We start from the raw sequence: 119,838 nt of genomic DNA on the forward strand, positions 1-119,838 counted from the left end.
TGAAAAACACATGAAAGTGATTCTGCAGCTGTTACGAATTGATGGTCACACACGAATAAGATGGAAAACTATAAATCGATACAAGTGATTTTCAAACATCATTGAGAGTGACCTGAAATATAGCCATACAAGAGTTGACTGTGTGGAAGTCAAAACTAGCTATTACTGTTTGGAACACTTAATAGTCAATAAAGGTTCCATATTAAAGTTATTTTCACTTTTATTGAAATAATTAAACCATATAATTAAAGAAAGAGATGAATAAATTAATGTAATCTAATTCTACTCTAATAAATGTAATCTCACCTTAAAGCTGAATATACATATAAATATATATATATATATATAATTGATTAGAAATTGATGATTGCAATGTTTCTTTATGAAGTCATTAAATGTTTAATAAAGACTCTGCTGTATTAGTTTCCTGTAATCTTTAGTTTCCACCAGAAGGCCTGAAAATTTATTTTTTTTCTAACTTATTGGCTAATAAAAATAAAAATGTTGCGATATGATTAACTAGACAAATGAATGTCCACCTCATTGTTTTCAACTTTAACACATGAACACCAACATGGGCAAATTTTAATATAGACAAAGTAAAGTTAGAGATTTAAAAATGTCATTAACATCAATAAAAATGTAGTTTTTATTCCGACTGATGTTGATGAATCACAAAGTATAAAAGCCATATTTAAGATGAACAAAAAACAAATTAACAGTTTTATAACAAAATAAACCATGTAAAATCTTCAAAATGATCAATGAAGAAATAGTTGAACTAATGAATAGCTATTTAATTTCCATTTTTATATAAAATAAGATACAATAAAAACCCTTTTGAGATTATTTATAATTAAAATACAGTCGCACAAATAAAAATCACAAAAGCTGAAATAGCTTTTATATAAAACAATCTTCATATATACTGTATTTGTGGAAGAAAAAAAGGCTTAGCAAACATTAACTATTTAGATTTCTGGTACCCCTTAATTCTAGTGGTCCAGTATTAAATACACAGTAATTCATCTAAACGCTTGTAAATCTTAAATCCTGAGTCCTGTGACAAAACACAAAGTATAAATCTTCTATTCAATTCTACAATATTGTAAAAAGTAACTCGTAAGTGTCTGTATTGAAAAAAACCTTTTGAAGTTTTTTAAATCGCTTTGGTTTTTGTAAAACAGAACACATGCTGCAACACAAAAAAAACATCATGTGACTACAAACGCGTGACTGAAATTCCACCCCTCATTATTGCTCTAGAGTAAAACAAGTTTTAACATAACAAACAAACGGCGGGTCACAGACAAAGTCAACTGATTATTCGTTGTCATAGACATCCGTCAAGAAGGTACCAAAGGAACACCATCGGACAAAAATGTCACGTTGATGAGTCGTACCATGGTGGACTTCCGTTTGTGTCTCACGTTGATATTATTATCGCGACCACACGAACGGACGTCCTTATCTCAAATGTTACTATATTTCCTCGTCTGACTGACAACTGGAGCTATCAATACACCAACACTGTCTTATCAATACAGCCAATGAAGCGTCGCCCGAAATACAACAACGTTTCAGGAAGTTATACAACTGGCAGATTTTTTTTATTTTTAAGACAAAGGATAAAGTTTTGTCCCATAATATTCTGCTTAAAAAAGGTTTCAATGTTGTTATTTTTTATTGTTTAATGCCTGATGTTCTTTTCATGTCGTTGGACAAATCTCATTTTATATTTAATTCGTTTTTTTCTTTGTCATGATATATGGTGTCAGGTTACTCTAATACATCACTTTAATTTTACTTCTTACATTGAATTTTTTTTCCATTTCTACTTTCCTCAAAAAATGGTACCTGTTTGTTAACATTTCAAGACACACTGTTTGTGATGGTGCTGCTCAATAATACCCATGTTTGAACGTACTTAGGATTGTTTAACTTTGAATTAAAATGTTGAGAATTGCTGACTCACCATCAAGAGTCCGAGGTTCTCATGTGACCTTGTTACACTGTAATTACCTACCTATGGTTTAGATTGGCATGCCCAAAGTCTGGCCTGGGGGGGGGGCATTTACGGCTCTAGATCAAATGGCCCTTTGTGGTGGAAATTCTCGCTTTAAACAGAAATTATTTGTTCTATTTTAATGTTTAAACATCATTGTACGTTTTTTAAACAAGATCTACATTTCTGATGCTACATTGCCGCCATTGCTACCATTGTTGGGCACGCGGTGGCCTCTTATTCTGACCAGAACTGACACCAAGTGGACGTTGGACCCGAAACAACTTCATCAATAGATTCTGATTTCCCCACAGTCAGCATCAGAAGTTTACAGCAGAAGCTACAACAGCAGTGATCTCAGTCAGAACTTCTTTAACATTTGTAAAATTAAAAAAATAATAATCTGATTTCGAATCCTCCTGTTTCTGTGGTGGAGAAATCAAGCTCCTCAAGACGGCGCAAAAGTAATTATTCATTTTTAAACTAAATTAAATTAAAGGTGTGCTTCCTTCTATTAAAGATCCAATAGAAATGATGGATGGAAAATGACTCAAATGTAAAAGATTTTGAATACTGGTTATAAAAACTTGTGTCCGTGGAGTTTAGCGACGGTGCCTGAATTGTTTTTATTGTCTAAAAATGAGTTTCCTTGTTGACCTGGTTTTATTTATACAGCTAAAAGACAGAAACTTTTGAACCGATCAAATCTGCCTGGACAAACCTTGTTATTAGGTTAGGTCTTTTACTGTTGCTGATTTTAAAAAATATTTGCAAATCCTTTTGTTATTAAGTTATTACTTAAAGTGTGAACTAAGTCAGAGACCCTCTGAAACGCATAATTAAATCAAGCTTTTAGTGAGGATGTGGATGATGGTTTTAAAAAAGGTAAAATCCCATCGAGTGTAAGATAATGTCTTTGTTTCACACTGACAGGTGTGTTTCAGGTCCAGCGGTGCTAATGGAAAGTCAGTGTCAGCCTTGAATACAACGTGATCCCCACTTTGCTGCAGAGTTACAAATGGAAATACCGAAATAAGAACAGAGGGTTTTCAAATGCAAAGAGGTGGGTAGAATAATGACTTTCCTCTTTTCTTGTCCTGCCATTCACAGCGAGGCTTTTCTTCCCCCTTTGTCACCCAGGTTGGCATATAATTAACTCCTGCTTAATATGCTGTTTAAGGGCTCTCCTCCCCGTGGTAGCAGCTTTGAACCTATAGACCACAGACAAGGACAAAACCCCAGTGGGACCGCTTCCTCTGTATGTGTGTGTGAATGAGTGAATGTGAGAGAGATACAAGTATTCATAATTGTATATATATATATGTGAGCTAAACAAATATCAACCGTAGTCTTGGACTGCAGAAGAACAAAAATCGATCAATCGGAATTTCTCTAGACTCAAGCTATACTCTAAGAATTGCAAATAGACTGTAAAGTATATATTCAGATTGTAAAACCATGACAAGGGGAAACTCCTGTAAAAAAGTTGAACGAAGAAAGTTTTACAAAACAAAGAAAACTTTTTGAAAAAACCCTGTGCTGCCATATATGAATGTGCCCCCCGAAAAGAAGCTCCCAGGACCTCTGAAGCACCTCTGCACCTTTGTGACCCTCATCTGTAAGTTTATTGCCCCCACCTCTCCTCCCTCTTTCTTTCCTCCATCCATCCCAGCACAAAAGGCCATGATGACCCTGCTGTCCCTCTTTCTATATCCCCTCACTCCCTCCCAAACCTTCAGGATGCTTTCTCTTCCACACTCTAGCAAGGGAACTTCTGGGTGTTTTTGCTTAAGAGCAAACTTTTTCAACTATAACATGATGTGGTTTAAAACTTTTTCTTTGGCATAGTTGCGGTCAAATATCTCCACGCAATCCGCTCATCACTGTCCAGTCAACATCTGGAGCTACAACAATCCTTGTTAAACACTAAATTTCACAGCGGAATTTCCCTTCTTACACCTCCAACTACACCTAACTAGAGTCATAAGTCGTGGGTGAAACACACTTCCCAGCATCCTACGCTGGCTCTGCTCTATTAGAGGGAAATAACAATAGTTAACAAAAGTTGTTGTGCATCAATGGAAACATAACGACTGTTTTTCCAACACAATACTAACAAATGCTGTTACCAGAAACTACACATATGGTTTTTATATTATAGCAAGTTTGCATTTAAAAAAAACGATTTAAAAGATGAACCAATAAACGAATAAGCAGAAACTTTTTTTATTTTGTTCACAAGACATCTCCTACAATGTAACAGGAGAATAAAATGCATATTAAAAGTATCAACAACTCACAGCCCAGACGCTTTAAAAGCATCGGACACCCTGGAAAGGTCCACAGTCCTTTGCCGATAAAGACAACCACAAACGCATCACAAAATCCCAATTTGTTGGTTTGTGAATTGGATTTAATTCTATTAAAAAAGGGCCGTTGTGTTCTTAGATAAAGAAATATTGTGTTATGCTAATGGAGTTTAATAGACACCATACAGCTTTTAGTTTTCTTTAACACATTGAATGAATTACTTGAAATATAATAGGTCAAAGTCCAGAGCTCTGGCTTTTCTTTAACGCGAACAAACGTAACATTAAATGTCAGCTGACTTTCACACGTGCTAATTTGAAACCATCTTGAATCACAATGTTAACTCTTAACGCCGTGAACAAGAATCAGCTAATAATAGAAGTGTGAGATCATCATGTCTAACTAGTTTTACTGCTTTAAAAAGTTGTCCTTTTTTTAAATTATACATATTTACATTTGTACTAAATACATTACGAAGGGATTAACACAACAACAACAAAAAAACTTTTAAATACTTGTTTTCTTTTCCAATTATCTTGAACTAAAATGTTTTCATATTTTATATTAATAGTTTTAATATTATCATTGTGTACTAAATTTCTCTTTTTGGTAAAATAAAAAATGATAGAAATACAATTTGATGACGTCACGTGTAGTTTCATCTACAGGTAAGTTAATTATTATTATTTAATTATCAGTAAAAGAAAATGAGGTCAAAGCAGATGCACGCATAAAAAAAAACAGTGAAGAGAGAGAGTTTGTAAGAAACATCATCTCACTTAATCTGGCTTTTGCTTCTCTAATCTGTCTCACGTCCTGGTTTGTTTGCTGACTGCAGGACACATTATGCGCCGTCTTTGTCCAGAGAGGTTACAGAGAGGCAGGGGGTTCCAGAAAAAGCCAAGGTGGGGGTCCTGAACAGCACCGTTAGACTTTTATTTCGGATGTTTTTTTCAGTTGCAAAATAGATTACCGTGCAGGTTGCAAACAAAGGGCAACCAATGCACCACTTCCTACAGCCATCCAGGAGTGAATGGGGGGCGCAGGACGGGGTCCACTCCGGGGTCCCCGACCGCAGGTGCGACCTGTAAAGGAGTTATAAAACATGTAAGGGGAGGCGGTGTAAAGGGGGGAGGGGTGAGACGACACGTGAATATTAAACATACCTGGTGACGTTAGAGGTCAAAAGAGTGGTCATGGTTTGCGCCTTTTTTTTTTTTAAGTTTAGACGCACAAAACTAATATTTACGCACGGTTTAAAGAAAAACAGAGAAACATCTTGTGAGGCTTAAAACGGTTTCACACTTAATCTGCCGGGTATTAGAGATTATTAATGTTTTACTGGGTACAGATTGTAAATTTGATGGAATGAATCAGGGAATTTCCACACGCGCTCCCGGGATTCCCTTTTTGGAAAAGGGAGGCGCAGAAACTTTATCCAAAATAACGCTCCGATCTGAAGCGCTTGGTTTAAAAAAAAAAGAAAAAAAAGTGAGGTGTGTGTGTGAGGGAGAGATACATGTGTGTGTGTGTGAGGGAGAGTGATGCCAAGGCTGACCTCAGGGCCAGCCTCTGTCGCTGACATCACTCCTCCCCACAGCTCCCAGTCCCATCTGAGTGTCCCACTGTGACCGGAGCCCATGAGCAACACCATCATTCATTCTTACACATAGACGCTCCGGACAAACACACGCACACACACACGCACACGTACGACCACCGAACCGGGACAACTTTAAATCAGCACGATGGCAGAGGAAAGTCGGGGGAAACGGAGGAAACAAGCGAACCCGAGGAGAAACCGAGGTAAGCGCGTGGAAAGTTTTTTTTTGTTAGGGGGGATAACTTTGTGGATAAATTGTTTGCGATTACAAGAGTCTCCTGGAGGATTGAGTCACTTTTTAAAAAAATGTTGAATAGCATATTTCTACATGGACCAATCGGAACTCGACCGGAGTACCAAAGATGCTAGAAAGTTTAAGCGCGAGCTGTATCCTAAACTGACTTGAAGTTGTTTTTTTTAAACTTCAAGTATATTAAAAAAAAAAAGTTCGTAACTTTTGATATCAGTGTCACATAAAATGTACAAAAGTTTCTTAATCACTTTCTGATGATATGACCCACCTTGACACAACTTGTTCTTCTCCTTTAGTTCATGAGAAAATATTATGAAATATCTGTATATTCTATATGTATGATATTCAGCCATTGTTTATCTTTTGTAACTGTGACAGATTTTTTTAAAAATTCTAGAGCATTAAGTTTCTTAGTTTTGACATGTCATTAATGTTTTAACGTATATAAGCAAAAGTAGTTTCCTGGCTATGATGCTTAAAAACATTGATTTAGGAAAATATATATTTTTTGTTTTTAATATAGCAAAAATTGTGAATAAAGATTTATTATTAGAAATATTTAACCTAACTGGAAAAACAATCACTAAAATATCTTGATATAGTAAAGTTGATTTACAACTTCAGTATTTCATAACAAGTTTGAATAATTTCTTAAAGAAAAATCATTCAAAAAATTTAAACAGACAATCCTATGAAATACTTGGAAAATACATTTTATCTTGGGGACAGGAAATCGCTCCATTAAATACATAAAAGTCACATTTTTATCTCGGTGGCACTGTTAATTCCGTCTCTAATTAATCAAATCTTCGACAGGGGACGAAGGAAAAGTCATGGGATGAGCATATCAAACTAGCTATGGTCATATAACACCGAGATCCAAGAGAGGAATTAGAATTAGGGGAACGTTTTGTCCTCAAAGCCAGACAGACATTTCTCATTTAAGGGTCCATGAAAGCAATTAGAAACCACACAGTGGTCTTGTTTGTCTCTGATCTGACGTCTAACTGCCACAAAGTGATTCGCTGTGAGGAGCCTGTTTACTTATATGGTTTATTAGTTTGCTGTAAATGTTTCCTCATTTTATTTAGGGAGGTGTGAAGATCAGTCGAGGTTGAGATCCTCTCTGGCTGCTGAGCGTTAACGGTAGACCAAGTGTGTGTGTGTGTGTGTGTGTGTGTGTGTGACACACACACGCACACCACCTCTCACCTCTGAATGTCAAGTAGCAGTTTGTCGACTCACTGGACTCTATTTCACAAATCAACAACATCACACTGGTGTGAAAGTCGCTGGGGCAGAGGCACGCTTACCAACAAGTGCCTGTCGCCCGTCAGGTGGTTCCTTTAAATCCAGGGGTATTAGCCGCCCAACTTTCAGAGATCATACACAACCAAAAATACAACTCATGAAAGTCAACAAAAAGTTGTTTAAAATAATTGTACTGAAAAAAAGGAAATACACAGGATGATGCTTAAAATAGTTAGAATGTAGTTTTGTTGTTTACTTAATTTCTGTTAATATAATAATAATATTTTTTGTTTAAAGTTATTAAATATTTGCAAATTATTCTATAATTCTTTAATTTATTAATGTTATATATACTATATTTCTCTGTGATCTGATGTCTATGAAGTGACGAAAATATCTTATCTATTTAATTTTCAATGACTGTTCTTGATATAAAATCCACATTTATTAGTCACTCCAGCTTGGTTTAATATCAAGCATTCTGACAACTAAATAAATAACCAGGAAGTTATGATCATCCACAGTCAGCCATACAGGCCTGATCAGCCTTATTTAGCTCACATTTCCCAGATCTGTACTTATAGTTTTAATTTGGACTTTAGATAAAAAAATAAAATTAACTTTTCACAAAATGAACATGGCATTATATGAAAAAAATATAAAAAATAAAAATATTTCGATTTTTAAAGTGAATTGATTCTGTAGACCGTCAACGATTCAGGCAATATAGAATATCTATTTTTAAAACTTAACTAGTCCCATAATGTAGTGCAACAGCCTCAAAGTTTATTCCATATATTTCTAGCATGCCCAATTGCCATTTAATTATCGACCAAAATATCACACAAATGGCAGAAATGATTGTTTATTCATTATATTCTATATGTGACATTTAAGGTTATGGTAAATTCAGGCATCAAAGGGTAAAATCCAACTATAAATTCTGTTCAAGCACGGCCTGTTTAGCAGATTTCATGCATGTTAACTCTGATTAGATAATGAGTAAGAATACATTTCTTGTTTGAATGCCCTCTAGGATCTGTTATTGAGATGAATGGTCAGTTCATTTATGCCATCACTTATTCTAGATGTACTTTACAACCGTTAGCTACTCTCAATAGTTTCTCATCTGACTGTAATAACCAACAATACTTGCAGCTCATCATGATAATATCTTTAAATCTACTTGAATAACTTGTATTTGCATTGAAGTGTCTCATAAATCATATTGATTGATGAATTATCAATGTGATTTTACGCACATCCATGCAGTTATATATCCACAGTTTTGATTTGTTTTATGACAGATCCGTGTGCACTGCAGCAGATAAATCAATGCCCGAAAAGCCAGCGTGTTGCATGTGTGCGAGTAACGTAACACGCCCGTGTGCGAAACTTTTTGTGTAGAATCTGGACGATGCTGTGTTGGAGCTAAAGGTCCTTGATAAAAACCAAATTAAATTGGCAGGGACGACTCATAAGACAGCAATTTGGGGATCCCGTCCAAAACCAGAAGAAAGAAGGGAAAAGAAAAACATGGACTTTTCTTTTCAATCCAAGGCGCCTATTGATTATGTCTCCGTCTCCTGCTATAAAACTGTCAATGGTTCTCCAATAGCGCACCAAGTGAGGAAATAACCTCTCCTCATTCCTGGGAGATTGAAAGCAGTCGTGCGAACATGATTGAAGAGGGGGATGTTTGAAACAAGAGAGGGGATATTGCAGTGTGAATCCACCAGCACGTATAGTAACACATGATTGTCGTTGAAAAATTCTTACATTCATACACAGAAAAAAAAAGGCATTGGCGACGTACCTTTAAAGTTCTCGATACAAATGGTCAAATTTTCTTTAGGCATTCCCTCCCTAGAGTGGGCTCAACATATCTTTCAGAAAAAAAATGCATTTTTTTAGGTAACAGATAAAGATTCAAAGAGAAAATATTTTGCCTATATCAGATGCATTATTGCCTTTGACAAACATTTTATGTAATATTCATATTTTGAGGGATTATTTGGGGACCTCAGATTTAGTATGTGTCTTGTCTTGGACACATGTGAACCTGAAACATCAGGAAATATGAATGAAGAATTAAATTTGAGCATTTGGCCTTGGATAGACTTTCTAGATAGCGTTGCTACCAGTATAACATTGCTCATGGGCAACCAAAACATCCACGATCCTGGACATCATTGGCAGGTGTATCATTCCGACTGTAGACCAGACAAATTGCCTTCATAGTTTTCCTGATCAAAGAGTTGTTGAGACAAAGCATGCATCCGCCAAAAGGTTAACTCCACAAGACTCAATAAAACCATAACCCATGATAAAATATATAAAATAACTTTAATGACAGGTTAATAGATTTCTTCAACCAGACTTGAATTCAAACATTTACAGTTTTGCAGTTTCCTTAACCACTTTACCACTCAAAGAACTTTAGCATTAAGGACTAAATACACGTATTGCGTTGAGGCCATACAAGTGAAAGATGGCACCTTCGAAACCTTCCTAAATCCAGATGCAACTCCATATCCAAGTGAGACTATTTCAAAGAAATTTATTAAAAATCCATCTTGTTATATGACTGTATGTTTTAACCTTTAAGTACTAAATCACTACATATAGATTTAATGTCCTGTCTTCTTTAAGGTTCTTATTATAATCAGCCAGTCAGAAACCGATAGCGAATAACCCCCCAAATACAATCAAATTTAAATTTATGGGAGATTTAATACAATTTCCAGCGTTAATTAAAGGCAACATGCCTTCAAGCTTCAGGCTTCATATTTCCAATATTAAATCTGCTCGCTGGTATGTTTGGGTTTTTCCCTGTCAAAGTCAGCGGACATATTTTCCAGAGCGACACAACTGATCACTTAAACCTTCCTCTGAAATCAGATTTTCATGAACATAGTTGAGCTCTTTCCGCTTTATGTTTGAGTTGATTTCGTTTTTTTTTAATGTTGTGCTTTTTGAAGAGCACTTTTTTCTCTCCTTCACTCGCTCATGTTATTTCTTTTTTCAAGTGCCAATTTATTTAAACTCCTTTCCCCCCTTTTCTACTTTCTCCTTCATTGATTTCCAAACCCTAGTCTTTGTATGCAGCTGGGCCCCAGCTGTGTGTCTGTGGCTGTGCATGTGTGAGCATACATGTGTGGGTTTTTTCTGGCACTGAGCTGCCACAGCAAACATATCACACTGTACACAAAAAAGGCAGCAAAGACAGAATAGGGAGGAAAAGTTTGGAACAAGAAAGATGCTTGTACTGTAAAGAGCGAATGGGTTGGGCCTTTTTTTTTTTTTTTTTTTTTTTTTGGACTAGTTGAGCAGCAGATCTATCGACGGTCTGGGGTGAGGGTGTGGAGAGCGAGACTTGACGAGGCCAGGCACCATAGTTTATTACCAGGACTTGTCAAGGGGCTCAGCGAAGGCGTCAGAGGTGGATGACAGAGGTGGAGCGCTGACAGGGATCGGGATGGAAGAAAACCGTTGGCTCGCTCGACCCGACAAGAGATGGCGGGTGTATGATGAGGAACTTAAGGCTCTTATTGTTGTATAATCTGGTTTAAAACTTGGAGAAAGGAATGGATAAATGAGTCGTCTGATCTTCAAAACAATATTGGGGAATCCCTACTTTCAATCCTCTGAATTTTTTTCACATGCTTATTCAATTACTAGATGATCAGGCCCATGTCGCGCAGAAATGTCTCCAGACTCACAGACTCATTTGACCATTGACCTTTGACATCAATGCCAAAGCAGAAATGGACAATGCTGAGATGGCTCTAACAAAAATTACTATTTCAAGTTTAATATTAAAAGCAAAATAAGTGATTATTATTATTTAGAGAGAAGAGTGAACTTGATGATTATACGTTTAACAAAGAGATTACAAAAAAACAAAGCAAGAATGAGATGCAAATATTACAAGTTTATTTGATTAAAAGTTTGTTTAAACGAAATAAACCTAATTTTATAGGAACATAAAGAAACATTTTACAGGAGTATTCCCTTAAAGGAAGATTGAGTCCAGGTAAAAATAGAATATGTAAATAGTAAGCAAGATTTATTTGTATGAATATAAATAACATAAAACTTGAAAAAAAATATATATACAGTATATTTATCTAAATATATATGTTTCCAAGGCACAATAATGCTTAATATTTCCTAATCTTTTGACTTGGTAAAAAAAATAAGAATCTAAATTTACATATTATTCGGTTTATTTTGAAGGGCATTTCCGGTTAGCATAAACACGCAATCGATAAAGTCAGAGCTGCTAGTTGGTCAGTTTTTTTTTCATCTCTGTTGGTGAAAACAGAGTAAAAAAAATATAACTTGTAAGTTCGCAGCGCCGTCTACAAATGTACAAGGTTAGTACATCACTGGAAATATTTTTTAAGGCAACATTCATGCGACCATTTTAGTTTTTTTAAGCTAACTACGACGAACATTAGTAAATTCTCTTTTAGCTACTTGCTAACGCTCCTCTTATTTCATGTAATTTTAGAAATAAAAACATTAACATTGAAACATGGAGCCTTTAAATAAAAGCCAATACCTGTAGTTTAAAGATGTTTTTATATAGCAACGAAACTCAATTTTCTTTTTATTTAATTACAATCTCAAACGTGCTAATACAATATACATATTCCTTCCTTCACATTCAGGAAATCTCACCCACTGCTGTTATACTGGAGGTGAGTTTACATAACTGTAATTTTAAACAAACAAAAGTTGTATAAGTGCTGTTGTTGACAACATGATGCGATTATACCGTTGCCATGACGACGTACATTGAGCAAGTGGGCCATGAAAATGATTTAAAGGGTCAATCTTTATGCTTTAACAAGTATATCTCTTGTTTGTGGCTGTCGTAAATCCATGCAGGAGAAATAAAGTGCTGACATGAGTCAATTAAGCGGAAATCGGATGAGATCCTGAACACTCACAGGACGTCTTGTGTCTTTCCTTGTGTAAATTGTGGAAATGGGCAAAGAAATCACAATCTTGGACTGATTAGACACTTGAGAAGATCACTTTCTTTTTAATGTGATATGCTTAAAAAGTGTGGCGTGACTTTTTAAGATATTTACCAACAACTACTGTGTCTTGTGACTTCTATCTCCCCTTCAGGCAACTTCCTGCCCGTCTATTTAAAAACAGCAAATACTGTATATCCTCTGACTTTTACAAATTAATCAATTTTGCCCTATGACATATGGTATTTCCTGTGTTATTAATAACTCTCTCTTAGTCTCTTTTTGGAACTTCATCTTATCCCGTTAAGTCTATTTCTAGATCTGATCTTCCTTTTGTATCGTGTGTCTGATGCGTCGCACATGTTGGAGAGAAGAAAGAGGGTTGGACTTTGCTAACTCTGCTCTCGATTCATAGATACGTGCTGCTTAACACACCTCAAATTAAATTTGGAAACGAAGCTTCAGCTGTCATGTATTACAAGGCCCATCTGGGTGGCAGAGCCGAACGAGATATTGGACAGAAATGAGATGAAACAGAGAAAAAAGGGAGGATAGGGGGGGGTAGACAAGAAAGACAATATGCTAGATTGTAATGTTTAAGCTGTTGCCAGCAATGACGCCTTGATACGTCGTTGTAAAAATGACAAGCCGTTTGTAGCCTCAAAAAGAGCAGGATCATTGTAAACCATATGAATCACAGTTTATAATAAAATGTTTGGGCTCTGTCATTTATGAATCTGAATAAAAAGCTTGAGCTATAACAGGCTGTGATCATATGAGAATTGATAGATTCATAATTTATTGAGTTTTAAATTTCTATCTTGCTGATGCGTCATCGGTGATAGCAAGTTTAGAAGTAGGTCCAGCTTGAAATATTCCTTATTTATTTACTATTTTCAGAGTTGAACGCTATCTTTAGTTGCCTTGTGTTTGACAGAACGTTGCTGTTTTGAGCTCGACGATAGAGAAGAACTGGAACACAGCAAACAGGAAACTGCTCATTGTGATAAAAGACTAGCTAAAAGTTGACAAGATAGTTCATGTTTTTGAGTACAATCTTCAGTCGCCATTACTGGAAAAACAGTTGGAAACCATTTCATTGTTGTAATGAGAACTGGTACCAATTTTTATTCTTAACACATCTTGAACTAATATTTAACTTTATCTTGTTTGTATACACATAGATTTGTCCAACCCAGATGAATTACCATTTTAATATTGGCTGATGTCTGTCATTCATCCAGTAAGATAGTAAAACCTTATGACCACTGAAAAACAGCTGTATATTTATAGACAAGGAAACAAGTTTAAGCTTTTGTGGTTTTAATTTTGCTTCCAAACTAGTTTCGATCCTAGGGAAAGTAACCCTGTGAATGTTTCTTAAATGTTGAGTAAACTTCAGCCTGACTATTTCAAAATTCAGATAAACCCATTTTAGTCCGTTGAATGTTTTTGCCAGAGTGCTTTATTTTGCTTGAAATGGTAACCATGTGGAAGCAGCTTCACATTTAATCAACACGATTCCTGCTATTATCGCGTTCATCCTTAAACAACTTTTTAATAGGGTTGTAAGAAAATATTGTTACATTTAAATATTGCAATTTTTTGCCCCATGTTACCGTATCAACTTTCGACAGCGCTGTGCCGATATATTCAAATATTGGCTTTTGTTTCTATTTCTTCTCTTGTAAAATAAAATTGCTATCCCTTTGTCGGAAAGATGAAAGATGATGTTCAGCATGTAGCAACATTGTTTATGATACTATGACAGTTTTCCTACAATCACATTCTCTAAATGAAACCCATTTGATTGTTGTTCCTAACGTATCGCAATACATCTTCCTCTCTCTCTGTGTTTGATGGATCTACTGACTCCTTCAAAAACATGTTTATTCGTGCAGGCTTTTCCTTGGTTTTCTGAGACTCCTTTTGTTGTTCTCAGTGTCATCTTGATCTTTTAAGTATATATTTTATTGAGTATTGTTTTGATTGTTTAAGCGCTTAGTGACCCTGGTGAGGAAAAGCTTTCTACAAATGTAAATTACTTACTTACATCGTATCGTTGCATGTTATCGTGATACGTATCGCCAAATTCCTGCCAATACGTAACCCTAGTTTTAAGTAAATTAAATGTATTGTTAACTTTAATACCACCTTATATGTTCCCTTCCATCCAGCTGTGTGGCCGAGCGTTGGTCCCCTGAAGCGCCTTTATAGTTATGATTATCACACACTTAAGTTCTGCGTGAGGAATCCAAGCAGAAGGAAGTCAGGCGACTGGGCAGCATATCACAGGGAAGGCAACGTCATCTCTAAACGATACAAGCAATAGGAAGGTGTGATTGTGTCCAGGCCTTCGTGCTGGGACGACCTCTGAGTCGCAGATCTGAATCGATTTGACTCAGTCCTTTTATGCATCTTGAGATTCGCATCATTGCTTTTATTTGCACGTTAGAACTCCTTGTTGTTTGATTCCATCATCCCTTGTTTCCATTTGGATCCTCGTCTCTCTCCTGCCACCCGTCCATCTTTCGCTCCACCCACCTCCCCTTCCATCCATGTACGTTTGCAATCATACCCCCTCCTTCTCCTCCTCCTCCTTCTCCTCCTCCTCCTCCTCCTCCTCTCCTCCTTTCCAGCCCCTCCTCTGTCCCACTGACACCACACACTGCTCTCATCCCCCGAAAAACCACTTCAAACAGGCAGCGCCATCAAAGCTCCGTCAGTCAGTCAGGCAGTCGGCCAGCCAGCCAGCGAGGCAGCCAGTCCGCCAGCCTTCTGCTTCGACTTAAAATTACTGTCGTCCCAGTCGCATGGCTGCTTTCCTCCTCTGATACACATCAAAGATACTCTTAAACTGCCCGAGTTTGCTTTTCAAACCTTTCTTCTTGTTGAGGCTTTTTTTTATATATATACATTATTTCGCTGGGTGAGGTTTCTCCCCACTTTTCTCTCCCTCCATCATTTTTTTTTCCTCTCTCGGGCAGGTCAGTAATGACATGCACACACTCTCCGTTTTGCTGCCTCTGCCTTTTTTTTTTTCTTCTACGACTTTAATTAGTTTCTTTTTCTGTCGAGGCAATTGTTCCTGCTTTACGTGCACCACAACACACACACGGAGCTGTAACTAATTATCCTGTGACTATAGGTTTCGAATTAATATGCACCATGACTCATGGGTCGCTCAGAAAACTACAAGTGTGTTCCTCCTTTTACAAGTCTCTTTATCATGTGAGCCTTGATGAAAGGAAGAAGAAGCCACAGAGAGAAAGAAAGGGGATTGGTATGTGGAGGATGACAATAAAATAATTTAAGTGAGAAAAGAAACCGTAAAAAAAAAAGGCTGTAAGGCTTTTAGGGTTTACAGTGCAACTCCGGCCTTAAACAAGAGGGTGTAGTTTGTGATGATGCCAGAGGATGGCGCCCCTTTCTGTTTGTTAACCATCCCGGCAGGTACCAGAGATACATCCATGGTCGAACATGAGTCTTATAAAAGACAGGAAATGAAATCAATCAACTGAAACAATTCCATCCATTAACTTTGTCAATATAATTAAAATGGTAAATAAGGGTTATTTCAAACTCATTTATTTGTATATTTAGTTTGCGTTTAATTTAATTTTGGCCTATACTGGCAATGTCACGCTGGGCCATATATAATAAGAAATAATACACAGTAATGTTTTCTGAGTACTTTCAGAGAATTGATTGTTCTTATTTAATAATGATAAATGATACAAATAAGTTATTGGTTTAAAAAAAAAAATAGATGCAGTAAATTTAATGTCGACATAAATCAACCAAAGGAGGGAAAATTTAATTAAGTGAGAAGAAATGATACTCTTTAGGAGAGAGAGAGAGATCATGGTTATCTTGAATAACAATATTAACTCGGTGTAGGCTAAGAGCTTTTGTATCAACTACAAACGCATAAGCTAGTCTGATCTCATCTGAATACATTATTAAAAATAATACATATATATTTTCTTGTACAATGTTAAAATCTTTTTTTTTTAATAATATGCAAAAATTTGTAATGTGCATTTTCCTCCCCTTTCTCTTATATGCTTGTGTCTTGGTATGTAAAAGTTGTACTGTCCCCCTCTGGGCACATGAGACCGTCTTGTTGGTCCAGACTATTAAACACAGAAAGATGTATATCATCAGCAAACAAGCGGTGAAAACATGATGCTATGGACTATAAAGTCTGTTTTTTCCTTTAGTAGACAAAATAGGTTTAATACTTTAGAAACACTGTTTTTCTTCTTAGGGGTGCATTCAAGTTTTGGTGGCCCATTGTTTGGTTTCCATGCCATCCTGTGTTGAGGTTCTGTTCAGATGGTGTCGTGCCGTATTGTTTCAAACCTTTAACCGTAGAAACTCTTGGACTTCTAAATCACATGATGAAGGCCTTCGGTGATGTCCAATTAAACCATGTCTTAAAACGTTTGGTAAACCCCCGTAAACTGTTAATTCAGAAGCAACAAGGCCGACACAGCTCAAGAATTAATCAAAAGTGCCGGTTCAGAAGGATCTTAAATTGTATTGTGTGTCCCGCTTCACGGCCCATGGAGCTCATAAAAAGGCCTTCAAAGAATTACATCACTTCAAGTCTTTATCCTTGCATGCCCCCTTATTTTAACGTCTTCAATGCCTCGATGTCACGTCTACAACAGAGGAGTTGTGAAATCATGCATTTTATTGCTGTTCTGAGTCGTTCGATCGGTGTTTTATTCAGCAAATACACACCACATCCTGCAGAACACCTCACAGATCTCATTCACAGATGCTTGAAGTGACACAGAGATAAGACGCATATTTCTATTTGGGCTTTTTTATTTCTTCGCCCGGAGACACTGTAGTCCCCGCGAGTCGCAGCTTGAGTCAAACAAACCAAAATCCCACAGTGTGTAGCTGCTAAGCTCAAAGAGAAGTTTTATTTAGCGTGCAGCCCCATTAAAAAACTTCAGAACCTTTGTGCTCGTCAGAGAATGTTTTAATATTCAAAAGGAGCCACTATTGTGTGGTTTCTTGTGCCAACGAACCAAATAAAAAGCCACATCACAAAGCTGGAACGGTCCCTGAGCATTTTCATGTCTCAAGAAAAAAAAAAAGAGGGAAAACAAATTTGGAAGAGGGGAGACAGGGGTATTTATAGAGTGGTGTGAGAGACTCTACAATGACAGGAGTCTAATGAAGTAGAGTTTGGGTTTTGATTCACAGTGTGGTGAGCGCGTGGGTCCCTCAGTGACCGTTACTGCATTCCTGCAACAATCCTTCGCTACACGGAAACCAGCCGAGGCCACATGGGAGGGCGGAGGGCCAACTCCAGCGAACGTGTGTCTCTCCTCGCCTCCTCTGCCAACATCAGCACTGAGATCAGCGCCGCAGATGTGATCGGGACATGGTGGCGCTGGCGACTCGAACATGGTGGCGAGGACACACCCTGAATCAAGTGACAGGGTTTTCATCTTTACATCGTTCGGAAAACCCTGTTTTTAAGTGAACAGACTGATATTCATTTAGTTCTGGTCGCATTTTTTTTTTGTCTTCACTAATTGGGCACAGAAAGTGAGACGCCTATTCTTCTTGGGAAAGCTCAAATGGTATTTCAACCACATTTCTTTCTGAAATTCCATTAGAATGAAAATCTGTTGTCTTCCCTCTACAACAACAACTTTTCTTACCACCTATCTCCAATCTTAATAAATGAAATCAATGTTAAAGTTGCGGCAAGAATGTTCTAAATCGAATCCGTCTTTAAAGTGAAGCTAGCGTGTTGAAACTAGGGGGCGTGTGTTGGCAAGAATGTGGCGATTTGATACCTATTATTATACGGTAACAAAGAGTTCTTGACTCTGGTGTTGCAGAATTTACAGACCGCATGACTTTTTTTTGAAGAAGTCACGACGGCTTTTAAATTGTTTTGAAACAAACATATGACCAGACAGCTTGAAAAGCATCTGCTGGAGTTTTCTGTATCCTCTCGTCCTCAGTCCACGTTGGGATCCGGAGTGTCCTTGTTCCTTTAGCTGCCACCTAGCAGCCAGAAGTTTAATTGCAACACAAAAAGGGACACACTTTATTGAGATAAAACCAAAAAACATGTTAATGTTTTAATTTTTACTTTTAATATCGATACAGTGCCAATGGTGGAAAAAATATCACGATATTTAGGGGTGTTTTTTACCGTCCCTAGTTGGGACCGAAGGGCGACGAAGTTCATCTAGTGTCCACTTACTGCTGGCTGCAGAAAGATCGGAAGTCCAAAACACAACGAAAACAAACAAAAAAAATACTATAGTATGGTTCATAACACTCAAAAAATCCATTACCCGGCCGTGATGGTGTGTTGTAACAGATCTCTTTAAAGCCGACTGCTCGACCTTTGCATGTCAACCCCTATAATGAACTGCCGTCGGCTAAATGACTCAGCGAAAGCGAGCATGACACAGGGAATTCTGATTCTACAGAAAATGAAAGCCCCCTCTCAGCTACAATAACACTTGTGCAACGACGGCTGATGACTAAACTCGAGCTCTCGCAGCCTTTTTGATCTAGACCGTCAGTATTTACCAGGTAACTCACGGTACCTTCAATACGATGTGAAACTATTTGGTGTTTTCCCACGTGGGCTGATGCTGCAACTCTTTAATACCGAATGTGGCAGAAAAAGCATAGGTCAACCGTGAAGACGGTGGAAGTAAATGTCAGCGCTGAGTTGGGCTGCAGGTCAGATGAGACACGATGGAGCGCATGAAGGTAACAGGAAAACCTCAAAAGGAAGAGAAACGATAACCACAATGTTCTTTGTTCACCTTTTGCTTCACACCTGGTTCTCGCTTGTTTATTTCTCAGCAAGTTAAAGAAGAGGAAATGGAAAAGGTTGAGAGGTAAAATGCAGAAATATTTGTTTTCTTTGTCACAGCTTGATTATTAGCTTGAAGCTAATTCATACAAGATGATTGAATGTTGTTTCTCTAAACAATGGCTGCAATGAGCGGAACTTGAGTGACATCTTGTGGTGCAGTAGAAAGTTAAAAAAATAATAATGGACAAGTGAATTCGTGACGGAGTCATGCTGGTTGTGACCGTCGAGATAATCGAAAAAGAATGATCAACGCAACCATGATAATCTGTTCGCTGTTATTACTTATCCGGCACTAATCTAAACGTAATGGTCTCGCGTGGAACACAACAAAAAAGGTCAGAAAATCATATCAAGAGTGTTGACTCACTAACACGCGCGCAGGGTGGGATTGTGCGAGAACACACTCTCCTTGTTCTGTCGCTCCACATCTTCATCAACAAGTAAATCTCTCGGATGACATTCATTCCGATTGTTCATCTTCACCTGATCTCACATGGGTGTGTATCCGTCTTTTTTCTTTGTTAAACATCTCTTATGTTTAAATGTTATCTTGGTTTCACATTTACTAACTTAAAAAGTAACTATTTTGTATATAAATTAAAATATTCCACTCGCTCGCTCCTGCTTTAAATAAATTAAGTTATTATATTTAGTTAAATGTATTCAAACTTCAATTTAAGTGTACATTTTTGGTTGAATGATAGTCATAAAAGGGTTTTAATAAAATAATAATTATAAATAATAATACACAGAGGAATTTAATAGAAGAAAATCACAGTTTTTAATTAATAACATTGCGTTTTATTCAGTTATTATAATGTGTATTTATTTAAAATGAATGTTTGAAAATGCAATTTATTATACAAACATTTCTTTATTCTCAGAAAAGTACATTTTTATTTTAGTCTCAGCTTAAAAAGCGTGTGTCCATCAGGACTTTTTTCTCCGTTCAGCGATAACGCATCCTGCGTGATTCCACTTCAAGACAAATGTCATGTGAAATCACAGTTAGTGTTTCGGGTTTACGTGCGTTGATTTGTGGCAGCTCTTATTACATTTTATTGCACGCACAGATGTGAAGTCTGACATTATCACAGTCACAGTTTAAAGGGCAACTTGTTGACAAATTGCGAATCAGTGGCTTTGAAGTTGTTGTTTATTTTTTTCGGTTCCATCACATGGTGTTTAATTGAGTTTAAATCATTTATCGCTGCAGAACAATCTTTTCTCTCTCTGTCTCGAGCTGTGTATTGTTTTTCAATTTTAGGTCACATTGCAGAGGACGGCCCAGGGCAGCGTACGCGCCTGAGATGTGGCTGTAAATGGGTGGACGGGGTGGTTTTCTGCTAACAAGGGGGGGCTTCTGAAGGCACCAGGCCGTGACTTTGTTGCTGTGGCTGCTGCTCAGATCTGATCCGAGTGTCACATAAACACAATATTCTTGTCAAATATGCCTTTGATCATGCTCTTGGCTTCTGCGGCGCTCGGCCAGTGCCGCTCGGCGAGATCAGTGTACACAATTGTTTTCTAGCAGTTTGTGTGGACCACGCTTGAGAATTGTGTTATGTCTGAAGACGAGGAAAATATACGACAATTTGTGTGTTTGCGTCTTTGCCGGGATGTTCCATCACAATGAAGGGAGAAGAAAAGTTTTTTCTGTATCAAAAAAAAAAGAGAATTCAACGTAATTAAGATAAGAGTGAAGACGCTTCCTCTTATCTACCACAGAATTGCTATGATTACGCAACATTACATCCTATGTTCTTAACAACTCAGTAAATTAATATTTGAAATGGATACAATTGGATATTTAAGCTAAACGGCCTTCATCCTATCATAAGTGTTATATTGCATTTAAAATGTTACTCTTGAGGCTTTCTTGTGAGATATTTATCACCTCTTTCGGTAATGTTTTTCATTTTTTTAAATTACTAAAAATAATTATTCATCTGGCCTTTATCTCTTCCTGTATTTTTATCTTTGATACATCTCTGCCAACCTTCACTCGTGCTTGTTACATATCTTACATTTTATGCCTTTAAAATGTATTTATTTATAAAAAACAACAACTTTTAACCTGTTTAAATAATAAATAAATAATAAATGTATTTTAATATTAATTAATGCCAAATCACAATTAAATCAAATCATTCATAAATATAAAAAATGGTTTCATTTAAGTTGTTTTAAGAAACCGTAGATACGCTTAGTTTCTTCTCTTCGCTGCATTGTCACTTTCAACAGGTTAAAAAAAAAGGTGTTTCAATCAAAAGGTCTTATGTGACCAGAAAGTGTCTCTTGCACAGATGCAGGAGATCAGGTGGGAGGTGTTGGCTTGTGGTAAGGCCTCATCTCTGACTTTGTGCTAATGTCGCTCCATCGAGCAGAGAGAAGCCTCGGCCTCATGGACATTATTCGGAGGCGGCTTTGTCAGCCTCGTGCACCTCAGACCATCACTGGACTGTCGTGTCCCTCAGCTGCTGCACTAGGTACTGTAACTGTACAATAGATGTCTCTCAGGCCAGCAATGGAACATTTTTAAGATTCTTTAAACACAAATTATAACCAGAAAAATTAGTTGATTATCAAAGTAATGGTTAGTGTTAACTTTTTGCATTGATCTTTTAAGTTGTAAAAAATAAAAGTTTCATAATTTCACTCAATGCCCATACTTTTTTGTGTTTTAAATATACTTTATAAATAGTTTCCTGTCTTTATTTCTTTCTCTTTTTTTGGAGGGGGTGGTCTGGTTGAGTTGTGAATGTGGTTAATTTTTTGCCAGGTGTCACTAAAAAAAACAACTTTCTCCCTCGTACCAGTTCAATAGAGCAAGATGTGAGTTTATGCATTTCATAGTATTTAATTAGTTAACAGTAGTAATATAATTTTATTTCCATCAATAAATATTCTTAAGACACTAAAAGACCCAAAATTGTGAATTATATTTCAGTAAACTACAATTAATGTGAAATACACTGTAAAGTACATTAAGGGTTAGAGACAACACCAGTTAAATCCCAATGATATCGTGTTTATTCCAGAGTCATCTCTGTTGTGTTGCTTCTGCCTTTTAATGAGTCGTTTTCCATAGATTTAAAGAATGCGTCTATTTGTTTGTCGTAGGATTGAAAGCAACAAACAAGGTAAATACTGAGTAATTATTGTGTTCCAACAACTTTCCCACATAATGACTGAGTGAAGACCAGGAGTGTGAGTAGTAACCTCAATCGCGTTTGTCTCTGCACAGCGATGCTCTCGGAGATGAAACTTTTCTTTTTAGAACTCCTTTTTTAGGTGTTTTAAAAAGTATTGGAATCTATTTCACTGATCTAAAAGTTTAGTGAACAAACATTCAGTAAACTTTTGCCCAGCACTTTTTTGTTACGTTTATAATATTATTATTATTACTTTGCTTTAAAAATACATAAAATGAAATGGGTAATGATTATTCCTTAGGGTTCACATTATATACAGCAACTGTTGTATGGGGCCGTCAAGCAATATAAAGAAGCAATAACTTACTGTTTATAAAAAAATAAAAAATATGTGCTGACTTTTTAAAACAAAGCGTAAAGCTAAATAAACTACTTCTGAGAAAATATTTAAAATTGAATATGATAAAAGGGCATTCATTTAGTATTAGAAAAATAAGTACTTGCAAAAAGCACAAATATAAAAGAAGGAAAAAACTTTTTGTCACACGTTAAAATGATGAATACAAATGAATACAAAACAACAATGTAAGTTAGATATCAGTTGCTTGTCTAGTTGGACTATTTCACTTTGAAGGGCCGCATAAACGCAGTCAAAGGGCCGCATGTGGCCCCTCGGCCACACTTTGCCCAGGTCTGCTACATACAGTAATAGCTTAGCTTTCTTTGATTCAGTACTTTTTTCTTGTGTTTATGTAAAAAACACAAACATGAAGATATAGGCTTACATGCTAACTCATTTCATGTTTTCCAGTTGTTTCTTATCTTATTTGAATATGAAAATGGAAGTTTAGTTATCTTTCTCTGTTAACGATGAACATTTTTTCCAGTTAGCTCAAATGCTAAGAATCCAACTATTGCTTCTTTTGCTGGCAGTTGCTTTATTTCTGTGTGTTCCCTCTGTCTGTAAGCTGTAATTCACTTGTGGCATGTTGAAGTCGCTCAAACGATGTTGGTTTGTTGGGCAAAAGTTCAGAAAACATTTTATACATTTTCTGTCTTGATCCGCAGACGACATTAAAGCGGCTCTGAAACGCACATGTGCGCCTGAGATTTCTTTACGTTACTGTGCAAAGGTCAATACTTTTGAACTAGCTGAAGGATTAGGTGTGTTCAGATGCCTTCTTTTAAACAACCCTGGACCACTTTTCGTGGACTATGACTCAACATTGGCATCGGCCGCTGTAGTGTTTGATTTGGAAACTGTGTTGTCAAACCATCGACAACAGCCGGCGGCGAGCGAAGATCGCGATGCGGCAACGCTTCCTTTTGAGTCACCGCCTTCCCACGCGAGATAGTGGGGCCTGAGAGACAACGTTCCTGCTGCCTCGCTCTGGTGGATTTCTGTTGAGTTGCTGCCTTTCAAAGAGTCGGAGCAAAGGACTTTCTTGAAGGATGCGTTCCAAATAAATAAATCAAGCAGACAGCTAATGAAAGCCATCCCACGTTTAATAGCATCATATACAGGCGCTCTGTCACTCACTTTCATTGGAGGGGAAATTAGAGCCAATTTGATGCTAATCTGGACCAGATTTTTCCTTCTTTCGGGCCCAGTGTGGTGTGTCCGAGCCGACCAGGAAACCCCTGCAATGCTGACGGTTCAACCGCTGATGCATCTTTTATCTTCCAAGTACAGGAAAGTGTTTCTCAAGGCAGATGCTTGTGATTGAACTAAACGCTGCATTTATATTTTTTATAGATTATTAGCGTTTTAACAATTGTATTTCAGGCTCAATTGAAAATTGTTAGCAAATAAACCACATATTATATTTAAAATAAATTAACCTTGTTTTCCTTTTTTTTTAACTCTTGTTTAGTGAAGTATTTTTGATGATTACGTTTTTTTACCTAATATTGTGTACCCATATATTTTATTAACAACAGATATATTTATTAATTGTTGGTTATGCTGGGAAATGTGATTTAAAGGCTCAAAAAGGACTTTGCACAGTTTTTTTTTTACAATTATGATTAGTTTTCTAATGCTGTACATCCTTTAAAATTGCAGATTCCTGTTAGATTTTTTACAATACAAGATTATTAATATGATTTAAACAAAGGCCTTTCAATTGTTATAAAAAATATAAAATATAAAAGCTAGATTTTTTTACATTTTCAACCATTTTTGTGTCCTTACTAACTTTATAATATTATATAATATTAGTATTTGATCATAAAAATAAGAATGTTTATTATTTTCCTAAATTAAATATACAAATATATAATTTAATTATTCAAACAGGAAGTGATAATTCGGATCATCACATGTTTTTGAAGCCTGTAAACTGTGTTCAACTGCTTAACTATTAATTGCACCATAAAAGCAGCATGAAGTTAATGATCTGTGAGGATTTATACTGAAGTCTGAGGTGGTGCAAAGAAAAAAAAAGAAAAAGGGAACATACATGTATGGTGGAAAATGTCGATGTCATGTTGTAACTTCAATCAGATAAGAAACCCATCATTTCCTGTTAAAAAAAAAGAGAAGGTTTTGCTAAATCCTCTGTCATCTGTGTTCTCTTGTGATGTTACTTTCAAAGATCTTCTTGGCAGGGACGCTCTTGTTGTGATCTTAAATGGCCATTACTTGGTTGGGATTAGATATTGCCAATCAGCGAGAAGAAAACAGAGACCCTTAAATAAAAAAAAGGCTTTTTTTGAAATAAGAGCCTCGAGCCCAGATCCCCAGCATGTGTTAGTGATTGTCATTTATTGTCTTTGCCATGGGAAAGAGTCCTGCTCTCTTTTATTTCAGCTGCAGAGGGCACCACGCGAGATCTCAATATGTTATTTATTTTTTTCCTATTAAAGCGGCTTCGAGTTGCATCGTCGTAAATCAGTAGCATACGGATCGTTTAAAAAAAAACAACCCTAATTTGAATCAAATTTATTTCTGTGCTCCACAGTGGATGCTGAGCAGGGCGGCTCGCTGGGCTCCGAGGGCGAGGATGAGGTGGGGCTCTGGAACCTGGAGCACCCCGACTGCCAGGAGAGTCCGGACAAGACCAGTCTGACGCCCAGCGAGGGCACAGAGGAGCCGGGCAGCCCGGCTCTGTCCACTCAGCCGCACAGTCTGAGCCCGAGCAGCAGGAACTGTTGGTCTCAGGGGGATCCAGAGGTCGGGGTCCCGGAAGAAGATGGGTCCGTCTCCACCGCCGACAGAGAGCAGTATCAGGAATCACTAAGGATGTTCTGTAAGTCGATGAAAAACTCAAAATGTAGCAAATATCATCATTAGGGGTCTTAATCGGAAAGAAACTGGTGATACCACATGTATCGCGATACAAGGGAAACAACACGATATATTGCGATACTGTAGGATCTGTAGTATTGTCAGAGTAATTGACTTTACAGACCACAGGACTCTTGACAACGTCGTAACTTCTTACTTTTCATTTGAAATACGTCCAACCATTGTCAGCTTTAAAAGCTGCTGGCATCGACTGTATCCTCTCGTCCTCAGTCATCGCCGGGACCTCGTGGGTTTTTGTGGCCAGAGGTTTAATTGCAACACAAAAATAAACGAATAATAGTAGATTAAAAAAAATGTTTTTAAATGTAATTTACAAAAACCTAATTTAACATAAACCATAAAAACATACGATTTGAAAACCCCAAAAATCTATTCAGTGCTGTTGAATTTCAATATGGTATCGTGAAACAAAAATATTGCAATATATCGATATATACAAATTTCAAGTTAAATAGACAACAGTTTTTGGTATTTATTACGCACAGACATACTATTGTGTGTGGAAACATGTTTACGCTGATGCAACAACCGCCGCACTCCACGACGCCTTCAAAGCCTTCCACCACCTCCTTCATATCAGCTCCTTGTGATTCCACATCTCCCATACAAGTCGTCCGTCTCCTTTGAAAAGGCAGCCTTCTGAAAGCATGACAAAAGAACTCATCCCACACAATGTCACAACATTTCCCCGCATCAAAGAGGTGACGTTACGGCAGTGAAATCGGCGCAGCACGACGCAAGGCTTTGCCGTTTTTTTTTTCTTTCTTTTTTTTTTTCTTTAGGCCAGATCAAAGGCTCACGCGGCTCGCCGACTTAACAATCACTTAGCCGCCTCGCCTGGTACCACTGGGCCTCGCCTTGACGAGGGTTCCTTACAGTTACCCCGGCTTGTCGCTCTGCCACATGAGAAGCTTGAGACATCTGCAAACATTCTGAAAATCTTCCCCGCTGTCGTCCAAAGTGAACCTGACTGCTGTAAGCCGAGGTAGGAGGCATCCACTCGCGCCTGGGAACATCTGAGGGTTCCGCTCGCTCCGCTCGGCCGGCATCGAAGCAACTCCTAATATATTCGGGGCGACTCATTTTTCTGAGTTATTGTTATTTATTCGAGTTGCACTGCACAGCTGCAGGAGGCAGTCCGAGGGAAGGAGCGCAGGACCTCGGCCGCCGGCGTCAGGATCATTCATTTGTGACAAAACAAAGAACCAAACAAGCTGATTTTAAACTCCTGAAGATTTGTGTCTCCATGGCAACATTGTTAGTTCCCTCGAAAATCATATTTGTCACAAAGCTCTTGATCCTCACGCAAACTATATTATATTGACGTCAATGATAGAGGAGGGAATTCTACAAATTCCAGAGGAGAATCAATTTAAAATAGTCAATTCTCCAGTAGCAACGGCTTTTTAAAAACAAATCTACTGCTCAAGACATCAATGACCCTTTTTTTTCCATGAAGCTGAGAATTATATATTTTTTTGCTATGTTTTGTGTTGTAAAAGTTGATAAACTAAAGTAATATACCGAAATGGAACTGATTGGTTGCTAAAGTACTGTATTTAAATTATACGTTTATGTCGAAATATAGGTGATATGCTGGGCGGCAAAGCATTATTTGAGTTGTTTAGGATGGTCACCGTTACTGAGAGTGTTGTTGAGAAGAAGTGAATTCTCGTTTTGATCTTAAGCTAGGCCACCTTTGATGTATGTTCAGGCAAAGAACTGAAAGCTTAAGTTAACCATCGATACTTTAAATAGAGACTAACAATTGGCTCCTTTTGAAATTCCTGTTGCCTTGTTTTGAGTCAAACATTTTGGCTTCTCACTTGATGGAGTTTTACACCCTGATCTATGTGGTTATTGTCAAAATACATCCACTGGCCAATGACTCACCGCTGACTCCGCCTTTGGAACACAATAGAAACTTTTTCCTTAAAGCACAAACATGGGTCTTATTCATCTCAGTCCAACAAATTGTCAACAGAAAATATTTATGTTGAATATCTTGATTTAGAAATTATATTATTTCGCAAAAACATCATGTATTCTTGAAGAAAATTCTTGTCCCAGATATTTAGTAACAAGACCATGACCATGAGTCTTTAAGATATTGGTATCATACCTTTAAATAATAGGGATTTCACTTTTTTCATTTTATATTCAAACTGTTAATGGAACATTGAATTAATAATAAAATATTAAAAGATAGATTGACAATGGTCATTTTCATTTGCATAAATAAAATGGACAAGTCCTGTGGACAATTATGGCAGAAGGCGGCAGGTGTTCTTTTCTACTTTTTTATTCAAATTTCATTTATTCCAACAAAAAAAGACCTTTTTAAACTTTGACATCATCTTTACCACCATCTTACTGACAAAACGTACTCATTTTTATACGTAAAGTCAGCTTTTATTTCGAAACATTGAATGTTTTTACTGCTTAACAAATCCTGGTTGGATATTGGAACGAAAGTAAACTTCGATTGTAGATACAAAATTTAGATTCAAAGAGAAAAATAATGGTAAATTCTACCGCTTGCATTGTTATAAACTTACTAAGCTTATTATTATAAGTTTATAACTCAGTTTAAAATCTCTTGATTCAACAGTTGAAGAAAACAACAACATTTTGTTTAAGTGCTGATAAAGATAAAGTGAATATTCTGTAAACAATAAAAGAGAGGGAATATTAAATCTGGATTTTAGGTGTTTTATGTTCAAACACAGATACATTTTTATTTATTCTCTGTAAATATGACCCTAAAAAAAAACAGCAATGACATTAAATTGTGATCATGTCATCTTCTTAACATTCTGATATTCCTAGCATGGGTGTTTAGAGCATGTTTTGCATCAATAACAGATATTGATTCATTGTCTTATGGGCCGTTTACGATCATATCACTGCCAGGACTTTTGTCGTACTAAACCATAAGACAGAGGTCGGGAATGCTTGATACTGTTCTGCCCATTTAACCGCTGACTCAGACCGTCAGTGGCCTCATTCCTCTAAAAACATATTAACATGGCCGCACGATATTTGGAAAATATGCTCAGTACTAAAAGTGCTGTTTTGATATCCAGATGATTACAACGTTGTCTTGCATGTAAAAGTACAGTTTATATTTATTCTGCGTTCGTTTCCAGGGTTTACGTGTGTGTGAAGCTAAAAAAAAATTGTGTTACCTGTGTCAACGAAGACACAATAGTGTATTTAAAAATGAATAAATGTGTTTTCTTATGTTTGAATAACACATGAAAACATTTGAATAAGATTATCATGTCTATATAATCCACAGGGATTTGTGGATTTGTGTCTGTGTGGAAGAAGTGCATATAAATTATTCTCTTTCCATATAAAAAAAGTTCTTTAAAAAGCAAACGAGTGAACCAGAGACTTATAATGTCAAACACGTTCATCCAAACACATAAAACCACACATTATTTATTTTAATCCCAAAACTCTGACCTTGTGACAGAACGAATGAAAACTCTTGCCAGAACATTTTAAAAACGTTCAATTATGTCAACATTAATCAGATTTCTATTGGACCGGCTTGGCTTTAAAGTGCACTGTTTGTTACTTTTGTCTGCAGCGAGTTAATGCGTAAGAAGACGAGTGGAAATGAGGTGAAGCGTGTCATTGGTAATCACTTCCACAGCTCATGTGTATAGAGTATATAGTGCAGACATAAACAGACGCTCAATGAGTCAGGCTTTTTTTTTCTTTTACCAAGGACCTGCTAAATATCAACGTGGAATATATCGATGCCTTCTGAAAGTAGTTTTCTTTTTTTTAATTCCTGAGAAATAGGTTTTGGGTTAAAAACAACAACAACACATTGAAGCAGTTATCAAGGAAATGAATTAAACAATACCAGTGATGAAAAATATAATTTCTGCGTTAAGGAGGATTAAAGGAAACTGTGTGTGAGTCCAGTATATTCGACTCATCCGAATATAAAAATCGTTACATTTAGAATCTTGATTTCATTTGAATTATTATTATTATTGAAATGTTTTTTTGTTTTTTTGAAACATTTCATCTTTTTTTTAAATAGTTGAATTCAATCATTTGTTAATTACAATAATTATAATTGTCACACGTACCATTTTGATTCAAAAAATTCGAAATACATATTATAAATTCAGTATTTCTTAAATTTAATATAAAAAGGTTGCTATATTAGTAACACTACACAATACCAAAAGAGTTCATAGCTACTTGATCAAACTATCAGCCTATCATGGTGGCCCTGTAGTGTATTCTGTATATACTATTATTCAAAAGCATAATAATAAGGCTGAAATATCAGGCAATACATGACATTTTAGATACATTTATTATTTATTCTGTCATAATAAAAAGATATTAGTTTTGAAAAATAATAATTACATTTAAAGATATGGGTATTTTTAAGAAATAAATGATCCAACATTAAGAGAAAAAAAAGCGTGAATGGGAAATTTAAAAAAAAAATATGATGCAAATACAGGGATTGATAATCAAATATCAGATAAATAAAATAGTTAAAAAGGTCATTAAAAATGTATAAAGTTAAAAAATGTCTTCTAAGTGAGAGATGAACTGCTTCAGCTTCCATCCATGATGCACATATGAATATGATGAATATATTTTCTAGTCTAATTTCTGAAAGAAGGTTTTCTAAACAAGTCTATATTAATCCTGCAGGTAAGAACTCCCACAACGAGCTAGAAGACCTGGCACACTATGAGCTGTTAGCCCGTCTGAGGAAGACCTCATCTTCCTCTGGGTCGCTGGACCACCGGATACAAAACGGCTCCCCAGCCGGGAACCAGGCGGGAAGCAGACATGAAGATCTTCCACCTGCCATCTGGTCTCCAGGTGCTCAGCACTGCTCACCTGAGGTGACAGGTGAGTCACGAACACACAAAAACAAGTTCTCTGAGGAACAGTTTTCTAACTTGTCTTCTTCTCACCAGAAGCAGGGATGAACCCACAGGCGTGTCCCTTCTGCCACAAATCCTTCCAGCGAGGCGTCCTCTTGAGGGACCACATCAAATACTGCCAGGAGAGAGAGAGCGGTCACATGGTGTGTCCTCTGTGCGGCTACACCGTCACACACCGGGCACAGATGGAGCGCCACCTCGCGCTTCACAACCAGGTGCAGGACAAGGTGAGTCCAGCACGAAAATAAACTTCCTTGATGCTGTTCCTTGATGAACGTATTTTTATTTTAAATAGTGTTTAGTTCATACTCAAGACAAGTCATGTGATTCTAGAGCACCATCGGCCTGGACCAAGGCATGGAGAGCAGGAAGTTCAAATGTCTGCAGTGTGGGAAGGCGTTCAAGTACAAGCATCACCTCAAAGAACATCTTCGCATCCACAGCGGTGAGAAAACCCTCGTCTTTATTGAAGATTTTCTTCATCTAAATTTAATAAATAAACAATAATCAAGGCATGTGTAGCTCTTTGTGAGCCTGGGCAGAGAAAAGCGCTTTACAAATAATATTTACTTTCGTACCTAATATATGTTCTCTTTATATTTGAACCCCCTTCAAGCAGTTTGATCCTTTAATTATTTTCGATGATGTCAGTCCAGTGTCTTATGGAATAAATGGTCTGTTTAAACGTTCACACAATATGCAACACAATTTCAAATTCATGACTTAAGAATCAGTTCGAGGTACTTTTGTGAAGCTGGAAATATTCATGTGTCTCACATCTGTCTGGTTATTTGTTTTGAATAAAGCATTATTTTGAAAATACAACAATCTGTAAGACCCACTACACAGATTGTTGAATTTATATTGCTCCGTAACCCTTTTATCTAGTTTTTAAATTTGACTTTTAGAATAATAGTTTAGAATAATTTTCAGCTATTTCCATTTCAGCCATTTGTACAGTAGGTGCGTCTCCAAGCTGCCACCACGTACTTAAGATTTTTACACAAAATTATGAATGCTTTTAATATTTTTTTAAATTCATGGCTGTGTTTCTATTTAACATGCCACGCGGCAAAGATCACATGTTCTTGATAATACAAAAAAACTGCTTCCTTAAGTTTTTAATGAAGAAATACACCCGTACAGGAGCCAAGGCCACAAACAGCTATAAAAACATTGTTTCAGAAAACTTTAAATAAATACATAAATGAAGGCACTATAAAGTGTAGCTCATTTTTAAACAGAAACGCATAAGAGAAGTAAAAATGCAAGCAAAAATGGCTTTAAATTGTTTTTGGATGTGAATAAATATGTGAAACATAATTAAAATGGAGGTGGTTCCAGAATCAGTAGTTGTTTCTTCCTCACTTAAATATGGCGTCTGAAATCTCTTCTTTCTCTGGTGAACAGGAGAGAAACCCTACGAGTGCTCCAACTGCAAGAAGCGCTTCTCTCACTCCGGCTCGTACAGCTCTCACCTCAGCAGCAAGAAGTGCCTCAGCAGTGGAGGAACCTTCAACGGCCAGGGCTCGTACCAGCACAGCTTCTTCCCGACGTCTCCCCCTGCTGGCCCGGGGAGGAACGGCAACGACAAGACCTCACCCGTGGCGTCGCAATCTCAGAAGAACCCCAAACTCCCCGGGAGAGCTCTGGACGAGGAGCAGAGCTCCCCGAGTGGTTACCCGTCGGAGCTGGCGCAGCTGTGGGACCCGTCGGCCGAGCTGTCGCTGAGGGCGAGCGTGTTCAAGGGCACCACGCTGCTGCCCTACCTTCACTCCGGCACCAAGTTCGAGCAGATGCTGCAGGAGATGCTGCACCGGGAGATGAAGACGGAGACCGGGGAGGGCGTGGAGGAGAGGAAGGGGGCGCCAGAGTGGAAGTTCTCGCCGGGGAGGTCGGGCGACGGGGAGCGGGGCGTGCTGGGCGTGAGCTGCCGCTGGTGCTCGCAGCTGTTCCCCAACGTGGCCGTCCTCCTGCAGCACGAGCGCTACCTGTGCAAGGTGACCCGCGACCCGCCGGACAGCAAGGACCTCGCCCACTCGCCCCCTTTCTTCAGGTCCGACAACGGCTTCCTAGGGAGTCGCTCGCCGTTGGAGAGGCCGGCCTGGAGCTCGGTGCCGCAGCAGCTGCTGGTGGCCATGCACTCGCCTCGCTCCTCCTCCTCCCCCAACCACTCCTCGCCTCAGGCCAGGAGGAGGAGGGTCTCGTCCTCCGGTCTGGGTTCTCCCGAACTCGCCTCGCCGCAGGAGGCCTGGTCGGCTCAGAACGAACCTCTGGACCTGTCGCTCCGGAAGCATCTGGGCGAGACCAAACCCAAGAGCGTCAACGGGAGCTCGAGCCGGCAGGACGTGAGGGACTTCGGGAACTCTCAGCTGAAACACCTCAGTCCGACCTCGGCCCTTCACCCGCTCTACAGCGGCTCACCGGTCTTCCCGGCCTCCTTCTACAACGGGTTCAACATGGCCGGTCTCGGGTTGCCGGGGTCCCACCCGACCATTCCCTTCAGCCCGCCGGGCGGGACCCCGGGGTTCCTCTCGTCCTACATGATGGAGACGGAGGCCGAAGCCGCCCTGCAGAAGATCCACCAGGAGAGACGAGCGCTGATGGTGAGTTCTTCTTCTCCCGCTGCTCTCAAGGTCACGATGGACTGACCTGTGAGCGTTGTACCTGCAGGGGGAGGTGTTGAGCAGAGGAGCCCTGGACTACCTGGCGCTGATGGACGAGGGGTTGGACGGGGACGGAGGGCCCGGGAGGAAGAGACTGAGGAAGACGGACGAGGGACTCTACGCCTGTGACATCTGTGAGAAGACCTTCCAGAAGAGCAGCTCTCTGCTGAGGCACAAATATGAACACACAGGTGAGCAGCTTTAGAGTCCAGAAGGTACCAGAACTTCTGCAGCTGGACCTCCCAAACATAGACCGGATTCACCTGCATATGAGTCAAGAGCTGCAGGTTTCTCTGATTCTTGAAGTATTTATTTTATTCTATCTTTAAAATCAGTATATTAATCTATTTAAATGTGGTTTTATATTAAGTTTTTATTCAGTTGTAACCTTCCATTATAACATACAGTATAATATCATTATTTACTACATAAATGCACATTGATTTATTGTTGATTGTATGATAATCCTACAGCTGCCGTATGAGTTCACTGAGAGGGAATAAGACAAAGTTCACGAAAGAAAATGACTCTTAAATTGACTTAATTATTGTTAGAAGATACTTTAAGAGTGAGTATTACTCAAAACCTCTGGTTTTCTTCAAGTGATACTATTACACAGTCAAAAACCCACAGTAAAAGTTGAACAAGATTAAAAAATATATATTTCATCTGGGAAAATTAGAAGAATGAAATCACTCATTTTATAAATACACAGATCATTAAATATAAATAAAAAGTCAGTATTGTACAACGTTCTTATATTTAATTTAAAGGGTCAAAATTGAATTAATTTGAATTTAAAAAAAATACTTTTGAAGTATTGGAATAATAATACCATACTATTATGTGTTAAAAGAAAGCATTCATTTTGAAAATATTGGTGTTTTTTTTAAATTAAATTATTTAAAAAGAACAAATTCTTACAAAATAGAAATTATTGAATTAAATGATTGGAAAATAAAAGTTAAATGCTTAAAACAGCAACACAATCAAGGAATCAAGGTTTCTATTCAAACTTAAATTCAACTCAGTGATGGTTTGTTATCCTTTTTTAGGTCAGGGTTGTGAGAGAATGTGTTTGTGTCTTAAGTTCAGCTGCGTCACACTAATTAAGCGGTCGAGAGTCCATCTGATCAAATATAATCAGGCTAACAACGACATTTAAAAGCTAGTTAAGTCCCATAATGCACTGCAACAGTCGAAGCTCTTCTAACAGTTTCAAGTGTTTGCTGCACCGTGACTAAAGTGCGACGTCTCTGCTCCGCAGGCAAGCGTCCACACGAGTGCAAGATCTGCAAGAAGGCCTTCAAGCACAAGCATCACCTGATCGAACACAGCCGCCTGCACTCGGGAGAGAAGCCCTACCAATGTGACAAGTGCGGCAAACGCTTCTCCCACTCGGGCTCGTACTCGCAGCACATGAACCACCGCTACGCCTACTGCAGCAAAGACCAGGACCCGGACCAGTACGGCGAGGACGTCCCCCTCACGCCCGGGGGCGGGGTCGGCATGGGGGGCCACATGTCCCTGGAGACCCCTCTGTCTCTGGAGGACACGCAGACTCCCCAGTCCTTCCTCAGCGACTCCAGTCTGGACGGGGCTCCGGAGACCCTGAAGGAGGAGGAAGGGGGCGACGAGGCGGACGAGAGCCCCTCGGAGTCGCACGTGGACAGGAAGTCTCCCGGGTCCTGCTCCGACAGGAAGCACATGGAGCGGATCTGGGACGACGACTTGAACAAATGTGAACTGAGCCTGGACAGAACTGAATTGCCCAGAATCAAGACTTGAGTTTGAAGCAGGTTATGTTGTAAATAAGTCATAGTTATGTTAACAAATTTACTCATTTTTATACGTATATTCACACCAAACGGCCTTAAATGGAACAAAAGCCTTAAAAACTGAAACAAAGATTGTACTCTTGACAGCAATATCACAAATAAAACTTTATTTGTCAGTTCAAAGAAACATTTTTTTAAATACATGGTTTTATAAATTCTATAAAAATAAATATTTGTTAAAAGCCAAAGCTCAGATAAGTCATATTTAAACTAGCTGAAGTAGCTAAACGCTCAGGTTTCCTCCCTCTGTTGTGTCTCCAAATTCTTCCTATTTTGTATTGGCATAAACTTCAAAATGTTTTTTATTGTCAGTGTCAGATATATTTTCACTATTTAAAAAAAACACAATAAACAGAACTTAAACACAAGAACACAATTTGTGGTACATTATTAGCTAAACTTAGTTTCATTTTCTTTTAAATTCTGGCTAAACTAACTGAATTTCACGCACGCTAATTAGCAATAGCTCAAATGATAACACGAGCAAACCTACAAAAGCATTTTTTAGCTTTATTAAAGCTATAATTTAAACCTGGCTCAGTTAACTTAACTTAACCACATGTGTTTAACAAGCTACTCTTGGTTTCCTCCTTCTAAATCGTCCTTATTTTCGCAAGTGTTAGCATAAACTAAACTAGCTTTAATGTCATTGTCGGATCAACTTTCACTATTGAACATTTTACAATAAGCACACAATTTATTTTGTCGCTTTTAATACAAAAGCCACACATTTTTTGCTCAATTGTAAGGTAAAGCTCCAAAGTTAATTTTAAACTTAAGTAACTTATATCAAGCTACTTAGCAATAGCTAGCTAGTTTGAAACGAGAGCTATATGTGTTTTACAAGCCTCCTTGCAAATTGACCATTAGGATAAACTAACAAAGCTTTTTTATCAGATCAATTTTCACTCCAAAATTTCACATTTAACCCTTATTTTAAGAAAAGCTACACAACAAAACACACCTTTGGTCCATTATGAGCTAAAGGTCAAATTCTTTACTTTCAAAATTACTTTTGAACTTTCGTTTAAAGTAACTTAACTCAGGCCAGTTAGCAATAGCTAGCTAATCCCAAACGAGAGCTACAACAAGCTACTCTTGGAGCTCTGGTTTCCTCCCTTTGTTGTGACTCCAAATTGTTCTTTTTTATGCTGATTTTAGCTTAAAAATAGCTTTATTTGTCAATACAAAGATCAAGTGCCATGTTTGAAATAAACAAGAATGTATTTGATGCTAACACGAACAACAGTAAAGAATGAGGCGCTAAAATCCTCTCAAGCTAACCTGCAGTAATAAGAAGGTTTTTCTGTTTCTGTTGCTTGAAATCGACTCCAAATCGTCCTTTGTTTCTGGTTAATACTTTAACGTAAAAGTCGGTCCAAAGCTGAAAGTCATTTGGACTCTGAATTTGCCAAGTTGTCGTTTTTTGTTTTGGTTGAAGAGTCTCCGAGCATTAATGCGATCGAAAAGAAGAAAAAAAAAAAGGCCTTTGTGTTTGTGATGAGAAGCATGTGGAGCATTTTTTATTCATTTTGCAAACATAACGCAGAAGAGTGCACTTTTAAAAAACGGCTCTCATGCGGAGAAGTGGTTGGTCTGGAGGTTCTGCTCTTCAGGAGAATAAAAGAGTTTGAACATCTGCATGATAACTGACCTGAACGTGTCTCGAGTCACGCGGTCGCTCTTCACACGATGACTCTGCTGAGGTGTGGGGGACGCGGGTCCAGACTCAGGACTTTAACTTCCGCTTTCACGTCGGTGTGGCTGGAGGTGAAGAAGAAGAAGAAGAAGAAGAAGAAGAAGGTGTGAAAGAAGCTCTCACAGATGGTGTCTGCAGAAAGAAGTGCAGCCTCATCCTGCACTTCCTCACCTTGTTTGTCAGCGTTTCATCAGAAGTTATGACACTTTCAATGTTATATATTTTTTGCATGTTTGTGCAGATTTGTAATAAATTGTACAGAATTATGACCCGTGTGAGGACGAGTGGAAATGTTTGTATGAAAGCCAACATTTTTCAATGTTCAAAAATATATTTTTTAAACTCTACATTTAAAGAAAATTGTAATATGGTATAAATATAAAAATGTTAGTATGATAGTGAAACAATTTTCATATTTAATTTAAAGGGCTATGAATAAAAGAATATTGCATTTAGAGAATGTATTTTTTAATTTCTGAAATAACAATATTCAAGGTCAAGGTTGAAAATTAAAATTTTAACGCTTTTGTTGTCTCTGGGTCGTATGCAGTGGTGGAGGTCGTTCGCCTTGACCCAGAGACGACACAAGGGATACCTCAAACACGTTCATGTAACTGTGACCCTGAGAAAACACAAGGGTTAAAAACAAAATCAACCTTTAAATGTAAAAATTATTGAATTGTATTTTTCAATAAAAAAAAAAACAAGTTCAAATGTTACAAAAATAAAAATTATATTAAAAAAATACATTTTAATAAAAATAAATTCAACATTTCAACATTTCTCAAATTCAATCTTATACAAAGAAAGGTAATATAGGTTATATATGTAATGTTAAATTAGAATATTTAATATTCTGATGGGACTGATATACTTCCATCCTTTTTTATAATTTTTAAATTTGTGCCCGTTTAAATTGAATATAATATTCATATATAATATTTATGTTGTATAATAGTTCAAACGTTTTTTAATTGATTTAAAAAGCTACGAATGAAACAATATTAATGCTATAAATAAATATATAAAAGTTTGAAAATATTCCAATTAAAAAATTCAATTATTAAAAAAACAAAAACAAGTGCACTATTATACAAATTATTGAATTAAAAATATGTGGTAAATATTTGAAAACAAATCCAATTGTTTATTATGGGAGTTATTTCATTCAAATAAAAAGAAAAAAATATTTAAAAAATGACAACTTTTCAACGAAAGAAATTCAAAGTTCTAACGTTTGAAAAGTTTAATTCAACCATTCTATTTTCTGATGACACTGATATACTTCCATACTTGATGCATCTTTGAGGAGTTAAAGCCAACACATTTCAAAGTGGGACGTCCCCGGTGTTACTCTCTGCTTTTTAATCTACTTATTCTATAAAAACTGGCATCATTTTCAAACTAAGAGTGACACCTAGTGGCCTTTCAATCTGTATCTCGATGAAAGATTGTTGGCCCCTTGTATGATTTACTGATCTACAACAATACAACTACCTCCCTGAGGAATCCACTTTAAACATGTTGCTTTGAGCCTTCACTTCCTGTTCACATATTTAAAGCCCGGCTAGAGGGCCATATGTGGCCTTTGTTTTTTTTATAGTGGCCGCGGCCTCTGTCATTGTTGAAATTAGAGTTGGATGATTTTGGATTAATTTAAAACTAGGGGTGTTTATTGTCGAGAATTTGGCGATAGGATACGTACCCAATACAGTGGTAAGAATGCGATATATCTTGATACTGTAGTAACAAGGATATATTTGTAGTATCGTCCGAGTACTTGACTCTGGTGCTGCAGAATTTACAGACCGCATTACTCTTGACGAAATCGTTACTGCTTTAAATTCTACTCTAGTCTACTGTATCCTCTTGTCCTCAGTGGGATCTTAGCCGCTTTAGCTTTAGCCGCGGCACAAGCGATGACCGCTGCCATCTAGTGGCTGGGAATTTAATCACAACACAAAAATGGAAAAATGCCGCAAATGTTTTACGTTTAAAAAAAAATTACATTATATTATTTTATACACAATTAAATAAAATATAAACATAAAATGTGATGCATATGTCCTTGAAACCAGCTCAAGATGAGTTTGAAGTTAGTTACATATGTTCGGCCTCCAGACTTAAACCTCGTCCGTCTTCTCTGCTCTTTTGTCGTCTGCAGCCAAAGCCACAGTCAATATGAAATTACCAAAAGCCACAGAGATTTGTGGAGAAGCCACTTTTGTTCCCTGATAAAAACATATGCATTTCCTCTTATTAAAAGCAGCGTCCAGACTAATCACCGGGGACGCCATCGCCGCCTATCGAGCCGCCGCCGCCGCCGCCTCTCACGCAAAGTCCTCGCCCGACACAGACGTCACAACGGATCACATGATCTCTGTCTTTTTATTAGAGGGCAGTCAAAGCAGGTCCATGAGGGGGCGCCGACATCACTGGAACGAGGGTTGACATCAAAGACAGTCGACGCTATTGATTTTCTTTTTTAAGGAATAATCAAAATAAAGAAGGTTTGAAGGTTCATGTACAGGTTTCACAGTTCAAGGAATAAAGTCTTATCATCCGTTCAAGAGGAAGCACTTGTCATACATTTCAAACATAACGTAATGCGTACGATTTCCATCATTTAAAATTCAGTTGCTAATCGATTAACAGTTTCACAATTTAAACCTTTACTTGTTTTTCTAAATCATTTCATTTTAGTCATCTCTCTGTACAATTTCTGTAGTTTATATATATCATTTTAAAATAGTTTCATATTTATCAAGATCATTAGATTAAACCTAGTATATATTGTTTCTTTATTGTATCATTAAAAAAGGTAAGAGCAAATTTTACACTTCAAATGTTTCTCTTTATTTTGAGCTCATTTATATATCACTTTATATATTTGAAATTCAGTTTGAAAACTGTATGTACTAATATATAAAATACAAAGAGGACATTTTGTTTTTTAAAATTTGACTTTGTGAAAAATAGCCTTTACATTTTTCCATTTCATTTATTTTCTTTTATACTTTTTCTTAAATTTTTATTTTTATTTAAACTATTTTTCGATGTTCATCATTATTGTCGTCAAACATATATTTATATTTGCCTTGTTTACTTGGTATTTTGCAAATCAACATTTTTTTAATTTTTATTTTACCATTTTGCAATCAAACGAAAAACTTTTTATCAGCAGCAGCTTTTTCTTCACTTTTCATTCTGTTTTTTTGCAACTTCTCCTTTTAAAAACAAAAAAATATCACATTTAATTGTTTATATTTAAGAAAAAAAAAATTATACATATTTTTGTCATTTTTAAATAAGCAGTAGATTTAAATATGATTTAATTATTTCCTCAACATGTCTTCACTCTGATGATAAAAACATGAACGTTGCTTCCTTCATGAAGTCGTCACATTAACAGCAGTTGTAACATCTTCACTCCGGGGTCAGGAGGTCACGAGGATGTGAGCAGCCGTCGGGTCTCTCTCCCTGGAGCTTCACAGTGAGACAATGACATGATGGACAGGAATAGTAAACGAAAACGTGACGTGCAGGATGAAGAGTCTTGACTTTTATGGCTTCTGTCCGTCCCACAGCTGATAAGGAGTGAAGCCGCACGTCTGCAGCGACATGTCTCCGGCGTGGAGTCCAGATGTCACCATTAGCAGTTTCATGTCCTTCTTCTTTGTTTTTTTTCAGCCAGTAATTATCGTTTTTTAAATCCATTTTTACACCACATGAGTCAACGGGGCGATGGCTGTTTTGGTCTGATCCGCAGGAGCGCTGGAACCCCTTCCTCCTCTCTCCCCCCCACGTGACATCAGGACGGGCCTCTGGTCCCGAAGATGTGGTCGAACTCGCTGAGGATGAGCTCCACTGCCTGATTCTGGTAAACCATGTTCACCGCCATGTTGCCATTGTCACGCTCGGGGCGCATCAGGGTCGGGCCGAACACGATGCCGATGTTCTGTGTGGTCATGCGGTTGACGTCTGAATGTTCTAAGACTCTACGGAGAGAGAGAGAGGGAGGGAGGGAAAACAGATGGAGGTTTTAGTGTCGCCACACTAAACATTTGAGAAACGGAAAAACATTTTCTTCTGGGGGAGAAAGTGGCGTTCGCCTCTCGCCGAGGACGACCCGGAGACGCTTTAACGACTTTCGCTAATTAACCCGAGTGTTTCGTGTTCGGTCGACGGAACCAGCGAGCGACACATGTCCACGAGGGAAAGATAAACTGCCGTGTCAAACTGGCCGGTCCAGTTATGTTGCCCTTAGATGTTGGTCTGATGAAGCTTCATGAAGAAGTGTCATTATTGTCAGAGTCCACTAGATGGCGGTCTCTGCACTATCATCCTATGTTTTGAACAACTGTTCACATCATTTTTAAACTGATGGCGCCACCTACAGACATCTAAACAACAACAACACTGTTTCATGAAGCTTCATCAACACACTACTACCTTAAATTATATATACGTTTACCTTAAAATACCTGCAAAACTTGATCGTCTCGAAGATGACAAAAATGTATCGTTTTGTCTTCACTCGTGAGTCACAAAGCTCAAGTCAACAACCCTTCCATGACCAACTTCATTAAATCATTACAGAAAATTTGATTCAAATGCTTCTAAGAAGAGCGAGAGGCTTTGGAGGAGCTGGAGACACTTCAGTTGTCACGAAAAAAAAGCAATGTCACTGTTCTAACACTGGAGGGAGTCAAATATGTTCAAACTTCTCCCACTTTAACTACACAAAAGTCACACGGTCAATGTGAGTGTCTTTCAGGATGTACCTGTTTTTTCTCCTGCACATTTACTTCTACATGTCCATCAAAAAATCGGTATCATATATTTAATATGCAAATTAGTACTGATTGTCTGATGAAACTTCATGAAGCAGTATCATTATTTTCGGAGTCCACTAGATGGCGGTCTTCTTTGTTTTGAACAACTGTTCTAATGAAACATCACATAATTTTTAAACTGATGGCGCCACCTACTGACCTCTAAACAACATTACACTGCTTCATGAAGCTTCATCAGACCATCACTAGATAACAGCTTAGCTATCTCGGCTGATCGAGGAAACAATTTGGTATTAATACGTTTGTTGAAGTTTCTGAAAAGTTTGACATAAGCTTTTAAACAAATCTCATCTTTTGCAGTGCATTATGGAAGTTAAGAGTGAGTGGAGTGGATTCTATTTGTCAGTGGGTTACTGATAATGACAATATTACGACTGTATAGACTTTAAGATTTATTTTAAGTTTTTTCTCCTTTGATCTATGCTATTTATATTTGCACTTTGTTATCTCTTTGCACTTTTTATTTGCACTTTTTGTTCTTGCTCTTATGAATCTATTTTTATCTGCTGTGAACTGGAAAAATAACTTCCCGAAGGAGATCTCCAGAGGGATTAATAAAGTCTATCTAATCTAATCTAATTTAAACAAACATATTTTTGACGTGAAAAGGAGTGGTCGTTGTATGTAATTGTAATCGTGTGTTAAACTTCTAAAGGCAACTTTTCGACACAAATGTTTTGAAACATGTTTAGATTTTCAAGGATTCTAACTCTCTACATGGATGTTCAAAACAACAACACTGGTTTCATTGCTTCGTGTCGCAGCCCCGCTAACAACGTAGCATTAGCAAGCGCAGCAGTTAGCAAGCAAATCTAAAAGGGACCCATTTTCACGAGTGATCGTAAACATACCAGGATTGGCCTACAACCACAACAAGGCCATGTTTACCAGAAAACCGTTTAATCCTTGTGGGATATTTTCATGCAACAGAAAGTTGAAAGAGAAAGTTTTACGACACCTAAAAAACTGCTAAGCTAACATATCTGCTAAAGAAGGAAATGCGAACACCCATTTTTTTTTTTCAGATCCTCTCAATTTATCCTTAGTTTAGTGTGTATACCATGTGAAGATAACAAACTGAATAGTTTTTTTTTTTTACCATATTTATTTTAATTTGTATTAATATTGTGATGAAGTGGATTTCCAGGTACACCGTGCGCCCCCCAGAGGGTGCGGAGCGCAATGACAAGAATAGCCAGATCAAAGAAGGTGAAAACTTTTCTCTTGAACTACGGAATCGTTACTTTTTTAAAAGTCATCTTATTCTTTGACATATCATTTACTTTTAAAACATTACCGTGTATAATATGTAGATTAAAATAGTGCGAAGAATATTCATAATTTTCCTTTTTTTCTTAACTGTCCAGTTAATGTATTTGTTTGATTATTGATCTGGTTAATGCCTTCGTAACATCACAACGTGTCCAACAAAAAGTTCATATTTTATTCTAAAACTTGAAAGTCTGATGAATATATTTCAACAATACAAAAGTCTGCCAATCATTTTTTTTTTCCTCACGATGACCTCTTCAACGGAAAACATGGCGTCGCTTCATTATGAAGCTCGACGTTGCTGACAAACGAGAAGACGTTCTGAAGATCTGCTGCTGGATCTCGGCCACCCCGCTGATGTGTGGCAGTGTTTTCGTACGAATGTTACCATGCTGTCACTGGCGATCACCACCAAATCTTCCTGCGACGCTGACGTCCCGCCACAGAGTTCAATGATGCGCGTCTGTGGACTGTCATCTTCTTTCTCCAGAACCTCCCTCTCCAGACTCTTGTTTTTCGGGACATGTTCATGTGCGGATGTGTCCACCTACCAAGTGTGTGTCGTGGAGGCCGCACTCAGGAATGGGTTAAAAGCCGCAGCATGAGGCATTCTTCTAAAAATGCCATTCCCACCAAGCCACAGGAGCAGCCAGCAATTGCTCAAAACTTCCACATTAAAAGGCGAGGAGGAAAATAGAGAGAGAGGGAACGAGCAAACAGAGAGAAGGAGCGAGGTTCCAGTGGTGGCGGCGGTGGTGTCGGTATGCCTTCCAGCAGACGAACCACAAGGCTCCCATGGGACCTTCCTCCCAAGAAGGAAAGTGAGGGATGGAGAGCGAGGGAAGGGCGGACGATGAAAAGGAGGGATGGAGGAAGGAAAACGACTGGTAGCGGGCCAGCGCGAGAAGAGGCGACAAGAGAGATTGAGCTGCGAGATACCAAATGAGAAACAGAAGAAAGGGCAGGAGAGAAGGACGGAGTTGACAAACCCACCACACCCTGGCACCGACATCAGCCCCAGAACACGAACGCTCAGTGGAAGGAAAAACCATAGGCGGTAAAAAACACACTTTTTATGTACTGTAGAAGGACCTGGCTCGCACACACTGCTACGCCATTCATCTTCCTCCAGCCTTTTCATCTTCACAAGGACTCAAACTTAACAACAGCGTGGTCCCGATACAGGCCTGGCAAGAGCAAAACGAATTCCAGACTGTTCAGAGCGAGGGAACGACCCCCTCTTGTGGTCGACGGTGATTACAGAAGTATTTGATTTCCCTGCAGCAGCATCTGGTTCATGTTTGACATCAAGACACGAAGCTGTTTGTCTTCTGGACAAACCAAAACAACGCAAAACCAACATGCACTTTTTAAATTCCCCTGATTCCTCTCTTTATTTGCGCGTCCCTATTTGGACATTTGATCTCAAAGCTTGTGTTGATATCTTTGATATTTAATGGCATATCTTTGACCAACATGTTTGTAAGCATCTATTTTTCATTTTTTACAATAAAATCTGATCAAGCTATTTAATCTAACTTATGAAATATCTATTTATCATCGCACTATATAGGATTTTTATTAACATCTTAAACAACATACGAGTATGATTCATGTTCGCTAAGAACAATAAGAACAAGCAAATTTAGGTTTAGCTTTAATCCAAATCATTTACAAGTGTTCATTCTTTTGTTAATTAAACTGTGATTTTAATTTGTTGTTGTTTACAACAGTCAGAATAATAAACTCTTAATGTACATTTTTAAATAAGGTGAAATAAACTTTTTTGGTAAATAACAAGAAATATTTATCCCAACAATTATGACTTTTCTCTTTGGAATTTCATGTTTTTCCCCTTATATGAGATCATTTTAAAATGTACAACATGATATTTGCATAATATACTCCCTCTTTTTAATTTAATGTATTCTGCCGGGTTTTTTTTACCATATAAAAAAATTAAACCAACTTTAATATAATTAAAATTATCCACATTTCCATTTTTCCCCACAAAAGTATATTATTTATTTTGTTGGTCAGTCAACATCGACATACAGTAGAACTTTAAATATCTTAATTACAACACATCGTCTAGGTTCTCCCCTGCCTCTCTCCCCAGGTAGCTTGGATAATCTCCAGCCCAATATGAGCTAGTTAAAGAAAATAATAAAGAAGATGGCTGATATCGAACATCGTTGAAGTTGTGACTTCAAACCTTCATCTCACACCAGTAAGTGATGGTAACAATTAACTAAGAAGGGAAGAGATTCTGACAAAGTCATTTGTTTTTCTCTCACCGTCTGAGGTGGCGGCACATGAACTTCAGCGTGTCGTGGTTTGGAGGCGGCATGTTGAGGATGAGACACTTCAGACGGTCCACTTTATCCATGTAGTCCCTCATCTCTGCAACAGCCGGCGGAGAACGCTTATTATTTTTGCATCAAGACCAGCGGCTTCACAAACACCAAGGGCTTACGAAGAAGAATTGTTATTGTAAAAATAGACAGATGACCCAATAGAGAGTACGCTTCTTTTTAATATTCAAAACTCTTTGACATAAAACCCTTTCCATAAACCTGACAAACTAAGTTAACTTCATCATCCTAGAAAGAATAGAAAAGCACAAAAGAGCGAAGACCTCTGCCAAGCAGATCTTTTACATCCAATTTTTTTGGTTGTTTTGTTTAATCCTACTACCCTACATTAATTAAATCTACATAAATAGATACCTTTCTAGGCATTACAAATATTCTCACAGCAGGTTCCAGTAATGTCTGGTTCTACTCGAGGTTTCTGCCTGTTAAGAGGACAGTTTTTCCCTCACCACTGTCGCTCATTCTGATTTGCTGTGACTACATTTTTTCTGCTCTTATAGTGTTATTTAAACTGTAAAGTGTCTTGAGGCAAACTGTTGATTTGACACTTTAAATAAAACTGAATTCAAAAGTTGCACAGCACTACCGAGAGCCACAATTTTCCAATCGATTTGTGGATCTAAATGGTAATTTATTACTACAAAAAACATCTGCTTTTATGATAAAAAAAACTGTTTTAAAGTAGATAAGAAAGTTAAACACAGATGATAAAAAACAGAGTGACTCACTGATGGTCTCCACGATGTCAGTGAAGAACCCGTATGGTATCAACGGTTCTGGAAGCTCGCGGAAGAAAAGTTTTAAAGCTCCCGTGATGACATGGATGTCCTCCCACTCGCTCTGGTCCAAGTTTAGCTTTTCCTCTGAGAAAGGAAAAAAAGGAGGTGAACTAAAACCTTGTTTTCAAAACGAATACACTTTATCAAAGTCATTCGTGAAAGCAGAATAACGTTGCAGAAGGAAGACAAACCCGACACAGAACAAAACAATTCAAAAAAGGGACACTTTAAAGAAAAGTTTAGGTGCAGCTCTCTCTGTCTTCCGCTTGGTGGCAGCAGCGCATTTTCATCGCGTGCTGAACAACCTGCTGTGCTGCGTTACATCAGAAAAGTGAAGCAGAGAAGCCTCGGGGGTCACACGCACGCATGCTCTCGTGCACGCACGCAGACACAAACTTCCCCTCGCACTCAGTTAATGGCAGCCAAAAAAACCACCAACAGTTCATCTGTGCTGCAGCTGAAGAGGTTCTGACGGACGCCCCAGCGACATAGATGCACATGAAAAGCAGGCAGAGACGCAGGCAGACGTTCGAGGTCGTTGGGTCTAAATCTACCTTGAACCAACTCTGCTGGGAACATGTAACGGCCATCAGTGGTCACTGCTCGCTCTGGAAAAATGAAGTTATAAACACCTTGTTTGACCAAAGAAAACAAAAAGGAACCGCAAACAGAAATCCAACTTGACAGGCCGAATTATTTTTGAATTTTTGAAATTGAATTATTGATGAACAATGCAAGAATATTTGCACCACAGCTCTCCGGTCTAGTGAGGATCAGAATTCTAAAACACTGCATCGTCAAAAAAAACTGACCATGGTTCACCAAGAAGCGAAGTTTCTGAATCACTGCCAGGTTTCCAGAAACTCTGTAGATGCCGTCAGTGTCCAGACCTGCGAACAAAAAGCAGAAGATCAATCGAAAGATAATTGATTTGAGGCAATTACAAACGTTAATACTGACATGGTTGATAAAGAACCTGGTACTTAACACAAGACATTTAGCCCAAAAATAATACTGACAGAAAAGCGGAACCATATTCAAAGTAAAATGTTTGATAAGGATATTTCTCTGTGTTTTCTTTTATTTTCTAAAACAACATTTGTTGAAAAATAGACATAGCTTCTACTAGAAATCGATAACCATCCTTTTGTTGTGTTCTATGAAGGTTTCTGCCTCAATAATCATTTTTCCCCATTGAGATTTAAAACCCAGCTACAACCTAACAACTAAAACAAATCAATGTTAATTATTGTTGTTCATTCAAGGTTATTTTAAGGTTACTAGGTATGACTTTATTTTTATTATATTGGTTTTTGAATAAAGCAAGTTGTTTTGTTCATTCATTTGATTTTCATGAAGTCATACAAATTTAGATTCTTTGCAGAGGTACCTGTTGTCTCTGGCTTTTTCTGGTTATATTTAAACTTAGTTGTGCATTTAAAAATGAAGTGCAAGTTATTTTCATGCAAGTGAAGTGTGTGTAAATCTTGGTGTATACACTGTGAATGCATAAGAAGCTCCCATTTAGAGATGAAAAAAATCACAAGAGTCCGATTCCAGTCAAAAGATTGATTTCTCGCTCTATGAAATATTTATCCGTTGCTCTGAATAAACAAGTCCATTTTCTCCCATTTAGATCTGCGTCAGCTGCCAGCTTCCTCATTCTGTTTGTCTGAGTTCACAAACATCCCCCTCGCTCCCCTCGTACCTCTCCTCTCCACGGTCTCGCTGCAGATCCTGACGAAGCGAGGGACGGTGCACTTCTCGCGCTCGCACAGCATCTCCAGACGACAGCCGAACACCTGATCTGAGGCGGGAGAATGGCTTTTAAGGAGGATTCTGCATCAAATACCTGCGCTTGTAGCAGGACATGATGTAAGAGCCTTTTATTTGTGTCAATAAAGCAGATGGGTTTACTTCTCACTGCAGGAGGAAACTCAGTTTGAACAGAGGTGGTGATGCAACTCAACATCCCTCCCTCATCACCCACTGTACATGCTATAGAAGTACTTTGAACTTTAACAAACTCCAGCGGACTTGGTTTTATTCTCTCGTCTTGTTTCAGAGACGCGGGAGTCTGTGTTCTTAGGCTTTCTCCACCCAAACAATAAAAACAACCTTTTTTTTTCCCCCTCGCTGCTTTTAAGAAGACAATCCTGAACAATAAAACGATGCAGTTTACATGCCATGTCTGTAAGTGGCACTGATAGACACAAAGTCGTGGGAAAGATAGGTGCTGTAAACAACCCAGAGAAATTAACGTGATCAAAAGAAAAAAGGAGAGGAAAAAATGTGACTGGAAAACTTGAATAAACTTGCTTTTTTCTAATGCAAGTAAAACATTACATTGCAATTATTCTACAACATTGAAGATAAAGGATACAAGTTATTTCATGAAGATCTTTTTAATTTTAATTTATTCAAATATTCCATATTTTATTTGATCTCTTAAATAGATCTTGGACTTCTATTGTATCATCAGTATGTGTCTGTTTGTACAAAACTCTCTATTCATTGCAATATTTACATTAGAAAATTAGCTTAAGCCCCGCCTACTGGAGATTAAATCTTGTCTACTATAACCACACCCACTCTGCTGTGATTGGTCAAGCATCCAGGTTTGTTACCGCATGTCATCAATCCCTAAAGTCTCCACCTCCAAGGTACTCGTTGTATAAACAAAGCGTGGCGTGATTACAACTGGCTGGAGGAGTGAAGCCTTTATTACATCATAATAAGCGTCTCTGCTCTCATAACCTCTTATTCGCTGAGATTTCAGACGGGTGAGAACTTTATAAAATGATTACTTTACAAACAAAAACGTGGTCATGATGAGGAACTTATTGCATTTTGAGAGTTGATAAATAGTTGCACTTTAATAAATAACTTTTACTAATTTTACTATTTAAAATGGAACTAGTAATATTTAATAAAATGTATTTTTCTTTATGTTGGTTTTACTGACCTCAGAGGGGGCATATACAGACAGTCAAAGGGCCAGACAATTTGCAAAGTACTTTAGATTTAAAAAAAAAAAACGCCCCCTAGTGCCTGAATATTTAGAGAGTTTGTTCAGTGGGTAGAATGGACATGTTTTAATCAGCAGTCAGGGGAGCCCCTCTTTTCTTCCGTCTGTCCATTATTCCCAACGTTTTAATCTTCCTCCAGATAGAAAATGTAAAATTCAAACGTGGACGAAAAGAGAAAAGGCTCAATCCTGCAGCTGAATGAAGGATAGAAGCATTAGAGGAGCGGCAACATCAAACGGAATGGTACCTTTAATGAGGCCCTTCTCCTGCAGGGCCTGCAGAGGAGGCCGCTTCAGAATCAATTTCTTCAGACGCGTCTTCACTCGCTTCTTCTCTGTGTTCTCCAGGTTGGACGACGAGCGGGGGACTGTGGAGGGAGCAGAAGAGGAGAGGGGGGAATGGGAGGAGCAGGTGAGTGCGGGGCGACCGCGAGCTGGGTTGGAGAGCAGATGAGAGGGGATGGTGGTGAGGATGAAGAGCGGGAGCGCCGGTCTACGGCGGAGGTGCGACAGAACGGAGGGAGGGATGATTTGCCACGGTGGCCATGTGAAGATATAAGTGGGCTGCAGGGAGGACAGGATGGAAGAGAGAATGGAGGGGTGAAGGAAGCCTGGAAGTCGAAAGAAAATAGTGATGATGACGATGGAGACGGACCGGCGTGGAGGGGGGAGAGGCGGCTGATTGAGAGGACGAACGAAGGAACTTACGCGTCGTCCTCTTGTCGTCCTCGTCCCCGCTTTGGTCCAGCATCTCCACGCTGCCCGCTCTCCTCAGAGAGTAGAGGAGGACGTTGTCCAGAGGGTTCTCTCTGTCCTGCGGGACACAAACATTTGGATTCAAATCGGTTTATTTATGAGTTCTATGAAACCCTAGTCCAGTTTTACATTCGGAACTCGAGTCTCACCAGTCGGTCGATGACGCTGTGGATGGTCCTGTACCATTCGTTGATCAGGGAGTCCGTCTCCGACTGCAGCAGGAACTCGTTTCCGGTTACTGTCCGCAACTGAAACACATTTGACATGAATCCATGGGAAGAAACAAATAACCGAGCATTGATTGTTTGTTTGATTCTTCTTTCATTCAAGTTATATTATTTTTATAGGATATTCATTTAATTAAAAAAAAAAATCCTGTATTTGGGCAATAAAACATGTTCTCACGCTGTGATTCTTTTCTCCAATATAGTTTAATTGCTTAAACTGTAAAGTGTCTTGAGATAACTTTGTTATGATAAGACCCTTTAAATAAAACTTAACTGAATTCTAGTACACACAGACAAACACATTTTATTGTTTGTAGATTTCATTTGTTTTTATTTTGATTGTATTTTTTAATGGAGCCTGAAAAAGCTTCCATCTTGCCTTTAAGATAACAACGTTCAATGAATATACCAACAATGCTGGACTAAAAGGGAAGCACCTCCTGGTTACCTTAAAGACGTTCTTCTTGCTGGAAAGCTCGTTGGCCCACTGAAGCTGAGCCCCTCTTAAATCCACGCTGCTCTCCGGTCGACTGTTTCCAGGTTTCTATTTTCAAACGGAGATCTTTAATAATTTAATAATGTTTTTCTTTAACAGCATTAGCTTAAATCGCATGGACTCACCCAGCTGGCAGGAGTCTGAGACTTTGGGTCTTTGAAGAAAACTAGACTGTTTCCGACCAACACCACCCAAGATGGACTCCAGTTTTTCCTGCAGTTTTCAGAGAATGTTGCTCTTATTGAGAAGTACTGATACATTCACCAGCAAATGTTCCTTGTTGCAGTGTATTTAGGGTTTATGAGTGTCATGACCTTTTTTACCAGCGTGGACATTATGATATTATTGAGCAAGTCAGGAGTTATTTCCTTCAAAATAAAATAACTTCCTCTAATCTAACCTGAGTTTGCGTCCTCCTTCAGCGATTTTGGTTTTGTTTAGCAGTCCAGCTTTCTCCAACTCCTGTGGAACAATGAAAACCTCTCAAATTAGCTAATGCAAAGAACTTTAATAAACATACATTTCATTACGAAACGACAAATTATTTTCCCTGTTCTAGGAACACATTCATTCATTCCATTTCTTCTTCTACTGACCGGTCTTCTGCCGTCGCCGTCCGGCGAGCTGTCCGGTGAAGGAGGCTCCACGACGATGTTGGTGATGTTGCAGGAGTAATCTCTGCACTGCTGGACGAGCTGAGAGACGAGAGCGAGACTACAAGGTCAGGTGATGTTCGCCACCTTGAGCGGTGGCTCCACATGAAGAGTAATACCTTGCCGTTGTCAGGCAGGATCATAGACTGAGAGTGGCTGAGCTGCTGCTTGATGTCATGCAGGAGTTCGGATTTGTGAGACTGCGGGTCGACATGGTTGAACGTGCACAAGGTGTCGGAGGAGACGGCGCGCTGCATGCTCTTTGTTGTGTGGGAAAGAGGAAGGGTGAAAGTTCAGATAACGCATACACCCTTCTCTCACATGTCAACTTTTGGTGAGTACACTTGATGATACAAACATTTTAGTATCATGAAGGAAGTGACCGACCGTTTCCTCTAGTTCTGTTTATACAGTTACTGTTGTCAGGGGCCATAACGAAAAAAAGTAAAGTAAGGTAAATCTAATTAAATCAACTTAAACAGGCTTAAATTATAATGTATTGTATTGTATACAAGTTGTTTATTTTTTTTAATCTGAAGTAAAAGCATGTTTAAAATCTTTTTTTTTAATCGATGGGCGACAAATCCTCGTAAAAATTGCGGACAAAAGTCCTAAAACAAAAGTCCGTCGGTCATAGTTAGAGTTGAACAAGTAATGAATAAAAAAAAAATAATGTGTTGAATCTACATTATCTTTATGATGAGTTCTCTTCTCTACAGTCAAAGGGCTGCATATGACCCCTGGAACGCATTCGGCTCTAGGAGTTTCTTTGGAGACTATTTACACCAGGACTATCAAACTCAATCAAACAAGGACCAAAATAATATCAACGTCTAAGTTTCGGGCTAGAAAAAACATTTGTTTGCGAACAGTTTTTCCCATGTTCTCCAAATATTCACCTACCAAAGTAATCTTCCTTCTGCATTAGTTGAATCCTCTAAAGAGTCACAATGTCACCATGAAGTTCCCAATTTCAATCTAATCCGTCCCACCTATGTTTTATGAGCCTCACTGGACTGTTCAACTTAAAAAGGAAAATAATGTTCATCTGTTGGCGACTTATAAAGATGCCTTGTTTGAGATGAGGAACAGACATTATGGATGTCAAATATTAGCCAGAGCGTAATAATATTAAAACTAAAGTAAATTAATGTGTTTGATGAAGGAGAACAAACTTAGATAATTAGGATGAATTAAATAAATGATATCTTTCCCACAAAAGGAAAAGTATCAACAGTATCATAATTATTATTAATTATTAAAACTGAAACTTTGGTTATTGCTACTGATGATAAGGTTCCAGGGTTGAGTCAGTACTTGGGTGACTTAGGTCAGTCTGTCAAACTGAGCCTGAGAAACCTGGGTGTTTTATTTGATAAAGACATGTCAGTTCAAAACTGCAGAAAACGGACTAGAAACCGTTTCCTTCAATTGAGAAAAATCTCTAGGAAAATGTTATATACAACATAATCTGGACCTTATAACCCATGTGTTTCTGTCTTCTCATTTAGACTATTGTAATAGTTTATTTTGGTATCTAACCAAGAAGGAGCTGTCTCGCCTACAGTTCATACAGAACTCTGCAGCGAGAATTCTGACCTGCTCTAGTAGAAGAACTCACATTTCTTCGATCCTTAAATCTCTTCACTGGCTGACAGCTTCTTTCAGGATCAACTTCAAAATTCAAGTTCTTACTTTCAGATTTATTCATGGTCAGACCTTAAATGAGTGATCTTATCCAGCCTTACACCCCAGCTCGGGCTCTGAGGTCTGTGGATCAGAATCTACTGATGGTTCCTCGCACACGGTTCAGGACCAGAGGAGAGAAATCCTTCCAGGCTGTTGCTCCTAAGCTTTGGAACAACTTCCCTATCCCTCTGCGCTTGATGGATCTACTGACTCCTTCAAAAAAACATCTTAAGACACTTTTATTCGTGCAGGCTTTTCCTTGATTCTCCGAGACTCCTGTGTTTGTCACGGTGTTATCTTGACCTTTTAAGTATATATTTTATTGAGTATTGTTATTATTGTTTAAGCGCTTTGTGTCCCTGGTCTGGAAAAGCACTCTATAAATATAAATGACTTACTAACTTACTTACAATTCCCCCTATATCATACAGTACAATACAGTCTTTGTTACACATTTAAACCCGGAGTTGACATAGAGATAAAAAAGTAGAGTCAACAGCTTTATCCTTTTTACTGTCGCGTTGATCACAAGACGTTTCTGAGGAGCAGATGGAAACAAATCGCAGAAATCAATAGTTTCTGCTCGACTTTCTTAGAAGTGCAGGATGACGCAAATGTCGCGGCGGCACTAATGCATGCGCGCATCTTAAACTGCGGAACGTGGAGGGTGACACTTCATGCAACATACAAATGTGCGCGGTCACATGAAAACATGCAGATCTGGCAGGAGTGCAGATGCAGCCTTAATGAACTTTTCTTTTTTTTTTATAGCATATCTGGAGAATTAATCAGCCCGAACATCCCTGCTAATGTTTGCCATCTCGTCATCCATGGGGGATAAACATTACGAGCAAATCTGCTCCCTTGCAAAGAGGAGGCCTTTAAAAAGAGCTTATAAGCACCAGCGCCCACGCCCCGCTGTGATGCAACATGTTGCAGTGTGAAGAGCTTGGGTAACAACCTTTTTTAACACCATGAGTTGCGATTTCACCACCTTGATAAGCATAAACGCTGATCTCAGAGAATGGAAATACTATAGCGGCGTTCAATTAATTCCGCAGCTTTACAGTGGAAGTGCCGTTTTGCAAATTTTCCATCCATTGATTTTCATGAGGAAGCAGCGTTTATGCTGATGAAACGCTTTTGATTTATGTGTGGGGAAACTTGAGGCAGGAATTCATTCATTTATCTCCAGATAGGATGAATAACGGGCTACTAAGTTTTTACTGAAGGCTCCCAAAATTGTTTATTTTTAGTATGTATTTATTCATTTATTTGATTGATTTTACGTGTATTTATTAATGGATGTTTGTGTGGATGGATGTGTTAAAGCTGCTGGACAAAATATTTTCTCATCCAGGGGATCAATAAAGTGATAAAGTCTGTCTGTCTGTCTGTCTGTCTGTCTGTCATTCTGACGACATGGGTTCAAATGCTAAGCTAACATACATGCTAAAGTAAAGTTAAAGATATATTTAATACATATAGTTGCCATTTAATAATTTTTATTAATGGTCGACTAATGTGGATTTAAGCGTGTCTTGAATTGATCTTTGACCTCTATTGTTCTAATCAGTATGTGTATGTTCGTACAAAACTGGAAATTAGAAAAGTACTTAACTGAAAACATTTTTTATTTCTGGAGATGAAATCTTGTTTACCATAACCGCACCCACTCTGCTATGATTGGTTAAGTATCGGGGTTTGTCGCCTCGTGTCATCAATCCTGAAAGTTTCCAGTGGTTACAGCTGGCTGAAGGAGGAGTGAAGTCATTATTACGTCATTATGGACTTGTAACATCTCTTTCGCCGAGATTTCAGACGGGGGAGAACTTTATGAAGTAATGAGTTCAAAACATCATCCTCATGAGGGACTTACCGCATCTCAGAGAGGAAGACTTCAACATTTGAAACATGTGAGTGAGTCAGGAGAGTTGGAGTTCAGATTAGTTGACCTTTAAATGTTTGGCCCATGATAATTGTAAAGAATTTTCTCTGCTCATGCCCTTTTTTCAATTTAATCCGACAGAGATCAGCCCATCACCAGTGAGGGGGCGAATAAGCCAATCATGGGGCATACAATGAAGAAAAACAAACAAGAGGAAAGGTATTTCTGTTAAATCATGTGTTCTGCACCTCTTCTTAACACCTGTAAAATATCTTTCATTGCTTCCTCTTTTCCTAGGTTAATCCAACCACCATTACCATGGCGACCACAGAAACTACAAAAGCAGAAAGCAGGGCACCATAGTCTAGTTATTATTAGAAGAATAAAGACCATAAAACAGATTTCAGTTCTTCAATGTATCCAGACATGTTCCCTGTAGAATGTAACACATTTTGTATTCCAATTTAGGATGATTTAAGTCCATTGCAAAGATAGGCATCTGGTGGACAGTACATCTCTGTCTTAGCTAACAAAGCTAATTCTTTACAACCCTAGCTTCTACACTGACCCACCCTCTGTAAACGTGTGAAAAGTTACTCCCCAAAGAAGAGGAACGCTGACTGCAGTCACACTTTCTCAAGAGATAAACAACTCCCTTCTCATTTTCTTCTCTTTTGCCATCAATCACTAGAACTACTTTCCACCGCCAACAGACCCCTGTTTTATCGTTTTCATTTTTCAATCACTTTACTTGTCATATTAGCCAGAGGTAAACTATTTGAAATTTAAATCAGGAACATTTCGAGTCAAGTTCACCTGTTGCATGTTCCAGTCACCATCCGTGCTCCTTGGATGACTACCAAACAGGAAATCTGGTGACAGCTACGTGAAGAAGAGGAGGAGGATTTAACATGAGGAAAGAGAGAGAGAGAGGTCACCTATGCCACGATAAAGTTATTCAATTTCTGGCTTTAATAGTTTTTTGAACATGATTTTATTTTTCTAAATCAGCCGACAAATGAAAGCAGGAAGTCGTTTAGCCACTAAGACAACACGTGTATCAAAACCACATCCTCTCCCCCCTTGAGACCCTTAAATGTTTTGGTTTTCAAGCAAAACTACACACAGCAGCACAAAACAATGAACCAAAACTTGAGCTCTGTATCAACACCATTGTAAACGGCTAAAAAAAAAGCAGAAGCAACTCAACGTGCCAGAACATGCCGACAACACAAACCAAAACTTACAGCTCTTGTGTTCATCGTCCCTGAATCCCAGTCAAACAGTTCAGGAGGATATTCAGAAGAGGAATCCATGGAGTCCACACTCGTGTGTTTCATGACACTACTCGTCAGAATTAAACCTAAACGTCCGCCTTATCGGAGTACGCTTGTACTTCCCTTTTCTGAGAGGGAAGCAGCCTCGCCAGCAAGGTCTTCTCTTCATTATGTTGCTCAACCAGGAAGGTGCAAATCGTACAAGATAAACTCAAATATTTAACAATGTTGCAATGATAACCACAACCAACCTGACAACATTTCTCCCATTCGCTCAGATGGACAGTGGAGATTATTTTTCACATATTTTCCTATATTTCAGAATAAGATTAAGGTTTAATATTCCACAAAGTAAAAAAAAAAGTTTAGTTTATCATTGAATCACTTTTTTCTTTTTTCAAACACACTATAACACAGTTTTTTTTTTTTATCGGTTTCTTTTTTTTAGTATAGCTAGTGCTAATTAAAAATGTTATGATTGACATCCATACACTGTGTTTAAAGCATTCCATGAACCTTACAACATTTTCTCATATTTCTTTTTAATTTGACTTTCACAATTTTTGCATGGATAAAAAAAAAGAAGAGTACTAAATGAAAAAAAGTTAAATATATATAGAATGTTGATGAATTCAAGTAAATAGTCAAAACATTATTTAATTGGCTTGAAAAATTAAAATCGTAGTTAATGGAATTTATCAAATTCACAAAACTTTTGTATATATTTGTTTTATTGTTAAATTACTTAATTTTGCTTCGTAAAAATAAAAGATGATAAAGCTTTTCTCTTTTAATTAAATAGTTTAATTATTCTCATACAATGTTGTATCGATTTTCACATTATAAATATTATGTGACCCAAAATATCATTATTTATTTGTTTATCTCACCTTTTAAATAATTTAAATATCACATCAATTAAATATTGAGATGACATCAATTTTTAACGGTATCACATTACCTATCCAGAGTAGCTAAAGGGCTTTTAAAAAATCCAACAGTTATCCTTCAACAGCTGGTGGCGTCAACTGTTGAAAACGAAGTTAGTAAAACAAAGTGTTTCATAAAATCATGATGGTTCATCTGAATTAATGTAAAACAGACAATTACATCAGGAGTATTTGGGCATATGCTCACGTTGAGTCTGGTGAAATCAACACGTCGCGACTTCAAACGACATCCCTGACAGTTTGCTGTCGCGTGTGATCGAGCGTCACTTGGGTTCCATCACCTGCTTCTTCGCCAAATGTCACGCGGCACATATACGTGCATTATATATCATCAGCTGAGCAGCTCTTTGATAAAACATGTACCTGAGAATATCGAGTGACATAAATAGGTCGCAGGGCAGCGTCTCACACTCACTTGATGGGAGAATCCAGCCTTTGATCATGTGGACTTTTTTTTTTTTTTTTTCCTTTTTGATGAGCAACATTACATTTGAAATACTGACGCAACGACGGGATAACGCAACCTCTAGATGCAAAATGCTAATCTCTAACAATCTGAATCAGGCAGCCTCTGATGCTTCGCCACAGCGACGTCATCGATGATTTGGACGACGGGTCAATCTGACAGCTGCCCCGAGGAGCTCTCCGAAATCTTCACATCTGCAGCAACAGCTGCACTTCCGCTTTAGTAAATAAATGAATGACGAGGAGGAGTGTGACGACACCCGCGGGGTCATGACCGGCATTAGGGCTGATACCAAGTTTCTGTGAGTGGTTTACATTTGGTGATATTTAGTCTGGGATTATTTAAAGCCTCCTCAGCACCCCCTGTGTTACTCTAATGGCCCGTGTTCATCCACTACACGCATTACCTTTTTTATTCTGCTCGTGGATTAAGTCGAGATATAAAATATAGTCGTGATTTTGGCCAGTAAATGATAGAGTGAATTCTTAAAATGTAATCCCACGTTTAATTTGGCTTTACTAGGCTCAAATCTGGTGCAAAGTCTGGACACACTGCCTGAACTTTGGGTGACAAATTGTGGCTGGCACGGATTTTATAAATAGAGGCTGAGTTAAGACGTGTTTGGACTTCAAATCCATTTTCTCTGATTAGACGGCCGGTGTGTGAAAGCCTGGATGCTGTTTAACCTATAATACCACTAAAAAAAAATGTTTTGTTAGTGCATTGAATTTTTATGTCTAACAGCTGAATCTTGAATGTTTTATTTGTCCAACTTTCTGCGTATGCATCTGTATCCCAGATAAAACACCTGGAAGACATAGCTTCTCCACTTTATTCAATTTGAAAATCAATTATTAATATACTTTTTTCCATACCATTCTTTTAAAAATTCACTGCTAGAATAATTAGGAGCAAATTTAGATTTCAGGTTGTGAAATAAAATACAGTACACATGTTGCATTAATATTAATATCATTTGGATTTTATTTCTAAATTATGCATAAAATGTCATAGATTCTTTGATATTAATTTAATGTAGTGTACATTTTCCCCTAATTTGTCCTTATAAATGTTGTCAGTGTATAAAGATAACAACAAATCCTTTGTTCAAAACATCCCAAGACAATGTTTAAAAAGCCTTCTTCTACTCTACAGAAGCGCATTTTAGCAACTCTTTTGCTGAGCTGCCATCATTCAAGTGAAGGTTGTCTGAGGACAAGCATCTTAGATGAAAAACAACAGCTTTGAGTTCATATCTGGGCCGAGCTAAATGTGCATTGTTGACCAGCAGAACTCTCGAAAACATCAGTGGTCTTGAATTAATAAGGCCTTGTGACAAAGCTTTGACTTCCAATATAGACCTGGAATAGAAGTCTATGCAGCAACAGGAGACAAATAAAAACATTTTCAAGAAGGAAAGCACCTTTTCTGGTCTGGCAAACCAACAAAAACAGAAATCAGAGAAAACATTTTTTCCCCCATATCATCATTGTCTTTTTGGTCTTTTTTATAGAACCTCCATCCAAAGGTGGTGGCAAGATCTTTGTTAGACACAGCAAAATTATTCCAAAAGTTTAAAACTGCAACTGATGGGAACACTTTGGTGGTTTTGAAAATGAAAATCTGGATCCTTTAGAGCAGGGGTCTCCAAACCGGTCCTCCACGGGCCAGGGTGGTGCAGGTTTTTGTTCCAACCGATCAAACTTGTACGGTTTAACCAATGAGGTTTCATCTTAAACAATCCGCTGATTACACTCGGGTTAAAAAAGTTCCTCTTGATTGGTTGGAACAAAAACCGGCACCACCTTCGAGGACGGTTGGAGACCCATGTTTTATACTCATAGATAGTTTAGACACATTGAGTTCATGTTACTAGAAATTATGATTTTAAATTTTCAAAACAAATGTGTCTGCATGGAGGAGATCTGAGCTCTCTCTTTTTTAGTTATTTTTACTGCTTATTCCCTTACAGGGGTCGCAGAGGAGTGAGCCCATTCCAGCTTGACACCTTGAACAGGACGCCATTCATTCATTCATACCTATGGCCATTTTCCCAAAGTTCCCAATCAACTTGAGACTATGTTTTTGGAGTGTGTACATGATGATTTTTTCTTTGTGACCTTGAATTAAGACAAGACCTGTTTAATTTAACTAGAATTTCCTAAGGTTCTGCACTTCATCATGCTGTATTTACATGATTCACCAAGAACCAATGTTGAAAATCATAAACGTTTGTCATGATCATTAAAAGAGTTGCCATTGGTTCAGCACTGTAATGAAACTGGATTAAATGGAACCAAGCATAGGGTAAGACTTCCCTCAAAAGTGCTCCAGGAGTTTATAACTCCAAGATCCCAGCCGGAAATAATGAAAGTTATAAAAATAACTGACATAAACTATAAATATCAGTAGACTGTTCGTGGACCTTACCCTGCGCATGGTTCCATTGCTTGCAGCAGCAAGAGGAAGTGAAAGGTGATTTGCTTCTCTGGGCAGTGTTTGCATCATGCCGACCTCCTGAAACACAATGACAAAAATATGAGATCATTTAATAAAAAAATAAAATCTTATACGTCTTACTCTATTGGTGACGCCTCCGCGGGCTCGTCGGGGGGGTTTCCACGACCTTTCCTTGGTGACGCTATTGACGTAGAAGCATCTCAGCGACGAGGAGTCCAAGTACTGTTCCCAAAGATCCATGACCTGAATGGGTCTCTGACCGGGACAGGGAATCGGAGGCTCCTGCGAGGAACGTTTTTCTTCTTGGATTTGATTGTAAAGGGGGGATTCCTGCCAGGACAGCTGCGACAGATAAGACTCTGTCGGGACCTGAAGGAGGGCAAATGTGTAGAATAGTAAAACCATCTTAACAGAATAACCCAAACATAAGACTCTAAACCAAACTTCAAACTCAAGGCCCCACGAAGGAATTGTACTGTATGACGCTCGCAGGCGTTTGTCTCAATATCAAAGTGAATTTTTTTACATGATGTAGAAGGCAAAAGATTTAATGGGTGTTTGGTGAAGGAGGATGAACTAAGCAAAGATTATTTCTACAAAAGTAAAATAAAATATCGCAGAGTACTTTAATGGTTTGAACTCTTTGTGTGATTGAGTTTAATACCTTTGCTCTAAACTATCGTTCGTTCATCCGTCTTTATATTTTAAATGACTGGATGATGCGAAGAATGGACTTTGATAACATTTTAGGAAATGTGCCCATAATGTGCATATTAATTATTATGATTATTATATAAAGTGTTTTCCATCATCAAGTCAGATTTCCATGAATTGCAGTAACTATAGAGGAATAAAGTTGATGAGCCATACAATGTTTTTGGGAAAGAGTAGTGGAAAATGGACTGAGAGCAGAAGTCAGCATCTGTGAGCAACAATATGATGCAGAGAACTACAGATGCAGTATTTGCTTTAAGAACGTTGGTAGAGAAATACAGAGAAGGTCAGAGGGAGCTGCATTGTGTCTTTGTAGATTTGGAAAAAGCCTATGACAGGTATGCAGAGAGTGGAACTATGTTACTGTATAAGGAAGTCTGGAGTGGCAGAGAAGTATGTTGGACTGGTGCAGGACATGTATGTTGGACTGGTGCAGGACATGTATGTTGGACTGGTGCAGGACATGTATGTTGGACTGGTGCAGGACATGTATGTTGGACTGGTGCAAGCTGCGCTGTAGGTGTGACAGAGAAGTTCAAGGTGGAGATGGGACTACATGAGGGTCCCTGAGTCCCATATTGTTTGCGGTGGTGATGGACAGAGTGATAGACGAGGTTAGACAGGAATCTCTATGGACGATGATGTTTTCAGATGACATTGTGATCTGTGGTGAGAGCTGAGAGCAGGTGGAGGAAAATCAGGATAGGAGATATGCTCTAAGGAGAGGAATGAAGGTTAGTTGCAGCAAGACAGAATATATGTGTGTGAATGAGAGGAACCGAAGTGGAAACATGAGGCTACAGGGAGTGAAGATGAAGAAGGTGGAGGATTTTAAGTATTTAGGGTCAACAGTCCAAGACAAGGGAGATTGAGGAAAAGAGGTGAAGAAACGGCTTCAAGCTGGGTGGAATGGGTGGAGAAAAGTGTCATGTATAATGTGTGATAAAAGAGTATCAGCCAGAATTAAAATAAAGATATACAAGACAGTGGAGAGAGCAGTGATACTGTATGGTCTACAGACACTGAGGAAAAGGCAGGAAGCAGAGCTGGAGGTAGCAGAGATGAAGATGTTGAGCTTCTCTTTGAAAGTGACGAAGATAGATCAGGAATGAGTCAATGAAAGGAACATGTTACATGTTTTGGAGATAAGGTCAGAGAGAATGAGATGGTCATGTACAGAGAACAGATAGTGAGTATATTGGTAGAAGAATGCTGGGGTTCAAAGGTCTAGAGGAAGACCAAAGAGAAGGTTTATGGATGGAGTGAAAGAGGACATGAAGTTGGTTGGTGTGAGAGAGAACAGTGTTAGATGGAGGAGGTTGATTCGCTGTGGCGACCCTTGAAGAGAGCAGCCCAAAGGAAAAAAAAGAAGAATAATGTAGTGAAAGAAATGCAACTATGGTTTGTCGCTCTAATAGGAGATTAATTTGGAAAAAAACTGTCATGAAAAGAGACTCACTTATATGCTCCTGTGGGATCCAAAGTCTAATGGAATTTTTGAATTCCTGTGTAAAACTAGAATTTGTTATGTAGATTTTTAAAATTATTTTATTTTTATTACTTATTACGCACATTTATATTATGATAACATGTTTTGAACATAATTATTTTAAGACTTAAAATGTTTCTTTGTGCTATCTTTTGTTTACTTGTTGCACGCCACAGAACAAGAGTACAAGGTGGTTAAATTAAAAATTCAATGGGCCACCCCTGCCCTAAAGGGCCATTTACGATGAGTGGTGGCCCCAAGCCTGCCTATTTAATTCTAAACTTATGAGGACTGTAATCTGGGGAACAATATTATGTGATAGATATGTCATATACTTTATCATAATGTCCTTTAGTTAGCCTTATATTTTAAAGGTCTTTTCATTTTATGCCCTCGTTCATCAATGTACTTTTTAATAAGATGCTGCTGCCTCACAACCCAATAAAGGATGAAAAACGACAGCACCTTCAAGAGAACCATTTGGATACTAGAATAAGCAACATCTTCAAGTCCAACTCAAGGATGTCGTTGATTTCAAAATAGGGCTGTGAATGTGGAGGACAAGACGCCATACAAAATCCTCTTCTACTCCTGATGTTGGATTAAGGGGGGTTATTGAGAGGCGTGTTCTTCGTCCAATCCAACAAGTCATGAAATAGACAAATCCTGCGAAATTAATTGGAGGGAACTTGTACTGAAGATCATCTCTCCATGAAAAATAGCAATGACATGAATTCCCTGATTGAGTGGTCAGCTGGTTCAACCCTGTTATATAACACACCGCCAGTGCTGGTCAATATGGATTGTTGACCTCGTGTTAGAAAAGATGGTCATCCATTATCAATTATTCAGGATGCTTCACATGTTTTAGACGCATGCACAGACATTGTTAGTAAATATAGAGTTTTATTTTGCATGCATGACGATCTGTATAGTTACTTCTCTGTGGCTCCTCCAGTAGAATGGACTGGAACAAGCAAAGGGTTCACTGATGTAGGAGGTTTCTGGCCCAGTAGTTGCTCTCTGTCATGTGCAAACATCTCAGTTAAATTCTTTATTCAAACCATCATTATCGACATATCGCTGTGTGGCTGCCACCACTGGATTATGTGGCTGGCATCTGTTTTGAGATATGAGGTCACCATGATGAGCAGTTTTTATCTGTTGCTGTGTCACATCCAAGCTTTATACAAGATTTATAATTGGTCCCAAAGCAGAGGTTTTCAGATTCCAACTTTACAATTGTATAAGTCATTACCTCAATATTTTCTGAAATTTCAATGGGACCAGCTGAAAAAAAAGGTTGGGGATTTTCCGTCACCTTCCGGATCAAGGAACATGCTGAAGGATTTGACACTTTATGTTGAAAGAGCACTATTTCACTGTGCTGTTCTCAGGACAATTTCCAAATAACATCACAAGATCGAGTCTAAAAAAAGTCTCCAAACTAAGTATTCCGAATTGTTTTGGAGTTTCTAAAGAAGATTGTTTGTGACCTGTTGAGCGGGAATCTCAGATATTTCGACACCACTTCAATGAATGAGTGTTCTTAAAAATCTGCAACTAATGATCTCATTGGAGACTAACAGCCAGTCATCATTAAGCTTTAATGTAGGATAAAATTGTTTACCAATATGGTCGCAAGTGAGCGGTTTGGTAGAGTTTTTTCCTATTAACATTACTTTGTTGTATTTTGATGTATTTAATGTATTTTAATAACCTTATAATGTACACTTTTTTCCAAGCTTGTGACATGTTCAAGGTCTTGCATCTCACCCAAAGTAGCTGGGATAGACTCCAGGCCCTCTCCAACCCCAAGAAGAGATTCAGGGTTAGAAAAAGGATAAATGAATAAATGACTATTGCTGTCTGAATTGCCTGGGTCCTTTTTATCTTGATGTCTTAGGAAGTAGTTTCCCCGGTTTCTATCGCTGTATTGTTCAACATGTTTGTCAGTTTCTTTTACAACTCATTGTAATGCCAATGAGAAAAAATGACTTCCATATTTACCGTTTATCAACCTTATCCATCTAATACCGTATATATATAATTTCCCATTGATATTTTCTTCTTTTACTTTGCATCCAACATAACTGCAATAGTGCACAAATTATGTCTAGCTGATGGAATTAAGACCCGAAAATGGCGGAGATAATCCGTCCCAAAGGTATTAATGACGTTCCATAGACAGACTGACACAAAAAGTGCTGCCAATTTTTTTTTTTCTTCTAGCAAGCAGCTTTAGAGCCTCCAACTAGTTTAGACACAGGAGTGGGATATGAAGAACCTTTACTTCCCTTCCTGTTGCCTTATATAATCTCTGATGTAACGCGGTGATGCGCTGTCGTCATGACAATAGGAACTTGATTGCAGCACTGCAGAATTTATTCAGGTCAAGTACAGAAGTTAATCAAAGAACACGTCAGTGACTGTATCTGGGATTGTTCCAGATTTTATCGTTTCATTTCAAGTTGCTTTTTGATCTTCCTTTAAGAAATGGAACGCCAAATTAATTCATGAGATCTGACATGTATTTGAAGAATATCAAACTCTCTATTCCTTGTGCATATGGCAGAGAGTCGTAAGAGAATGGCAGCAGAAAGTAGGTGGTACTGTTAGGGATAGAAAGTGGAACACTGAAGCGACATGGATCAATCAAGTGGTCATAATCTCTTCCTACCTGCAGGTGGTTTTTCTTGCAGGCAGACCCCACCATGTCCCACTGGCTGCTGGACTTCCTCGGTGTCCTATGATTCGCTCGGGTGCTAATGCCTCCGCCCACTTCATCATACGGGTTCTCCATTATGTTTTCAGGAAGGTTGCTGGAACTCTGGCTGCGTGTGATCATGGGCACCACTCTGGGGTTCGGCGATTGACCTGCGCCACCGACTGAAGACCCTGGAACGGCGAGGTGACCCGAAGAGGAATCTTTGGCAATGGCGTTGAACCCAGAGAGCGGCATTGCGGAAAAATGGTCGCCACCATTGTTGGTGTTGTTTTCCTGCCTGTGGTAGGCACTGTTGGAGTTTAGGTTCTCCATGGAGCGGCAAAAGAGTTTATTCCCTGTGAAAAAAAATGATACAACTTTTACTTCTTACATGAAATGGTAACCCATCCCTTCGCTTTTACAACATACCTTGGCGCTGATTATTCTGCGCCAGGACCATCGGACTTGGGGTGAGCGATACTTTTGGCGGTGTTCTGAAGTTTGAGTTGAGGGAGGTGGACAAGATCATGCGCTGAGAAGAGGGCATCGGTGCGATCGGCACTTCTGTCACATAACTGGCAGGTACGTACAGTGGCTTTGTTTTACTTGCTGCTCCTATCCGTCTCACCTTAAAATGAAGAAAGACGGTTAAATCATTTAAATAAAAAGTGGAGATAATATTTGTGGTAACAAATATTATTTTATTTGTCATGAATAAAATAAAATATTTAAATGACAAAAACAATATCTGTATGACTAATATGAAAATAGGTTTAACATTAAACTGAATATTATCTTTAAATACATGTCAAACTCAAGGCCACAACTGCATTTGTAGTTAAGAGTAAATAAAAAAAAAACTATCAACATCAATGCATGTAAATATTGTAAAGAAAAAGAAAATACAAATTAAATATTAATGCATGAAAAATGATTATTCCTATATAAAAATTATTTTGTTTTGCATTATTCCATTCTCAAAAAAGGTAGATAGAAATGTATTATTCAATAAATTCAGATTAAGTTTAACTAAGACAAACGAATGAAAATTTAAAAAAAGAAAATTAAATGAGAATAATTAGCAAAATTAGTAAATTGTAATAAGACGTCAAAGTAAACCTAAAAATGAAGTTTTCTTTTATTTATAAATTCATCATTTGCTACAATGTCCCCGCAAAATTTAAAATGTTTAGCTTCAATTAAATAATCAATACAATATTTTTCTAACTTTTTTCCATCAGTGTTCATTTCCAACTGGAAAGATTACTCTACTAATTTAAGGATGAAAGACAATTTGGAAATAAAATTGTCTTAATCTTAATTTTCATTATATTATAATAAGAAATTCTAAACTCTTCTTTAATTATGATTTGTTTTAACCGGACGTTTAGTGGCCATCAAGAAGTATTTTTGGCGCTTAGTCTCCATGGCCTCTGAAATTCTACCACATATCGTCCTGCTTCTTGTTTTCTTTTTTAAGAAACGTTCCTGAATGATTCAAGACTTGATGGAGGAGGGCGGAAGCTTTCACAGAAACTGCAAGTGTCGGAAATAGCCGGAGTGGACAATGTGGGTGTTTTGTTGTTTTTATGTGAGGCACTTTTGGATGCATCTATTTATAAACAAAGAGCTGTGGGAAATAAACACAACTGAGAGTTTGGTGTTCATTGTTTAAGTTAACAACGATTATCCGTTTTTAATCAATCATCAAAGGAATTAGTTGTATGCAAAGTAAATAAATGCAATAGTAAAAACGCTTGTGTCAGATTATCTTCCATATCTATGTTTATTTTATATTTACGCTTTATTTACAATTATTGTTGTTGTAATTTAACTGTCAAATATTTGTTTATACTTGCAATTTTGGACATTGAGTTAAATAAATAAGCAAATAATAATAATAGTAATAATATATTCTCACCTGCCACCAGTCAGCATTGGTCTTCTTCAGGAGAATGAATCTCTCTCCTTCTCTAATGCAGACTTGTCTTCCATCAGCGCCGCGGTAGTTGTAGTCGTACTGGGCCTCCAGGACCACGGTCCCACTAGGGACCCCGCATACCGTCACCGCCCTGTTGTTCAGGGTGGGTGACGGACTGGACTGCCCGACAGAACGTCTCCACGTATTGGACAGCATTATTCTTCTTGCTGGTCCTCTCAGCAAAGTTGGGTGGAGATCAGGTGAGTGCACGGCAGGTGAGACTGGAGCCGGGCCATCATCTGAAACAAGGAAGAGGCATCTGTAGTTTCTGTATTTGCCGAGACCTTTGGACTGATGCTACTTTCAAAACTCTTATAGGAAACAAAAAAAGTGTGGAGAATGAAACAAAAAAGAACACCAAAAATAGAAGCCGCTTCCATTTCTCCACCTGAGCCAACATGACCGAGCTACACCCGGCTCTCTGCTGCATTGACCCACTTACATAAGCGGAGATCAAACTTTCCACCAGACACATGGTAGCGCAGCGTTTTCTGTAAGCACTTCGGCACACATGCTAACAAAAGTCAACACATCATAATCGTTTGAGCCAACACCGGTCGTGGAACCTAATTCAGGATGAAACTAGAAACTAGTTTGACAGAAACTAAAGAGACAACCAAGAATACTTTTACAGTTAAAAAAAAAGGAAATCTAAAGTGAAATCTTTGATCCAATATTTAGCACAAACAGCTAACTATGCTAACAAACGTATCATCAGAGTGCCCTGCTGGTGCCTGTTTTTTTTTTTCAACAAAAGTAAAAAGCTTGGAGTCAATTTACTAAATAAAATAATGATTATGAAGTGAAAAAAAGTGACTGTTTTTAATTTTGTACATATTTTTACAGAGTGACAAACTTAACAGCCCCAAGATAATTAAGAAAAGGCCAAATAAAAGTGTCTTAAGACGTTTCTTGAAGGAGTCAGTAGATCCATCAAACACAGAGAGAGAGGAAGATCGTTCCAAAGCTTAGGAGCAACAGTCTGGACGGATTTCTCTCCTCTGGTCCTGAGCCGTGTGCGAGGAACCATCAGTAGATTCTGATCCACAGACCTCAGAGCCCGAGCTGGGGTGTAAGGCTGGATCAGATCACTGATTTGGAGTAATTGCAGTTATTTAAGTGATATATATTTTTGAATTATTATATGTAACACATCTCCCTCAATCCATGTTATCTTTTTCCGCCTTAAAGCCGTATACAAGTCGTCACACAGACAAAAACAAACCAAAGACTAAAATTCAGGCTTAGGTTGGCGTTTGTTGTTACATATTAATGTTAAATAATTTCCATCAAACAGACCATTATGACTGAGTTTGACACAATCTAAGCACAGTGACACCTCAGCTGCATAAACAAAATTCTTCGGTTGACGTCAAAATCTCTCAAACAAAGTCACTGGCACCTTCAAGTGTTTTTGTGATGATCCTGTGAGTGATGAGGGAAGACAAAAGCTCCCTGGGAGTGAAAGATTGACGATTTTGTAAGCTAACCTATTTGGATGTGTGTTAACAGCGGGAAAAGAAAGGTGTAGTGGTGGTTTAGTGGCATACAAGTGAACCTGTCAGTTTAGGAAATCAAGAAAGACAGGTCACACTGGAAGACGCCAGAGGCAAGTGCTGCAACTCAGCAAAGCTGGCTTGTACTTGGTTCCATTTATTTTCATATATCCTGTTCATTTAGCGTCACCTGTAGTTTTTGACAAAGATGACAAAGATTTTAAGATTAAAATATCATTGGTTCAAACAAGCACCGACACTAAATTAAAATGGAAGGTAGCATGTTAATTTCAAACCCTTCATTTCAAAGTAAACATGATTGAAGTGCCATGAAAACGTGCCAAAAAGTCTTAAATATTAAATAAATATTGAGGAACACTTACAGCAGGGTGGGTGATGTGTGGTTTTTGTTTCTCCTCTTTTTTGACGAAGATGATCGGAAAAAAAATAACATTAAAAAGGAGAAGCATTCCTATCAACACATCTAATGTGTGATAAAGGACAATATTCTGTGTGAAGAATGCGTCAAGTTAAACAGGAAAGACTTTGACCACAGCATCTACTGTCATATCCTGTCTGAATTCTCTTGAAGCTGAACGGTTTGTTTACAAAAGAGTCTCTCCGTCTATTATACTTAAAGGGGAGTGTAGGACGCTGTAAAAAAAAAACCTGTTTTAAGTTTTTTTTAGATGATTTCCCTCCAACAATTTTTATAACTATTTTAAAAAGAGAAGAAAAGAGAAGTGTACAAAGATTCAAAATAAAGTTAATGGACAAACCCATGTTAATTTCAAGCACATGAGCGCCGCTGCATTAATATGTTCATGCAGGATACTCTTTAGACTTTATCACACTCCTTAACTCAGGTTACGAGCTCTGTGTTACACTTCTTGTACATTCATTATTTACATTTTGGCTCCATTGAAATGGATTTCCAAGAAACTGGCATCTGAAACTAGACTTTAAAACTTTTGACTTAGTTTGTCTGCATTTGATCCATTTGTATTGTATTTCTATATCAAAAGGATTCTCTCAGTTTAGGTCCATTCCAGGTAATAGGAGCTGGTTGTGAAATCCGTAAGTAGATATCATCAAGAGGTCTAGTTGTTGTAATACCCGTGTTCATGCGTACACAAACTATAGTTTTATTATTCACATGAGTCCTTTGTTGAGCGTAGTGAACCCTCCAAAATGTTTTTTTCTGTAGGCAAGTGGCCCACTTTATCATTTCGTTAAAGATTGAATTATTAAAGTTCAATTTTAAGCCAACGGGCGTTTATACTCGGTTTTCAGTTCCGATTAACTGTTTGGGGAATAAAAGCCAGGAAATCTTTAAAGCGTAGAAAATGGGAGAATTAAAGGTATTAATAATGAGAATGAAACAACAAGTTAATGTTTCAGTAAAATGTAATAAATAAAACATTTCTCAAATATATTTTCTCTATATTTTTGCATTTAGTCGACTGTAAACTGCCTTTTTTTTAAACAATGTCTATTCTGAAAGTAGGGACATTTGTTTTGAAATACACATCTGTTCAGGTGGTTTCCTGGATTAGCTTTCGGTCACTTTGTGTCACAAGAAGGTGGACTTTGTCACAGCCATCGTAAAGTTGCATTTAAACGTTTAATAACAAGAATAATATCAAACAATGTGATTGGTCGATACATTAAATGTGTGACAGACTTGGTTTAATACATGGTCTACCAATATTTTCACAGAGAGACAGATTGAATGGGCTTCAAATGTGTGATGATACATTTTCTTAACCTGACATTGAATGAATAAATGATTTTAAATATATGAAGAGGAACATCATTAACCTACTCAAAATTTGAATGAAACTGGCATTGGTTAGCACAAAACTTCTCCACAAGTATGTAAAATGATCTTGGCATTTGATTTTCAATTTCTTGTAAATCTAGTTATCTTACTTTAAAAGAAATAAAGAAAAACTTTAGATAACAGATGATGTGGGTTGCATGAAATCTGATAAAAGTTGTGACCCTGGTCTGGAAAAGCGCTATATAAATAAAAATTACTTACTTACTTACATTTGATGAGTGGAGGCCAAAATAGGAACACCGACATAATACAAGGAGTTGTCTTATTTGGAAGTTTGAAGTAAAAGCAGTAATATCTTGATCCAGTTCAACACATTATCGAGAACAATTTAAGGAATAAGCACTGTCACTAAACATCTTTTCTTTAAAAAAAAAATGTGTGCGTTATGTTTAGGAACTTTTGTTTTAACCATTAAACTGTTGTTGTGTGTTTTATATTAATTGCTTCAATAGCACCATGTGCTGCATTAAACTTACAAGGTAGCTGTTACGACCTTTGAAATATCTACTGTATTCTTAGAAACATGGTGGAGATTTTGTTGCTTTTATTGTGTCCGGTGAACATCACATTACTCATGAAGACAAGGATAAGGAGAATGGTCAGATTATTGATTAGTTGTGTACCCCATCAACAAACACAACCCAATATCAGTGAATATAAGGAAGGACACTTTACCGAGAAACCGCAATGGCCAGAGTTCTGCAGCAGAACAATGAGGAACTTCAAAAACAGACTGTGAATAAAGGTCAGAAAACGGGTGTCGTGTAACCGTTTCACTCCCAAAAAAGCCGTTTGTAGCACTGAAAAGGAAACACCAGACTGTGTTTGAGTTGCTCAGATGGCGTTGAGGAGGACACAGTCATACACATGGAGTGGTCCATATGGTGGAGTGCACACAGTCACAGGCTCTGGGTGATTAGAGACAATAATAGATTCCAATTTTGGATGAGAACACATGAGATTATGGTTTGGTATCAACAATGCACAGGGGAAAATGGAGGAGAGGCACAAAAGAGACTCTAAAAAAGTCTGTGGAAAATGTGATTTGTGTGTCTGTCTGAGCTTGTTCCTTCACACTTTGTGTGTGTGTGTGTGTGTGTGCATGGGAGAGTGCGGGGAAGACGTGCAAAGTGGAGATAGCATGTACTTGTGCGTGAAAGCAGAAGCGACGTAGGGAGAGGAGCGACGAGAGCAGCAACTCACCATGGTCCTGATTTGAGAGACGTCAGGATCACTCACTGGATTTAACTCGGCAGATGAACCTGAAAAGGAAAAACCAGTCAGATTATCGCTCTTCGCTGAACCCGTTTCCAACTCTAAGTGAAGTCATGCTTTCACCTGCTTTGTCGCTTGATGAATTTTAGTAACATAACCAGAACAGATTGATGCAATTTGGCAAAAGAAAAAAATACACTAAAACTAGGCACGAGTGTGTCTGGAGTTTGCGTGAAACACTCACACTTCCCCCTCTCTCATCAGCACCAACACACAGTTGGTTAATCCCACCGACTGAAATTATCTCTCCCTCCTCCCTCCACTCTGAACCCATGCTGACCCCACCTTCTCCCGACATGTTCTACAGAGGAAACAGAGTTGTGAGTGCATCCCCCAGACTCTGAATGAAAGTGGGGAACATTTTTGAGAAACGCAGCAGGAGAAAAAAAGCAGGACTAAAAAAAAAAAAAAGACTTGCATCCATTTATAGATGACCAGTCCTGGAGATTGATTAATTCATTGACCCACACGCATGGACATATGTTTGCTATTGAACAGATGCGTCGTGGAGCTTCCATGTGACAGGTTACGTAACGCACCTACATTATGTACACTACCCATAACTACACTTGACTAACAGATGCTCTTTTATGATTCTAAGTAAGTCATTTATATTTATAGAGCGCTTTTCTAGACCAGGGTCACAAAGCGCTTAACAATAAAAAAAAAAAAAATACTCAGACATTGGTGAATTCAACAATGGGGATAGAAACACATTTATTTATTTAACAGAAATGATTGATAGGATGTCCGTTAAAAGATGGACAAACAATGGGATGAACTCTGAAAAAGGAAAAAAGTATATTCTGATTCTGAAAGAAATCGCAAAAAATCAGACATACAGTAACTGTGTCATTCCAAATGTAATATTATTTTTCTACTTGTTAAATTTCATTTAAGATTTTTTTAAAGCTTGTGGCCAAAAAAATACATTCATTATTGTAAGATGTCCTCGAAAATTAAGTCTACGTCACTAACAACAGGCTTTTTTTTCCCCTTTGAAAAGTCGAGCACATCTGTTCTTCAGCCACATTTCTTTCTTTTCTTAGAAAGCAGAAACACTAGTGGTATAATTAGTGTACAATTGCATTTGTAGCTCTTGTTCTAGTTTTATATTTTACATGTATATATTATTATTAATTTTCTAGAAGGACAAATTAAAGGACAAACATTTCAGTTTCAGCCCCTGGGCTCCGGGTTACACATATATTCTGTAGAGTTTATTTATTAGGAGTAAATTAGTTTTTTTTTTATTATTATTTTGGACTCATCCTTAAACTATTGGTATATTGCATATTAATTATAATTATTGTGCTGGGAGAGGTCCCACTGTAGGACGCTGGTGTGACACGTCTTCACCAATGTGCAGGCATCATAAGAATAAATAGTATCAATAAAATAACATATTAAACATTTTTAATTTTTCATATTTTTTGTGTACTTATTTGTAATTGATTTTGCTCAGCGCAAGGTAAGAGTTCAAACATTATCTTTATTATATTCATTATCTTTTTTTTAATATGTGAAAGCTCCCAAAAAAACAACCATGTTTTAACTGTTTTTTTAGTTCGATAGCTCTATATATAATCTAAAGATCTAAGATAGGTTCTCTAATGTAGGCCATCATAACTCTTAGTAATAGACATGTTAACATGGATGTATGCTAACCCAAAACCGACAACACCACCAAGTAGCTGATAACCATAAGATGGTCTTTCCATGTTGGTGCGCTGACTTCCAACCGTCACGCTGCATCAGACTCCTTATTGGTTTCTTCAATGATACTGTAACATCTAAGAGGAACATGCTAGGACCTGACCTAAAATACCACTGCCCGAGTGGCCGTTTGATGCCAGAGACTTATCAAACCTCAGCACATGTACGTCCCGAGTGGGTCGGTGGAGAAATCATAATCCTCCTCATATTCGGTGTGTATGTTCGAAAATTAGCTAGGTTGGAAGTTATATTCGTAACTATGTGAACTTCAAAGGAAGATGGAACCAAGTGGTAGCTGAGAAGCATCAAAGTGCCCGACCACACACTCGCATACACATTACATTCAAGTTGTTTTTATAACATTTCATCAAGAGCAGTGCAATCCTATTTACATGGACAATTCCAAGATTAGCAGTTAGACGAACTAAGGTGAAGATGCCGCTTCACTTATTCACAAACGAGGTGATACATCAGCCAAAATATCAGCCAAGTGTTGCAGGGACATCTTGAAACGCTCACTAGATTCATCTGGAACGCTTGCTAGAAGACAGTTAAAAGATGTAACTATCCCACGGTCAGACTTTGAAGTTGAACAGTTATTCACAGAATTTACGTCAACAAGCTTCGGGGCAGAGTGAGTCGATGGAACGGAAGATTCTTAAATAGATCTGCTTTTAGGGGAACTCGCTAAGCAACGACCGCAACGATAGCAAGTTCTGCAAAAATTATTTTTGAAGCCAGGAAAAAATAAAGAGCTTAATAATAACCTGCATATAGTCATTTGTTATTTTGTCCAGAATCTAGTTCTCTCTTTCATTATATGGAAATAGTGACAACAATAAGCCATTTAATAGCTATTGAAACTATGAAACACCATCTACTAACACATCACTTCTATGAGATACACGAGGCAACTCTAAGATGTTTCTCTTTAAATATTTTAAATAACCACACATCTATTATGGCTGGCAAAGTTAACGATTAAAACACTCCATCTTCATGACTGATCTCAATGAAAAATGAACTACAATATTTGGTTGTTTGTTGTTTTGTTGAGCAAGTATTTCATCGGATTACGATTTTTAATCAATGACAGCAATTAGAATAAATCAATATGTTGGTTAAATGCTACACACTTTAAAAACAATTATACAAAAAAGAAGGATATATTGTGTTGAAAGCTCTGATTTAACCCAACACAATGTTGTTTCTTCCACTTTCTGTCCCGTCTATCAAGATAAACAAAGGTTTCCTGACGTTTCCTTGATCTTGCTCAGCCAACTGTGCCTGGAGGCAAAAGCTCTAAGAATGAGAGGTCATTACTTCCAGCTCAAAGTTGTTGTTTTGAGTTCATAAAACACCTTCAAATATTTACATGTGCAGGGCCAAACCTGCCATCTCACAACATCCCTGCAACTCCACCCCAGGTTTGGAAAGAATTCATTAATTTAAAATGTCTTTATTCAAAAACTGACATGAATAAAATTAGTCAGACATTATCCATAACAAACAGTTTTTTTCATTATGAAAATGGATTACAAGTTAATAAAATGCTTTGAATTTATTTTGCATGGCAGTGCCCAGCATTCATTTATCACTGCCCTCTCTTGAACTCCGTTTTCCTCTTTGTTGGTTTCTAAATCCAAAAGTGACCTGATTTTCTCAGCGACAGAGTTAGTTTGTCAAATTCAAGGTGGCACGGAGTGGCAGTGGATAAAGCCGGAGCTGCTCGAAAGTTATCGCTGGACATTTGATCCTTCAAATTCATTTGAGTTAATGCCAGATTTATTTCTTTTTTTGTTAGACCGGAACCCCGGTTAATTATTCTATTGTTTAAGAGCAGCTAAAATGACTTTCCTAAGAGGTTCACTTCCTAGATAGTGTGCAGGAGGATCCTCATATTCAAACACCAACTCACTGTAACAGTAAAGCAAACTGTAAAGATGAATGACTGGCTGCTGACTCTCCTGCTCACACTTTTATTGAGCTTAAATATTATGTCTGTACACAGATGGCCAAGTGAATCCAGGTCACTTTTGTTTGTCAGTTTTGCAGAGACCTGGAAAAAAGTGCCAATGACGGAACTTAAAACACAACTCATAAACACATACTACTGATCCAAGATTGACGTAGCTCTGGTGGTTTCTTGTTGCTGCCTCAGTGAGTTTACAGCCATAGAATTGGTAAAAAAGGCTAAAGCAAGAGTCAGTTTATGATGGAGAGAGGTTATTTCTTGATTGTACCCATTAATCGAATCATTGAGCCATCAAATCTATACAGTATGTTTTTTTGTATTTATGATAACCCTACAATGAAGATTGAACTTTATATTCTTAGTACGGAAGTTCTAAATGGATTTCAATTAAACATTCAGGAACGGTTCAGAATGGGGGCAATAAACAGATGATGGTGGTATTCTGGATCCAAGGAAGTTTTGAAGGATTTGTCACTGACTTCTACTTGTGTCACTCAACATGTAAAAACACTGAAGATCGTTTAAAAAGGCATTTAATCGAAACATCACTGGTGATTTAATAGTAAGATGATTAAATGATTTTCAAGTATTTTTTTAAAACAAGAGTAAAACCAACAATATAAAGCTTGAAGAATTGGAAGTTGTTTTATTCATTTGACTATTATGTAGTAATGTAATGAGCTCTTTGATATAGGTCTAAGTACCTTTTGATACAAACTATAAAACAAAAACATGTATATACAGTATATTTATTTGGAAAATTTGAATGGAAGTATATCATTGTCATCAGAATTTTGAATGTGTGAAATTAACATTTCAAATGTTCAAACTTATTATATTAGAATATATACAAAGATTTTTTAAATGAATTCAAAAGCCTACGACTTAAACAATATTGAATTTAGAAAAAATGTTTGTATTAATGGAATTATAATATAAACCTCTATGTGTACAAAATACACATTACTTTTACAATTGTTTGAATTCCACAACTCAATTGTAAAACCCCAATATTTAATCATACTTAAAAAACAACAGCATTTCAATTAAACAAAGTTTCAACATTTGAAATGCTAAATTTAACCATTCATTACTCAATATACTTGTCCTTTTTTCTCTGTTCAGCATTTTTCCTTGGTTAAAAAAATCCAGTCAGACTGTAAAAGTTTTTTCTGACTTAATCAATATAAATAAATTAAATAAAACATTTGCTCTACAATGTTAAGAATGTTCTTTATAGTTATTGTTTCAAGTGTGCGTCCATTTATTTCACTCGTATTGATCCGTTGCTCTTTGACTTTAAGTCAGCGGTTCTAAATCTTCTAAATCTTTAATAAACTCTCAACAAGCGAGTTAAGGATTAAGGTATTAATGCTGAAATTAATACTCAAATATATGATTATTTTCTGGGTCTGGAAGCTTGTTGTTGATCAAACTCCTGACCTTCACAACGGCGGCTTTTTATTGTGCCACAAACACTCATTTAGCAAAAGGTTTTTTTACTCCAAATCCAACACGCTGATGCAACTCTCCTCATTCACCACATTCTGGGAGAAGCTCGAGCGTTAACTGCCTTTGCTCAAATATAGCCTCAGCTTCATGGTCAATTCACACACACCCGGGTTGATGGAGCATTCACTTTGTCTATGGATGTAGAGTTCTAACTACCACCCGAGTTATTTCTCGCTCTCCTTCTCCATAAAAGACACGTGCCTGCAGCCAAAACACTCTTTCATCCTCTCAAAGCCATGCATTATTGATGATCAGACCAGAGAGAGACACTGAAACACACAGTGTTTCCCGGTGTGACGGCTGGCTGCCTGTGAGGATATGTGTAAATATATGTGCGCATGTGTGTGTGTGTGTGTGTGTGTGTGTGTGTGTGTTTGGTGATTTGCTGTGCGACTGAAAAAGGTGGGCCGGGGTGGCTCGAAAAAAGGGCTGGCGAGCGATTAGCTATGTAAACTGTGAAGAAGCCAATCGAGAAGCAGACGCCGACATGAAAGCGTGGATTGGCTCCCGGTGGCGACTCTCGTCGTGACAACAACCTCTGTGACCGTCGACCCTCTCCTCTGTCTCCATGTGTGGCTTTCTTTGTTGCTCCTTGCATTTCATATGTGTGATGCCATCATTTCAAGCATTTACTGATGCAATACTTGTGTTTACAATGAACCCTGAAGCCTGCATCGACACACACCACAAACTTCTTCAGAGACTTTCTCATTTCCTCCCTGTTTTTTCACGGAATAAAAACAACAAGGCAGACCAGCCAGTTAGGCTAGGAAGAGCAGGATCGCTCAGGGGCCATTTCAAACTCTTAGAGAATTAAAGCAACACATTTTTAATTAGTTTGTGAGTTACATTGTTGACAAAAGAGTTTGACTTTTTTTTCTTTTTTTTTTATTCTCCTGGAAAAAAAGTAGTTGCAACTACCTTGTTGTTTAGTTGGCGCATCATAAACAATTTAACATTTTCTTTGTTCATTTCTTTGTTATGATTTTTTTTTATGGCCGTCACTCCTTCCATATTTCGTAGCTTCTTCAATGTATTCATTTCTTAATGAAACATTAAAACATAAATTGGAAAAAAAAGTATTCATCTGCCTATAAAAAATACTGTATGTATAAATAATGTGTTGCTTTAAATGTGTCTTGAATTGATCTTGGACCTAGTTTTTTTCTACAAAACTCTCTTTTCTTTAAACTATTTACATCAGAAAATGTGCTTAAGCCCCGCCCACTGAAAATGCTTCATTTTTCTTGATATAAAATCTTGTTTTCCATAGCCACACACACTCTGCTGTGATTGGTCAAGCATCAATGTTTGTCACTATGCGTCACTTATCCCGGAAGTCTCTCCCTCCATGGGACTCGATCTATAAACAAAGCAGGGCTTGATTAACGCTGGCTGGAGGACGAGTGAAGACCATTATTACGTCACAGTGGACTGCGCTCTCATAACCTCTCGTTTGCTTAGATTGAAGACCAGGGAGAACTTTATGAAGTAATAACTTCAAAACATGGTCATGATGCGAGACTTATTGCAAATCCACATAGAATTGGTGGAACCAAATGGTAAGTTTGGACACTATCACAATTATATTTTAGTAATTGTGCCAGACGACATACATAAAGACAAGAGAAAATAAGATTCATAGTAGAAAATAGAATATTGAGGTTTTATGTTGCCCAAAATGAAGTATAATCGTTAATTCAAGTACAGTATATTCGAGACCCTTAAGAAAATATTTGTGTTGTTCAATTGAGTGACAATGGAAGAAAACTGTAGCTTCAAACCACTATTCAGGCTGGTTTTGTTTTAGACGCCTGTGGGAATGCGTGCTGCATTGATGCCTCTAATGAAGAGCACTGAGCCTCATTGATCCGACCGGGATGAGAGTGAGCTGTCAGAAGCTATCAGGACTGTCAGGGACCCACTGAAGCTCAGCGCCACACTGCCCTGCTGCACGGAGGAGCCGCTAGAACACTTGAGATGAGCTAGACCCCAAAATAGAATAAATAAAAACAATTAGGCCTGAATATTGACAAGTTATTGAATTTTTTTTTTTGTTAATGTATTTTTGGATTATTTGGTGTTTCAAGTACAATTTATTAATGCAAGCGGCAGCTGGTGACCGATGACCACCAGCAGGGGAGGGGATTGGAGTGGATTGTTGTTATCCGTAAACACTGCATTTCTCTTTAAGAATGTTTAATCTCCAATATTAATGGTCACTGGCCAGGCTTTGGTGGTGAGGAAACTATCTGAAAAAACTGAGATTAGAAAGAAGAGATTTCACGATTAATACCCTTGAGATTTAAATGTTTGGAGTTAGAAAACATAACATAATCACCATTTTGTTTCATGACATAGGGAATCTAAGAAAAAAAATTGTGTTTGTAACTTCTTGGTGTTTTACAAAAAATGTTGAGCGGACAGTTGGACACCAGATGAATGTAAAATGGCTAAATAAAGAACTTTGCCTCTTGTTGATTCCTTTTGAAGGACACGCAACTATAACAAATACAATGTTCTGCTTTTATGTGACTTTTATCATGTGTTTTGTGGAATAACTCAAATATATTTTTTATATAATTATTGGGATCGGTTAGAAATGGGTTGGTTGATAAGTGATCGGATTCTGGTGGTTTTCTGTTGTTCTAGCTTGATAAAGGAAGGTTTTGAAGGTCTCTTTATTCACGAAGCAACTTTAAATACAAAATAATAATAATAATTTAAAAAAAATTTAATATATATATTTCACAAGACAGAGTATAGAGTTAGGTAAGAATTGCTTTAACACATGGTACAAAAACATGATTAAGACAGAGCTTCTCTCACTGATGGTATAGTCATGTGTTTGAGTCCCGATCTAGAATATTATTTTAGATTTCTTTTGAAACCAAGAAACAACATTCTTGAATCATAGAGGTCACATAATAATTCTCATGAAATGAGGCCATTGGCAGAGGTTTGCAATGTATGAGTCCTTTTCTGAACACCAAATTAGGCCAGGGAGTTTGTGTTGTGTTAATGAGTTGTGTTTTAAGTTCTGTCATTGGTTCCTATATTGTATTGTAAACGGCATAACTAAAAAAAAAAAGGTTTTGTTAGAAAAAGGCTAACTTAGATACACGTTTTCATATAATTCTATAAATTGAGCTTGGCTTGGGTATATATTGACTTTGTGATGTTCTAATTTGCAATGTTTCCTCCTGGCTTACACTCAAGATAGCAAGTCCAACTTTAATCTCGAAATCATTTTTTTCTGTCGTTTTTGGTAAAATCATGCTCCTGGAGTTGCTTTACAACAACATCTAGAATGTAGTTAAAATCATACTCAAGGCATAGAAACACATGAGGGATTAATGGGAATTAAAAACCCAGAGCCCAGATGTGACTGTAGGTGGAAAGACCATACAGTACTTTCATAGTACAATAGCCACAGTTGTTCCTGTTCGGATTATCCGATTGGTCTGATGCTGGATCTATTGATCCACGTGGTGTTTGGTTCAGGATCGGATTAAACGCCTGGGAAAATGGAAATGCAATGTAAAAAGTCATTTTAACATCCGCGGTGTAGCAGTGTCCACTGTGACGTCCAGCAGTGCCATTGTTTAGATGCTGGTTGGATTCCCCGCACGACATTGCATGCATGAAAACTAAAACACACCAAAACACAGGAATAGATATGACGTCAAGCTCAAACTGTAGCCACACACAGAGTCATTCCCTTGATTGCTATAGTATCCTGGAGCAGCAGACTAATCTGACCGCTAACATTCCACAATGTCCAACAGCTGAGTTTCTAAATCTCTCTGTGACACAGCACACAAGTCAGCAGAGCACATTAGTAATTACGGCAAACTTGCATCCTGCTAATACTGCACCGGCACACTTTTAATCAGCAAGGATGCGACTGGAGAGATAATCTTAGTGTCGTCACCGACTGGGAGCAGAGAAGAACAATTTCCCTGCTTCGCGTCGACTTAATAAAAAAAGATTACGAAAGGGCAAATAAATGTACGTCAGCAAGTGTTTTCCTTTAAGCTGGTGGCTGACCAATCTAAACTCAGCCAGCTGACAGCTCATCTGTGTATTTCTGCATCCAGACAAAAAAAAGAAGCCACAGTGAGTGCAGATAAGAAAACCTGCAATAGTTTTTTTTTTCCATAGGAAATGGTTGCAGGGCCTTGGTGAGAAAACCACCACTGCCTCGGCTGAGTTTGTGCAGTTGTGACAACATTAGAGGAGTTGTTGTTTGACAGGGCACGGTTGGAGGAAGAAAAAAAAAGTTGCTCATCTTATTTCCTATGCGGTGCTTGGCCTATTTTCATGACTAAGAGTTCCGGCACAGGTTTGCAGTACAAGCGAAATGAAGATGAGCACAGTGAGAAAGTGCCTTAATGTGCAAAAATGTATCTCAAGTTTAGAATGAGAAAGTTATAGAGAAGAATAACACCACAAATTCAATATTAGCTAGAGGAGCATATAAGAAATACTTACACTATAAAGTGAGAAAACTTCATCGATTAAATAACTAGTAGAATTGAATAGTTCTTAAAGTATAAAATGAGCAACAACTACAATAGTTTCCTAGATGTTGGTGATGTTACTGTTGACACCCAAAGTGTCAAGTGTCTAGTGTACACATCCCAGGTAAGGTAAAAGAAGGTTGTTCTTTAGAATGGTAGACAAGTGAGAAACAACTCCAACTTGGCAGGGTGGAAGAAAAACATAGAAAGATTGTGAAACATGGGTGACAGGTGTTTTAGGGTAAAGGTGTGAACCTGGTCGTAAACATAGCAGATGTTTTATTCTTAACACTGTTTACTGATTATTACAATTTTAAATAAATATATATATATTTTTTTTTGTCACTTTAAAACCATACGCATTAAACAAACCCACGGTGTAAATACTGTAAACTTAATTTACCTTAAAGAGACGAGGATGACAGCTCCGTATTCCTTCGAGGGTGAAGTGTGATGTGTATGTTTGCAGTTATCCGTGTTTGGTCTGTGACACAGCTCATGTGGTAGGCTCGAATCTCTCGGTTTTGTGGTGCGATCGGTCCCACAAGAGCGCTAAAGTTGTCCAGTTTCAGCAAACTGTAACGGGACTGCCTCCTGGCCCTTTAAGCGGATGAACCATAGCAAGTGTTTGGTTTGAGCAAGTCGGTCACGATCTATGTTTTCCATGGAACCGAACAGACGATGGGACGGGCGGTGTTACGTTGCTAATGACGAGACGGTGCCAGAATAGAGCCCCGCTCGTTATTGCTACAACGGTAGACAAAACCAACAAGCTCAAATCTACCACGCTCAGATTTGGAGGATTGTGGGGGATGTAGTATTTACGTGGGACAGTTCTAACGTTACTCAACGACAGTCACGTTGTTAAGAAAACTACAACTGAGACATATATCCGGTCTCGCTTGCATCAGCGTGTGTTGACTGGGAATCGCCGGCAAAGTTACCACGCAGCGACTCCTTTGACGCCTTGCGACAAAGTTTTTAACACTTTCTTTTAAACATAAATAGCATTGTTTTAACTATGAAGCTGTTCGTCAGTGAAGGCAATCCACACTGTCTAAAGGTGCTGGCAGCCCTAGAAGAGAGTGGATTTAAATGTGAGGTCCAGTATGTCAACCACGAAGGTAAGAACGCTTTCCTAGCTTTATTTTTAACTCACAATTGACATATTTCCACTTCATTATAACATTGTTTAAGTATATTTTTCAAAATAATTATCACCCCTTCGCAGTGAAGCATAAACTGTAAAGGTAGTATTTGTTGCATGAAGTTGTTAGCTAGCTACACTACACACCAGCTGTCATGTTGACGTGTTTCTGTTCCTGCTTTGTCTTACTATTTGAAACTGTAACTTTAGTTTGGTTTTTAAAACCGAAACAAATACATGGGAATTACAAAAAAGTGAACTCAATTTGTAAATAAATATGACCAGTACTTGTAGAAGATTTGATGCAGTCTATTGTTTACATGTTACTTATATTGTGTTATTACTATTGCATGTTGTAATAAACAAGAATTTGCAGGATATATTATCCAAGATTATTTTAGTGCTGGAATTATAACAAAAAATGTCTTACTTTCACATTAAAGTAGCTTTTTACTACCTATGAAACTGAATAACTTATATTTTTAAGGGCAAAATAATAGACTAAATTAGACTTTTATTCGTGCAGGCATTTCCTTGATTCTCTGAGACTCCTGTGTTTGTCTCAGTGTTATCTTGGCCTTTTAAGTATATGTTTTATTGGTTATTGTTTTGATTGTTTAAGCACTTTGTGACCCTGGTCTAGAAAAGCGCTCTACAAATATTACTTACTTACTTACTATATGATCTTTCACACTTTTTAATTAAACAACATATGAATACAAATGTTTAATATGCTGGTTAATCCGGTTCACTCCACCTTACCATAATATTTCTGTTGGTTGACCGTTGTTGTTTTTATTGCCCACATGAAGGTTAGGCAAATATCTATATTATACTGCTCATGAGTCTTCACTTGCGTTGTATTTCTTTACATTATAATTCCAACCTTAATTGAAGTAGCTTGAGTGGTTAAGTTATGTTTGTCGCCCTATATATCCATTTGAAGCAGTATAATGTTATGGTAATGTCTATGTGGGCTTTTCAATTTAATTCTTTATTCACAGTTGACACAGAGATCAAATCCAAAAGTTACTCCTGCTCTAACATGAACTCCAATAAATGGCCCAAAAAATAATCAATGGCTGTATAAACACGTGTTCACATATATTTATTAATATTACAGTGTTGCGGAATAACATAATAAGAACTTTGGGTGATATTAGTACTATATATTCTACACACACTTGATTTATTGGACTCAATACAATCATGTGTTAATTTTCCACTTTTTTTTTATTTTTTTTTTTAAGAAAAAACCGTCCCTTTCCTTAGCCGCACAGCCGTGCCAGCCTTGAGTATGCCCAGCGGAAACTACCTTTTCAGCGCCAATGCCATCTGTCGGTATGTATTTCTTATGTGGCACTTACTATATGAACCCCTTTGGATTCAGTCTGCAAATTATTGGGGTATAAAAATACGAAATAATTTTAGGGCCCAAAAAGTGTTGCATGAATCTCGGTCTGTTTTTATCTAGATCATTATATTATTTTAACCAGGCATCTGTGGATCTTTTTTATTGACCTTCAGTGGGGTCATGGTGAACCAACATACCTTGGTAAATAATTGAATTTCAGTGGATCAGGCAACATGTGAAAACACTTGTCGTTTATAGGTTCAATTTACATACAGAAAAAACAGGATACAAACATTCACAAATATATATTTATTTATATATATATATATATATATATATATATATATATATACTGCTATGTAATATTTAGGTTGTTTCACTGCTATGTAGTGACCACATTTTTAGCAACACAATGTCATTTTATTAACGTGTGATTAACTTATGAAACTTTCCTGGCTTATGCAACATTGGGACTTTTCTGTTGACTTTAGGTTCATGTTCGAGGCGAGTGGACATGAAGAGAGAGACATCTGTGGGCAGTGGCTAGAATGGGAAGCCACAGATCTCCAGGTTGTTTTCACATCTTCTCTTTAACCTATTTGACCTTATTTCTCATTTCTCGACTCATTATGATGCATTTGTAAAAATTCATTTTTTTTTTAGTTTAGTTTTATGTTTTTAGTCATTGATCAAACTAACATTTTCTCATATTTCTTCAGCCTGCATTGCAACAAGCTCTTCACATGGCAGTTTTGCAAGGGAAAGGATCAGAAGTCCCCAAAGTCCTTGAAAAGCCCCTGAACTACTTGGACCAAAGCCTGACGAAAGGCAATACATCCTATCTAAATGGGGTAAATCATATTGTATTTACTTATTCTACAGCGGTTTATTGGAAATAGCCATTGTGGTTACAATGAGAATTTTTAATAATTATCACCTAAGAACTTATTTTAACATTATTTTCCCAAAGTCTTTATCATTAAAGCAAGTAAAAGTAATGTCATTTGATTCATAAGTTTGAAAAGTGTTTTTCTTTCCAGGATGCTGTGTCAGTTGCTGATATTGTTCTATGGGCTGCTCTTTGTCCAGTTTTAACAGAATCCTCTCTGTTATCAGGTGAGCATTTAACTGAAAAATGCCTGATGATTGAAAGACTCATGTTTATCTTAATTGCCTGCTTCAGCTTAAAGTTACATTCATTTGCAGGCATATAAAAGTGAACCTGACAATACTAAGCAGTGGTTGCAAAAGTTCACCATTTTAAATTAAAGTCATTTATATATCTTTTTTTTATTGATACAAAAATTATGTTATGAGATAAATAATCTTTAATAAAAGAGAGAAAACCTTTTTTTATTATTATTATTCCAGTCCCACATACAACATGGAGTACACTACTTTTGTCCAAACATTTTTAGATATAAGCTTAACAGTTTAACAGTTTGTGCTTTTAGATTTCAGTCAACTCTTTGTAGTGTATTTAAATCAGAATTAGAATTCTTTATTTGTGCCATCATTGGTGGAGAGGGACCTCTAATTTGAAATTTGTTTGGTCCACCGTGCAACATACATCAACAAACATCAAACATTATAGAAAAATATGAAGCATAAATACAATAACAATAAAGTGGCCATCATATGTTTTCTCTGTGCCTGAGTATCTTCATCTCTTAATCTGTCTTTGCCATTAGGTGAACACAAGTCAGTGAAGAGTTGGTCTGAGCGGGTGGCTGCAATGCCCAGTTGCACTTCCTCTCTGCAGAAGGTGCTCCAGGGAAAAGGCCTGCAGGCTCTGAAGGCTTACATGCAGAAACAACCAGCCCCACAGAGCAGCCATTGCAGGTCCTCGGAGCCCTGCAGCAGCAGCCCTGATCAGGTCAGATTGCTATCTAAAAGAAAATCTCAGATACCTTTTTTTTTTCCCACTAACCATCCAGTGGACCACATTAAATGAAATGGTGGGTGAAGATTTGGCCCCCGAGCCTGGAGTTTGAAACTTGTGTTGTATAGTTTGAAGTTTCTTTACTACAAAATATTTGTAGTTGTGTTTTTTGGTTGTTCTTATGCGATTTGGTTGAGGTTTTCTTTGGCCGGTTAGACAAGATTTTATTTGATTGTCATTTTGCTTTTTGAAGGCCATTTATCATGTTAATAGAGATTTTAAATTTTTCAGGAGCCTGTATTTGATAGGACAACAAACTGCTGTGCTGCTAAAGACCGGATGTTATAAATAAACAAGTTTTAAATCACAAAAAAACAAACATTTTCAATTATAAAGCACAATTCATTTGTTGTGTTCCTAACTTCTTGTTGTGCAAACATATTTTATTGTATACAAGTTGCCTTTTGTCTTGTCCTTCAAACATATTTCCTTAATCTTATTTTGAAAAACTAAGGTAATGTTTTTATTTGTTTAGAGTGAGGAATCCGATCGAATGATTTCCGAAGAGGAAATGGAGGCGGCAGCTTTGACGTGGACTCATGCTTTAAACGCAAGCACAGCAGAAACTGTCCGGAAACATCCAATGTGAGTTATTATGTTGACTTTGAAGAAAATATATAAAAAATATACATACCAAAAAGATAATGGTGTGGTTTAGCTAATTTTTCTAATTTAAAGCCTATCTATGAAAACGGTTTGAGGAAGCCACATTTAAAATTAAAAAATGTACAGTTTTCGTCATGCTCTTCGCCTAAACCTCATCTCCAGAGTACAAGATAATGTTAGAATGTTCGTAATCCTTAACTCTTTTGTGTGGATGTCGGCATCCATTCAGTTATTTGATTGGATGGTGTTTTATTTTTCAGCTATAGCTTTTAATTAATGTATTTTAAATCCCCTCTTTAAAGGGATTAAAAAACACGAGTAGAAGAAACAAACATAGCATTTGTACTTTTGCTTCTTACAGTCCCTACCTGTATTTGTTCATGTCTGAGTTCTATTAAAATACAGAACTTGAATTTGATTTTGACAGTATAACATGAAACACATGAAACATTTTTCCTTTCCCTGCCAACAGTTTGCCACTCGATGGCAAGCGGAACATCATGGTGACCAGTGCCTTGCCTTATGTCAACAACGTTCCCCACCTGGGAAACATCATTGGCTGTGTCCTCAGCGCAGATGTTTTTTCCAGGTAATGTACCAAAGACTTTTTTTTTTTTTTCAAGGCATGTATGTCAAAAAATAAGCGGGGAGGGTTATGAATAATTGACCCAAACTATTTATTGACATCGTTTAAGAAAAACAATCATCCAAACGACACCTTTAATCTTTTGGTCCAGGTACGGCCGGATACGAGGGTGGAATCTTCTCTTTGTGTGTGGTACCGACGAGTACGGGACGGCCACGGAAAACAAAGCCAGAGAAGAAGGTCTGACCCCGCAGCAGATCTGCGACAAATACCATGCCATCCATGCTGACATCTACAAGTGGTTCCACATCGACTTTGACTTCTTCGGAAGGACTACGACAGAGCAGCAGACTGAGTAGGTTGAGACAAAAATGGCTTTACATTTTTTAATCAACAAGAGGTACTTAGGTGAGGATGGTTAATGCATTCATCTGGATGTATTTCATAAGCTATAAATGATGTGTGCTAGACATGAGTCTGATCTTTAGCTGGTTTCAAAAGTAATTTCCAGAAAATTAAACGTAATCCTAATTTAGATTTTTGATTATATATGTATCACTTTCATGAAATGGTAAAATGATGAGTTGGATCTGAATCGGTTCCTAAAATAAAACTTTTGAATCTCCTCCTACATACACAATGTTATTGTCTCATAATTAGCAGTGAATTTATGAATCTAGAAAACCAGCCAACAGAAAATTAGTCACAGCAGGTTTGTCTGCATTAAATTAGATGTATTGTTATTGTTTATCATTATTGTTTTATTGGTGGATTCAGAATCATAGATTGCATAAATAAATTAGAAAGCTGAAAGTTTTTACTTTTGATTAAAGATAAAAAAAAGAAAAGTTTTTGCCATTGTTAGGCTTTTCCGCACATTGTGGCACTATTTAGATACTAAGTTGAGGCCTCAGCTACCGTTTCTGAAGGAATTGCAAAGATAAAACTTTAGTTTTGGAGGCGCTGGCTTTGACAAGATTCTACTTAAAAGGCATCAAACATGAAGCAAGAGTCATGTTCTTTGAAAATTTAAAAAGGCCTACAGAGGTAAAACTGCAGACTTGATTCGTTAAAAACGAAGCATTCTTTCTTCCCTGGCTGTTTCTGTTTTTAAATAAATAATGTGATGATCCCTGAAGAAAAGGTTCCTTGCCGTCTAGAATGATCATTGACCGATGGGCAGTCTATTCTTTCTGCTTGAGTTTGAACTAATGTGAATTCTGCTGCAGCATGTGAAATGATTTTACTCTCCTCCATCTCTTCAGGATAGCTCAGGACATCTTCTGGAGACTCCACAAGAACGAGTTTCTGGTTGAGGACATAGTGGAGCAACTGCGGTGCGAGAACTGCCAGCGTTTCCTGGCTGACCGATTTGTGGAAGGCACATGCCCTTTTTGCAGATACCCAGAGGCCCGAGGTGACCAGTGTGACAAGTGTGGACGCCTCATTAATGCTGTGGAACTCAAGGTGGGTTTGCAGGAAGACAAAAGTATCATCAACATACTTAGTTGGTGGTTAAAGGCAGACGTGCATATTATAAGGCGGATGGAAAGCAAAAACACAAGGTTGTTTTAAATGTTCAAAGAAATAAAGTAAATGTATTTTAATGGAGAGGGAGTTCATCAAAATGCATGTTTGCTATACTAAAGTCTTTACCTTTGACTTCAAATTGTGTTCTTCTAGCACTCTTAAATCTATATACATGTATAATAAATTGATAAAGAACGAATTTGAATACGGGTGGGAAAGCCTAAAAATTCTGTTCAGACTTCCATTATCTGTGCCAGATCTTGATAAAGATATATACATTTATTTCTTTTAATTCTGTGTCATTAGTTTTTGTTCATAGCGCAATTGACACTTCTTTCCTACCATAAAATCTAAAGTCATGTGTCAAACTCAAGACCCACCAAGTCATTTTATGTGGCCCGCTGGGTGGTTGATTAAAATTCCATATGGATATTCCGTATTGTCTATTTTGATATTGTGACTTATAAAAATGCCAGTATTTAAGATTGGATAAGGAGGTTTTCAAAAATTGTTCGACTGTTAGCAAATGAGTTGTAAAATATTTAATATTCTGCCTTTTTTGTTTAACTTGATGAATTAATTAAGAGATGTTTTTTAAACGCCAATATGGAGAATTTTATCAGTATATTTTATTCATGTTTAATTTTTTTAATTCACTGTATTCACTACAAGTGATCTCATGTCACTTCTCTGGGTGTATATTAGACATAACGCTGTGAATGAAATGGGAATTTGTTCTAACACTGTTGGTTATTCCCCCAGGATCCACAGTGCAAAGTCTGCAAACAGACTCCAGTCATCCGCTCCTCCAAACATCTCTTCCTGGACCTGCCTAAGGTTTGTTTCACATCCTGGATTCTCATTTTGTCAGTGTAATGGGGGACGGAAATTAATCAATTTTTACCAGTTGAATATAAAAGTGCTGCCAACATAGTGGTTTCCCATGTGGATCTGCTGCAAGTTTTAATGTTTCCTCTTCTTTTCCCTGTGTTAGCTGGAGAACCAGCTGGAACAGTGGCTGGATAAGTCCACCAGCACTGGAGACTGGACATCAAACGCTAAACAGATCACACGTTCCTGGCTCAGAGATGGACTCAAACCTCGCTGCATCACTAGAGACCTGAAGTGGGGCACGCCTGTACCTCATGAGGACTACAAAGATAAGGTCAGAAATTAAATAATACCCCCCACGATATTGTTAGAATTTGCTGAGGAATTTCAATATTGTTTTCCTGCAGGTTTTCTATGTTTGGTTTGATGCACCTATTGGTTATCTCTCCATCACCGCCAACTACACCAAAGAATGGGAAAAGTGGTGGAAGAATCCTCAACAGGTAACCGACACCTCAACACTGGAATGACCCATTTTACATTGGTCTATATTAACGAAACGTAAGCTTTAGACTCATTAGAATCACCTCCAGCTCTGATGAAATCCAGCAGTTTACATAGTTAATTAACAGCGCGGACGTTGAGATCCTGCTTTGTATTTGGGCCGAAAGGCAGCACTGGCACTTCATTACTTCTTTGTTCACTTTCTTTAATGCTCTTTTGGCTAAATTACCCAAACAAACAATGAAGCAGATTCAGGAGGCGTCTTGTTTGTGTACAGAGGAAAATGAAAACATTTCTCTAAACCTCAGTGCGAACCACAAGTGCTCCGGGAATTCTTGAGTCTTATTGTCCCTGATGATGCTCATTGTTTGTCTTGAGTCAGGCCTATAGGGACTGTTCAAAGTTTGTGTGCAAAGTGTGATACGGAATTTTCATGCATCATTACTGCCTAATAAATGGCTGCACTTGCATGTAAACTGTCTTTACACACGCACACGCACACGCACACGCGCACGCGCACGCGCACGCACACACGCACACGCACGTGTGAGTATATCGTCTTCACACTCTCTGACTCATCTAAAGCCCAGGATTGAGTGTCTGCCGTGTTTATGGGATGGCCTGTATTTGCAGGGAGATTGAGTTGGGGGTTGGGAAGAGCTGATAAGTCCTCTTTGAACTGGATGATCTCACGATGATCTAATATGATGTCATCCCTGTCTGCGCTTGTGTGACCTCACCACCAGGTGGAGCTGTACAACTTCATGGCCAAGGACAACGTGCCGTTCCACAGTGTGGTGTTTCCCTGCTCCCTGCTGGGAGCCCAGGACAACTACACGCTGGTCAACCACCTGGTAGCCACTGGTAAGAACTTAATAATGTAACTGAAATGCCATTTCAACTTTTATTTGAGTCTTTTTCACCTGGGGTTGAGTTGAAAACTTTTTTTTGTTTCCACAGAATACCTTAATTATGAGGACACAAAGTTCTCCAAGAGTCGTGGCATTGGAGTTTTCGGGGACATGGCCAAGGACACCGGGATCCCCTCTGATGTGTGGCGCTTTTATCTGCTCTTTGTGCGACCCGAGGGCCAAGATTCAGCTTTCTCATGGGCAGACATGGCTATAAAGAACAACTCAGAGCTGCTCAACAACCTGGGCAACTTCATCAACAGGTTGGTCATCACTGGATGTTGACAGTGAATCCATGTTATGATGCATCATTCCGTCACCTTTTATGGTTTTGAGTTGATGGTAGTAAAGAGAAAGTTCACCTCAAGAAACCTTTATTTACTTTAGGGAGAAGCCCTTCAAATAAAGAGCAGTGTCATCCAGCTGAAGTATTGCACCGTCGAAAAAAAAGACGATGCTATAACTATTACGAAAGATTCACCCTAGTTTTCTGAATTTGTTTTGGATGGCGTAATTTAGCCCCAATTACTGCGCCTCCGATGACTTTAAAAGGATCAGGGTTAAACCCCACATCAAAGATCTTTCTCCGAAGCTCTTTTTCAAAGAACCTTGATCTTCAAATTGTTTCTCGGGCAGGAACTTTGATGCTTAATTGGTTGAGTTTGCGTCCCGCTGCAGGTGTTGGTGACACAACATACTCTGCCCCAGAAAAACTTTGTCCCTCAGATCACTGAACCGTCCTGGAGCAAACTTGCTGCCCAGACTTCTGTCGTCTTAGGTTCATGTGTTCATATTATAAACTGAGAGTTTAGCACAAATTAGTAATATTGTATTTGGGATTTTTTCATATCGATTATTCAATGCATTGTACCATTGCTTTATCAACATTTTTATAAATACAATTATGGACTAGTTGCCTCAGTTTATTTTTTATTTTAAGGTAATTTAATATTTAAAAATCTGTTTTTGTAAGTAAGTAATATTTGTATAGCGCTTTTCTAGACCAGGTTCACAAAGCAGTTAAACAATCAAAACAATAACAAATAAAATATAGCTCAAGATAGAGTGCATTCCAAAATCTTAGTTTTTTTTGCATTGACAATAGGATTTTTTTGCCAGTTGAGTCGATTCAATCTCCAGTTACTTAACCAGAAACTAAAGTTTTTTTTGTGAGACTTAAAAATGTGACACTACAAAAAGCTTCATACATATATACATGCATACATACATACAATAAAATCTCTCTCCTGTCATCTTACTCCCTCACAGTGAACTCATCGCTGCAGCTGCATATGTTTAGCTGATTTTTGCCTTCATTTTGAATGTTCATTTTCATGTTACATTGAACATCTTTCATTTTTCTGAATGTATTAGAATCGCATTAATCTATCAGAAGTTGTTGTGCCAAAGACCTATCATAATTCTTTACATGTGCAGGTGAATCTCATCTCCTTTTTACTACAGGACAAGTGATTAATGATGACACCGCAGCCTCTAACTTTCTTTGGAAGAGGGCTTCATTAAGAAGGGCAGGGGTCAAATATGAACAGTGACATACTAGATTAAACAGTCTTTTTCAAATAAAATGCATGTATAATTTCATGCTTTTCAACAGGTTTTCAGTATGTAGGAATAGGCAGCGACACTTGGCAGCTTCTCTTACAAGAAGCGTGTTTGATACAAAGTTTGATATTTTTAAAATAATTATAATAATATTCTTTTGGTTGAATAATACAGTTCATACGTCTTCCACGTGAAGTCTGCTTATGAGGCGGCCAGACTTTGAGCATTTGGGTAAACCTTTGAGGAGTTTTGTTTAATGATCGTGAATACAGAGTTTTTGCTCAATTAAATTTATTGACTTTATAATTCACAATATAAAGATTTAACCTCATTGAAATGTACTGTATATCCCCTTCATGTTATTTTCTTTATCGTAATTACCATCTATGACATCAAGCTAAAACGACAACCATGTTTTCAATGAAGAGAAGATGAGGAAGTTAACTTGATGTTGTACTGTCATTTAATTGTTCCTTTGCTGTCGCCTGTTCATATGATTTGTGCTCGCTCAATGATTATAGTGATGTTTAATGAGGATTTTTAGAATCCAAACATTACAGCCTAATCATGGATGCAGTTTGTCTTTCTGCTGCTCAGATTTCATCATGTCATCAATTGTGACACTTTTGATTTGACAGTTTCATCTCTCTTTAAATTCCCTGTGAAGGTCTTGGATACCAAAGCTGCACTGTTGACTTTAGAGCGCCACATTACATCAGCAAAATCTATAATTAATAAACAATCAGAGAGTGGGTGAACATTCTCTTTGCTTGTTGCACGCTCATTGTTTCGTTTTTTTTCCCCTCCAAGTCTGCCGCCTTCTCTGTGACCCTTCAATTACTCTGCTTTTGTTCTTCCTCCTTCAATCGTCCTTGTTTTGTTCTCCAGGGCCGGCATGTTTGTCGCAAAGTTCTTTGATGGCTGTGTGCCGGCGATGGAGCTCCAGCCGGAAGATAAGAAGCTTTTGGCTCTGGTGGGTTGGGAGCTGCAGCAGTACATCACGCTCATGGACAAAGTCAAGTGAGTACAGTCCATGTCGATCTGATGGCTTAATGTCAAAGGCTCAGTTTAAGTCTTGGATTGTTTGTAAATATATTTCTTTAAATTGTTATGAAAACATTTTTCCAGATAAACCATTTTATTTTGAATGATTAAAATCTTTAAGTGGGGTGAGGTGTCGCAAGGATGGACCTAATCTTACAGTAACTGATTTGGTTAACTTTTTATCTGGTGTAAACTGCAAACGGAGTTAGTATCTATTATTTTAATGCATGTCTTTTAGCCTTATGTTTTCAACAAACAAACTTCCTGTGTAAGTTTCATTAATGGTGTACTCAATCTGGTAGTGCACGTCATTCATATCTATGGGTCATAAATATTTATAAGTATATGAATAAAACGGTTGCATTTCTTTATTTTTCTTTTTGTTTTCTTTCTTACTTTTACAGTTTAATTAATTTACATATGTGTATATATATTTGAATTTTGTAATGCAGAACATTTTAGTGTCAACTTTTATTGTAAATATTTTTGAATCTATAGATAGTCACGTAATAATTCTGAGTCATTGTCTTTCCACTTGGCCCTTATTATGTTGCGTTTCTATCAGAAGGTTTTGTATGTTCAAATCCCCACGTTTCCGTCTGCTATTAGACTTCTTGATGCAACAATTTCCGTCTAGCTAGTAATCATTACCCATTTATTTTCTTAACGTGTCAAACGGCTCTGAAATTTCCTATTCTATTTAAAACGTTACGTTTAAAATGTTTAGATCTTGTTGATTTTGTTCTCAATTGACACCTATATTCTCAGAATCCGAGACGCCCTTAAACACATCTTGAACATCTCTCGCCATGGCAACCAGTTCATTCAAGTGAACGAGCCCTGGAAGAAGATCAAGGGAGGAGACTCTGACAAGTAAGATGGCAACAGATGAGTTAACCTGTTGCACTACTGTGCCCCCTAGATGTCATTGTGACGAGTCCTGTGGTGTCATTTTTAATTGTAAAATGTCCAAGGAGGCAGACTTGGTCTTTCACGTCGTATTTCTGTCTGTTTATTCTCTCTGAGTGCCATGTTTGTGCTCCCTCTCCAGGCAGCGAGCTGGGACGGTCACCGGCGTGTCTGTGAATATCGCGTGTCTGCTGTCGGTGATGCTGATGCCGTACATGCCCACCGTCAGCCAAACCATCAGGGATCAACTCAACGCCCCTCAGTCTTGCGTCAACACCGTGCTGCAAGGCACGGGCAAGTTCGTTTGTGTCCTCGGTGCTGGACACCGCATCGGCACTGTGAGTGCGACCCTAGAAACACATCCTCACGATTCATGCATGCGGCGACACAGTAGACTGTTTGACATGTTGACACCAGGCTGATAAAAACGAAGATGCAACTGTGTGTCGATATTGCAACACCGCTGAAGCTGGTGGTGAACTGACATGCATGCTGGTTTAATGACCAGGTCGCTGCCTGAGACTTTCCAGGTTTCACTCCGGCGCCTTGTCCCTGCAGGGCTTGTTGTGTCCAGCTGCTAATGATTCACTGTCCACTCTGTGCTGGGTTTTCTTACTGAGAGCCTTGTGTGAGACCAATGGCTTCACCAGACAGACTTTCGATGAACTTATTTAAGAATATTTAATTCTTAATAAACGTTTACTACCAGTGTTTTAAATACAGGAAATAGATTTATTTTTGTGAAGGAAATGCATACAAATTATTTTTTAGGTTAAGCCTTTTCTTCACCTACTACCGAAAAACACTAAATCATATTGAATAGTTTCCTGTTTGAGACCATGGCTCCTGAAAATGTTTCACTACAGAAATAAATGATACGTCTATAAGTGTATTATTTTTATACTGTAAAAAATGTGTTATGGGCATATTTTACATTATGAAAATGTTGTTTTAAATTAAAAATAATTTGATGTCCATTAATTCAATATAGGATTTTCCGGACATGACTAAAATAAATTTAAGGATTTATATGCATTAGGACATTGGAATATGCACGATTTTAAACCGCAACACTTCAATTAGCAAATGTATAATTTTAAATACACTTTGACATGTTTTTACATTTCCCAGAGCTCATGAAATGGACACAAAAGCCAGCAGTCTTGTAGAATAACCAATTATCATTTAGAAACTGGGGCAGAAAATATGTGAAAGCTAATGCAAACAGTCTTGGAAAGAAAATTATCTGGCTAGGCAACTCATTTGCATAACGCAGTTCCCAACATTCCAGCTGTGTCCTCAACTGGCTTCACAGTTTCTGGTCCTGTCCGGGTCATCTCTCCATACCTTTAAAACAAAGGCTCACATTGTTAGAGGAGTTTCAGAAATGTAACTCTAAATGTACATTGAAATTACAAAATAATATTTGGAGCGACTTGACATGATAATATTTGATGAACCATTTGATTAATTGCATCATTTTCTCATCATTCTTAGGTCAGTCCATTGTTCCAGAAGCTGGAGTCGGACCATATTGAAGCACTGAAGAAAAGATTTGGTGGACAGCAGGTATGTCATTGTTTCAATATTTCCACAGCAAATAGGATTTTTTTCTTTCCCTTTCACATCCTCCTGTCGAGCCCTTGAGTCAAATCTCAATGAAATTCTTGGCAGACGTGTGCTTTATTAAAACATGACACTATTGTGTTCTTCAAATAATCCTCTATAAAAACCTTCCGCCTGCTTGCAGCCTGAAGACGAACAGCCAGGACAAAAGGTATCGTTTGTTTGTGTCGAGTCCACACAGTTGCTGCAGTGCCAGCGAGGATTGCATGTTTTCACTAATACCAGACGCTCATGCACGTCTTTGTCACTTGTTTTTTTTTTTTCTCTGTCCTGCGTGCTTCACTCTCTGTTCTTAAAAACATGTCCAGTTTTTACAGCGTGTGTTATTGTTTGAAATGAAGCATGTAATCTCTTGAAGGAAAATGACCATCAAGCTGTTTTCTATATGTCAGAGCGCGGCCGGCACGAAGCCTGACGCCACGCCGGCACCAGCCACCTCCGCCCCAGCTGCGCCCGTGAGCGGCGTCGACCCGGAGAAAGCCAAAGAGCTCACTCAGGCCGTGACGGAGCAGGTCAGAGTCGCTGCAATTAGATACTAAATTAAAAATGTTTTATTTATCTAATAGTGTAGAGAGAATTTTAGTAGGAACTTCACACACGGATTTGTTTCTCAAATGATGCCGTCGTTGTAAATTTCACAATCATACGGAAGCATCTAACAAATGTTGAATTTAATTTGGCCCTGAATGCACTTTTAAAATACTGTGTTAAATGCATTTAACCAACCGAATTGCCGTTTTAAAAATTAAAAAAGGAGTATTTATATCTGTTAAATCGTTCTTTAGTTTCCAACGATGATTCTAACTGCTTCATTGTCGAGATAGATAAAGAAGTAAATGACACAACTGATTTTCTTAACCAATAATGTGTGAATGGCTAGATCAAAATGATAGCATTGATAAATACTTATAGCTTTAATTTTAATTTAAGGAATTATTCAATTTACTTTTACTTTCCTTTTTTTTTTTTATTGTACTTTATTTCTAGTGTAAGTTATTTTCATTTATAGTCCAGGCTTCTAGTCTCAGTATTATGTTGCCTTTCTGTCAATCCCATTAATGTCTTGCAATATTAGAAATGTCATTTCTATTGTTTCTTGTGCGTCACAGGGAGAGAAGGTACGAGCCCTGAAAGCGCAGAAGGCCGACAAAGCCGCGATCACAGCAGAAGTGTCCAAACTGTTGGACCTAAAGAAGCAGCTAGCTCTAGCTGAAGGGAAGAGTCCAGAACCTGCTCCTCAGAAGGGCAAGAAGAAGTGAGACAGAAGGAAACCAGGTTAGTCAGAGAAAAGAAGGGAGCAGAATGGGAAGAGGTGTGATTTAATTTTTTTTTTGGGAGAATGGGAACAAGATGTACACCAGGAGATGAGGGTATTAGCTTAAGGCAAAGCCGTGACGGGATCTAAGACAATGTGGTTTTGGCACCGAGGACTAATGAAATTCTGGATGGGCCGGCGGGGAAATAAAAACACACAGAGAGAGTGAATGAATGCATCTACAGAATGAGGGGATTTTTTTCCTAAATCCCTACACCAAAAGAAACTGATTTTATACTCTCCCTGTGATCAAGTCAGAATACCATATTAACCTTCTGAAGGTGTGCTGCACATTCAAAGCCCTCTTTACATCTTCTTAAATCATGTTTTCAGCTATTTGTTACACCCACACTATGGAATCATGGAAATAAATATGGTCTCTCAATCCATTTTTTTTTTCTTCTTTTGAATTTCTTTTCCCGCACACAAAAACAAAACACGACTGTATATGAAACTTCTTTTTATTACAAATGTAGGATTACAATAATGGATAACATAAGGTTAATGACAGAAGCCATGCATATTTGTCAAGCAGTGATAGTGGAAAGTAAACCGATATAAAAAGGATGTTACAGGCCGCTACATGTCAGCTCTCTTGTTACAGATTCATATAAAAATAGTCATTTGGGGTCCAACGATGCACCCACATTGCTAGAAAAGGTCAGCTGGAAAAGTATAGCCGGGGTCCTACTTGCCAAGTAGACAAAAACGCTCGTAAAAAACGTAAGAAAAGGCTACAAAATATTCCCCCACCCACGAAGAAAATCTCATACTAGTAGGGGCACTTTCAGAACTGTTCCTGAGCTCCTCTTCTCTCCACATGGGGGGGTAATCTCTCTAGCCAGATTTTAGCCCTTGACATAGGAGTTACAAATTATTGCAAGAATGGCAGGAAGGTATGAAAACTAAACCACAAACATCCGTCCTATACTTTCAGATTTTTTTTTTTTTTTTTTTACAATCTTGAAGCATTAAAACTGCAAACGTTCATGTAAGACAAAGCTCTTGTTTTTCCCGCCAACGTTCTGACTTTGCCGCAGTGTTGTTGCAGCTTCTCTCCTTTTCCTTCCCCTGTCCTGACTTTCATCACTTTTCTCTCTGAGCATTTTTTCCTGCCTTTCTTTTTTCCACCTGTAAATAAATTATCTTTGGTTTTTTTCGCACCTCCTAAAGCAAAACCTCACAACCACCTTTTTTTTTTTCTCTCTTCTTCCCCTTCCCGCTGCAGCTCATTGCAATTCCTCTCAATCTCTCATCCCGATTCTTCCTCCTTCATTTCCTGGTATTGACGAGTCTCTCTATCAGGGCTCTGCGCGTCCTCTGCACCTCCTCTCCCAATCTTTCAATTTCAGCTTTCAACCGCTCGTTCTGCTCCGTCAGCTCCTGGACCTTCCTCTCGTTCTCCTGCTCTCGCTCTTTGCGACTCTTTTTGGCGGACGACAACGTGGACAATGTGTGCTGCGAGGAAGAGGTGTAGGAGGACAAGGCACTGTCGTTAGTGCTCCTCTTGCGTTTCCCCAGATGGGAGGACGGGTATGCGGAAGGCGAGGACACGGGCGAGGACGGCGAGGAGATGTTCCGAAGGGGTGACTGGGAAGCCGAGGAGGAGCAGGACGGGGAGTCGGGCACGCAGGGGAGCTCCTCCTCGCTGGCTGAAGGCGACGCCGGCTGGGCGTTGTTGGCCTGCTGGTGGTGTTGAACTTGGTAGTAATAGCCACTGCTGATCACCGTCCCGCTTGGATCCACCGCTCCCACGCCGCCCTCGCTCAACATCTCGAAGAACTCCGGAGGCAACAGGTCGCTGCTGCCTCCGGTCTGACCGTCTCCGTTCCTGCCCCGCTCGGCGTCCACCTGCTGCTCCTCGGCCACGGCGGGACTCATGCAGGACGAGGAAGACGAGGACGACGATGAGGTGTGATGAAGAGGTTGGGTGTTGTGGAGCTGCTGCGTCATCCTCTGGACTCCATCTCCCCACGTCTGGCTGCCTTCCGTCAGCCAGGTCAGAGAACAACTCTCCAGGACGTCCAGGAACTCCGGCTCCTTCTGCAGGTAGACCACACAAATGTTACGATAGTCATCAATCATTCTTTGAAAAACAAAACACTCACAGCCATAATGAGTACGACCGGTGGTTCAACGGTTTGAGCTACTGACCTCTGTGCATGGTGGGGCACGTGCCAGCTTTGCCCCTCCCGTGTCAGAGCCCAGAATATCCTGCAAGTCCTCATACCACGCCTCCAACTCTGCACCACACAACGGCCCCACGCCAGGGGGGTACGGCGGGGGCAGGTGTAGCCATTCGGCAGTCATCTTGGCTATCGGTCACAACGCACAGATAGTCGGCTACACACTTCACACTGGACCTGCGGAGAGCGAGCAGACGGATGAGCGCTGGATCCAAGAGGCGCCTAAATGATTGACGGATCTCCCACTAACTCCGCCCACTTCATTTCCATTGATTGGGGTTTAAAATGTTTTTAAAGAAAAGAGAATGAGCTATAAAAAGAGCATATATTATGAGAACGGCATACCTTTAGCAAATCTCCGTCAATCAAGTCTGCCAATGTGTTGGAGATAGCTTGTCCCAGCAATTCTGTGAAGAAAATATACCTGATTAATGACATTTTTTCCCCCCAGACATCTTAAGCATCTCAAAAATTCCAATCTTAAAAAAATAGGCAAATCTAATAATTTATCCATTTATCTTTCACAATTAATGTTAATGTTTCAGAGATTAAAACTGTCCACTTGCTTGGGATCAAGATGATTAAATACAATTACGTTTTTTTTATTCGAAGAACCTCAATTGTTTTTCATCCTGGTAAACAAAGAAGCCAGCTACACAGCGCCATCTGCCGTCGCTAGCAAGTTCAGCAAATAAAGTCGCAAGTCAACAGTATTTTTTTGATGATTACATTGATTATATGGTTGTGGATTTAGTTGAATAGAAAATACATAAACAATTTTTAATATATACAATCTAAGCCGGTATTATTTAACCCACCCTTTATTCGCTGGTGTTGAAATAAACAACTATCCTGACATTGTTGTTACGAGAAAACAACTAGACTAAATGTTCACAAGATAATTTAATTTAAAAAATTTAAAAAAATGTAGTTATACGTGTATATTTTATAATATTGTTCTCGCCCATTTTTCCCCCTATTCTGGCCACGAACTGTTGGCCAAGACAGTTACGTCATGGAAATGAAAGTCCAGCGAGGAAGCGGCGACAAAAAGAGTCAATGTTGAGAATAAAGAGAAATTAAAGATGAATAAACATGACACTATTTAAGAAGCGTCTTTAACGGGATTTTTTTTTAATGAAAACCGGAGTATGTGACATTACAATGAACTCCCATGGGGAAGTTGAAAGAGAAGAACTGTTGCGTTAGATTGTCATTTATTTTATAATCTTTATTTATGAAGGTGTGCTATTGTCATTAGTTTTTTGTTATTTTTTACGTTAAAAGACACTAACCATTAAAGACACGCATGGAAAAAGTCGTATTGCAACTTTGTATGCCGATGCAATACGAAATAAATTCAAATAAATAGAAAGTCATGTTTTAAACTGCTGTCAACTACTGCTTTTAAAAGTTTATTTAAAAAACAACAGTAGACACACACCAAAAAATATAAAGACTTTTTTACTTACTCTTTTCCGTCTCGTCGTTCGCCTTCTCGACTGTCTTGAGCTCGTATTTGGATATATAAGTAGAAAATGGTGATCGCTCATGTTAACCATTGTTCAGTCTGGACGGCTGAGTGTGGCTGGACGGAAACTCCCGGCCGAGCTTATATGCAGCGAGCGCTCAACCGAACTATCCACGGGAAGGAGTTCTTCGTCACAACCGAACTGGTGCGCCTGATCGACGGCCTCCGCGGCCAATCGCAAACGCCGAGACAAGTTATTTTCCTTGACGACATCGAATGAGAATCCGCGGTGGAGAGAAAGGGGGCGTGGTCGGACGTGCCTTGACGGCGTGTATAGTTTGTGCGAGAGGCAGCAGTGATGCAGTCGTAAGACGGCCAGGACGAATTTGGGGCGTATGGGAGTCACATGAAAGGAATGATGCAATGCTTGGCAACCAATTTCTAGCTGGGGATAACACCAGCAGAATCAGAACATGTTTTATTAAACCGTGTTGGCTCGAACAAAAATCTAAAAATATACATATATGCACGGTTATTCAATGTCGAAGAACTGTTTGTTTCCGGTCGAAACAAAGGATGAATTAATTTCCGGATAAGATATTTTTATTGCGCTTCTTTTTTTAAAAAAAAAAAAAAACGGCTTTAATTGAATAGAATCAATTATCCAATTGGGAATTTTTATTTATTTTAAAAATAAGTCTGTAGGAAAACTAAACTTTACGACAAAATAAACGTCACTTATCAAATATTATTCCATTTTCTACCCTTTTTTTTTCTTGTATGACAGCTTTTTCCCACCAGACAAGAATTCGCGCTCGCTTTGCAGGGTGTGACCCCAAATCTCGCGTCCTCCTCCCCACCAGACCCTTACAACTCTCGGTGCTGACTTATCTCCATTTAGTCCCACCCAAAATACCTTTTTTTTTTTTTAATAATGAAGTTGATTTTTAAGGACGTTATTTCTATTTTTGATTTTAGAATATTGTGTAGTTATTACAAAGAAAAAAAAAGTGGTTTATATACGTTTATTATTCAAGCATTAATTGTATAAAAAAAATGTAAATTGTGTTTACAACCAGTCACATTTTTCAACAATTTTTTTTATTATTTATATAGTTTTTTTTTTTAACATATGACACATTTAAGAGACAGAAAAACATCAGTCTTTCGTAAGTCACGACACAAACTTTTGAAGCAGTCATATTGTACAGTGTTATTATTCTTGATGTTATAATGGTGTCTTTGTCGTATGTGAGGTCATGTTGGGCAGGAAGTGTATAAGATAGTTTCACAATGGGGGTCCCCAACATTTATTCAGCATTGTATTTTTAAGGACCGACCTTCAGATGAAAAAAAGAATTAAGGTGTATTTTATTTTTACTTTGAATAAATCTTTCTGTGCGAACAGTAACAAATGACTTACTGACCGGTCTCAGTCCCCGGACCTGGGATTGGGGACCACGGATATAAATAATAATGACGATAACAATAAAGATTAGTTTTGGTAATAATGAACAAAGATTATACTAAAGATTTTAGGAAATGTCTTTAGTGGGTTTTTTTTTTCTTAATGAAAACCATAAAATGTAATTTCTGATGTAAATAAATAAATAATGACCAAAATAATAAACATTTGTTTTTTAAGTATCACCAGTTTATAAAAGGATGAGTTGAGAATGCACTTTAATATGTGACCATGTTATAAAAGTGTAACCAACTGGTAAGAAACATTCACCCGTGTTAGTGAGCACGTGTTTCCTGCAGTACGATCTCTTGTATCTCAGAGAGTTTCTCTCACACACTGTCTCGGTGTCGTAAGTTTGTGGTTTACATTTTCATATTGAATATAAAGGTTTCTAAATAAAGAATCTAAATGTTGTTTAAAGCTTATTAACATCAAATGACTTTAGAGAAAACTTTAAAGCATAGTTTGTTGACAATACAATGTTGTTGTTTTTTTTAGTAAAGATCATTTAAATGAACAATTAAAAAAAAACATTTAATTTGATGTATTTGAATGTTGTCAATTACAAAGTACTACAAAGTTAGCTGATGTTCACTTATATTACGATACATTTTAATGTGTCGAAGCACACCTTGATAAGACGTGGCAAAACAATGAAATTGGCTTTTCATAAGTATACTAATTTAGATTTATTTTAATAAATTAAATGTTGTGTATGTTCGACTTTGTCTTTGTATTCAATCCTTCTGCTACTCTCGTCGCATCGTGACACTTCTTCTGTTTCATAACCGTATACGTCTTTCTTTTGTCTGCTTCCGACCTGCACCTCCTTTATTTGAATGGAATCCTCCGTCGCTTTCACTTGTTTTGTTTTTCATCTATGAATCACTTTGTAGTTCATTATACATACAAAGATGTGGTGAGTGAATATAATTGATTTAGCATCGTAACATAAAGAATTCAAACAAACATTATTCTGGTTCATTTTATTATATTATTTTTCAACCCACAATTAACAATATACAAAACAACACATTCAATATATAAACAAGTATGTTGGCACCACATGCCTTTGTGTTTGGTTGTGTTTCAATGTTTTATTCTGTGCTGACACCACAAAAAAAATATCCTATGTTCTGTTTACAAATCCTGGGAATAAAAGTTTCTGATTCCGATTTGGATCTTTTTTTATCAAAACAAATTGTTCATTCATATTATAAATAATGCCGTTAATTAACTTACAAAAGTCGTAAGTAAGAAATGTAATGTATCTATAAGTTAATATTTCTCAAATCATTGTGTCTTAAACAACAACAACAATATCGATTAATGCAACAAACAATTTGCTGAAGTGACTCCACCATGTATTAAACGGCAAGAAAAACAAGTGTGAAGCAGTTATTCTTACACACCAACTTCCAATAAGTCAACTTTGTGTATAAAAATAAACATAAAGTAGATTAAAAATGAGTCTGAAGAGAGTGCGAGGTGGTTGAGTTCACAGGATGACGTAGTCAAAGCGCGCTCAGCAGCAACAACAACACAAAAGGACAACATTAAAAACAACAACAAAAGTGTCAGTGGGTGATTCCACACACACACCGCGGTGCGATTCCTGCCCGGATCCCGAGCACACATGCGGGCACGTCTGCGCGTCCACAGCCCCATAGCAACAACGGCGGGGAGCGAATAGAAATCCTCTTTACTGTCTCTAGGACCCGAGTCAGAGCTGCAGGAGGCGCCGTGAACGCGTCACCGCTTGAGTGGCTGTTGCTGAGTAGTTCAGGATACTTTCACTCTCCCTTCCTCCTCACCCTCCTCACCCTCCTCACCCTCCTCACCCTTGTTTACTTTCCGCCGTCTGTGCGCTTTTTATTCTCGCCAACAATGTTTACAAACGAGCTGCTTTTTTATTTTAATTTAAACGTTTTTTTTATTTAATTTTATTTTTATCTCTAGACACCTACACTTTGTTTTATTTATTCCAAATAAAAAAGTTAATTTGACATTTTTCGCCCGAACCTGCTCTTATAGTTTCTTATTTTTAGAAAAACAACGTGTATTCAACTATGTACCGTGAACGCCACACGCGCGCTCACTCGCCGACGCGCACGCGCCACCCTGATAAACAATCGTCGAGAGAATGAAAACGGTTATAAAAATGAAAGTAGACGCTTCTTCCACTTGAATAAGTTGTAGAGAAGATGTTTTTAAGTTGATTAAAATGTAGATGTTTGTTGATTAAATTAAGTAAGTAAATTGAATTCCATAGTTCGATCAAATCACGTGTTTACAGCCTCAACAAACGTCAAATACTTTTTATCAAAAATATCTTTCATTTAAATACGATATTTTATGTAAATTCTCGTCGTATTTCGATTAAAGTGTTTTTTTATTTTATTTAATATATCATTTTGACATTTATTTTAGATTTCTTGAATTTTTTTAATAAAACAGTGTTTATTTTAATTCCACGTCACCAAATGTATAATTGGAGAATGATAGAAAATATCTAATAACTGCTGTTTAAATTGATGTTAATATCTATTAAAGATATGAAACAAAACAATTTTAAGTTGAATCAAAATGATTTCATTTTAATTTGTGAATTATTAAATTTGTATCACAAGTAAACAATACAAAAATGTATTTTTTTTCCTAAATAACATCAGTTATATTCAGTGATATTCTCAGCATACGTGATTGTTAAATAGATTTTAATGTATATTGTCAAACTGAATGAACAACATAGACACAAATGTTAGTAAAAAAGTGTTTTTAATATATAAACAGGGGGAAAAGAAAAGCAGCTTGTTAGCTTGTTTAATTGACACTCATAGTCTGTTGTCCTTTGCCCTTGGTCAGAGCTCCACGCCCACTTTCCCCTTCGACACACACTCACACACACACACACACACACACACCAGCTGTCGGAATTTTTGCTCCGGGAGATTCAGCTGGTGACAGTGTCAGCAATTTAAAATCAATGTTGCACTAAATCCGTCATTTCTATATTTCTCTTGACTTTCAAAACAATGTTTTTAAAAAAAAACAACAACTCCGACTGTCTGTCAATCATCTCGCTGCTCTGAAGTCTCACTCGTTCACGGCAGATTAAACAAAACAGGAAGTCGATAAGAATCTTGAATTAATTACTCAGAATAATCAAATTAACTCCACTTTCAGATGAGCAGATTAAACGTCACTTTCTAAAGGTTTCTCACTAAAGCCTCTCTCTTAACCTCACCCGTCTGTCTCCCCCCTCCTCCCCTCCCAGGGAGAGTTTGCCTCACGACAGCGCCGCACAAACACTGATCTCTGCCACGATCCCCGACTCTTAATCTGAGATCAAACGCAGCAAATGGATCCAGACGAAAATAACGAAAACACTTCATTAGTTTTGTCAAAAACTTTTGGATTTCAGGGACGTTTCCTCAGCCAGAGAGAAGATTCAAGTCTTCCTGAGCAAGGATCTGAAGGTACATCTCCTTTTTGAGAGCAATTCAATATCATCCATAAATAAAATCATATTAAATTAGACGATAACATCAATAAATACTTTAGGCTTTAGTAAAACGGCACAAAAATGACGAGTCCTGAGTTTATGACAAATATCAACACATATGGGCCGTAATAGCTCAAACCAAGATACTTTATATGATTTTGCTAGAAGTTAAAAAGAAAAAGGAAGTGACATCACTGATGCACCTTATACTGGAGGAGTCATTAGATACGTTTTGAAGTTTTTCCAGGAATGATCATGGAATTAGAAGCTCTCACTCGGAGATGTCATAATATGTTTTTGATTTGATTTTGATTTTGAAAATAAATAAACACAAGTTACATTTTTCTTTGGCAATTTAACCTCTAGACCAGATGTGGGCAATTCAAATTCTTCAAGGGCCACATTCAATTCTGTGAATGTTGTTAGGGGCCGTCAAGCAAAAAGAAAGACGGAAAAATCCCTAAAAAAAACACATGCGTCATTAGGCCGTGACTTTTATTAAGCTAAATAAACTGCAATTTTATTCTTGTATTTTCAAAACATTTCTTCAATTAACTTAAAAAAAATGTTTTGAGGGATTAATATACACACAAAAAAAATACACACAAAAAAGAGGTGTGTTATGTGAAAATGTAATTGAATAATAAATACAAAATACATTTGTTAATGCATTAAAACCATTTATACATGATCATACTTTGACATTACTAGGGCCGCATAAATAAAGTCAAAGGGCCGCATGTGGCCCCCGGGCCGCATTTTGCCCAGGTCTGCTTTAATTGGCAGCAGTCATTACGTCGTTCGCAGCTGAAAGGACAATGATATCCTGCGAGATTCTGGTAGATGACTGAGGACGAGAGGATACAGGGACTCTAGCACCCTTTAAAGCTGATTTTGGACATACAGGTATTTTGGTTTAAAAAAAAATGAAAGCAGTTACGACTTCATCAAGAGTCATGTGGTCTGTTCATTCTCTAACACCAGCGTCAAGTACTCGACAATACTACAAATATATCCTTGTTACTCAAGTATCGCAATATATCTTTGTACACAATATTACCCCTGTAAGGTGACAAGTGTCATATCACCAGGTTCTAGTCACATGGGTATCAAAGTATTCAATCGCAAACCTGTCTGTCAAACGATTCTCTGGACCTCCCTCCACTCTGCTCTACCTCTTCTTGTGGATTCCCCCCAAAAAAACAGGACAGGTTGAGTCTTCGCCTCCTGAACGAACATGTTTTTTTGCTGCTGTCACAAACTGATGAACGTCAAGAGAAACATGAGCGACGTGCGGAGCATTAAAGTTTAAAACTTCTGTCTGAACAGGCCGAACACACTCCGGGCTCTGACTCCACCGCTCTCTCGTCTTCACTTTGGCCTTAAAGAAAAATAAAATGGCAACAGTTGTTTTCAAGAATACTAGATCCAGCTCTGAGTGCCGGCCGAGCACGTCAACGTTGTCAGAAGGTGAGTGACGACGACAGACATGTTCGCTGGTATTTTCTTAGATCCATGGTGACATAGATGTGAAAAAATATTTTAGAAGTTGTTTTATTTAGAAATAAAGTAGGACAAAATCCAATTTTTCCTTGATAAAGTTGAGATAGTAAAGGAAACGTATTCTTATATTATTATATTATATCTAAAATATTCTTATTAATGAATAAAATCTACATATTGACATACGTGATCATCTGGGTGGACTCAGGTCAAGGACTGCATTTGACCCCCGACACACATCACTTGTTCCACTGCGAGTCCAGCTTTTTGTTTTTCCTGCATCCACTGTAAGCTAAGAAGTAACTAGTAAAATGCATTTCCAGAAGAAAATGCAGTGTGAATGCTGACCCTGCTGTGCTGTGGAAGTAGTAGTGGAATTAGTAGTAGTATTAGTAGTAGAAGCAGTTGTGGAAGTAGTAGTTAAAGTAGAAGAAGTGGAATTAGTAGTAAAATTAAAAGTAGTAGAAAAGTAAATGTGGCAGTAGAATTAGTAGTAAAAGTAGAAGAAGTAGTAGTATTAGTAGTTAAAGTGGTTAAGGTAGAAGAAGTGGAATAAGTAGTAAAAGTAGAAATAGTAGAAAAATAAAAGTAGTAGTGGAATTTGTAGTAGTATTAGAAGTAGAAGTAGTTGTGGATTTAGTAGTTAAAGTAGAAGAAGTGGAATTAGTAGTAGAAAATTAAATGTGGTAGTATAATAATAATAATAATAATCTCTATTTATATAGCGCCTTTCTAGACCAGGGTCACAAAGCGCTTTGACAGCCATTCACACATACTGATGGGAGTAGGCTGCACCACATGGCGCTGAATCTGCCCTCAGGAGCAATCAGGGTGAAGTGTCTTGCTCAGGGACACAACGACACAAGCTTGTCTGGAGCTGGGATTGAACCTGCAAGCTTTTGGAATGCAGGCAACCACTCTACCATCTGAGCTATGACGCCCCCAAAGTAGAATCAGTAGTAAAAGTAGAAATAGTAGAAAAAGTAGAAGTAGTAGCAGTAGTAGAAGTAGTAGTGTAAGTACTAATGGAATTAGTAGTAGAAGTATAAGTAGTAGGTCAAAGTGGAAGGAGTTGAAACGTGATTTGAAGATGTTCCCCATTGAAATGAATGGGATAGAAAAGAGGAATAAAAGAAAGAGTGGACGAGATAAAATAAAATAAGAACAAAGCCCTTTCGTAAACCAGCTGAATTGATAAAAGTTTGAACATATCAAATCAGATCAAATTTGTGGGAGGAGAAGCGGCACAAAGTTTAGGTCAGAAGAAAACAGGATCTCAATTGCTTCCCAGCATTCACACAATGAACGCTTCCCAGCATTCACACAAAAAACAGGATCTCCTTTTGACCATTTTGATTTTCATTATGACCACCTGACATATTTGTATATCTCAGAGTGAAATCATTGAAAACCAAAAGTTGTGCTATTACTGTATGATTCACGTTTTATTTCCCACCATCTAAACACTAGTTTAACCAGTAATACATTAACAGTTGAACCACATTAGTCAAGTGTTGACCGGGTTATACATTGTTCAGATCAAAGATCTGACTCTAGTCAAAGGGCTGGGGCAGCGTTGACCGAGTTACTGTACATGTACACAAATAGATCCACACACGCAGTAAAACACGATATACAGTTGGCAACACGTGTACTGGAGCTTCTATATTAGCCCCGGAGGGGAATTCTCTGAAGGTCAGAGGTCAAAGTCGAGGCAATATTTCAAACCTCGAGTATAGCTGGTAAAATCCATCTCAAAAGTTAAAGATTCTAATCTTGTTGACTTGTAGGTTTTTATCAGCTGTCACTGGCTGAGTCACCGTGAGTCATCGCTCACGCGCTTCTCTTCCTCGCTCACCTGAGACAGTCCGGGCTGAGGAGAACTCTAGCGAGATACACTGCTGCCATCTAGTGGTGAGAGAGCAGCACAACAGCTTCTAGTGTTCAGCATGAAAGTCATGTAGAAATGTTCGTCTGCTCACCGGAAGCCACTGTTAACATTTTGTTAAATTTTTGTTAATATATAAATGTGATGTAATTATTCGTTATTTCTGTTTGAATCATTATTTTTAAATAAAGTGCACACAATCATTTGAATTATGAATCTTCAAATAAATTAAATATATACAATTATTTTTTTATAAAATGGGATAAGGACCCTGTTTTTATATTCTTATTTATTCCATGTTTGTTTGTTTTTCTCCCCCCCTCACATAAGGATTCTTGTTGTTCAAATCGGACCCCCTTAAAACAATGTGTCCCCCTGAAGGCATTCAATTAAACAACCCTTTCTCTACATGGATTTCAGTGGGAACTGGACAAGCCAGCTGTATCGAGTCAAGAGCTTCTGTATATATGTGAAGGGGAGGGAGACGATGGCATCCACTTGAAGGAAATGACAATACAAGTGAGGCGATGACGAAGCTTCATGAAGCAACATCTTGTTTTCAAAGCCCCCCCCTATATGGCACTTTTTCTATATTTAGTTTTAAATAGCTTCTCTATTGCATCATTTTAAAACTTACAGCACCACCTGCTGAGCTTAAAAAATAAGACCATTCTTTATGTAGCTTCACCATTAAACATAATAAAATAATATTATTAGTAACATACACCAGACATCATTTGAGTATTTGTGTTTTATTGATCCACAGTTGAACACGTCGATGAAGCAGATTTGTGTCTCAGTCTTAATAATAATAATAGTGACGACTGAGGCGTGTAGAAACCAAACAGTAGGCGAGCGTATTTACAAGCTTCCTCCCGTGACTCTTTCTTGCTACTTTAATCATTCCTTCAAACACGAGTGATGACATTTACAGTGGGTAGGGAGAGGAGGAGCGTTGGTGGGGAAACTCAACAAGCATAAAGGGGACTAGTGGCGTCGTAGAGTTGATCGAAGAGGAGAAGTGGAGGAAAAGATTTGCTCTTCTTTGTTAAGTCATTCTGAAAATTAACATTCCACTTTGAAGAGAAGGCAGAGGTGGAGGATGAAAGCAGGACGGTCGGAGAAGTCGCGACCTCCGACTGTGTTGGTTTTTTTGTCCATTATCTACGAGCGAGCGGATTATTTCGACAGTTTCTTCATCCTCTCATCTAGTGAAGCAAAGTTATCCTCGATGGCCACCAAGTTCTCCTTCATTGTCTGCTGGACCTGACAGAGAAATGAGAAAAGTTAATAATAAAACTAATATATTAAATTAATAATAATACAACAGCTCTTAAAACAGCTCTATGCGATTGTAAGAGCAACGACGTCAGTGGACTAAAGTGGTAGTGTTTAGCCCGACGTGAGACCACATTTCCCATGAGCACTTGCTGATGCAGTAGAACTACCTTGTGTCTTGTTGCTGTGCTCAGTCATGGTGTGTGACCTGTGACATGAAACTGTCTTCCACAACCTCAGCTTATAGCAGAGTTGGTTCCTCACCCAGTTTTAAGCTCCTACACAACTGTATCTTTTTCACTTCATGACTGTGTTTCGACCTACTTGTGAAATTGATGATCATTAGCCTCTCTTTGGTATCATTGGTTGATCATACACTAGAATCTTACAAAACCCCTGACTTTGTGTAAATGTACCTTTAAGAATTTATGCTGGTTTGAAGGCAAAGTGTAGTAACAACAAATATTGATTTGATTTAGATTTATCTTTTGTTCACTCACTTTGCATTTTGTTATTTGATAAAAATAAACAATTATTTATATTTCTGAAAGCATTCTTAGTTTACAGTATTTTTCAGACCTGCCTAAAACTTTTGCACACTACTGTATATGTTTTATTTTTTTTAATTTATTGATGTTTTTGCATTTGCTTCTGCAAAGAAAGCAAGTCTTATTCAATATGCATTAATAACAAGATCAGGGTAAAAACCTATTATTTTTCTTGAAACGATGGCATCGATCGTACCGTCGTGGTTCAAGTCCAGACCACAGGAAAATCATTTTTAATGCAGGGGTGAAACAAAGTGCATTAACTGGCATAAGAAGGGATCTATGAGCAGATACCTGTGTGAGCAGAGTGTTGTTGTCCTTCATAGAGTTGTTGATCATCTGCTGAGTCGTGTCCAGGTGAGTCAACAACTGTCCAAACTGCATGGCTGTGAGACACATGACACGATCGATGATGAGTACTTGGTAAATGTTAGGAGTGATTAAATATTTCATTGTTTGTGCCCCTCGGAGCACGAGATCAGATTTCATCTCTGCTGATGAACGAGAGGTTTAAGCTGGTTGTTGTGGAAGCGACTGTGACCAATCAATACGATGATAAATGACCTCATCATGTCTCTGCAGTGAATAAGCTGCACAATCCATTAGATTATTTTTTTTTTGGTTCCTTTCACACAAATCTTTGAGTCGATGATGAAGCCCTTCCTCCTCGGGGCATTTTTAGCAGCGTTGCACCATTTAGATTCAATCTATCACAGTTTAAACATCCCATTCTGCTCCCTGGAAGAAGAATAATCTCATCTGATCATCCATGTGATCCCATTTTCTCTTTGTACTTGCGCCGTTATTTCAACATCCACTCGTACTTGCCTAAACGCTGCTATAAAAAACAACCGTTATTGCTTTATGCGCTTCAGCTCCATGCAATACATTATTTGGGCTTCAACCTACCCCCCCCACTCTAGATTCTATAATCTCCTTGAACTCCCACGGGTGTGGATTCAAGGTTCCGTCATGAATGAAAGCATGTGAGAACAATAGGAACATTGTTCTCCGACACCTTTTCTTGGTGAAAACAAGTACTACCACACACTCATTTAGAAGAGAAGAGTACAACAACAACAACAACGTTGTCAGACATGTTTTTCTAAAGGAGTGTGTTACCTTGTTCGTGCAGCTCCTTGACAGCGACCAGCCTCTGCACCACCTGAGGGACGGAAGTGGACATGGCTTCCCACTTCTCCACCACGTCGTAGAGCTGCGACACCTGGCAGGGGAAGATATGACGTAAGGAAATAAGACGAAGCGAAATAAGGGATTTAGTGTCAGTTGCATGTTGGGAGGAAATGTCTTTATGACAGTAAATCTGATTATTGAAAGTGATAAAATTCGCGATTATTTTTTCCTCAATATTGCGATTGTGATTAAATATACAATTATTTATGTCCTCTTTTCATCCTTTTTTCCCTTTAATACAATAAATAATTAACTTCCTAGTAAAATGTATTCATTTGTGATTGTTAAGATAAAATTATAAAGGCATTTAGGTTAAAGGAAAATTAAGCATAAATTAAAATAAAAAATATTTAGTTACTTTAATTACAGTTGTAAACAAACATAATATATTCATTGAAGCCTTGTAAATATCCAATGCAAATATTTGAAAAAAACCCTACTGAAAACATTTATATTCATTAGTCAATAATAAATCACACAAACTTGAACAAAAAAAGTGCAGATTAAAAAAAAGCACAAACACTGGTCAGTCATTCTGCCTTTTTCTTCTGTCTCATTCTTATTAGTTTTGTTTCTCAGTCGTCTTTAACTACCTCTACTTTCATACAAAATGATATATTGTAATTTATCAGTTTGGATTTTGTGATCCATTTATAAAGTTAATGCACTTATTAACAAAGTCGCTTGATTGAATCCTGATGCGACTACTGGTTATTTATAACAATGAAAACCCGATGCCTAGAGTCAGGTGCCCTTAATAATCCGGAACATTTTTTTTTTTTTCGCTAATGAGATTGTTTAAATCTTCTGTCATATCAGAGTCAAGGTGACCCACGGCCCGAAAACAAATGTGTTTGTGGTATCCCTTCTGTTGTCTTTGGGTAAACGACCTCCACCACTTCATATGTATTTATGGAAGCCAGGGATGTCGTTCACCTTGACCCGGAGACAACACAATGGATACCAGAAAACACATTTGTCACCCTTAACCTTAAATAACAAATGGTTAAAGATTTTGGGCCCGTTTGTTATTGATCAAGAACCTTCTATATCAGGCGTGTCAAACTCAAACCGTTTTAATTTGCACTTTAGTATACATTATAATTCTAATTAGTTACTTAGGACTCAGTTTTTTCCTTTTCATTTGTGCTTTGTGTGAGTATTCCCTACTCTAATTAAAAATATTGAGTGCTTTTATATTGTCTGAGTTTATAATATGATTTCAATTAAACATCTTAAAAGCAAATACAATACACAAAGAAATAATAGCCAATTAATTATACCCAGTTACATCTGTATAAGTTCGTGTTCCTGTATTTCTCTTTTTGTTTTCTCAGCGGCCCCTCACAACAGTGAAAACATTTAATGTGACCCATGAGAAAGGTATAGTAATTCCTTGCCCTGGTCTATTGTGTGCTGCAGCGCTTCAATACCTTGTTTTGTGTCTCGGCATCCTCGATCGCCGATTTGTGTTTGGCGATTTCGTTGATCTTGCCCAACACACTCTGAATGAGAAGCACAGAGTTGATGAGTGGACTGCAGATCAACAGCCAACACTGACATGAGAGTCTGCGTTCGACGTACCTGCAGCCGTGCCTCCACCTGGTCCAGAGTGGCAGAGTCCAGGGCGCTGACTCTCGCCTGCAGGAGTTCTAGAGTGTCCTGAAACAAAGGAGAGCAGACATGAGTAATGGATCGGTTGGAACGACGACAAGTTGTGTTCTTGCTAGCAGCCAGCAGACTGGCAGGAGCTGATGTCATGTTTGAAGTGTGACCCACTTCTCTGGCGGATCATCACTCAAACTGAATGTCTAAAAAATGCTTCTGAAGAAAAGTTGTTGACTCCTCACCATCAAGCTGGATCCCTGAACGCCGGCACTCAGAGGTCCCTACAATGTCAACAAAAGAAGCACAAGAGGCAGACAGGATGTGACATCAATCAGGACTTATTTTTACACGAGAAAATAAAATCTGTAAAACAAAGCAGGAAGACGGAAACAAGAGTCGACCTGCTTGTCTGATCCTGGGCCAACAGCCGTCTCCAGCTCAGCGAGACGTTTCTCCAAATCTGCCATCTGGAGGAGCAGAAACTGAGAATCAACACTTTGTAGCCAACACTTCTGCCAACTTTAAATGATTAAATGCCAGTTCAAGAAATCTTTCACAGAGGAATTGAGCATGTTTTCTTTTACCTTAAAAACTATTCTGGACTAGAGCTTTGGCTATTAAAGTCATCTCTTCATTTTTTAAAAACACTTCTTTAGTTCTCAACATTTCCATATAAAAGAAAATGACCATGATCTTTAGAGCACACAGTCAGTTGACTGATAAACTCCGTCCTCACTCTCTACTTTACCTTGGCAGCCTCGCTGAATTTCTCCTGCTCTGGTCTGCTGTGCAGCTCATAAAGCACAACTCCATCTGGGCCCTTGGTTGTTGTTGCCTGCTTGCCGTCGCCTGCTGCGCCGCCACGGCTGCTTTTGGCCGCTTCCAGCTGCGTGAGCAGACGCCTGTGGAAAGGACAGGAAGGGTCACCGAATATTTCTGTGAACAAACCCGATCTCAGATCTGGAAGAACCTCTCTTTGGTCTCACTGTTCAAGACTTCTGTGCTTCATCTAACTGAAGGTCATAGAGAGCGTATGCTTTCTCTACAGGAGGTCTGGGTTGGGGAATACATTTCCCTACACACTCCTCGCTCACGTTGACTTTATGACATGTCCTCATCTTTACATTAAAATCCCAGCTCTGTGACAGGTTACATCGTTTCAGCTGCCAGTACTACTGCTACTAATACACTCGTTTCATCTTCGTCCAGTCCCGACTCACCTGGCCAGAGCTCCATCTGGGTCAGCAAGATTGATGTGAGCCTGAGGTCCCAGAAGTGAATCAAGATGTGCAGAAACCAGCTGCTGTTTGAGTTGACCCGCCTGCTGTGCCAGTACAACAGGGGTCAGACGCTCTTCAGCATTACTCTCCTTTGTAGCAGTCTGGAAAAAATGAGACAATTAACTCTACGAAGTGAGTTGATAAAAGAGTGACTTTGGTTTATGACTATATTTAAAACCGACGGGAAACTACCCCTAGAACTGTGTCATCTCAATCTAAAGTAGTGTGATGTTAATTTCTGCAGTAAATGATCGAAGGAAATGATTGTTTGCTGAACTTAAGGCCGAGCTTGACTGCAAACTGTGGATGTCGTTTTATCAGGACCTGCTGTGTCTTTGATAAGATCCTAGTGTTTGACTTTGATCCGCTTCCTGACGACTCTTACATTGATAATGATCTTGATAACTGTTGACTTCCAATTTAAACATGACTTAAAATATACTGACACAAATATACTTTTGTCAAAAAGATTTAAATCTCCATCATATCTTAAATAGCTGCACCTGAAGTGTTATTGCAACAACTGCACAAGCCTCTTCTGTCTGGGATTTTTCGGATGGGAGCCAGGTGACCGTGTATTAGCAGGTTTGGGTCACTGCTTACCTGGATGGTTTCCACCTCCTGGCACAGTTCCTGGATTTCATTGACCAAGCGCTGATACTTCTGCTGCGGGGTTTCTTTCACTCCACAGCCCTCGCCCAGCTTCACATTAACGACAGCATTTAGGACAACATTCAGACAGCAATGTAATAAAAAATCAAAGATGGAAACAAACGTACTATTTCAAACTCGCCAGACTCGTAGCCAACACGTCTGCTTTTACTGATTCTGTCTGAGAAGTCTTTGGCAACAAAAGGAGACAAATGATTATTAATGTGACAATTACAAAAAAACAATATCCATTTCATATTAAAAGATGAGACCGTCTTCAGTGAAAATATCTCAAACCTTAGTGACTAACAGTGATGGGTTGATGAGGCTTAAAACAGCTGATTAGGTAACATGATTTAGTGTCTTCATTTTGAAAAATGCTCCAAGTTCGAAAATGATGCCAGTTTCCGTTGAATTAGTAGAGCAGAGACAAAGATTATAAAACAGAGCGACATCTAGTGGTCTTTCAAAATGAAGATACTGTTTCATGAGGCCTCATCAACCCATCTCTAGTTTCTAGTATTAAAGAAAGGAAATGAAACACCAACCTTGTATACAAATCAAAACTCAATTTAGAAAGAAATATCATTTTAAATAGTAGGATGCTAACCCAGTCCCTTGGTGTTGATATGCTTGTCTTTGAACTTGTCGTAGGCAGCGTTGGGGTTGACCACAATCCTCTCCACACTGTCGCTGCACAACTCCTCCTGTCAATCAAGAAATAAGAGTCAGAATAAGGCTTTCAATATGAAAAATAGTCAGAAAATGTGTAGCCAAAAACATATTTTTGGATAAACACCGATCAGTTATAACATTAGGACCACAGAGTTAAAGTGAAACTATCTGGTGAAGGTTGCACCTGTTAAAGGAGGGACACATGTGGTAGAGTCTGTTTTCAAAGCTTGGGTGTTAGAAGCAGCAAATAAAGCATTTTAGGAAGATCAGCTGCATCTCCCATGTACAAATACTATAGCTGTCAAAAAGAAGATTGCATCTAGTTTAGTTTGCTGGACATAATGTTGCAACTGTATGGCACAATATTAGTCAGGTGGTCATAATATTATGGGAGCCTGATTAGTGTATGTGGCACATTTGACACCCTCTGATAATAAACCCATCATTATAATTAAAATTTGATCATAGCAAATTACAGAATATGAATCCTGATAATCAATATCAGCAAGCGAGATACAACGAGAAATTGAGACAGCAAACAAGCTCACATGACTGAGCTGCATCTTCAAAACTGTGAAAGGTGTTTATGATCACTCAATACAATTTATGTAAATGAGAAACCCATTATTTTACCAAATTCATCTTTGATCAGTACACAATTTTGCCATTCAATCACAATATTAATAAAATGTGACTCGTCTATGGGATTGAAACACAATGATTATCACAGACACACACAATGACACAAGGGTCAGGGCGAGGGGTTAGTCGGGCTCTTACCAGCTCCTTGGGTTTCCAAAGAGTTAGAGAAAGTAACGAAAGAGCACAGGGAGATAAAAAGGGGAGAGAGAGACAACACAGATTAATGTGGTTATCACATGCCATGCACACAGCAGGGACACTCGGCCAGGATGGGGAAGAGATAAGAAAGAGCACAGTGTTCAGAGAGAAGCTTCTGAACCCCCCCTGAGGCAACTGTGTTCAGACATCATTAGATGTCTGCTTCTTTCCTAACCTCCAGAATAAAGGAAGGTCAGATGTTCCAGAGACACCAACAACTTACTTGGTTGTAGCGAAAAATGCGAGAGGAACACATGCTCTGATGGAGAGCATGACTGGCCCAACAGCATTTTGTGTACATTTCACGAAAGTTTTTATTATCACAAATAATCACAAATAATCCCAAAACCAGCTGATTCAAAGTACTAGAAGTGAAGCGATGCATTTTGCAGTGCCAGTTCAATTCTTAGCATGGTAACAAAATGTTGTCATGTTTGAATATATTGTATATGAAGGGGACTTTTAGCAAAAGTGATCAACATGTGATCATTCAAAAATAAATCTTATTGTTACACGACACCTTTTTTTTTATAAACTGTACCTTCAACACATGTAGAAATAAGAAGCATTATTATAATAAATACAGATACAAAAATCAAAAAATTGATTAGTCCGAAGAATTTGAGTATTAGTATTTATTCAGGCAGAATGTCTCATTCACTCAGATAAGCAGGTGAGGCCACCCTCAAGGAAAGCACTCCAAAGGTTCAAATGAACACAAGCAAGAGTAAAATAAATCAATAATTTTCACTTCAAAACAAATCAAAAATGAATGTACTCTCATTTTTATGTTATTAGACCCAATCAATAGAGAGAGGAAACTTGATGTCATTATAGAAAAAACATGCATATAAAAAGCATGATATTTAGTTAACGCAGAGGGATATTAAACCAATCTTACTTGTACAAACTAGGGTCCGAGTCGAGTCAAAGCATAGGGTACAAATGTGGAAACATGGAAGGAAAAATGCCAATTAGCTTTTCATGCTGCTGTTAAGTTAGCAGCGCCGATGTGTTTTCCATTTTTAAAAACAGTCATCCAACTGTGGAGACATAGACGCTTGTTCACATGAGAGCCACATGATTTTTATTTCTTAGTCCCATCACTGAGGACTGCTGTGAAGCTATAGTGTTGGTGTAATTTCAAATGTTAGAAGACCGTTAAACATATTCAATAAACATAAGAGAATTTAGGGAAACAATGTGATATTACAGATTACATACTCAATACCTTATATATAATTTAAGCATTAAATAATGATCTTATTATAAAGAAACAAAACTGAAATGGCATCCAGTCTCTTCTCTGATACAAAACACTTAATTCATCTTCGTAGTTAACTATGCCAGTACGCAAAATATACCAAGTACATTGTTATGAATAAAATAATACTTGGTCATTTCCAACATACCAGTGCCTGAGGTTTTAAGATGTTTGGCCCGACAATCTTGTCTTCTAATTTCTTCTTTTCAGTCCCGCTAATTCAAAATCTTATATGTTGTAATACTTTTGATTCTCAGTTTGACACAATTTTCTCACCATTTTATACCATTTATTTATTAGACTAGAATTATTATTTTGATTACAAATTGTCTGGTTTACTTCAACTACTACAAGGATACAACGTCTGTTTAAATTCACTTAAGCAGAGCAACTTTTACAATAGTTTGCTTTGTCAATACGATATACATCCTAATTTTAAAAAAAATGGCATGGATTCCAAACTCACCGACTCAAACTGAGCCTGGTCATCTTCCGGCAGGTCTCCTGTCTCATAGACGTCTGGCTCGTTAAAAGCCTTTGGAAACAGGAAAATAAACATCTGTAGTTATTATTTATAGCACGTTAGCATGGCCAACGCCCTGGCAAACTTAAAATGCTTACACATTACTGCGTGCACACTTGTATCTGTATGTTTAAAAAAAGAAGTGAGGACTAACAACGGAGACATATTTTATTGATGTGATCGATTCCAACATTTCGAGACGAGGTTAGTTAGCTGTTAACATTAGCACACTAGCATCCTAGCTAACATGTCTCCTAGCTAAAGCTAGCTACTTACAATTCCTGGTAGATTTGCGTATTTGGGGTCCGCCATTTCTTAAGGTAAGTGATGGGGGAAACAACAATTAAATAAACAAGTATCCCTGCGACAGGTAGAAGTTGACAATAATCCGCTTTCTTTACGGGAACAACAAATCTATGTGGATGGGTAGAGCCGAGGTCTCAGCCGGCAGAGGCTAGCTGTCGCTGATGACAGGGTACGCGTTTGTTTTACTCGACGTGGGTAGGCGGGTGGGCGGAGAGGTTGGGAAAACCTATTGGACACGTTGAAACGGCACATAGCGGTGATCAAAACGAACAACAAGAGCGTGGCGCGTCCTTACGTCAGTGATGGGTTTAAGAAATATTTTATTTACTCTTTTTTTTCTGTGTAAATAATACAACAGTTCAATGAAAAAACATAGACTACAAAATTAAACCCATTTGATTTTATTATTTGCAAGATATTATATTAAAATGTTTCATGCTTCGCTAATAAATATTGGCCACACGGTGACGCTAAAAGTCAAATTATAGGAACTGTGAGT

At 38.0% G+C, this 119,838-nt stretch overlaps 5 protein-coding genes across 10 annotated transcripts; 2 read left to right on the plus strand and 3 right to left on the minus strand.

The window, feature by feature from the left end:
• The first annotated feature begins 5,696 nt into the window (after positions 1-5,696).
• On the plus strand, positions 5,697-37,019 carry LOC148071018 (zinc finger E-box-binding homeobox protein zag-1). Its single transcript, XM_087801315.1, has 8 exons — positions 5,697-6,121; positions 25,400-25,687; positions 30,442-30,645; positions 30,714-30,907; positions 31,014-31,125; positions 32,091-33,286; positions 33,354-33,537; positions 34,614-37,019. The coding sequence occupies exons 1-8, from the start codon at positions 6,064-6,066 to the stop codon at positions 35,132-35,134; spliced, it is 2,757 nt and encodes a 918-aa protein (XP_087657441.1). The 5' UTR covers positions 5,697-6,063; the 3' UTR covers positions 35,135-37,019.
• Positions 37,020-39,252: 2,233 nt separating this feature from the next.
• arhgap9 (Rho GTPase activating protein 9) lies at positions 39,253-81,875 on the minus strand. Of its 4 annotated transcripts, XM_087801855.1 has the most exons (23): positions 81,690-81,875; positions 71,489-71,547; positions 66,887-67,185; positions 65,395-65,593; positions 64,939-65,321; positions 63,198-63,281; positions 60,176-60,424; positions 60,026-60,112; positions 55,719-55,784; positions 51,445-51,585; positions 51,269-51,367; positions 51,073-51,134; positions 50,798-50,885; positions 50,625-50,720; positions 50,099-50,197; positions 49,902-50,007; positions 49,442-49,561; positions 47,874-47,972; positions 46,978-47,055; positions 46,720-46,773; positions 46,115-46,249; positions 45,309-45,414; positions 39,253-40,881 (listed from the first exon to the last, which is right to left on the minus strand). In XM_087801855.1, exons 3-23 carry the CDS (start codon positions 67,100-67,102, stop codon positions 40,695-40,697), a joined length of 2,754 nt encoding a protein of 917 aa, XP_087657981.1. In that variant the 5' UTR covers positions 67,103-67,185; positions 71,489-71,547; positions 81,690-81,875; the 3' UTR covers positions 39,253-40,694. The 4 variants fall into 4 exon arrangements, with proteins under 4 accessions (XP_087657981.1, XP_087657982.1, XP_087657983.1 ...); XM_087801856.1 differs by lacking the exon at positions 46,720-46,773; XM_087801857.1 differs by lacking the exon at positions 63,198-63,281 and having other exon boundaries at positions 81,690-81,874.
• Positions 81,876-82,216: 341 nt separating this feature from the next.
• Positions 82,217-97,718, plus strand: mars1 (methionyl-tRNA synthetase 1). 2 transcript variants are annotated; one of them, XM_087801858.1, is made up of 22 exons: positions 82,217-82,410; positions 83,684-83,774; positions 84,279-84,357; positions 84,507-84,638; positions 84,828-84,903; positions 85,479-85,663; positions 86,205-86,314; positions 86,808-86,924; positions 87,073-87,276; positions 88,187-88,388; positions 89,214-89,288; positions 89,446-89,616; positions 89,690-89,785; positions 90,533-90,650; positions 90,747-90,960; positions 93,149-93,280; positions 94,073-94,177; positions 94,356-94,551; positions 95,711-95,782; positions 95,964-95,990; positions 96,232-96,351; positions 96,949-97,718. In XM_087801858.1, exons 1-22 carry the CDS (start codon positions 82,308-82,310, stop codon positions 97,096-97,098), a joined length of 2,775 nt encoding a protein of 924 aa, XP_087657984.1. In that variant the 5' UTR covers positions 82,217-82,307; the 3' UTR covers positions 97,099-97,718. The 2 variants fall into 2 exon arrangements, with proteins under 2 accessions (XP_087657984.1, XP_087657985.1); XM_087801859.1 differs by lacking the exon at positions 95,964-95,990.
• ddit3 (DNA-damage-inducible transcript 3) lies at positions 97,460-100,958 on the minus strand. 2 transcript variants are annotated; one of them, XM_087801865.1, is made up of 4 exons: positions 100,813-100,958; positions 99,686-99,747; positions 99,309-99,517; positions 97,460-99,197 (listed from the first exon to the last, which is right to left on the minus strand). In XM_087801865.1, the coding sequence occupies exons 3-4, from the start codon at positions 99,462-99,464 to the stop codon at positions 98,427-98,429; spliced, it is 927 nt and encodes a 308-aa protein (XP_087657991.1). In that variant the 5' UTR covers positions 99,465-99,517; positions 99,686-99,747; positions 100,813-100,958; the 3' UTR covers positions 97,460-98,426. The 2 variants fall into 2 exon arrangements, with proteins under 2 accessions (XP_087657991.1, XP_087657992.1); XM_087801866.1 differs by having other exon boundaries at positions 99,309-99,511; positions 99,679-99,747.
• Positions 100,959-109,908: 8,950 nt separating this feature from the next.
• dctn2 (dynactin 2 (p50)) lies at positions 109,909-119,485 on the minus strand. Its single transcript, XM_087801862.1, has 14 exons — positions 119,310-119,485; positions 118,977-119,045; positions 116,342-116,438; positions 115,860-115,921; positions 115,684-115,782; positions 115,021-115,181; positions 114,549-114,702; positions 114,202-114,267; positions 114,043-114,081; positions 113,777-113,854; positions 113,626-113,697; positions 112,121-112,223; positions 111,293-111,384; positions 109,909-110,438 (listed from the first exon to the last, which is right to left on the minus strand). The coding sequence occupies exons 1-14, from the start codon at positions 119,343-119,345 to the stop codon at positions 110,352-110,354; spliced, it is 1,215 nt and encodes a 404-aa protein (XP_087657988.1). The 5' UTR covers positions 119,346-119,485; the 3' UTR covers positions 109,909-110,351.
• Between the last annotated feature and the right edge of the window lie 353 nt (positions 119,486-119,838).

The sequence above is a fragment of the Callionymus lyra genome, chromosome 10 (genome assembly GCF_982586985.1).
Source record: "Callionymus lyra chromosome 10, fCalLyr1.hap1.1, whole genome shotgun sequence".
NCBI classification, from domain to species: Eukaryota; Metazoa; Chordata; class Actinopteri; order Syngnathiformes; family Callionymidae; genus Callionymus; species Callionymus lyra.

Coding starts and splice junctions, on each gene's coding strand:
- LOC148071018 (XM_087801315.1), top strand. CDS start 6,064: ATGGCAGAGGAAAGTCGGGGGAAACGGAGGAAACAAGCGAACCCGAGG. Junction 30,908..31,013: donor ACAACCAGGTGCAGGACAAG/GTGAGTCCAGCA, acceptor ATGTGATTCTAG/AGCACCATCGGCCTGGACCA. Junction 33,538..34,613: donor GCACAAATATGAACACACAG/GTGAGCAGCTTT, acceptor TCTGCTCCGCAG/GCAAGCGTCCACACGAGTGC.
- arhgap9 (XM_087801854.1), bottom strand. CDS start 67,102: ATGCTGTCCAATACGTGGAGACGTTCTGTCGGGCAGTCCAGTCCGTCA. Junction 51,586..60,025: donor GCAATGGAACCATGCGCAGG/GTAAGGTCCACG, acceptor CACACAACAAAG/AGCATGCAGCGCGCCGTCTC. Junction 50,721..50,797: donor CTCAGACTCCTGCCAGCTGG/GTGAGTCCATGC, acceptor GTTTGAAAATAG/AAACCTGGAAACAGTCGACC.
- mars1 (XM_087801858.1), top strand. CDS start 82,308: ATGAAGCTGTTCGTCAGTGAAGGCAATCCACACTGTCTAAAGGTGCTG. Junction 90,961..93,148: donor CTGGGCAACTTCATCAACAG/GTTGGTCATCAC, acceptor TTTGTTCTCCAG/GGCCGGCATGTTTGTCGCAA. Junction 96,352..96,948: donor CTCAGGCCGTGACGGAGCAG/GTCAGAGTCGCT, acceptor TGTGCGTCACAG/GGAGAGAAGGTACGAGCCCT.
- ddit3 (XM_087801865.1), bottom strand. CDS start 99,464: ATGACTGCCGAATGGCTACACCTGCCCCCGCCGTACCCCCCTGGCGTG. Junction 99,198..99,308: donor GTGCCCCACCATGCACAGAG/GTCAGTAGCTCA, acceptor GTCTACCTGCAG/AAGGAGCCGGAGTTCCTGGA.
- dctn2 (XM_087801862.1), bottom strand. CDS start 119,345: ATGGCGGACCCCAAATACGCAAATCTACCAGGAATT. Junction 115,783..115,859: donor AGTCTGGCGAGTTTGAAATA/GTACGTTTGTTT, acceptor GTTAATGTGAAG/CTGGGCGAGGGCTGTGGAGT. Junction 114,703..115,020: donor CCAGATGGAGCTCTGGCCAG/GTGAGTCGGGAC, acceptor TCCTTTCCACAG/GCGTCTGCTCACGCAGCTGG.